General features: G+C 54.6%; 1 protein-coding gene across 2 annotated transcripts; it reads right to left on the bottom strand.

Annotated features, from left to right (window-relative positions):
• Nucleotides 1-45,715: 45,715 nt before the first annotated feature.
• On the bottom strand, nucleotides 45,716-132,959 carry usf2 (upstream transcription factor 2, c-fos interacting). 2 transcript variants are annotated; one of them, XM_072250740.1, is made up of 10 exons: nucleotides 132,710-132,955; nucleotides 128,717-128,763; nucleotides 115,613-115,728; nucleotides 106,321-106,440; nucleotides 105,346-105,502; nucleotides 64,773-64,860; nucleotides 64,100-64,126; nucleotides 62,136-62,194; nucleotides 53,676-53,770; nucleotides 45,716-45,850 (listed from the first exon to the last, which is right to left on the bottom strand). In XM_072250740.1, exons 1-10 carry the CDS (start codon nucleotides 132,739-132,741, stop codon nucleotides 45,716-45,718), a joined length of 876 nt encoding a protein of 291 aa, XP_072106841.1. In that variant the 5' UTR covers nucleotides 132,742-132,955. The 2 variants fall into 2 exon arrangements, with proteins under 2 accessions (XP_072106841.1, XP_072106842.1); XM_072250741.1 differs by lacking the exon at nucleotides 64,100-64,126 and having other exon boundaries at nucleotides 132,710-132,959.
• Nucleotides 132,960-140,512: the final 7,553 nt, after the last annotated feature.

Below are 140,512 nucleotides of genomic sequence, written 5' to 3'. Positions count from 1 at the left end.
CGGGTGCTGAGTTGAGGATTTGGAGTTGGGGGTTCGGGTGCTGTGTTGGAGGGGAGGGAGGATTTGGAGTTGGGGGGTTCGGGTGCTGTGTTGGAGGGGAGGGAGGATTTGGAGCTGGGGGGTTCAGGTGCTGTGTTGGAGGGAGGGGGGATTTGTAGTTGGGGGGTTCGGGTGCTGTGTTGAGGATTTGGAGTTAGCGGGTTCGGGTGCTGTGTTGGAGGGGAGGGAGTATTTGGAGCTGGGGTGTTCCAGTTCTGCGTTGAGGATTTTGAGTTGGGGGGTTCGGGTGCTGTGTTGGAGGGGAGGAAGGATTTGAAGTTGGTGGGTTCGGGTGCTGTGTTAAGTAATTGGATTTGGGGGGTTCGGTTGCTGTGTTGGAGGGAGGGGGGGATTTGGAGTTGGGGGGTTCGGGTGCTGTGTTGGAGGGGAGGGAGGATTTGGAGTTGGGGGGTTCGGATGCTGTGTTGGAGGTAGGGAGGATTTGGAGTTGGGGGGTTCGGGTGCTGGGTTGGAGGGAGGGAGGATTTGGAGTTGGAGGGTTCAGGTGCTGTGCTGAGGATTTTGAGTTCGGGATTTTGGGTGCTGTGTTGGAGGGAGGGGGTATTTGGAGTTGAGCGTTTCGGGTGCTGTGTTGGAGGAGAAGGAGCATTTGGAGTTGGTGGGTTCGGGTGCTGTGTTGGAGGGGAGGGAGGATTTGGAGTTGGGGGGTTCGGGTGCTGTGTTGAGGATTTGGATTTGAGGGGTTCGGGTGCTGTGTTGGAGGGAGGGGGGATTTGGAGTTGGGGGGTTCGGATGCTGTGTTGAGGATTTGGAGTTGGGGCATTCGGGTGCTGATTTGAGGATTTGGAGTTGGTGGTTTGGATGCTAAGTTGGAGGGGAGGGAGGATTTGGTGTTGGGGGGTTCGGGTGCTGTGTTGAGGATTTGGAGTTGTTGGGGTTCGGGTGCTGCGTTGAAGGGGAGGGAGGATTTGAAGTTGGTGGGTTCGGGTGCTGTGTTGACGATTTGGAGTTGGGGCGTTCGGGTGCTGAGTTGAGGATTTGGAGTTGGTGGTTTGGATGCTAAGTTGGAGGGGAGGGAGGATTTGGTGTTGGGGGGTTCGGGTGCTGTGTTGGAGGGGAGGGAGGATTTGGAGCTGGGGGGTTCAGGTGCTGTGTTGGAGGGAGGGGGGATTTATAGTTCGGGGGTTCGGGTGCTGTGTTGAGGATTTGGAGTTGGGGCGTTCGGATGCTGTGTTGGAGGGGAGGGAGGATTTGGAGTTGGGGGTTCGAGTGCTGTGTTGAGGATATGGAGTTGAGGGGTTCGGGTGCTGTGTTATAGGGGAGGGAGGATTTGGATTTGGTGGGTTCGGGTGCTGTGTTGACGTTTTGGAGTTTGGGTGTTCGGGTGCTGTGTTGGAGAGAGGGAGAATTTGGAGTTGGGGGGTTCGGGTGCTGTCTTGGAGGGGAGGCAGGATTTGGAGTTGGGGGGTTCGGGTGCTGTGTTGGAGGGGAGGGAGGATTTGGAGTTGGGGGTTTCGGGTGCTGTATTGGAGGGGAGGGAGGATTTGGAGTTGGAAGGTTCGGGTGCTGTGCAGCGGATTTGGAGTTGGTGGGTTCGGGTGCTGTGTTGAGGATTTGGAGTTGTGGGGTTCGCGTCTTGTGTTGGAGGGGAGGGAAGATTTGGTGTTGGGGGGTTCGGGTGCTGTGTTGAGGATTTGGAGTTGTTGGGGTTCGGGTGCTGCGTTGGAGGGGAGGGAGGATTTGAAGTTGGTGGGTTTGGGTGCTGTGTTGACGATTTGGAGTTGGGGCGTTCGGGTGCTGAGTTGAGGATTTGGAGTTGGTGGTTTGGATGCTAAGTTGGAGGGGAGGGAGGATTTGGTGTTGGGGGGTTCGGGTGCTGTGTTGGAGGGGAGGGAGGATTTGGAGCTGGGGGGTTCAGGTGCTGTGTTGGAGGGAGGGGGGATTTGTAGTTGGGGGGTTCGGGTGCTGTGTTGAGGATTTGGAGTTGGGGCGTTCGGATGCTGTGTTGGAGGGGAGGGAGGATTTGGAGTTGGGGGTTCGAGTGCTGTGTTGAGGATATGGAGTTGGGGGGTTCGGGTGCTGTGTTATAGGGGAGGGAGGATTTGGATTTGGTGGGTTCGGGTGCTGTGTTGACGTTTTGGAGTTTGGGTGTTCGGGTGCTGTGTTGGAGAGAGGGAGAATTTGGAGTTGGGGGGTTCGGGTGCTGTGTTGGAGGGGAGGCAGGATTTGGAGTTGAGGGGTTCAGGTGCTATGTTGAAGAGTTGGAGTTGGGGGGTTCGGGTGCTGTGTTGAAGGGAGGGAAGATTTGGAGTTGGTGGGTTCAGGTGCTGTGTTGGAGGGGAGGGAGGATTTGGAGTTGGTGGGTTAAGGTGCTGTGTTAAGGATTTGTAGTTGGGGCGTTCGGGTGCTGAGTTAAGGATTTGGAGTTGAGGGTTTCGGGTGCTGTGTTGGAGGGGAAGGAGGATTTGGAATTGGGGGGGTTCGGGTGCTGAGTTAAGGATTTGGAGTTGAGGGTTTCGGGTGCTGCGTTGGAGGGGAGGGAGGATTTGGAGTTGGTGGGTTCAGGTGCTGTGTTGACGATTTGGAGTTGAGGCGTTCGGGTGCTGAGTTGAGGATTTGGAGTTGGTGGTTTGGATGCTAAGTTGGAGGGGAGGGAGGATTTGGAGTTGGGGGGTTCGGGTGCTGTGTTGGAGGGGAGGGAGGATTTGGAGCTGGGGGGTTCAGGTGCTGTGTTGGAGGGAGGGGGGATTTGTAGTTGGGGGGTTCGGGTGCTGTGTTGAGGATTTGGAGTTGGGGCGTTCGGATGCTGTGTTGAGGATTTGGAGTTGGGGGGTCCGGGTGCTGTGTTGGAGGGAGGGAGGATTTGGAGTTCGGGCGTTCGGGTGCTGTGTTGAGGATTTTGAGTTGGGGCGTTCAGGTGCTGTGTTGGAGGGGAGGGATGATTTGGAGTTTTGGGGCTCGGGTGCTGTGTTGGAGGGAATGGAGGATTTGGAGTTGGGGGGTTCGGGTGCTGTGTTGAGGATTTGAAATTAGCGGGTTCGGGTGCTGTGTTGGGGGGAGTGGGGATTTGGAGTTGGTGGGTTCGGATGCTGTGTTGAGGATTTGGAGTTGGGGATTCAGGTGCTGTGTTGGAGGGGAGGGAGGATTTGGAGTTGGGGGATTCGGGTGCTGTGTTGGAGGGGAGGGAGGATTTGGAGTTGTGGGTTCGGGTGCTGTGCTGAGGATTTTGAGTTGAGGGTTCGGGTTCTGTGTTGAGGAATTGGAATTGGGGGGTTCGGGTGCTGTGTTCGGGGGAGGCAGGATTTGGAGTTGGGGGGTTCGGGTGTTCTGTTGGAGGGGAGGGTGGATTTTAAGTTGAGCGGTTCGGGTGCTGTGTTGGAGGGAAGGGGGATTTGAAGTTGGGGCGTACGGGTGCTGTGTTGATTATTTGGAGTTGGGGGGTTCGGGTGCTGTGTTGGAGAGAGGGAGGATTTGGAGTTGGGGCGTACGGGTGCTGTGTTGATTATTTGGAGTTGGGGGGTTCGGGTGCTGTGTTGGAGGGGAGGGAGAATTTGGAGTTGAGGGTTCGAGTGCTGCGTTGGAGGGGAGGGAGGATTTGGAGTTGGTGGGTTCCGGCGCTGTGTTGAGGATTTGGAGTTGGGGGTTCGGGTGCTGTGTTGAGGATTTGTAGTTGGGGGGTTCGGGTGCTGTGTTGTAGGGGAGGGAGGATTTGGATTTGGTGGGTTCGGGTGCTGTGTTGACGTTTTGGAGCCTGGGTGTTCGGGTGCTGTGTTGGAGGGGAGGGAGGATTTGAAGTTGGTGGGTTCGGGTGCTGTGTTGACGATTTGGAGTTGGTGGTTTGGATGCTAAGTTGGAGGGGAGAGAGGATTTGGTGTTGGGGGGTTCGGGTGCTGTGTTGGAGGGGAGGGAGGATTTGGAGCTGGGGGGTTCAGGTGCTGTGTTGGAGGGAGGGGGGATTTGTAGTTGGGGGTTCGGGTGCTGTGTTGAAAATTTGGAGTTGGGGCTTTCGGATGCTGTGTTGGAGGGGAGGGAGGATTTGGAGTTGGGGGTTCGAGTACTGTGTTGAGGATATGGAGTTGGGGGGTTCGGGTGCTGTGTTGTAGGGGAGGGAGGATTTGGATTTGGTGGGTTCAGGTGCTGTGTTGACGTTTTGGAGTTTGGGTGTTCGGGTGCTGTGTTGGAGAGAGGGAGAATTTGGAGTTGGGGGGTTCGGGTGCTGTGTTGGAGGGGAGGCAGGATTTGGAGTTGAGGGGTTCAGGTGCTGTGTTGAAGAGTTGGAGTTGGGGGGTTCGGGTGCTGTGTTGGAGGGGAGGCAGGATTTGGAGTTGGGGGGTTCGGGTGTTCTGTTGGAGGGGAGGGAGGATTTGGAGGTGAGGGTTCGAGTGCTGCGTTGGAGGGGAGGGAGGATTTGGAGTTGGTGGGTTCGGGCGCTGTGTTGACGATTTGGAGTTGGGGCGTTCGGGTGCTGTGTTGAGGATTTGGAGTTGGGGGTTCGGGTGCTGTGTTGAGGATATGGAGTTGGGGGGTTCGGGTGCTGTGTTGGAGGGGAGGCAGGATTTGGAGTTGAGGGGTTCAGGTGCTGTGTTGAAGAGTTGGAGTTGGGGGGTTCGGGTGCTGTGTTGAAAGGAGGGAAGATTTGGAGTTGGTGGGTTCAGGTGCTGTGTTGGAGGGGAGGGAGGATTTGGAGTTGAGGGGTTCAGGTGCTGTGTTCAAGATTTGGAGTTGGGGGGTTCGGGTGCTGTGTTGGAGGGAGGGAGGATTTGGAGTTGGTGGGTTCGGGTGCTGTGTTGAGGATTTGGAGTTGAGGGGTTCGGGTGCTGTGTTGCAGGGAGGGAGGATTTGCAGTTGGGGCGTTTAGGTGCTGTGTTGATTATTTGGAGTTGCGGGGGTTCGGGTGCTGTGTTGGAGGGGACGGAGGATTTGGAGTTGGTAGGTTAGGGTGCTGTGTTGAGGATTTGGACTTGGGGCGTTAGGGTGCTGTGTTGAGGATTTGGAGTTGGGGGGTTCGGGTGCTGTGTTGGAGGGGAGGGAGGATTTGGAGTTGGGGGGTTCGGGTGCTGTGTTGGAGGGGAGGGAGGATTTGGAGTTGGGGGGTTCGGGTGCTGTGTTGCAGGGGAGGGAGGATTTGGAGTTGGGGGTTCAGGTGCTGTGTTGGAGGGGAGGGCGGATTTGGAGTTGGGGGATCGGGTGCTGTGCTGCGGATTTGGAGTTGGTGGGTTCGGGTGCTGTGTTGAGGATTTGGAGTTGTGGGGTTCGCGTATTGTGTTGGAGGGGAGGGAGGATTTGGAGTTGAGGGTTCGGGTTCTCTGTTGGAGGGGAGGGAGAATTTGGAATTGAGGGGTTCGGGTGCTGTGTTGGAGGGGAGGGAGGATTTGGAATTGGGGGGGGTCGGGTGCTGAGTTAAGGATTTGGAGTTGAGGGTTTCGGGTGCTGTGTTGGAGGGGAAGGAGGATTTGGAATTGGGGGGTTCGGGTGCTGAGTTAAGGATTTGGAGTTGAGGGTTTCGGGTGCTGTGTTGGAGGGGAAGGAGGATTTGGAGTTGGGGGTTCGGGTGCTGCGTTGGAGGGGAGAGAGGATTTGGAGTTGGTGGGTTCGGGTGCTGTGTTGACGATTTGGAGTTGGGGCGTTCGGGTGCTGAGTTGAGGATTTGGAGTTGGTAGTTTGGATGCTAAGTTGGAGGGGAGGGAGGATTTGGAGTTGGGGGGCTCGGGTGCTGTGTTGGAGGGGTGCGAGGATTTGGAGCTGGGGGGTTCAGGTGCTGTGTTGGAGGGAGGGGGGATTTGTAGTTGGGGGGTTCGGGTGCTGTGTTGAGGATTTGGAGTTAGCGGGTTTGGGTGCTGTGTTGGAGGGGAGGGAGTATTTGGAGTTGGGGTGTTCCAGTTCTGCGTTGAGGATTTGGAGTTGGTGGGTTCGGGCGCTGTGTTGACGATTTGGAGTTAGGGCGTTCGGGTGCTGTGTTGAGGATTTGGAGTTGGGGGTTCGGGTGCTGTGTTGAGGATATGGAGTTGGGGGGTTCGGGTGCTGTGTTGGAGGGGAGGGAGGATTTGGATTTGGTGGGTTCGGGTGCTGTGTTGACGTTTTGGAGTTTGGGTGTTCGGGTGCTGTGTTGGAGGGGAGGGAGGATTTGGACTTGAGGGGTTCGGGTGCTGTGTTAGAGGGGAGGGAGGATTTGGAGTTGGGGATACAGTTGCTGTGTTGGAGAGAGGGAAAATTTGGAGTTGGGGGGTTCGGGTGCTGTGTTGGAGGGGAGGCAGGATTTGGAGTTGAGGGGTTCAGGTGCTGTGTTGAAGAGTTGGAGTTGGGGGGTTCGGGTGCTGTGTTGAAAGGAGGGAAGATTTGGAGTTGGTGGGTTCGGGTGCTGTGTTGAAGGGAGGGAGGATTTGGAGTTGGTGGGTTCAGGTGCTGTGTTGGAGGGGAGGGAGGATTTGGAGTTGAGGGGTTCAGGTGCTGTGTTCAAGATTTGGAGTTGGGGGGTTCGGGTGCTGTGTTGGAGGGAGGGAGGATTTGGAGTTGGTGGGTTCGGGTGCTGTGTTGAGGATTTGGAGTTGAGGGGTTCGGGTGCTGTGTTGCAGGGAGGGAGGATTTGCAGTTGGGGCGTTTAGGTGCTGTGTTGATTATTTGGAGTTGCGGGGGTTCGGGTGCTGTGTTGGAGGGGAGGGAGGATTTGGAGTTGGTGGGTTAGGGTGCTGTGTTGAGGATTTGGAGTTGGGGTGTTCGGGTGCTGTGTTGAGGATTTGGAGTTGGGGGGTTCGGGTGCTGTGTTGGAGGGGAGGGAGGATTTGGAGTTGGGGGGTTCGGGTGCTGTGTTAGAGGGGAGGGAGGATTTGGAGTTGGGAGGTTCGGGTGCTGTGTTGGAGGGGAGGGAGGATTTGGAGTTGGGGGGTTCGGGTGCTGTGTTGGAGGGGAGGGAGGATTTGGAGTTGGGGGTTCGGGTGCTGTGTTGGAGGGGAGGGCGGATTTGGAGTTGGGGGTTCGGGTGCTGTGCTGCGGATTTGGTGTTGGTGGGTTCGGGTGCTGTGTTGAGGATTTGGAGTTCTGGGGTTCGCGTATTGCGTTGGAGGGGAGGGAGGATGTGGAGTTGAGGGTTCGGGTGCTCTGTTGGAAGGGAGGGAGGATTTGGAATTGGGGGGTTCGGGTGCTGAGTTAAGGATTTGGAGTTGAGGGTTTCGGGTGCTGTGTTGGAGGGGAAGGAGGATTTGGAATTGGGGGGGTTCGGGTGCTGAGTTAAGGATTTGGAGTTGAGGGTTTCGGGTGCTGTGTTGGAGGGGAAGGAGGATTTGGAATTGGGGGTTCGGGTGCTGCGTTGGAGGGGAGGGAGGATATGGAGTTGGTGGGTTCGGGTGTGGTGTTAGAGGGGAGGGAGGATTTGGAGTTGGGGATTCAGTTGCTGTGTTGGAGAGAGGGAGAATTTGGAGTTGGGGGGTTCGGGTGCTGTGTTGGAGGGGAGGCAGGATTTGGAGTTGAGGGGTTCAGGTGCTGTGTTGAAGAGTTGGAATTGGGGGGTTCGGGTGCTGTGTTGAAAGGAGGGAAGATTTGGAGTTGGTGGGTTCGGGTGCTGTGTTGAAGGGAGGGAGGATTTGGAGTTGGTGGGTTCAGGTGCTGTGTTGGAGGGGAGAGAGGATTTCGAGTTGAGGGGTTCAGGTGCTGTGTTCAAGATTTGGAGTTGGGGGGTTCGGGTGCTGTGTTGGAGGGAGGGAGAATTTGGAGTTGGTGGGTTCGGGTGCTGTGTTGAGGATTTGGAGTTGAGGGGTTCGGGTGCTGTGTTGCAGGGAGGGAGGATTTGCAGTTGGGGCGTTTAGGTGCTGTGTTGATTATTTGGAGTTGCGGGGGTTCGGGTGCTGTGTTGGAGGGGAGGGAGGATTTGGAGCTGGGGGGTTCAGGTGCTGTGTTGGAGGGAGGGGGGATTTGTAGTTGGGGGGTTCGGGTGCTGTGTTGAGGATTTGGAGTTGGGGCGTTCAGATGCTGTGTTGAGGATTTGGAGTTGGGGGGTCCGGGTGCTGTGTTGGAGGGAGGGAGGATTTGGAGTTGGGGCGTTCGGGTGTTGTGTTAAGGATTTGGAGTTGGGGGGTTCGGGTGCTGTGTTGGAGGGACGGAGGATTTGGAGTTGGGGATTCAGTTGCTGTCTTGGAGAGAGAGAGAATTTGGAGTTGGGGGGTTCGGGTGCTGTGTTGGAGGGGAGGCAGGATTTGGAGTTGAGGGGTTCAGGTGCTGTGTTGAAGAGTTGGAGTTGGGGGGTTCGGGTGCTGTGTTGAAAGGAGGGAAGATTTGGAGTTGGTGGGTTCGGGTGCTGTGTTGAAGGGAGGGAGGATTTGGAGTTGGTGGGTTCAGGTGCTGTGTTGGAGGGGAGGGAGGATTTGGAGTTGAGGGGTTCAGGTGCTGTGTTCAAGATTTGGAGTTGGGGGGTTCGGGTGCTGTGTTGGAGGGGAGGGCGGATTTGGAGTTGGGGGTTCGGGTGCTGTGTTGGAGGGGAGGGCGGATTTGGAGTTAGGGGTTCGGGTGCTGTGCTGCGGATTTGGAGTTGGTGGGTGCGGCTGCTGTGTTGAGGATTTGGAATTGTGGGGTTCGCGTATAGTGTTGGAGGGGAGGGAGGATTTGGAGTTGAGGGTTCGGGTGCTCTGTTGGAGGGGAGGGAGGATTTGGAATTGGGGGGTTCGGGTGCTGAGTTAAGGATTTGGAGTTGAGGGTTTCGGGTGCTGTGTTGGAGGGGAAGGAGGATTTGGAATTGGGGGGTTCGGATGCTGTGTTGAGGACTTGGAGTTGGGGCATTCGGGTGCTGAGTTGAGGATTTGGAGTTGGTGATTTGGATGCTAAGTTGGAGGGGAGGGAGGATTTGGTGTTGGGGGGTTCGGGTGCTGTGTTGGAGGGGAGGGAGGATTTGGAGCTGGGGGGTTCAGGTGCTGTGTTCAAGATTTGGAGTTGGGGGGTTCGGGTGCTGTGGTGGAGGGGAGGGAGGATTTGGAGTTGGGGGTTCGGGTGCTGTGTTGGAGGGTAGGGAGGATTTGGAATTGGGGGGTTCGGGTGCTGAGTTAAGGATTTGGAGTTGAGGGTTTCGGGTGCTGTGTTGGAGGGGAAGGAGGATTTGGAATTGGGGGGGTTCGGGTGCTGAGTTAAGGATTTGGAGTTGAGGGTTTCGGGTGCTGTGTTGGAGGGGAAGGAGGATTTGGAGTTGGGGGTTCGGGTGCTGCGTTGGAGGGGAGGGAGGATTTGGAGTTGGTGGGTTCGGGTGCTGTGTTGACGATTTGGAGTTGGGGCGTTCGGGTGCTGAGTTGAGGAATTGGAGTTGGTGGCTTGGATGCTAAGTTGGAGGGGAGGGAGGATTTGGAGTTGGGGGGTTCGGGTGCTGTGTTGGAGGGGAGGGAGTATTTGGAGTTGGGGTGTTCCAGTTCTGCGTTGAGGATTTGGAGTTGGTGGGTTCGGGCGCTGTGTTGACGATTTGGAAGAAGTTAGGGCGTTCGGGTGCTGTGTTGAGGATTTGGAGTTGGGGGTTCGGGTGCTGTGTTGAGGATATGGAGTTGGGGGGTTCGGGTGCTGTGTTGGAGGGGAGGGAGGATTTGGATTTGGTGGGTTCGGGTGCTGTGTTGACGTTTTGGAGTTTGGGTGTTCGGGTGCTGTGTTGGAGGGGAGGGAGGATTTGGACTTGAGGGGTTCGGGTGCTGTGTTAGAGGGGAGGGAGGATTTGGAGTTGGGGATACAGTTGCTGTGTTGGAGAGAGGGAGAATTTGGAGTTGGGGGGTTCGGGTGCTGTGTTGGAGGGGAGGCAGGATTTGGAGTTGAGGGGTTCAGGTGCTGTGTTGAAGAGTTGGAGTTGGGGGGTTCGGGTGCTGTGTTGAAAGGAGGGAAGATTTGGAGTTGGTGGGTTCGGGTGCTGTGTTGAAGGGAGGGAGGATTTGGAGTTGGTGGGTTCAGGTGCTGTGTTGGAGGGGAGAGAGGATTTCGAGTTGAGGGGTTCAGGTGCTGTGTTCAAGATTTGGAGTTGGGGGGTTCGGGTGCTGTGTTGGAGGGAGGGAGGATTTGGAGTTGGTGGGTTCGGGTGCTGTGTTGAGGATTTGGAGTTGAGGGGTTCGGGTGCTGTGTTGCAGGGAGGGAGGATTTGCAGTTGGGGCGTTTAGGTGCTGTGTTGATTATTTGGAGTTGCGGGGGTTCGGGTGCTGTGTTGGAGGGGAGGGAGGATTTGGAGTTGGTGGGTTAGGGTGCTGTGTTGAGGATTTGGAGTTGGGGTGTTCGGGTGCTGTGTTGAGGATTTGGAGTTGGGGGGTTCGGGTGCTGTGTTGGAGGGGAGGGAGGATTTGGAGTTGGGGGGTTCGGGTGCTGTGTTAGAGGGGAGGGAGGATTTGGAGTTGGGAGGTTCGGGTGCTGTGTTGGAGGGGAGGGAGGATTTGGAGTTGGGGGGTTCGGGTGCTGTGTTGGAGGGGAGGGCGGATTTGGAGTTGGGGGTTCGGGTGCTGTGCTGCGGATTTGGTGTTGCTGGGTTCGGGTGCTGTGTTGAGGATTTGGAGTTCTGGGGTTCGCGTATTGTGTTGGAGGGGAGGGAGGATGTGGAGTTGAGGATTCGGGTGCTCTGTTGGAAGGGAGGGAGGATTTGGAATTGGGGGGTTCGGGTGCTGAGTTAAGGATTTGGAGTTGAGGGTTTCGGGTGCTGTGTTGGAGGGGAAGGAGGATTTGGAATTGGGGGGGTTCGGGTGCTGAGTTAAGGATTTGGAGTTGAGGGTTTCGGGTGCTGTGTTGGAGGGGAAGGAGGATTTGGAATTGGGGGTTCGGGTGCTGCGTTGGAGGGGAGGGAGGATATGGAGTTGGTGGGTTCGGGTGTTGTGTTAGAGGGGAGGGAGGATTTGGAGTTGGGGATTCAGTTGCTGTGTTGGAGAGAGGGAGAATTTGGAGTTGGGGGGTTCGGGTGCTGTGTTGGAGGGGAGGCAGGATTTGGAGTTGAGGGGTTCAGGTGCTGTGTTGAAGAGTTGGAATTGGGGGGTTCGGGTGCTGTGTTGAAAGGAGGGAAGATTTGGAGTTGGTGGGTTCGGGTGCTGTGTTGAAGGGAGGGAGGATTTGGAGTTGGTGGGTTCAGGTGCTGTGTTGGAGGGGAGAGAGGATTTGGAGTTGAGGGGTTCAGGTGCTGTGTTCAAGATTTGGAGTTGGGGGGTTCGGGTGCTGTGTTGGAGGGAGGGAGAATTTGGAGTTGGTGGGTTCGGGTGCTGTGTTGAGGATTTGGAGTTGAGGGGTTCGGGTGCTGTGTTGCAGGGAGGGGGGATTTGTAGTTGGGGGGTTCGGGTGCTGTGTTGAGGATTTGGAGTTGGGGCGTTCAGATGCTGTGTTGAGGATTTGGAGTTGGGGGGTCCGGGTGCTGTGTTGGAGGGAGGGAGGATTTGGAGTTGGGGCGTTCGGGTGTTGTGTTAAGGATTTGGAGTTGGGGGGTTCGGGTGCTGTGTTGGAGGGACGGAGGATTTGGAGTTGGGGATTCAGTTGCTGTCTTGGAGAGAGAGAGAATTTGGAGTTGGGGGGTTCGGGTGCTGTGTTGGAGGGGAGGCAGGATTTGGAGTTGAGGGGTTCAGGTGCTGTGTTGAAGAGTTGGAATTGGGGGGTTCGGGTGCTGTGTTGAAAGGAGGGAAGATTTGGAGTTGGTGGGTTCGGGTGCTGTGTTGAAGGGAGGGAGGATTTGGAGTTAGTGGGTTCAGGTGCTGTGTTGGAGGGGAGGGAGGATTTGGAGTTGAGGGGTTCAGGTGCTGTGTTCAAGATTTGGAGTTGGGGGGTTCGGGTGCTGTGTTGGAGGGGAGGGCGGATTTGGAGTTGGGGGTTCGGGTGCTGTGTTGGAGGGGAGGGCGGATTTGGAGTTAGGGGTTCGGGTGCTGTGCTGCGGATTTGGAGTTGGTGGGTGCGGCTGCTGTGTTGAGGATTTGGAATTGTGGGGTTCGCGTATTGTGTTGGAGGGGAGGGAGGATTTGGAGTTGAGGGTTCGGGTGCTCTGTTGGAGGGGAGGGAGGATTTGGAATTGGGGGGTTCGGGTGCTGAGTTAAGGATTTGGAGTTGAGGGTTTCGGGTGCTGTGTTGGAGGGGAAGGAGGATTTGGAATTGGGGGGTTCGGATGCTGTGTTGAGGACTTGGAGTTGGGGCATTCGGGTGCTGAGTTGAGGATTTGGAGTTGGTGATTTGGATGCTAAGTTGGAGGGGAGGGAGGATTTGGTGTTGGGGGGTTCGGGTGCTGTGTTGGAGGGGAGGGAGGATTTGGAGCTGGGGGGTTCAGGTGCTGTGTTCAAGATTTGGAGTTGGGGGGTTCGGGTGCTGTGTTGGAGGGGAGGGAGGATTTGGAGTTGGGGGTTCGGGTGCTGTGTTGGAGGGGAGGGCGGATTTGGAGTTGGGGGTTCGGGTGCTGTGCTGCGGATTTGGTGTTGGTGGGTTCGGGTGCTGTGTTGAGGATTTGGAGTTGTGGGGTTCGCGTATTGTGTTGGAGGGGAGGGAGGATTTGGAGTTGAGGGTTCGGGTGCTCTGTTGGAAGGGAGGGAGTATTTGGAATTGGGGGGTTCGGGTGCTGAGTTAAGGATTTGGAGTTGAGGGTTTCGGGTGCTGTGTTGGAGGGGAAGGAGGATTTGGAATTGGGGGGGTTCGGGTGCTGAGTTAAGGATTTGGAGTTGAGGGTTTCGGGTGCTGTGTTGGAGGGGAAGGAGGATTTGGAGTTGGGGGTTCGGGTGCTGCGTTGGAGGGGAGGGAGGATTTGGAGTTGGTGGGTTCGGGTGCTGTGTTGACGATTTGGAGTTGGGGCGTTCGGGTGCTGAGTTGAGGAATTGGAGTTGGTGGCTTGGATGCTAAGTTGGAGGGGAGGGAGGATTTGGAGTTGGGGGGTTCGGGTGCTGTGTTGGAGGGGAGGGAGGATTTGGAGCTGGGGGGTTCAGGTGATGTGTTGGAGGGAGGGGGGATTTGTAGTTGGGGGGTGCGGGTGCTGTGTTGAGGATTTGGAGTTGGGGCGTCCGGGTGCTGTGTTGGAGGGAGGGAGGATTTGGAGTTGGGGCATTCGGGTGTTGTGTTAAGGATTTGGAGTTGGGGGGTTCGGGTGCTGTGTTGGAGGGACGGAGGATTTGGAGTTCGGGCGTTCGGGTGCTGTGTTGAGGATTTTGAGTTGGGGCGTTGAGGTGCTGTGTTGGAGGGGAGGGATGATTTGGAGTTTTGGGGCTCGGGTGCTGTGTTGGAGGGGAGGGAGGATTTGGAGTTGGGGGGTTCGGGTGCTGTGTTGAGGATTTGGAGTTGGGGATTCGGGTGCTGTGTTGGAGGGGAGGGAGGATTTGGAGTTGGGGGATTCGGGTGCTGTGTTGGAGGGGAGGGAGGATTTGAAGTTGGGGGTTCGGGTGCTGTGCTGAGGATTTCGAGTTGAGGGTTCGGGTTCTGTGTTGAGGAATTGGAATTGGGGGGTTCGGGTGCTGTGTTCGGGGGAGGCAGGATTTGGAGTTGGGGGGTTCGGGTGTTCTGTTGGAGGGGAGGGAGGATTTGGAGTTGAGGGTTCGAGTGCTGCGTTGGAGGGGAGGGAGGATTTGGAGTTGGGGGGTTCGGGTGCTGTGTTGGAGGGGAGGGAGGATTTGGAGCTGGGGGGTTCAGGTGCTGTGTTCAAGATTTGGAGTTGGGGGGTTCGGGTGCTGTGTTGGAGGGGAGGGAGGATTTGGAGTTGGGGGTTCGGGTGCTGTGTTGGAGGGTAGGGAGGATTTGGAATTGGGGGGTTCGGGTGCTGAGTTAAGGATTTGGAGTTGAGGGTTTCGGGTGCTGTGTTGGAGGGGAAGGAGGATTTGGAATTGGGGGGGTTCGGGTGCTGAGTTAAGGATTTGGAGTTGAGGGTTTCGGGTGCTGTGTTGGAGGGGAAGGAGGATTTGGAGTTGGGGGTTCGGGTGCTGCGTTGGAGGGGAGGGAGGATTTGGAGTTGGTGGGTTCGGGTGCTGTGTTGACGATTTGGAGTTGGGGCGTTCGGGTGCTGAGTTGAGGAATTGGAGTTGGTGGCTTGGATGCTAAGTTGGAGGGGAGGGAGGATTTGGAGTTGGGGGGTTCGGGTGCTGTGTTGGAGGGGAGGGAGTATTTGGAGTTGGGGTGTTCCAGTTCTGCGTTGAGGATTTGGAGTTGGTGGGTTCGGGCGCTGTGTTGACGATTTGGAGTTAGGGCGTTCGGGTGCTGTGTTGAGGATTTGGAGTTGGGGGTTCGGGTGCTGTGTTGAGGATATGGAGTTGGGGGGTTCGGGTGCTGTGTTGGAGGGGAGGGAGGATTTGGATTTGGTGGGTTCGGGTGCTGTGTTGACGTTTTGGAGTTTGGGTGTTCGGGTGCTGTGTTGGAGGGGAGGGAGGATTTGGACTTGAGGGGTTCGGGTGCTGTGTTAGAGGGGAGGGAGGATTTGGAGTTGGGGATACAGTTGCTGTGTTGGAGAGAGGGAGAATTTGGAGTTGGGGGGTTCGGGTGCTGTGTTGGAGGGGAGGCAGGATTTGGAGTTGAGGGGTTCAGGTGCTGTGTTGAAGAGTTGGAGTTGGGGGGTTCGGGTGCTGTGTTGAAAGGAGGGAAGATTTGGAGTTGGTGGGTTCGGGTGCTGTGTTGAAGGGAGGGAGGATTTGGAGTTGGTGGGTTCAGGTGCTGTGTTGGAGGGGAGAGAGGATTTGGAGTTGAGGGGTTCAGGTGCTGTGTTCAAGATTTGGAGTTGGGGGGTTCGGGTGCTGTGTTGGAGGGAGGGAGGATTTGGAGTTGGTGGCTTAGGGTGCTGTGTTGAGGATTTGGAGTTGGGGTGTTCGGGTGCTGTGTTGAGGATTTGGAGTTGGGGGGTTCGGGTGCTGTGTTGGAGGGGAGGGAGGATTTGGAGTTGGGGGGTTCGGGTGCTGTGTTAGAGGGGAGGGAGGATTTGGAGTTGGGAGGTTCGGGTGCTGTGTTGGAGGGGAGGGAGGATTTGGAGTTGGGGGGTTCGGGTGCTGTGTTGGAGGGGAGGGCGGATTTGGAGTTGGGGGTTCGGGTGCTGTGCTGCGGATTTGGTGTTGCTGGGTTCGGGTGCTGTGTTGAGGATTTGGAGTTCTGGGGTTCGCGTATTGTGTTGGAGGGGAGGGAGGATGTGGAGTTGAGGATTCGGGTGCTCTGTTGGAAGGGAGGGAGGATTTGGAATTGGGGGGTTCGGGTGCTGAGTTAAGGATTTGGAGTTGAGGGTTTCGGGTGCTGTGTTGGAGGGGAAGGAGGATTTGGAATTGGGGGGGTTCGGGTGCTGAGTTAAGGATTTGGAGTTGAGGGTTTCGGGTGCTGTGTTGGAGGGGAAGGAGGATTTGGAATTGGGGGTTCGGGTGCTGCGTTGGAGGGGAGGGAGGATATGGAGTTGGTGGGTTCGGGTGTTGTGTTAGAGGGGAGGGAGGATTTGGAGTTGGGGATTCAGTTGCTGTGTTGGAGAGAGGGAGAATTTGGAGTTGGGGGGTTCGGGTGCTGTGTTGGAGGGGAGGCAGGATTTGGAGTTGAGGGGTTCAGGTGCTGTGTTGAAGAGTTGGAATTGGGGGGTTCGGGTGCTGTGTTGAAAGGAGGGAAGATTTGGAGTTGGTGGGTTCGGGTGCTGTGTTGAAGGGAGGGAGGATTTGGAGTTGGTGGGTTCAGGTGCTGTGTTGGAGGGGAGAGAGGATTTCGAGTTGAGGGGTTCAGGTGCTGTGTTCAAGATTTGGAGTTGGGGGGTTCGGGTGCTGTGTTGGAGGGAGGGAGAATTTGGAGTTGGTGGGTTCGGGTGCTGTGTTGAGGATTTGGAGTTGAGGGGTTCGGGTGCTGTGTTGCAGGGAGGGAGGATTTGCAGTTGGGGCGTTTAGGTGCTGTGTTGATTATTTGGAGTTGCGGGGGTTCGGGTGCTGTGTTGGAGGGGAGGGAGGATTTGGAGCTGGGGGGTTCAGGTGCTGTGTTGGAGGGAGGGGGGATTTGTAGTTGGGGGGTTCGGGTGCTGTGTTGAGGATTTGGAGTTGGGGCGTTCAGATGCTGTGTTGAGGATTTGGAGTTGGGGGGTCCGGGTGCTGTGTTGGAGGGAGGGAGGATTTGGAGTTGGGGCGTTCGGGTGTTGTGTTAAGGATTTGGAGTTGGGGGGTTCGGGTGCTGTGTTGGAGGGACGGAGGATTTGGAGTTGGGGATTCAGTTGCTGTCTTGGAGAGAGAGAGAATTTGGAGTTGGGGGGTTCGGGTGCTGTGTTGGAGGGGAGGCAGGATTTGGAGTTGAGGGGTTCAGGTGCTGTGTTGAAGAGTTGGAATTGGGGGGTTCGGGTGCTGTGTTGAAAGGAGGGAAGATTTGGAGTTGGTGGGTTCGGGTGCTGTGTTGAAGGGGAGGGAGGATTTGGAGTTGGGGGTTCGGGTGCTGTGTTGGAGGGGAGGGCGGATTTGGAGTTGGGGGTTCGGGTGCTGTGCTGCGGATTTGGTGTTGGTGGGTTCGGGTGCTGTGTTGAGGATTTGGAGTTGTGGGGTTCGCGTATTGTGTTGGAGGGGAGGGAGGATTTGGAGTTGAGGGTTCGGGTGCTCTGTTGGAAGGGAGGGAGTATTTGGAATTGGGGGGTTCGGGTGCTGAGTTAAGGATTTGGAGTTGAGGGTTTCGGGTGCTGTGTTGGAGGGGAAGGAGGATTTGGAATTGGGGGGGTTCGGGTGCTGAGTTAAGGATTTGGAGTTGAGGGTTTCGGGTGCTGTGTTGGAGGGGAAGGAGGATTTGGAGTTGGGGGTTCGGGTGCTGCGTTGGAGGGGAGGGAGGATTTGGAGTTGGTGGGTTCGGGTGCTGTGTTGACGATTTGGAGTTGGGGCGTTCGGGTGCTGAGTTGAGGAATTGGAGTTGGTGGCTTGGATGCTAAGTTGGAGGGGAGGGAGGATTTGGAGTTGGGGGGTTCGGGTGCTGTGTTGGAGGGGAGGGAGGATTTGGAGCTGGGGGGTTCAGGTGATGTGTTGGAGGGAGGGGGGATTTGTAGTTGGGGGGTGCGGGTGCTGTGTTGAGGATTTGGAGTTGGGGCGTCCGGGTGCTGTGTTGGAGGGAGGGAGGATTTGGAGTTGGGGCATTCGGGTGTTGTGTTAAGGATTTGGAGTTGGGGGGTTCGGGTGCTGTGTTGGAGGGACGGAGGATTTGGAGTTCGGGCGTTCGGGTGCTGTGTTGAGGATTTTGAGTTGGGGCGTTGAGGTGCTGTGTTGGAGGGGAGGGATGATTTGGAGTTTTGGGGCTCGGGTGCTGTGTTGGAGGGGAGGGAGGATTTGGAGTTGGGGGGTTCGGGTGCTGTGTTGAGGATTTGGAGTTGGGGATTCGGGTGCTGTGTTGGAGGGGAGGGAGGATTTGGAGTTGGGGGATTCGGGTGCTGTGTTGGAGGGGAGGGAGGATTTGGAGTTGGGGGTTCGGGTGCTGTGCTGAGGATTTCGAGTTGAGGGTTCGGGTTCTGTGTTGAGGAATTGGAATTGGGGGGTTCGGGTGCTGTGTTCGGGGGAGGCAGGATTTGGAGTTGGGGGGTTCGGGTGTTCTGTTGGAGGGGAGGGAGGATTTGGAGTTGAGGGTTCGAGTGCTGCGTTGGAGGGGAGGGAGGATTTGGAGTTGGGGGGTTCGGGTGCTGTGTTGGAGGGGAGGGAGGATTTGGAGCTGGGGGGTTCAGGTGCTGTGTTCAAGATTTGGAGTTGGGGGGTTCGGGTGCTGTGTTGGAGGGGAGGGAGGATTTGGAGTTGGGGGTTCGGGTGCTGTGTTGGAGGGTAGGGAGGATTTGGAATTGGGGGGTTCGGGTGCTGAGTTAAGGATTTGGAGTTGAGGGTTTCGGGTGCTGTGTTGGAGGGGAAGGAGGATTTGGAATTGGGGGGGTTCGGGTGCTGAGTTAAGGATTTGGAGTTGAGGGTTTCGGGTGCTGTGTTGGAGGGGAAGGAGGATTTGGAGTTGGGGGTTCGGGTGCTGCGTTGGAGGGGAGGGAGGATTTGGAGTTGGTGGGTTCGGGTGCTGTGTTGACGATTTGGAGTTGGGGCGTTCGGGTGCTGAGTTGAGGAATTGGAGTTGGTGGCTTGGATGCTAAGTTGGAGGGGAGGGAGGATTTGGAGTTGGGGGGTTCGGGTGCTGTGTTGGAGGGGAGGGAGTATTTGGAGTTGGGGTGTTCCAGTTCTGCGTTGAGGATTTGGAGTTGGTGGGTTCGGGCGCTGTGTTGACGATTTGGAGTTAGGGCGTTCGGGTGCTGTGTTGAGGATTTGGAGTTGGGGGTTCGGGTGCTGTGTTGAGGATATGGAGTTGGGGGGTTCGGGTGCTGTGTTGGAGGGGAGGGAGGATTTGGATTTGGTGGGTTCGGGTGCTGTGTTGACGTTTTGGAGTTTGGGTGTTCGGGTGCTGTGTTGGAGGGGAGGGAGGATTTGGACTTGAGGGGTTCGGGTGCTGTGTTAGAGGGGAGGGAGGATTTGGAGTTGGGGATACAGTTGCTGTGTTGGAGAGAGGGAGAATTTGGAGTTGGGGGGTTCGGGTGCTGTGTTGGAGGGGAGGCAGGATTTGGAGTTGAGGGGTTCAGGTGCTGTGTTGAAGAGTTGGAGTTGGGGGGTTCGGGTGCTGTGTTGAAAGGAGGGAAGATTTGGAGTTGGTGGGTTCGGGTGCTGTGTTGAAGGGAGGGAGGATTTGGAGTTGGTGGGTTCAGGTGCTGTGTTGGAGGGGAGAGAGGATTTGGAGTTGAGGGGTTCAGGTGCTGTGTTCAAGATTTGGAGTTGGGGGGTTCGGGTGCTGTGTTGGAGGGAGGGAGGATTTGGAGTTGGTGGCTTAGGGTGCTGTGTTGAGGATTTGGAGTTGGGGTGTTCGGGTGCTGTGTTGAGGATTTGGAGTTGGGGGGTTCGGGTGCTGTGTTGGAGGGGAGGGAGGATTTGGAGTTGGGGGGTTCGGGTGCTGTGTTAGAGGGGAGGGAGGATTTGGAGTTGGGAGGTTCGGGTGCTGTGTTGGAGGGGAGGGAGGATTTGGAGTTGGGGGGTTCGGGTGCTGTGTTGGAGGGGAGGGCGGATTTGGAGTTGGGGGTTCGGGTGCTGTGCTGCGGATTTGGTGTTGCTGGGTTCGGGTGCTGTGTTGAGGATTTGGAGTTCTGGGGTTCGCGTATTGTGTTGGAGGGGAGGGAGGATGTGGAGTTGAGGATTCGGGTGCTCTGTTGGAAGGGAGGGAGGATTTGGAATTGGGGGGTTCGGGTGCTGAGTTAAGGATTTGGAGTTGAGGGTTTCGGGTGCTGTGTTGGAGGGGAAGGAGGATTTGGAATTGGGGGGGTTCGGGTGCTGAGTTAAGGATTTGGAGTTGAGGGTTTCGGGTGCTGTGTTGGAGGGGAAGGAGGATTTGGAATTGGGGGTTCGGGTGCTGCGTTGGAGGGGAGGGAGGATATGGAGTTGGTGGGTTCGGGTGTTGTGTTAGAGGGGAGGGAGGATTTGGAGTTGGGGATTCAGTTGCTGTGTTGGAGAGAGGGAGAATTTGGAGTTGGGGGGTTCGGGTGCTGTGTTGGAGGGGAGGCAGGATTTGGAGTTGAGGGGTTCAGGTGCTGTGTTGAAGAGTTGGAATTGGGGGGTTCGGGTGCTGTGTTGAAAGGAGGGAAGATTTGGAGTTGGTGGGTTCGGGTGCTGTGTTGAAGGGAGGGAGGATTTGGAGTTGGTGGGTTCAGGTGCTGTGTTGGAGGGGAGAGAGGATTTCGAGTTGAGGGGTTCAGGTGCTGTGTTCAAGATTTGGAGTTGGGGGGTTCGGGTGCTGTGTTGGAGGGAGGGAGAATTTGGAGTTGGTGGGTTCGGGTGCTGTGTTGAGGATTTGGAGTTGAGGGGTTCGGGTGCTGTGTTGCAGGGAGGGAGGATTTGCAGTTGGGGCGTTTAGGTGCTGTGTTGATTATTTGGAGTTGCGGGGGTTCGGGTGCTGTGTTGGAGGGGAGGGAGGATTTGGAGCTGGGGGGTTCAGGTGCTGTGTTGGAGGGAGGGGGGATTTGTAGTTGGGGGGTTCGGGTGCTGTGTTGAGGATTTGGAGTTGGGGCGTTCAGATGCTGTGTTGAGGATTTGGAGTTGGGGGGTCCGGGTGCTGTGTTGGAGGGAGGGAGGATTTGGAGTTGGGGCGTTCGGGTGTTGTGTTAAGGATTTGGAGTTGGGGGGTTCGGGTGCTGTGTTGGAGGGACGGAGGATTTGGAGTTGGGGATTCAGTTGCTGTCTTGGAGAGAGAGAGAATTTGGAGTTGGGGGGTTCGGGTGCTGTGTTGGAGGGGAGGCAGGATTTGGAGTTGAGGGGTTCAGGTGCTGTGTTGAAGAGTTGGAATTGGGGGGTTCGGGTGCTGTGTTGAAAGGAGGGAAGATTTGGAGTTGGTGGGTTCGGGTGCTGTGTTGAAGGGAGGGAGGATTTGGAGTTAGTGGGTTCAGGTGCTGTGTTGGAGGGGAGGGAGGATTTGGAGTTGAGGGGTTCAGGTGCTGTGTTCAAGATTTGGAGTTGGGGGGTTCGGGTGCTGTGTTGGAGGGGAGGGCGGATTTGGAGTTGGGGGTTCGGGTGCTGTGTTGGAGGGGAGGGCGGATTTGGAGTTAGGGGTTCGGGTGCTGTGCTGCGGATTTGGAGTTGGTGGGTGCGGCTGCTGTGTTGAGGATTTGGAATTGTGGGGTTCGCGTATTGTGTTGGAGGGGAGGGAGGATTTGGAGTTGAGGGTTCGGGTGCTCTGTTGGAGGGGAGGGAGGATTTGGAATTGGGGGGTTCGGGTGCTGAGTTAAGGATTTGGAGTTGAGGGTTTCGGGTGCTGTGTTGGAGGGGAAGGAGGATTTGGAATTGGGGGGTTCGGATGCTGTGTTGAGGACTTGGAGTTGGGGCATTCGGGTGCTGAGTTGAGGATTTGGAGTTGGTGATTTGGATGCTAAGTTGGAGGGGAGGGAGGATTTGGTGTTGGGGGGTTCGGGTGCTGTGTTGGAGGGGAGGGAGGATTTGGAGCTGGGGGGTTCAGGTGCTGTGTTCAAGATTTGGAGTAGGGGGGTTCGGGTGCTGTGTTGGAGGGGAGGGAGGATTTGGAGTTGGGGGTTCGGGTGCTGTGTTGGAGGGGAGGGCGGATTTGGAGTTGGGGGTTCGGGTGCTGTGCTGCGGATTTGGTGTTGGTGGGTTCGGGTGCTGTGTTGAGGATTTGGAGTTGTGGGGTTCGCGTATTGTGTTGGAGGGGAGGGAGGATTTGGAGTTGAGGGTTCGGGTGCTCTGTTGGAAGGGAGGGAGGATTTGGAATTGGGGGGTTCGGGTGCTGAGTTAAGGATTTGGAGTTGAGGGTTTCGGGTGCTGTGTTGGAGGGGAAGGAGGATTTGGAATTGGGGGGGTTCGGGTGCTGAGTTAAGGATTTGGAGTTGAGGGTTTCGGGTGCTGTGTTGGAGGGGAAGGAGGATTTGGAGTTGGGGGTTCGGGTGCTGCGTTGGAGGGGAGGGAGGATTTGGAGTTGGTGGGTTCGGGTGCTGTGTTGACGATTTGGAGTTGGGGCGTTCGGGTGCTGAGTTGAGGAATTGGAGTTGGTGGCTTGGATGCTAAGTTGGAGGGGAGGGAGGATTTGGAGTTGGGGGGTTCGGGTGCTGTGTTGGAGGGGAGGGAGGATTTGGAGCTGGGGGGTTCAGGTGATGTGTTGGAGGGAGGGGGGATTTGTAGTTGGGGGGTGCGGGTGCTGTGTTGAGGATTTGGAGTTGGGGCGTCCGGGTGCTGTGTTGGAGGGAGAGAGGATTTGGAGTTGGGGCGTTCGGGTGTTGTGTTAAGGATTTGGAGTTGGGGGGTTCGGGTGCTGTGTTGGAGGGACGGAGGATTTGGAGTTCGGGCGTTCGGGTGCTGTGTTGAGGATTTTGAGTTGGGGCGTTGAGGTGCTGTGTTGGAGGGGAGGGATGATTTGGAGTTTTGGGGCTCGGGTGCTGTGTTGGAGGGGAGGGAGGATTTGGAGTTGGGGGGTTCGGGTGCTGTGTTGAGGATTTGGAGTTGGGGATTCGGGTGCTGTGTTGGAGGGGAGGGAGGATTTGGAGTTGGGGGATTCGGGTGCTGTGTTGGAGGGGAGGGAGGATTTGGAGTTGGGGGTTCGGGTGCTGTGCTGAGGATTTCGAGTTGAGGGTTCGGGTTCTGTGTTGAGGAATTGGAATTGGGGGGTTCGGGTGCTGTGTTCGGGGGAGGCAGGATTTGGAGTTGGGGGGTTCGGGTGTTCTGTTGGAGGGGAGGGAGGATTTGGAGTTGAGGGTTCGAGTGCTGCGTTGGAGGGGAGGGAGGATTTGGAGTTGGGGGGTTCGGGTGCTGTGTTGGAGGGGAGGGAGGATTTGGAGCTGGGGGGTTCAGGTGCTGTGTTCAAGATTTGGAGTTGGGGGGTTCGGGTGCTGTGTTGGAGGGGAGGGAGGATTTGGAGTTGGGGGTTCGGGTGCTGTGTTGGAGGGTAGGGAGGATTTGGAATTGGGGGGTTCGGGTGCTGAGTTAAGGATTTGGAGTTGAGGGTTTCGGGTGCTGTGTTGGAGGGGAAGGAGGATTTGGAATTGGGGGGGTTCGGGTGCTGAGTTAAGGATTTGGAGTTGAGGGTTTCGGGTGCTGTGTTGGAGGGGAAGGAGGATTTGGAGTTGGGGGTTCGGGTGCTGCGTTGGAGGGGAGGGAGGATTTGGAGTTGGTGGGTTCGGGTGCTGTGTTGACGATTTGGAGTTGGGGCGTTCGGGTGCTGAGTTGAGGAATTGGAGTTGGTGGCTTGGATGCTAAGTTGGAGGGGAGGGAGGATTTGGAGTTGGGGGGTTCGGGTGCTGTGTTGGAGGGGAGGGAGTATTTGGAGTTGGGGTGTTCCAGTTCTGCGTTGAGGATTTGGAGTTGGTGGGTTCGGGCGCTGTGTTGACGATTTGGAGTTAGGGCGTTCGGGTGCTGTGTTGAGGATTTGGAGTTGGGGGTTCGGGTGCTGTGTTGAGGATATGGAGTTGGGGGGTTCGGGTGCTGTGTTGGAGGGGAGGGAGGATTTGGATTTGGTGGGTTCGGGTGCTGTGTTGACGTTTTGGAGTTTGGGTGTTCGGGTGCTGTGTTGGAGGGGAGGGAGGATTTGGACTTGAGGGGTTCGGGTGCTGTGTTAGAGGGGAGGGAGGATTTGGAGTTGGGGATACAGTTGCTGTGTTGGAGAGAGGGAGAATTTGGAGTTGGGGGGTTCGGGTGCTGTGTTGGAGGGGAGGCAGGATTTGGAGTTGAGGGGTTCAGGTGCTGTGTTGAAGAGTTGGAGTTGGGGGGTTCGGGTGCTGTGTTGAAAGGAGGGAAGATTTGGAGTTGGTGGGTTCGGGTGCTGTGTTGAAGGGAGGGAGGATTTGGAGTTGGTGGGTTCAGGTGCTGTGTTGGAGGGGAGAGAGGATTTGGAGTTGAGGGGTTCAGGTGCTGTGTTCAAGATTTGGAGTTGGGGGGTTCGGGTGCTGTGTTGGAGGGAGGGAGGATTTGGAGTTGGTGGGTTCGGGTGCTGTGTTGAGGATTTGGAGTTGAGGGGTTCGGGTGCTGTGTTGCAGGGAGGGAGGATTTGCAGTTGGGGCGTTTAGGTGCTGTGTTGATTATTTGGAGTTGCGGGGGTTCGGGTGCTGTGTTGGAGGGGAGGGAGGATTTGGAGTTGGTGGCTTAGGGTGCTGTGTTGAGGATTTGGAGTTGGGGTGTTCGGGTGCTGTGTTGAGGATTTGGAGTTGGGGGGTTCGGGTGCTGTGTTGGAGGGGAGGGAGGATTTGGAGTTGGGGGGTTCGGGTGCTGTGTTAGAGGGGAGGGAGGATTTGGAGTTGGGAGGTTCGGGTGCTGTGTTGGAGGGGAGGGAGGATTTGGAGTTGGGGGGTTCGGGTGCTGTGTTGGAGGGGAGGGCGGATTTGGAGTTGGGGGTTCGGGTGCTGTGCTGCGGATTTGGTGTTGCTGGGTTCGGGTGCTGTGTTGAGGATTTGGAGTTCTGGGGTTCGCGTATTGTGTTGGAGGGGAGGGAGGATGTGGAGTTGAGGATTCGGGTGCTCTGTTGGAAGGGAGGGAGGATTTGGAATTGGGGGGTTCGGGTGCTGAGTTAAGGATTTGGAGTTGAGGGTTTCGGGTGCTGTGTTGGAGGGGAAGGAGGATTTGGAATTGGGGGGGTTCGGGTGCTGAGTTAAGGATTTGGAGTTGAGGGTTTCGGGTGCTGTGTTGGAGGGGAAGGAGGATTTGGAATTGGGGGTTCGGGTGCTGCGTTGGAGGGGAGGGAGGATATGGAGTTGGTGGGTTCGGGTGTTGTGTTAGAGGGGAGGGAGGATTTGGAGTTGGGGATTCAGTTGCTGTGTTGGAGAGAGGGAGAATTTGGAGTTGGGGGGTTCGGGTGCTGTGTTGGAGGGGAGGCAGGATTTGGAGTTGAGGGGTTCAGGTGCTGTGTTGAAGAGTTGGAATTGGGGGGTTCGGGTGCTGTGTTGAAAGGAGGGAAGATTTGGAGTTGGTGGGTTCGGGTGCTGTGTTGAAGGGAGGGAGGATTTGGAGTTGGTGGGTTCAGGTGCTGTGTTGGAGGGGAGAGAGGATTTCGAGTTGAGGGGTTCAGGTGCTGTGTTCAAGATTTGGAGTTGGGGGGTTCGGGTGCTGTGTTGGAGGGAGGGAGAATTTGGAGTTGGTGGGTTCGGGTGCTGTGTTGAGGATTTGGAGTTGAGGGGTTCGGGTGCTGTGTTGCAGGGAGGGAGGATTTGCAGTTGGGGCGTTTAGGTGCTGTGTTGATTATTTGGAGTTGCGGGGGTTCGGGTGCTGTGTTGGAGGGGAGGGAGGATTTGGAGCTGGGGGGTTCAGGTGCTGTGTTGGAGGGAGGGGGGATTTGTAGTTGGGGGGTTCGGGTGCTGTGTTGAGGATTTGGAGTTGGGGCGTTCAGATGCTGTGTTGAGGATTTGGAGTTGGGGGGTCCGGGTGCTGTGTTGGAGGGAGGGAGGATTTGGAGTTGGGGCGTTCGGGTGTTGTGTTAAGGATTTGGAGTTGGGGGGTTCGGGTGCTGTGTTGGAGGGACGGAGGATTTGGAGTTGGGGATTCAGTTGCTGTCTTGGAGAGAGAGAGAATTTGGAGTTGGGGGGTTCGGGTGCTGTGTTGGAGGGGAGGCAGGATTTGGAGTTGAGGGGTTCAGGTGCTGTGTTGAAGAGTTGGAATTGGGGGGTTCGGGTGCTGTGTTGAAAGGAGGGAAGATTTGGAGTTGGTGGGTTCGGGTGCTGTGTTGAAGGGAGGGAGGATTTGGAGTTAGTGGGTTCAGGTGCTGTGTTGGAGGGGAGGGAGGATTTGGAGTTGAGGGGTTCAGGTGCTGTGTTCAAGATTTGGAGTTGGGGGGTTCGGGTGCTGTGTTGGAGGGGAGGGCGGATTTGGAGTTGGGGGTTCGGGTGCTGTGTTGGAGGGGAGGGCGGATTTGGAGTTAGGGGTTCGGGTGCTGTGCTGCGGATTTGGAGTTGGTGGGTGCGGCTGCTGTGTTGAGGATTTGGAATTGTGGGGTTCGCGTATTGTGTTGGAGGGGAGGGAGGATTTGGAGTTGAGGGTTCGGGTGCTCTGTTGGAGGGGAGGGAGGATTTGGAATTGGGGGGTTCGGGTGCTGAGTTAAGGATTTGGAGTTGAGGGTTTCGGGTGCTGTGTTGGAGGGGAAGGAGGATTTGGAATTGGGGGTTCGGGTGCTGTGTTGGAGGGGAGGGCGGATTTGGAGTTGGGGGTTCGGGTGCTGTGCTGCGGATTTGGTGTTGGTGGGTTCGGGTGCTGTGTTGAGGATTTGGAGTTGTGGGGTTCGCGTATTGTGTTGGAGGGGAGGGAGGATTTGGAGTTGAGGGTTCGGGTGCTCTGTTGGAAGGGAGGGAGGATTTGGAATTGGGGGGTTCGGGTGCTGAGTTAAGGATTTGGAGTTGAGGGTTTCGGGTGCTGTGTTGGAGGGGAAGGAGGATTTGGAATTGGGGGGGTTCGGGTGCTGAGTTAAGGATTTGGAGTTGAGGGTTTCGGGTGCTGTGTTGGAGGGGAAGGAGGATTTGGAGTTGGGGGTTCGGGTGCTGCGTTGGAGGGGAGGGAGGATTTGGAGTTGGTGGGTTCGGGTGCTGTGTTGACGATTTGGAGTTGGGGCGTTCGGGTGCTGAGTTGAGGAATTGGAGTTGGTGGCTTGGATGCTAAGTTGGAGGGGAGGGAGGATTTGGAGTTGGGGGGTTCGGGTGCTGTGTTGGAGGGGAGGGAGGATTTGGAGCTGGGGGGTTCAGGTGATGTGTTGGAGGGAGGGGGGATTTGTAGTTGGGGGGTGCGGGTGCTGTGTTGAGGATTTGGAGTTGGGGCGTCCGGGTGCTGTGTTGGAGGGAGAGAGGATTTGGAGTTGGGGCGTTCGGGTGTTGTGTTAAGGATTTGGAGTTGGGGGGTTCGGGTGCTGTGTTGGAGGGACGGAGGATTTGGAGTTCGGGCGTTCGGGTGCTGTGTTGAGGATTTTGAGTTGGGGCGTTGAGGTGCTGTGTTGGAGGGGAGGGATGATTTGGAGTTTTGGGGCTCGGGTGCTGTGTTGGAGGGGAGGGAGGATTTGGAGTTGGGGGGTTCGGGTGCTGTGTTGAGGATTTGGAGTTGGGGATTCGGGTGCTGTGTTGGAGGGGAGGGAGGATTTGGAGTTGGGGGATTCGGGTGCTGTGTTGGAGGGGAGGGAGGATTTGGAGTTGGGGGTTCGGGTGCTGTGCTGAGGATTTCGAGTTGAGGGTTCGGGTTCTGTGTTGAGGAATTGGAATTGGGGGGTTCGGGTGCTGTGTTCGGGGGAGGCAGGATTTGGAGTTGGGGGGTTCGGGTGTTCTGTTGGAGGGGAGGGAGGATTTGGAGTTGAGGGTTCGAGTGCTGCGTTGGAGGGGAGGGAGGATTTGGAGTTGGGGGGTTCGGGTGCTGTGTTGGAGGGGAGGGAGGATTTGGAGCTGGGGGGTTCAGGTGCTGTGTTCAAGATTTGGAGTTGGGGGGTTCGGGTGCTGTGTTGGAGGGGAGGGAGGATTTGGAGTTGGGGGTTCGGGTGCTGTGTTGGAGGGTAGGGAGGATTTGGAATTGGGGGGTTCGGGTGCTGAGTTAAGGATTTGGAGTTGAGGGTTTCGGGTGCTGTGTTGGAGGGGAAGGAGGATTTGGAATTGGGGGGGTTCGGGTGCTGAGTTAAGGATTTGGAGTTGAGGGTTTCGGGTGCTGTGTTGGAGGGGAAGGAGGATTTGGAGTTGGGGGTTCGGGTGCTGCGTTGGAGGGGAGGGAGGATTTGGAGTTGGTGGGTTCGGGTGCTGTGTTGACGATTTGGAGTTGGGGCGTTCGGGTGCTGAGTTGAGGAATTGGAGTTGGTGGCTTGGATGCTAAGTTGGAGGGGAGGGAGGATTTGGAGTTGGGGGGTTCGGGTGCTGTGTTGGAGGGGAGGGAGTATTTGGAGTTGGGGTGTTCCAGTTCTGCGTTGAGGATTTGGAGTTGGTGGGTTCGGGCGCTGTGTTGACGATTTGGAGTTAGGGCGTTCGGGTGCTGTGTTGAGGATTTGGAGTTGGGGGTTCGGGTGCTGTGTTGAGGATATGGAGTTGGGGGGTTCGGGTGCTGTGTTGGAGGGGAGGGAGGATTTGGATTTGGTGGGTTCGGGTGCTGTGTTGACGTTTTGGAGTTTGGGTGTTCGGGTGCTGTGTTGGAGGGGAGGGAGGATTTGGACTTGAGGGGTTCGGGTGCTGTGTTAGAGGGGAGGGAGGATTTGGAGTTGGGGATACAGTTGCTGTGTTGGAGAGAGGGAGAATTTGGAGTTGGGGGGTTCGGGTGCTGTGTTGGAGGGGAGGCAGGATTTGGAGTTGAGGGGTTCAGGTGCTGTGTTGAAGAGTTGGAGTTGGGGGGTTCGGGTGCTGTGTTGAAAGGAGGGAAGATTTGGAGTTGGTGGGTTCGGGTGCTGTGTTGAAGGGAGGGAGGATTTGGAGTTGGTGGGTTCAGGTGCTGTGTTGGAGGGGAGAGAGGATTTGGAGTTGAGGGGTTCAGGTGCTGTGTTCAAGATTTGGAGTTGGGGGGTTCGGGTGCTGTGTTGGAGGGAGGGAGGATTTGGAGTTGGTGGGTTCGGGTGCTGTGTTGAGGATTTGGAGTTGAGGGGTTCGGGTGCTGTGTTGCAGGGAGGGAGGATTTGCAGTTGGGGCGTTTAGGTGCTGTGTTGATTATTTGGAGTTGCGGGGGTTCGGGTGCTGTGTTGGAGGGGAGGGAGGATTTGGAGTTGGTGGCTTAGGGTGCTGTGTTGAGGATTTGGAGTTGGGGTGTTCGGGTGCTGTGTTGAGGATTTGGAGTTGGGGGGTTCGGGTGCTGTGTTGGAGGGGAGGGAGGATTTGGAGTTGGGGGGTTCGGGTGCTGTGTTAGAGGGGAGGGAGGATTTGGAGTTGGGAGGTTCGGGTGCTGTGTTGGAGGGGAGGGAGGATTTGGAGTTGGGGGGTTCGGGTGCTGTGTTGGAGGGGAGGGCGGATTTGGAGTTGGGGGTTCGGGTGCTGTGCTGCGGATTTGGTGTTGCTGGGTTCGGGTGCTGTGTTGAGGATTTGGAGTTCTGGGGTTCGCGTATTGTGTTGGAGGGGAGGGAGGATGTGGAGTTGAGGATTCGGGTGCTCTGTTGGAAGGGAGGGAGGATTTGGAATTGGGGGGTTCGGGTGCTGAGTTAAGGATTTGGAGTTGAGGGTTTCGGGTGCTGTGTTGGAGGGGAAGGAGGATTTGGAATTGGGGGGGTTCGGGTGCTGAGTTAAGGATTTGGAGTTGAGGGTTTCGGGTGCTGTGTTGGAGGGGAAGGAGGATTTGGAATTGGGGGTTCGGGTGCTGCGTTGGAGGGGAGGGAGGATATGGAGTTGGTGGGTTCGGGTGTTGTGTTAGAGGGGAGGGAGGATTTGGAGTTGGGGATTCAGTTGCTGTGTTGGAGAGAGGGAGAATTTGGAGTTGGGGGGTTCGGGTGCTGTGTTGGAGGGGAGGCAGGATTTGGAGTTGAGGGGTTCAGGTGCTGTGTTGAAGAGTTGGAATTGGGGGGTTCGGGTGCTGTGTTGAAAGGAGGGAAGATTTGGAGTTGGTGGGTTCGGGTGCTGTGTTGAAGGGAGGGAGGATTTGGAGTTGGTGGGTTCAGGTGCTGTGTTGGAGGGGAGAGAGGATTTGGAGTTGAGGGGTTCAGGTGCTGTGTTCAAGATTTGGAGTTGGGGGGTTCGGGTGCTGTGTTGGAGGGAGGGAGAATTTGGAGTTGGTGGGTTCGGGTGCTGTGTTGAGGATTTGGAGTTGAGGGGTTCGGGTGCTGTGTTGCAGGGAGGGAGGATTTGCAGTTGGGGCGTTTAGGTGCTGTGTTGATTATTTGGAGTTGCGGGGGTTCGGGTGCTGTGTTGGAGGGGAGGGAGGATTTGGAGCTGGGGGGTTCAGGTGCTGTGTTGGAGGGAGGGGGGATTTGTAGTTGTGGGGTTCGGGTGCTGTGTTGAGGATTTGGAGTTGGGGCGTTCAGATGCTGTGTTGAGGATTTGGAGTTGGGGGGTCTGGGTGCTGTGTTGGAGGGAGGGAGGATTTGGAGTTGGGGCGTTCGGGTGTTGTGTTAAGGATTTGGAGTTGGGGGGTTCGGGTGCTGTGTTGGAGGGACGGAGGATTTGGAGTTGGGGATTCAGTTGCTGTCTTGGAGAGAGAGAGAATTTGGAGTTGGGGGGTTCGGGTGCTGTGTTGGAGGGGAGGCAGGATTTGGAGTTGAGGGGTTCAGGTGCTGTGTTGAAGAGTTGGAATTGGGGGGTTCGGGTGCTGTGTTGAAAGGAGGGAAGATTTGGAGTTGGTGGGTTCGGGTGCTGTGTTGAAGGGAGGGGGGATTTGGAGTTAGTGGGTTCAGGTGCTGTGTTGGAGGGGAGGGAGGATTTGGAGTTGAGGGGTTCAGGTGCTGTGTTCAAGATTTGGAGTTGGGGGGTTCGGGTGCTGTGTTGGAGGGGAGGGCAGATTTGGAGTTGGGGGTTCGGGTGCTGTGTTGGAGGGGAGGGCGGATTTGGAGTTAGGGGTTCGGGTGCTGTGCTGCGGATTTGGAGTTGGTGGGTGCGGCTGCTGTGTTGAGGATTTGGAATTGTGGGGTTCGCGTATTGTGTTGGAGGGGAGGGAGGATTTGGAGTTGAGGGTTCGGGTGCTCTGTTGGAGGGGAGGGAGGATTTGGAATTGGGGGGTTCGGGTGCTGAGTTAAGGATTTGGAGTTGAGGGTTTCGGGTGCTGTGTTGGAGGGGAAGGAGGATTTGGAATTGGGGGGTTCGGATGCTGTGTTGAGGACTTGGAGTTGGGGCATTCGGGTGCTGAGTTGAGGATTTGGAGTTGGTGATTTGGATGCTAAGTTGGAGGGGAGGGAGGATTTGGTGTTGGGGGGTTCGGGTGCTGTGTTGGAGGGGAGGGAGGATTTGGAGCTGGGGGGTTCAGGTGCTGTGTTCAAGATTTGGAATTGGGGGGTTCGGGTGCTGAGTTAAGGATTTGGAGTTGAGGGTTCGGGTGCTGTGTTGGAGGGGAAGGAGGATTTGGAATTGGGGGGGTTCGGGTGCTGAGTTAAGGATTTGGAGTTGAGGGTTTCGGGTGCTGTGTTGGAGGGGAAGGAGGATTTGGAATTGGGGGTTCGGGTGCTGCGTTGGAGGGGAGGGAGGATATGGAGTTGGTGGGTTCGGGTGTTGTGTTAGAGGGGAGGGAGGATTTGGAGTTGGGGATTCAGTTGCTGTGTTGGAGAGAGGGAGAATTTGGAGTTGGGGGGTTCGGGTGCTGTGTTGAAGAGTTGGAATTGGGGGGTTCGGGTGCTGTGTTGAAAAGAGGGAAGATTTGGAGTTGGTGGGTTCGGGTGCTGTGTTGAAGGGAGGGAGGATTTGGAGTTGGTGGGTTCAGGTGCTGTGTTGGAGGGGAGAGAGGATTTGGAGTTGAGGGGTTCAGGTGCTGTGTTCAAGATTTGGAGTTGGGGGGTTCGGGTGCTGTGTTGGAGGGAGGGAGAATTTGGAGTTGGTGGGTTCGGGTGCTGTGTTGAGGATTTGGAGTTGAGGGGTTCGGGTGCTGTGTTGCAGGGAGGGAGGATTTGCAGTTGGGGCGTTTAGGTGCTGTGTTGATTATTTGGAGTTGCGGGGGTTCGGGTGCTGTGTTGGAGGGGAGGGAGGATTTGGAGCTGGGGGGTTCAGGTGCTGTGTTGGAGGGAGGGGGGATTTGTAGTTGTGGGGTTCGGGTGCTGTGTTGAGGATTTGGAGTTGGGGCGTTCAGATGCTGTGTTGAGGATTTGGAGTTGGGGGGTCTGGGTGCTGTGTTGGAGGGAGGGAGGATTTGGAGTTGGGGCGTTCGGGTGTTGTGTTAAGGATTTGGAGTTGGGGGGTTCGGGTGCTGTGTTGGAGGGACGGAGGATTTGGAGTTGGGGATTCAGTTGCTGTCTTGGAGAGAGAGAGAATTTGGAGTTGGGGGGTTCGGGTGCTGTGTTGGAGGGGAGGCAGGATTTGGAGTTGAGGGGTTCAGGTGCTGTGTTGAAGAGTTGGAATTGGGGGGTTCGGGTGCTGTGTTGAAAGGAGGGAAGATTTGGAGTTGGTGGGTTCGGGTGCTGTGTTGAAGGGAGGGAGGATTTGGAGTTAGTGGGTTCAGGTGCTGTGTTGGAGGGGAGGGAGGATTTGGAGTTGAGGGGTTCAGGTGCTGTGTTCAAGATTTGGAGTTGGGGGGTTCGGGTGCTGTGTTGGAGGGGAGGGCGGATTTGGAGTTGGGGGTTCGGGTGCTGTGTTGGAGGGGAGGGCGGATTTGGAGTTAGGGGTTCGGGTGCTGTGCTGCGGATTTGGAGTTGGTGGGTGCGGCTGCTGTGTTGAGGATTTGGAATTGTGGGGTTCGCGTATTGTGTTGGAGGGGAGGGAGGATTTGGAGTTGAGGGTTCGGGTGCTCTGTTGGAGGGGAGGGAGGATTTGGAATTGGGGGGTTCGGGTGCTGAGTTAAGGATTTGGAGTTGAGGGTTTCGGGTGCTGTGTTGGAGGGGAAGGAGGATTTGGAATTGGGGGGTTCGGATGCTGTGTTGAGGACTTGGAGTTGGGGCATTCGGGTGCTGAGTTGAGGATTTGGAGTTGGTGATTTGGATGCTAAGTTGGAGGGGAGGGAGGATTTGGTGTTGGGGGGTTCGGGTGCTGTGTTGGAGGGGAGGGAGGATTTGGAGCTGGGGGGTTCAGGTGCTGTGTTCAAGATTTGGAGTTGGGGGGTTCGGGTGCTGTGTTGGAGGGGAGGGAGGATTTGGAGTTGGGGGTTCGGGTGCTGTGTTGGAGGGGAGGGCGGATTTGGAGTTGGGGGTTCGGGTGCTGTGCTGCGGATTTGGTGTTGGTGGGTTCGGGTGCTGTGTTGAGGATTTGGAGTTGTGGGGTTCGCGTATTGTGTTGGAGGGGAGGGAGGATTTGGAGTTGAGGGTTCGGGTGCTCTGTTGGAAGGGAGGGAGGATTTGGAATTGGGGGGTTCGGGTGCTGAGTTAAGGATTTGGAGTTGAGGGTTTCGGGTGCTGTGTTGGAGGGGAAGGAGGATTTGGAATTGGGGGGGTTCGGGTGCTGAGTTAAGGATTTGGAGTTGAGGGTTTCGGGTGCTGTGTTGGAGGGGAAGGAGGATTTGGAGTTGGGGGTTCGGGTGCTGCGTTGGAGGGGAGGGAGGATTTGGAGTTGGTGGGTTCGGGTGCTGTGTTGACGATTTGGAGTTGGGGCGTTCGGGTGCTGAGTTGAGGAATTGGAGTTGGTGGCTTGGATGCTAAGTTGGAGGGGAGGGAGGATTTGGAGTTGGGGGGTTCGGGTGCTGTGTTGGAGGGGAGGGAGGATTTGGAGCTGGGGGGTTCAGGTGATGTGTTGGAGGGAGGGGGGATTTGTAGTTGGGGGGTGCGGGTGCTGTGTTGAGGATTTGGAGTTGGGGCGTCCGGGTGCTGTGTTGGAGGGAGAGAGGATTTGGAGTTGGGGCGTTCGGGTGTTGTGTTAAGGATTTGGAGTTGGGGGGTTCGGGTGCTGTGTTGGAGGGACGGAGGATTTGGAGTTCGGGCGTTCGGGTGCTGTGTTGAGGATTTTGAGTTGGGGCGTTGAGGTGCTGTGTTGGAGGGGAGGGATGATTTGGAGTTTTGGGGCTCGGGTGCTGTGTTGGAGGGGAGGGAGGATTTGGAGTTGGGGGGTTCGGGTGCTGTGTTGAGGATTTGGAGTTGGGGATTCGGGTGCTGTGTTGGAGGGGAGGGAGGATTTGGAGTTGGGGGATTCGGGTGCTGTGTTGGAGGGGAGGGAGGATTTGGAGTTGGGGGTTCGGGGTGCTGTGCTGAGGATTTCGAGTTGAGGGTTCGGGTTCTGTGTTGAGGAATTGGAATTGGGGGTTCGGGTGCTGTGTTCGGGGGAGGCAGGATTTGGAGTTGGGGGGTTCGGGTGTTCTGTTGGAGGGGAGGGAGGATTTGGAGTTGAGGGTTCGAGTGCTGCGTTGGAGGGGAGGGAGGATTTGGAGTTGGGGGGTTCGGGTGCTGTGTTGGAGGGGAGGGAGGGATTTGGAGCTGGGGGGTTCAGGTGCTGTGTTCAAGATTTGGAGTTGGGGGGGTTCGGGTGCTGTGTTGGAGGGGGAGGGAGGATTTGGAGTTGGGGGTTCGGGTGCTGTGTTGGAGGGTAGGGAGGATTTGGAATTGGGGGGTTCGGGTGCTGAGTTAAGGATTTGGAGTTGAGGGTTTCGGGTGCTGTGTTGGAGGGGAAGGAGGATTTGGAATTGGGGGGGTTCGGGTGCTGAGTTAAGGATTTGGAGTTGAGGGTTTCGGGTGCTGTGTTGGAGGGGAAGGAGGATTTGGAGTTGGGGGTTCGGGTGCTGCGTTGGAGGGGAGGGAGGATTTGGAGTTGGTGGGTTCGGGTGCTGTGTTGACGATTTGGAGTTGGGGCGTTCGGGGTGCTGAGTTGAGGAATTGGAGTTGGTGGCTTGGATGCTAAGTGGAGGGGAGGGAGGATTTGGAGTTGGGGGTTCGGGTGCTGTGTTGGAGGGGAGGAGTATTTGGAGTTGGGGTGTTCCAGTTCTGCGGTTGAGGATTTGGAGTTGGTGGGTTCGGGCGCTGTGTTGACGATTTGGAGTTAGGGCGTTCGGGTGCTGTGTTGAGGATTTGGAGTTGGGGGTTCGGGTGCTGTGTTGAGGATATGGAGTTGGGGGGGTTCGGGTGCTGTGTTGGAGGGGAGGGAGGATTTGGATTTGGTGGGTTCGGGTGCTGTGTTGACGTTTTGGAGTTTGGGTGTTCGGGTGCTGTGTTGGAGGGAGGGAGGATTTGGACTTGAGGGGTTCGGGGTGCTGTGTTAGAGGGGAGGGAGGATTTGGAGTTGGGGGATACAGTTGCTGTGTTGGAGAGAGGGAGAATTTGGAGTTGGGGGGTTCGGGTGCTGTGTTGGAGGGGAGGCAGATTTGGAGTTGAGGGGTTCAGGTGCTGTGTTGAAGAGTTGGAGTTGGGGGGTTCGGGTGCTGTGTTGAAAGGAGGGAAGATTTGGAGTTGGTGGGTTCGGGTGCTGTGTTGAAGGGAGGGAGGATTTGGAGTTGGTGGGTTCAGGTGCTGTGTTGGAGGGGAGAGAGGATTTGGAGTTGAGGGGTTCAGGTGCTGTGTTCAAGATTTGGAGTTGGGGGGTTCGGGTGCTGTGTTGGAGGGAGGGAGGATTTGGAGTTGGTGGGTTCGGGTGCTGTGTTGAGGATTTGGAGTTGAGGGGTTCGGGTGCTGTGTTGCAGGGAGGGAGGATTTGCAGTTGGGGCGTTTAGGTGCTGTGTTGATTATTTGGAGTTGCGGGGGTTCGGGTGCTGTGTTGGAGGGGAGGGAGGATTTGGAGTTGGTGGGTTAGGGTGCTGTGTTGAGGATTTGGAGTTGGGGTGTTCGGGTGCTGTGTTGAGGATTTGGAGTTGGGGGGTTCGGGTGCTGTGTTGGAGGGGAGGGAGGATTTGGAGTTGGGGGGTTCGGGTGCTGTGTTAGAGGGGAGGGAGGATTTGGAGTTGGGAGGTTCGGGTGCTGTGTTGGAGGGGAGGGAGGATTTGGAGTTGGGGGGTTCGGGTGCTGTGTTGGAGGGGAGGGCGGATTTGGAGTTGGGGGTTCGGGTGCTGTGCTGCGGATTTGGTGTTGCTGGGTTCGGGTGCTGTGTTGAGGATTTGGAGTTCTGGGGTTCGCGTATTGTGTTGGAGGGGAGGGAGGATGTGGAGTTGAGGATTCGGGTGCTCTGTTGGAAGGGAGGGAGGATTTGGAATTGGGGGGGTTCGGGTGCTGAGTTAAGGATTTGGAGTTGAGGGTTTTCGGGTGCTGTGTTGGAGGGGAAGGAGGATTTGGAATTGGGGGGATTCGGGTGCTGAGTTAAGGATTTGGAGTTGAGGGTTTCGGGTGCTGTGTTGGAGGGGAAGGAGGATTTGGAATTGGGGGTTCGGGGTGCTGCGTTGGAGGGGAGGGAGGATATGGAGTTGGTGGGTTCGGGTGTTGTGTTAGAGGGGAGGGAGGATTTGGAGTTGGGGATTCAGTTGCTGTGTTGGAGAGAGGGAGAATTTGGAGTTGGGGGGTTCGGGTGCTGTGTTGGAGGGGAGGCAGGATTTGGAGTTGAGGGGTTCAGGTGCTGTGTTGAAGAGTTGGAATTGGGGGGTTCGGGTGCTGTGTTGAAAGGAGGGAAGATTTGGAGTTGGTGGGTTCGGGTGCTGTGTTGAAGGGAGGGAGGATTTGGAGTTGGTGGGTTCAGGTGCTGTGTTGGAGGGGAGAGAGGATTTGGAGTTGAGGGGTTCAGGTGCTGTGTTCAAGATTTGGAGTTGGGGGGGGTTCGGGTGCTGTGTTGGAGGGAGGGGAGAATTTGGAGTTGGTGGGTTCGGGTGCTGTGTTGAGGATTTGGAGTTGAGGGGTTCGGGTGCTGTGTTGCAGGGAGGGAGGATTTGCAGTTGGGGCGTTTAGGTGCTGTGTTGATTATTTGGAGTTGCGGGGGTTCGGGTGCTGTGTTGGAGGGAGGGAGGATTTGGAGCTGGGGGGTTCAGGTGCTGTGTTGGAGGGAGGGGGGATTTGTAGTTGTGGGTTCGGGTGCTGTGTTGAGGATTTGGAGTTGGGGCGTTCAGATGCTGTGTTGAGGATTTGGAGTTGGGGGGGTCTGGGTGCTGTGTTGGAGGGAGGGAGGATTTGGAGTTGGGGCGTTCGGGTGTTGTGTTAAGGATTTGGAGTTGGGGGGTTTCGGGTGCTGTGTTGGAGGGACGGAGGATTTGGAGTTGGGGATTCAGTTGCTGTCTTGGAGAGAGAGAGAATTTGGAGTTGGGGGGGTTCGGGTGCTGTGTTGGAGGGGAGGCAGGATTTGGAGTTGAGGGGTTCAGGTGCTGTGTTGAAGAGTTGGAATTGGGGGGGTTCGGGTGCTGTGTTGAAAGGAGGGAAGATTTGGAGTTGGTGGGTTCGGGTGCTGTGTTGAAGGGAGGGGGGATTTGGAGTTAGTGGGTTCAGGTGCTGTGTTGGAGGGGAGGGAGGATTTGGAGTTGAGGGGTTCAGGTGCTGTGTTCAAGATTTGGAGTTGGGGGGTTCGGGTGCTGTGTTGGAGGGGAGGGCAGATTTGGAGTTGGGGGTTCGGGTGCTGTGTTGGAGGGGAGGGCGGATTTGGAGTTAGGGGTTCGGGTGCTGTGCTGCGGATTTGGAGTTGGTGGGTGCGGCTGCTGTGTTGAGGATTTGGAATTGTGGGGTTCGCGTATTGTGTTGGAGGGGAGGGAGGATTTGGAGTTGAGGGTTCGGGTGCTCTGTTGGAGGGGAGGGAGGATTTGGAATTGGGGGGTTCGGGTGCTGAGTTAAGGATTTGGAGTTGAGGGTTTCGGGTGCTGTGTTGGAGGGGAAGGAGGATTTGGAATTGGGGGGTTCGGATGCTGTGTTGAGGACTTGGAGTTGGGGCATTCGGGTGCTGAGTTGAGGATTTGGAGTTGGTGATTTGGATGCTAAGTTGGAGGGGAGGGAGGATTTGGTGTTGGGGGGTTCGGGTGCTGTGTTGGAGGGGAGGGAGGATTTGGAGCTGGGGGGTTCAGGTGCTGTGTTCAAGATTTGGAATTGGGGGGTTCGGGTGCTGAGTTAAGGATTTGGAGTTGAGGGTTCGGGTGCTGTGTTGGAGGGGAAGGAGGATTTGGAATTGGGGGGGTTCGGGTGCTGAGTTAAGGATTTGGAGTTGAGGGTTTCGGGTGCTGTGTTGGAGGGGAAGGAGGATTTGGAATTGGGGGTTCGGGTGCTGCGTTGGAGGGGAGGGAGGATATGGAGTTGGTGGGTTCGGGTGTTGTGTTAGAGGGGAGGGAGGATTTGGAGTTGGGGATTCAGTTGCTGTGTTGGAGAGAGGGAGAATTTGGAGTTGGGGGGTTCGGGTGCTGTGTTGGAGGGGAGGCAGGATTTGGAGTTGAGGGGTTCAGGTGCTGTGTTGAAGAGTTGGAATTGGGGGGTTCGGGTGCTGTGTTGAAAAGAGGGAAGATTTGGAGTTGGTGGGTTCGGGTGCTGTGTTGAAGGGAGGGAGGATTTGGAGTTGGTGGGTTCAGGTGCTGTGTTGGAGGGGAGAGAGGATTTGGAGTTGAGGGGTTCAGGTGCTGTGTTCAAGATTTGGAGTTGGGGGGTTCGGGTGCTGTGTTGGAGGGAGGGAGAATTTGGAGTTGGTGGGTTCGGGTGCTGTGTTGAGGATTTGGAGTTGAGGGGTTCGGGTGCTGTGTTGCAGGGAGGGAGGATTTGCAGTTGGGGCGTTTAGGTGCTGTGTTGATTATTTGGAGTTGCGGGGGTTCGGGTGCTGTGTTGGAGGGGAGGGAGGATTTGGAGCTGGGGGGTTCAGGTGCTGTGTTGGAGGGAGGGGGGATTTGTAGTTGTGGGGTTCGGGTGCTGTGTTGAGGATTTGGAGTTGGGGCGTTCAGATGCTGTGTTGAGGATTTGGAGTTGGGGGTCTGGGTGCTGTGTTGGAGGGAGGGAGGATTTGGAGTTGGGGCGTTCGGGTGTTGTGTTAAGGATTTGGAGTTGGGGGGTTCGGTGCTGTGTTGGAGGGACGGAGGATTTGGAGTTGGGGATTCAGTTGCTGTCTTGGAGAGAGAGAGAATTTGGAGTTGGGGGGGTTCGGGTGCTGTGTTGGAGGGGAGGCAGGATTTGGAGTTGAGGGGTTCAGGTGCTGTGTTGAAGAGTTGGAATTGGGGGGTTCGGGTGCTGTGTTGAAAGGAGGGAAGATTTGGAGTTGGTGGGTTCGGGTGCTGTGTTGAAGGGAGGGGGGATTTGGAGTTAGTGGGTTCAGGTGCTGTGTTGGAGGGGAGGGAGGATTTGGAGTTGAGGGGTTCAGGTGCTGTGTTCAAGATTTGGAGTTGGGGGGTTCGGGTGCTGTGTTGGAGGGGAGGGCAGATTTGGAGTTGGGGGTTCGGGTGCTGTGTTGGAGGGGAGGGGCGGATTTGGAGTTAGGGGTTCGGGTGCTGTGCTGCGGATTTGGAGTTGGTGGGTGCGGCTGCTGTGTTGAGGATTTGGAATTGTGGGGTTCGCGTATTGTGTTGGAGGGGAGGGAGGATTTGGAGTTGAGGGTTCGGGTGCTCTGTTGGAGGGGAGGGAGGATTTGGAATTGGGGGGTTCGGGTGCTGAGTTAAGGATTTGGAGTTGAGGGTTTCGGGTGCTGTGTTGGAGGGGAAGGAGGATTTGGAATTGGGGGGTTCGGATGCTGTGTTGAGGACTTGGAGTTGGGGCATTCGGGTGCTGAGTTGAGGATTTGGAGTTGGTGATTTGATGCTAAGTTGGAGGGGGAGGGAGGATTTGGTGTTGGGGGGTTCGGGTGCTGTGTTGGAGGGGAGGGAGGATTTGGAGCTGGGGGGTTCAGGTGCTGTGTTCAAGATTTGGAGTTGGGGGGTTCGGGTGCTGTGTTGGAGGGGAGGGAGGATTGGAGTTGGGGGTTCGGGTGCTGTGTTGGAGGGGAGGGCGGATTTGGAGTTGGGGGTTCGGGTGCTGTGCTGCGGATTTGGTGTTGGTGGGTTCGGGTGCTGTGTTGAGGATTTGGAGTTGTGGGGTTCGCGTATTGTGTTGGAGGGGAGGGAGGATTTGGAGTTGAGGGTTCGGGTGCTCTGTTGGAAGGGAGGGAGGATTTGGAATTGGGGGGTTCGGGTGCTGAGTTAAGGATTTGGAGTTGAGGGTTTCGGGTGCTGTGTTGGAGGGGAAGGAGGATTTGGAATTGGGGGGGTTCGGGTGCTGAGTTAAGGATTTGGAGTTGAGGGTTTCGGGTGCTGTGTTGGAGGGGAAGGAGGATTTGGAGTTGGGGGTTCGGGTGCTGCGTTGGAGGGGAGGGAGGATTTGGAGTTGTGGGTTCGGGTGCTGTGTTGACGATTTGGAGTTGGGGCGTTCGGGTGCTGAGTTGAGGAATTGGAGTTGGTGGCTTGGATGCTAAGTTGGAGGGGAGGGAGGATTTGGAGTTGGGGGGTTCGGGTGCTGTGTTGGAGGGGAGGGAGGATTTGGAGCTGGGGGATTCAGGTGATGTGTTGGAGGGAGGGGGATTTGTAGTTGGGGGGTGCGGGTGCTGTGTTGAGGATTTGGAGTTGGGGCGTTCAGATGCTGTGTTGAGGATTTGGAGTTGGGGCGTCCGGGTGCTGTGTTGGAGGGAGGGAGGATTTGGAGTTGGGGCGTTCGGGTGTTGTGTTAAGGATTTGGAGTTGGGGGGTTCGGGTGCTGTGTTGGAGGGACGGAGGATTTGGAGTTCGGGCGTTCGGGGTGCTGTGTTGAGGATTTTGAGTTGGGGCGTTGAGGTGCTGTGTTGGAGGGGAGGGATGATTTGGAGTTTTGGGGCTCGGGTGCTGTGTTGGAGGGGAGGGAGGATTTGGAGTTGGGGGGTTCGGGTGCTGTGTTGAGGATTTGGAGTTGGGGATTCGGGTGCTGTGTTGGAGGGGAGGGAGGATTTGGAGTTGGGGGATTCGGGTGCTGTGTTGGAGGGGGAGGGAGGATTTGGAGTTGGGGGTTCGGGTGCTGTGCTGAGGATTTCGAGTTGAGGGTTCGGGTTCTGTGTTGAGGAATTGAATTGGGGGGTTCGGGTGCTGTGTTCGGGGGAGGCAGGATTTGGAGTTGGGGGTTCGGGGTGTTCTGTTGGAGGGGAGGGGAGGATTTGGAGTTGAGGGTTCGAGTGCTGCGTTGGAGGGGAGGGAGGATTTGGAGTTGGTGGGTTCGGGCGCTGTGTTGACGATTTGGAGTTGGGGGCGTTCGGGTGCTGTGTTGAGGATTTGGAGTTGGGGGTTCGGGTGCTGTGTTGAGGATATGGAGTTGGGGGGTTCGGGTGCTGTGTTGGAGGGGAGGGAGGATTTGGATATGGTGGGTTCGGGTGCTGTGTTGACGTTTTGGAGTTTGGGTGGTTCGGGTGCTGTGTTGGAGGGGAGGGAGGATTTGGACTTGAGGGGTTCGGGTGCTGTGTTAGAGGGGAGGGAGGATTTGGAGTTGGGGATTCAGTTGCTGTCTTGGAGAGAGGGAGAATTTGGAGTTGGGGGGTTCGGGTGCTGTGTTGGAGGGGAGGCAGGATTTGGAGTTGAGGGGTTCAGGTGCTGTGTTGAAGAGTTGGAGTTGGGGGGTTCGGGTGCTGTGTTGAAAGGAGGGAAGATTTGGAGTTGGTGGTTCGGGTGCTGTGTTGAAGGGAGGGAGGATTTGGAGTTGGTGGGTTCAGGTGCTGTGTTGGAGGGGGAGGGAGGATTTGGAGTTGGTGGGTTCGGGTGCTGTGTTGAGGATTTGGAGTTGAGGGGGTTCGGGTGCTGTGTTGCAAGGGAGGGAGGATTTGCAGTTGGGGCGTTTAGGTGCTGTGTTGATTATTTGGAGTTGCGGGGGTTCGGGGTGCTGCGTTGGAGGGGAGGGAGGATTTGGAGTTGGTGGCTTAGGGTGCTGTGTTGAGGATTTGGAGTTGGGGCGTTCGGGTGCTGTGTTGAGGATTTGGAGTTGGGGGGGTTCGGGGTGCTGTGTTTGGAGGGGGAGGGAGGATTTGGAGTTGGGGGGTTCGGGTGCTGTGTTGGAGGGGAGGGAGGATTTGGAGTTGGGAGGTTCGGGTGCTGTGTTGGAGGGGAGGGAGGATTTGGAGTTGGGGGGTTCGGGTGCTGTGTTGGAGGGGAGGGAGGATTTGGAGTTGGGGGTTCGGGTGCTGTGTTGGAGTGGAGGGCGGATTTGGAGTTGGGGGTTCGGGTGCTGTGCTGCGGATTTGGTGTTGGTGGGTTCGGGTGCTGTGTTGAGGATTTGGAGTTGTGGGGTTCGCGTATTGTGTTGGAGGGGAGGGAGGATTTGGAGTTGAGGGTTCGGGTGCTCTGTTGGAAGGGAGGGAGGATTTGGAATTGGGGGTTTCGGGTGCTGAGTTAAGGATTTGGAGTTGAGGGTTTCGGGTGCTGTGTTGGAGGGGAAGGAGGATTTGGAATTGGGGGGGGTTCGGGTGCTGAGTTAAGGATTTGGAGTTGAGGGTTTCGGGTGCTGTGTTGGAGAGGAAGGAGGATTTGGAGTTGGGGGTTCGGGTGCTGCGTTGGAGGGGAGGGAGGATTTGGAGTTGGTGGGGTTCGGGTGCTGTGTTGACGATTTGGAGTTGGGGCGTTCGGGTGCTGAGTTGAGGATTTGGAGTTGGTGGCTTGGATGCTAAGTTGGAGGGGAGGGAGGATTTGGAGTTGGGGGGTTCGGGTGCTGTGTTGGAGGGGAGGGAGGATTTGGAGCTGGGGGGGTTCAGGTGCTGTGTTGGAGGGAGGGGGGATTTGTAGTTGGGGGGTTCGGGTGCTGTGTTGAGGATTTGGAGTTGGGGCGTTCAGATGCTGTGTTGAGGATTTGGAGTTGGGGGGTCCGGGTGCTGTGTTGGAGGGAGGGAGGATTTGGAGTTGGGGCGTTCGGGTGTTGTGTTAAGGATTTCGAGTTGAGGGTTCGGGTTCTGTGTTGAGGAATTGGAATTGGGGGGGTTCGGGTGCTGTGTTCGGGGGAGGCAGGATTTGGAGTTGGGGGGTTCGGGTGTTCTGTTGGAGGGGAGGGAGGATGTGGAGTTGAGGGTTCGAGTGCTGCGTTGGAGGGGAGGGAGGATTTGGAGTTGGTGGGTTCGGGCGCTGTGTTGACGATTTGGAGTTGGGGCGTTCGGGTGCTGTGTTGAGGATTTGGAGTTGGGGGTTCGGGTGCTGTGTTGAGGATATGGAGTTGGGGGGTTCGGGTGCTGTGTTGGAGGGGAGGGAGGATTTGGACTTGAGGGGTTCGGGTGCTGTGTTAGAGGGGAGGCAGGATTTGGAGTTGGGGATTCAGTTGCTGTCTTGGAGAGAGGGAGAATTTGGAGTTGGGGGGTTCAGGTGCTGTGTTGGAGGGGAGGCAGGATTTGGAGTTGAGGGGTTCAGGTGCTGTGTTGAAGAGTTGGAGTTGGGGGGTTCGGGTGCTGTGTTGAAAGGAGGGAAGATTTGGAGTTGGTGGGTTCGGGTGCTGTGTTGAAGGGAGGGAGGATTTGGAGTTGGTGGGTTCAGGTGCTGTGTTGGAGGGGAGGGAGGATTTGGAGTTGAGGGGTTCAGGTGCTGTGTTCAAGATTTGGAGTTGGGGGGTTCGGGTCCTGTGTTGGAGGGAGGGAGGATTTGGAGTTGGTGGGTTCGGGTGCTGTGTTGAGGATTTGGAGTTGAGGGGGTTCGGGTGCTGTGTTGCAGGGAGGGAGGATTTGCAGTTGGGGCGTTTAGGTGCTGTGTTGATTATTTGGAGTTGCGGGGGTTCGGGTGCTGTGTTGGAGGGGAGGGAGGATTTGGAGTTGGGAGGTTCGGGTGCTGTGTTGGAGGGGAGGGAGGATTTGGAGTTGGGGGGTTCGGGTGCTGTGTTGGAGGGGAGGGAGGATTTGGAGTTGGGGCGTACGGGTGCTGTGTTGATTATTTGGAGTTGGGGGGTTCGGGTGCTGTGTTGGAGGGGAGGGAGGATTTGGAGTTGAGGGTTCGAGTGCTGCGTTGGAGGGGAGGGAGGATTTGGAGTTGGTGGGTTCGGGCGCTGTGTTGACGATTTGGAGTTGGGGTGTTCGGGTGCTGTGTTGAGGATTTGGAGTTGGGGGTTCGGGTGCTGTGTTGAGGATATGGAGTTTGGGTGTTCGGGTGCTGTGTTGGAGGGGAGGGAGGATTTGGACTTGAGGGGTTCGGGTGCTGTGTTGGAGGGGAGGGAGGATTTGGAGTTGGGGATTCAGTTGCTGTGTTGGAGAGAGGGAGAATTTGGAGTTGGGGGGTTCGGGTGCTGTGTTGGAGGGGAGGCAGGATTTGGAGTTGAGGGGTTCAGGTGCTGTGTTGAAGAGTTGGAGTTGGGGGGTTCGGGTGCTGTGTTGAAAGGAGGGAAGATTTGGAGTTGGTGGGTTCGGGTGCTGTGTTGAAGGGAGGGAGGATTTGGAGTTGGTGGTTCAGGTGCTGTGTTGGAGGGGAGAGAGGATTTGGAGTTGAGGGGTTCAGGTGCTGTGTTCAAGATTTGGAGTTGGGGGGTTCGGGTGCTGTGTTGGAGGGAGGGAGGATTTGGAGTTGGTGGGTTCGGGTGCTGTGTTGAGGATTTGGAGTTGAGGGGTTCGGGTGCTGTGCTGCAGGGAGGGAGGATTTGCAGTTGGGGGGTTCGGGTGCTGTGTTGGAGGGGAGGGAGGATTTGGAGTTGGGAGGTTCGGGTGCTGTGTTGGAGGGGAGGGAGGATTTGGAGTTGGGGGGTTCGGGTGCTGTGTTGGAGGGGAGGGAGGATTTGGAGTTGGGGGTTCGGGTGCTGTGTTGGAGGGGAGGGCAGATTTGGAGTTGGGGGTTCGGGTGCTGTGCTGCGGATTTGGTGTTGGTGGGTTCGGGTGCTGTGTTGAGGATTTGGAGTTCTGGGGTTCGCGTATTGTGTTGGAGGGGAGGGAGGATGTGGAGTTGAGGGTTCGGGTGCTCTGTTGGAAGGGAGGGAGGATTTGGAATTGGGGGGTTCGGGTGCTGAGTTAAGGATTTGGAGTTGAGGGTTCGGGTGCTCTGTTGGAAGGGAGGGAGAATTTGGAATTGAGGGGTTCGGGTGCTGTGTTGGAGGGGAGGGAGGATTTGGAATTGGGGGGTTCGGGTGCTGAGTTAAGGATTTGGAGTTGAGGGTTTCGGGTGCTGTGTTGGAGGGGAAGGAGGATTTGGAGTTGGGGGTTCGGGTGCTGCGTTGGAGGGGAGGGAGGATTTGGAGTTGGTGGGTTCCGGTGCTGTGTTGACGATTTGGAGTTGGGGCGTTCGGGTGCTGAGTTGAGGATTTGGAGTTGGTGGTTTGGATGCTAAGTTGGAGGGGAGGGAGGATTTGGAGTTGGGGGGTTCGGGTGCTGTGCTGGAGAGAAGGGAGGATTTGGAGCTGGGGGGTTCAGGTGCTGTGTTGGAGGGAGGGGGGATTTGTAGTTGGGGGGTTCGGGTGCTGTGTTGAGGATTTGGAGTTAGCGGGTTTGGGTGCTCTGTTGGAGGGGAGGGAGTATTTGGAGTTGGGGTGTTCCAGTTCTGCGTTGAGGATTTTGAGTTGGGGGGTTCGGGTGCTGTGCTGGAGGGGAGGAAGGATTTGAGGTTGGTGGGTTCGGGTGCTGTGTTGAGAAGTTGGATTTGGGGGGTTCGGTTGCTGTGTTGGAGGGAGGGGGGGATTTGGAGTTGGGAGGTTCGGGTGCTGTGTTGGAGGGGAGGGAGGATTTGGAGTTGGGGGGTTCGGATGCTGTGTTGGAGGTAGGGAGGATTTGGAGTTGGGGGGTTCGGGTGCTGTGTTGGAGGGGAGGGAGGATTTGGAGTTGGGAGGTTCGGGTGCTGTGTTGGAGGGGAGGGAGGATTTGGAGTTGGGGGGTTCGGGTGCTGTGTTGGAGGGGAGGGAGGATTTGGAGTTGGGGGTTCGGGTGCTGTGTTGGAGGGGAGGGCGGATTTGGAGTTGGGCGTTCGGGTGCTGTGCTGCGGATTTGGAGTTGGTGGGTTCGGGTGCTGTGTTGAGGATTTGGAGTTGTGGGGTTCGCGTATTGTGTTGGAGGGGAGGGAGGATTTGGAGTTGAGGGTTCGGGTGCTCTGTTGGAGGGGAGGGAGAATTTGGAATTGAGGGGTTCGGGTGCTGTGTTGGAGGGGAGGGAGGATTTGGAATTGCGGGGTGCGGGTGCTGAGTTAAGGATTTGGAGTTGAGGGTTTCGGGTGCTGTGTTGGAGGGGAGCGAGGATTTGTAGCTGGGGGAATTCAGGTGCTGTGTTGGAGGGAGGGGGGATTTGTAGTTGGGAGGTTCGGGTGCTGTGTTGAGGATTTGGAGTTAGTGGGTTCGGGTGCTGTGTTGGAGGGGAGGGAGTATTTGGAGTTGGGGTGTTCCAGTTCTGCGTTGAGGATTTTGAGTTGGGGGGTTCGGGTGCTGTGTTGAGAATTTGGATTTGGGGGGTTCGGTTGCTGTGTTGGAGGGAGGGAGGGATTTGGAGTTGGGAGGTTCGGGTGCTGTGTTGGAGGGGAAGGAGGATTTGGAGTTGGGGGGTTCGGATGCTGTGTTGGAGGTAGGGAGGATTTGGAGTTGGGGGGTTCGGGTGCTGGGTTGAGGATTTGGAGTTGGTGGGTTCGGGTGCTGTGTTGAGGATTTTGAGTTGGGGGGTTCGGCTGCTGTTTTGGAGGGAGGGAGGATTTGGAGTTGGAGGGTTCAGGTGCTGTGCTGAGGATTTTGAGTTCGGGGTTTTGGGTGCTGTGTTGGACGGAGGGGGTATTTGGAGTTGGGGGGTTCGGGTGCTGTGTTGAGGATTTTGAGTTGGGGCGTTCGGGTGCTGTGTTGGAGGGAGGGGGTATTTGGAGTTGGGGGGTTCGGGTGCTGTGTTGGAGGGAGGGGGCATTTGGAGTTGGGGGGCTCGGGTGCTGTGTTGAGGATTTGGATTTGGGGGGTTCGGGTGCTGTGTTGGAGGGAGGTGGGTATTTGGAGTTGGGGGGTTCGGGTGCAGTGTTTTCAGGATTTGGATTTGGGCGGTTCGGGTGCTGTGTTGGAGGGAGGGGGGCGATTTGGAGTTGGGTGTTCGGGTGCTGTGCCGAGGGGCTCACACCTGCTGCCGTAACATGTCGTTGTCGAGCTGCAACCGCTCAGTCTCCTTAAAGCTTTCCTGCATACGCTGGTTGGTCTGTCGCAGTTCCCGAATGTAGTCGCATGCTTTGGAGAGGATCCCACCTTTACTCTGGGGTCAAAGAATAGGCAAGGTTAGCTTCCTCACAGGGTGAGCCCATCCCTGAGTGAAACTCATAAACCTCCCAGGGTCAGACACAGATTAAAGCTCCCTCCACACTGTCCCATTACACTCTCCCAGGGTCAGACACAGAGTGAAGCTCCCTCCACACCGTCCCATCACACACTTCCAGGGTCAGACACAGAGTGAAACTCCCTCCACACCATCCCATCACACACTCCCAGGGTCAGACACAGAGTGAAACTCCCTCTGCACCGTCACATCACACTCTCCCAGGGTCAGACACAGAGTGAATCTCCCTCCATACCGTCCGATCACACACTCCCAGGGTCAGACACAGAGTGAAGCTCCCTCCACACCATCCCATCACACACTCCCAGGGTCAGACACAGAGTGAAGCTCCCTCCACACCATCCCATCACACACTCCCAGGGTCAGACACAGAGTGAAGCTCCCTCCACACTGTCCCATCACACACTACCAGGGTCAGACACAGAGTGAAGCTCCCTCCACACCGTCCCATCACACACTCCCAGGATCAGACACACAGTGAAGCTCTCTCCAGATCATCCCATCACACACTTCCAGGGTCAGACAGAGTGAAACTTCCTCCACACTGTCCCATCACACACTCCTGTAGTCAGCCACAGAGTGAAGCTCCTTCAACACTGTCCCATTACACACTCCCAGGGTCAGACACAGAATGAAGCTCCCTCCACACCATCCCATCACACACTCCCGGGGTTAGACAGATTAAAGCTCCCTCCACACTGTCCCATCACACTCTCCCAGGGTCAGACACAGAGTGAAACTCCCTCCACACCGTCCCATCACACACTCCCAGGGTCAGACACAGAGTGAAGCTCCCTCCACACCGTCCCATCACACACTCCCAGGGTCAGACACAGAGTGAAACTCCCTCCACACCGTCCCATCACACACTCCCAGGGTCAGACACAGAATGAAGGTCCCTCCACACCATCCCATCACACACTCCCGGGGTTAGACAGATTAAAGCTCCCTCCACACTGTCCCAACAAACTCCCCCAGGGTCAGACACAGAGTGAAACTCCCTCCACACCGTCCCATCACACACTCCCAGGGTCAGACACAGAATGAAGCTCCCTCCACACCATCCCATCACACACTCCCGGGGTTAGACAGATTAAAGCACCCTCCACACTGTCCCATCACACTCTCCCAGGGTCAGACACAGAGTGAATCTCCCTCCACACCGTCCCATCACACACTCCCAGGGTCAGACACAGAGTGAAACTCCCTCCACACCGTCCCATCACACACTCCCAGGGTCAGACACAGAGTGAAGCTCCCTCCACACCGTCCCATCACACACTCCCAGGGTCAGACACAGAGTGAAACTCCCTTCACACCGTTCCATCACACACTCCCAGGGTCAGACACAGAATGAAGCTCCCTCCACACCATCCCATCACACACTCCTGGGGTTAGACAGATTAATGCTCCCACCACACTGTCCCATCACACTCTCCCAGGGTCAGACACAGAGTGAATCTCCCTCCACACCGTCCCATCACACACTCCCAGGGTCAGACACAGAGTGAAACTCCCTCCACACTGTCCCATCACACACAACCAGGGTCAGGCACAGAATGAAGCTCCCTCCACACCGTCCCATCACACACTCCCAGGGTCAGACACAGAGTGAAACTCCCTCCACACTGTCCCATCACACACTCCCAGGGTCAGACACAGAGTGAAACTCCCTCCACACTGTCCCATCACACACTCCCAGGGTCAGACACAGAGTGAAACTCCCTCCACACTGTCCCATCACACACAACCAGGGTCAGGCACAGAGTGAAGCTCCCTCCACACCATCCCATCACACATTCCCAGGGTCAGACACAGAGTGGAGCTGTGCTGACTGAGCTGGGAGAAATCGAGGCAAAACTACTGGATAAAGTTCGTGGAATACTTTGGAGGTGGCTCTAAAAGTCTCTTGGACAACCGAGTGAGTGACGGCGCTGGTGTGGAAACTCGGTGTGCAGTTTTACTGCCGGTTTGGGCTGGGTTTGTTGGCAGCTGCTAACTGCGTAGCTCCCAGCTGCGGCCACTGGCAACTCGCCAGGAAGCCGGTTCGCTCCAAAACCGGAGGCAAACGCCGTCGTTCCCCCCCATTGACATCGGGGCAACGTTCCTCCTCCATTGTTTTCCTGATTTTCATCCGGTGTTGGTGCCGGAGCATCTGGAAGGACGTTTCGGCCTCTCCCGGCCTGGGTCTCTGCAAGTCCGACGGAGCCTTTCCTGGCGTCGAGCCAGCGAGGAACTGTCGACTGCAAACTTTCCCGGCCAGTTATTCGACTCGTTCCAGGACTTCTAACCGGCACCGCTGTAGGATTCTCGGACTGGAAATAGCGCCAAAATGCCGGACCGGTCTCCAGGGAGTCGCGGACCTTCGGGGAGTTACACAAAGGCGGCTGCCTCCCCAGCCTTGGACAACGTCCTGTTTCGGTCGGTGAAGGTGGAACGTGGGGTGCAATGTATTTTGCGCCCTGGAATGACACTAGAAAAGTGTACGGAGGCAATGGAGGACCTTGTTGGGAAAGGTGGTATTCTGGCCACCGAAAAGGAGTTCGGAAAGGCGGTGTTTTATCTGGCGAATGAAGAGCTAGTGCACTGGGCCCTAAGCAGGGGAGTCACGGTAGACAACATCTTTTTACCAATGGAGCTGGTGACGGCCCCCACGCAACGTATCGTGCTTGGGCATGTTAAGCCGTTCATTCCAAATGAGGACTTGCTTCCCCCACTGGCCCGTTTAGGGCAAGTAAGGTCGGAGATCACTGCCATCCGACACAAATTTAAGAGACGCACCCTCCGCACCGTAATCTCTTTCCGGCGTCAGGTTTTCATGCAGCTGGAAAGGGAGGACGATGTTGAGGGCCGGTTTACTGTCCGGCACGAGAGAGTGGATTATCAGGTGTACTGGAGCTCCGAGCGCCCGCGGTGCCATGCGTGCAGGGGGGTGGGGCACTTTTGGAGGGACTGTCCTGCCGCCCGGAACCCGAGGGACCCCATTTCCGGCACCAGTGCCCCAGCTACCTCTGCCCCTGATCCTACTCCTGCACGTGCATCTGCGCCTGCATCTGACCCTGCCCCAGCCCCTCACCCTGCCCCTACCCCTACCCCTACTCCTACGGTTGGGTCGGTCCCTGCTCCTCTCCCTGTGGTTCAGGTGGGGGACGGGGTGGAGTCTGTGCGGAGTAAGAAGGCAAAGGGGAAATCCAAACACAGTAAGAAGCGGGCCTTTGAGGCTGCAGAGCTCACGCCCATTTCGCCTGAAGTGGAGCGTGGGGCTCGGGGAGGTGTGCAAGCAGACGGGGCGATGGAAACAGAGAGCACCGCCCCATCGGTGAAGCCTGCACCTGTGTGCTCCTCCGGTGTGAAGAGGAGAAGGGAACGCTCCCGCAAGAGGGCAGGGGATGTAGATGCGGAGGAGTCCCAGGAAGGGGTGGGAATCCGGGTAGGGGTTGGTTCTAAACCTGAGTCCCCAGATGTAGCCACCAGTCCTGGGGAAGATGGTGTGGTTGTGCAGAAAGCTTGTGATAGCCCTGTTTGCACAAATGAGGCAGCCCTGGAGGCCTCCACCCAGGACCTACAAGTCAGCGCCTCTCTGGAGGCCAGTGTACCGAATAATGTAAGAGGAGACGAGACAAAGCTCTCTCATTCTCAGCACCAGGCTGCTTGTGAATCCCTTGGACCAAAGGTGCCGGGTTCCCCTCTATGCCTGCCCCCTGGGGAGGGCGTTTTTCTGTGCACGTCGACCCCAGCAATTAATGACTTGCAGGGAGTCCCTGGGGATTGTCCCTCCACTGTCGCAAATGTGGATGAGGCTGATGCGACGGTGGAGCGGGCAGGTAAGAGCGAGGTGCCCGCTGCGCGGTATGGGTCACAAGCGCAGCCATCTTTTGGAACATGCAGGGAGGCCGATGGGGATTCTGTCTGCAGTGACGGGTTGGAGGGGGACTCTTTCGATAGTGAAATAATGGACATCCTCACCCCTCCTGAGAAGTCCCCATTGATACCTGTAGAGGAAATTAAGCATTTTATTCTCACCTCTGAGGGTGCCAAGCACCGGCCTCAACTAGCCTCGCTACGCTGGCCCAGCATGCCGAGGCTGGTGAGGTCCCTGCGAGTCATCCTCGGACGAAAGGGAAAGGGAAAGAGGAATGCGGTGGCGGGGAACGACAGACGGCAACTAAAATCTTTCCTAGATGACCTAGTAAGGGACATCAGAGGGAGAAGCAGCCTCGCTCCTACGGGGGATGGTGGGTCACAGGGTGTCGCTGGTACCGCTCGAGCCCGGAAGGCAAAAAGTAACCTTGCTTTCTTTCCGGACAGTGTGGTGGAGGGCGCCTCCGCTCTCACCGAAATGGGCACAGCTGCTGAGCCCTAGTGTGCTCCCGCCATGAAGCTTACCATAGCTAGTCTCAATGTAAACGGCAGCAGGGGTCCTCTTCGCAGGCATAACAATCTCTCAGCCCTCAGGGACGGGCAGTATACGGTGAGTTTCCTGCAGGAAACCCATACCATCCCTGGGGACGAGTCTGCTTGGCTCCTGGAGTGGCGGGGCGGGGTCTACATGAGCCACCTCAGCTCCATTTCTAGCGGGGTGGTGATCCTGTTGGCCCCGACCTTCCAGCCAGTAATTGAAGGAGTCCAAGACGTTGTGCCTGGCCGTCTGCTCCACCTGGCTGTGCGCCTGAATGGCGTACCATTGCATTTTATCAATGTGTATGCTCCCAGGCGCGGTGTGACGCGATGTGAGTTTTATCAGGCTTTTTGGGATGTCCTGGGGGATGATTACAGCCTTGTCCTAGGGGAGAGCCTAGCCACCGGAGAAATGCCCCTCTCATGGCAGAGAGCTGTTGTGGTCCTACTGCCCAAGAAGGGAGACCTCCGCCTGCTAAAGAACTGGCGGCCGGTCTCCCTCTTGTGCGTGGACTACAAGATCTTCGCCCGGGCAATGGCCAACCGTCTGGGTTCGGTAATTGGACAGGTGGTCCATCCTGACCAATCTTATACAGTCCCGGGCCGCTCCATCCAGGACAATGTCCACCTAGTACGGGACCTGATCCACCTACTCCAGGAGACTGGGAACCCGGCAGAGTTTCTTTCTCTTGACCAGGAGAAGGCTTTTGACCGGGTGGACCACAGTTTCCTGGTGGGCACCCTGCAGGCTTTTGGGCTCGGACCACACTTTGTGGCCCGAGTTCGGCTCCTGTACTCTGCCGCAGAGTGCCTAGTTAAGATTAATGGATCATTGACAGGACCTATCCACTTCCGAAGAGGAGTGCGTCAAGGGTGCCCCATGTCCGGTCAACTGTATGCGATCTGTGTCGAGCCATTCCTCAGCCTTCTTCGGCGAAGGCTGACAGGTCTGGTTCTGCGCGAACCGGACATGGGGGTCGTCCTCTCGGCCTACGCCGATGACGTACTCCTCATGATGACAGACCCCTGTGACCTGCGGAGGATGCGCGAGTGCCAAGATGTTTTCTCGGCGGCATCCTCCGCCAGGATCAACTGGGCGAAATGTTCCGGAGTCTTAGTAGGCCAGTGGCAGGTGGACTCCCTGCCGGAGGAGATGAGAGCTTTTGAGTGGAGCACCAGACGTCTTCTCTATCTGGGAGTCTACCTGAGTCCTTCTGGGGAGACCTGGCTGGCGAACTGGCAGGACCTGGAGACAAAGGTCATGGCCCGGCTGGGGCGCTGGTCAGGCCTTCTCAGGGTGCTTTCCTATCGAGGCAGGGTGGTGGTCATAAACCAGCTGGTGGCCTCCATGTTGTGGTACCGGATGGTCACCTTGGCCCCCCCTGCCCCTTTTGTCACAAGAATGCAGAGGAAGCTAGTGGACTTCTTCTGGGGAAACAGGAAGCACTGGGTCTCTGCAGCGGTTCTGAGTCTCCCAGAAGGAGAGGGCGGACAGTCGCTGGTGTGTGTATGCACACGACTGGCGGCTCTCCGCCTCAGGACGCTGCAGAGATTCCTGTACGCCGAGCACCCTCCCAGGTGGCACGTGTTGGCGACTTTCTTCCTCCGGAGGGGCTGCTGTCTTGCCGAAGATATGCAGCTACCACCGGCGGGCGTCAGCCGTGCTGCTTTGCAGAGGCTGCCCGGCTTTTATCAGGACCTACTGAGAGTCTGGAACATGGTTGCCTCAGGCCGGGAATCCCCTCCTCTGGCAGAGGGCGGGGTCCTGGCCGACCCTTGCCCTGTCTCAACGGATGTCAGTGTGGCTCAGGTGTGTGGAACGACTCGGGCTGAGCTGCTCGTCGGGCCCAGGCCCCGCAGCCTTGCCCGAGAGACGAATCCACACAACTTGAGCCGTCTTTCATCGACAGCCACAATCCCATTCAGGGATGCAGGCAGGAGGTACCTTTATGGGCTGCTGCTCCACACCCTCCACTTCCTAGTATTTGTCCACCGTCCCGACACGCCATGGCGGTCGGTCTTTCCACCTGGAGGTGAGAGGGGTCCCCAGTGGAAGTCCCTCTACAAGGGAGTCCTTCCCATGCACCTTGGGGATCTCGGCTGGAGGGTGCTGCATAAAGCGGTGCCCTGCAATAAGTTCTTTAGTTTGTACACGGATCTCCCAGCCGCGTGTCACTTCTGCGGGCTGGAGGAGACCGTGTACCATATGTACGTGGAGTGTGTGAGGCTGCAGCCCCTTTTCGCGTATTTGCGTGGGCTGCTTCTCGCCTTCTGGTTGCATTTCAGTCCCAGCCTATTCATATACGGTCATCCAGTAAGGAGGGGGGCACAGAGGGATGAGGATGTCCTTGTCAACTTGCTCCTGGGGCTGGCGAAAATTGCCATCCGTGGCTCCTGGAAAAGGGTGGCAGGAGGTTCTCCCCGGGCAGACTGCCTGGCTATGTTTAGGGGGTATGTTCGAGCCCGGGTGAACATTGAAAAGGAATACGCGCAGTCCACGGCGACCGTCGAGATGTTCCGGGACCGTTGGGCTCCGCGGGGTGTAAATGCCATCATTGATGAGGATGGCAATATATTGGTTTAACATGTATTGTCTGTTTGTAGTGTAGTAAATCTGTTAGTCACTGGTTTTGTAAATATTGTATAGCACCGACATTTGTAATAAAGAATTTTGGAAAAAAAAAAGGGTCAGACACAGAGTGAATCTCCCTCCACACCGTCCCATCACACACTCCCAGGGTCAGACACAGAGTGAAACTCCCTCCACACCGTCCCATCACACACTCCCAGGGTCAGACACAGAGTGAAGCTCCCTCCACACCGTCCCATCACACACTCCCAGGGTCAGACACAGAGTGAAGCTCCCTCCACACCGTCCCATCACACACTCCCAGGGTCAGACACTGAATGAAGCTCCCTCCACACCATCCCATCACACACTCCCGGGGTTAGACAGATTAAAGCTCCCTCCACACTGTCCCATCACACTCTCCCAGGGTCAGACACAGAGTGAAACTCCCTCCACACCGTCCCATCACACACTCCCAGGGTCAGACACAGAGTGAATCTCCCTCCACACTGTCCCATCACACACTCCCAGGGTCAGACACAGAGTGAAACTCCCTCCACACCGTCCCATCACACACTCCCAGGGTCAGACACAGAATGAAGCTCCCTCCACACCATCCCATCACACACTCCCGGGGTTAGACAGATTAAAGCTCCCTCCCCACTGTCCCATCACACACTCCCGGGGTCAGACAGATTAAAGCTCTCTCCACACTGTCCCAAGGAGGTGAAAGGTGGAAATCATGCACTCTCACCCTGTCACTCTCTGATTTCTAACCTGTCCGGTCTTTGTGTTGTCTGCGTTACAGTCCGGGATAATCTTTGAAAGTTGAACGATCCAGTTGTTGATCTTGTCCCTACGCCGCCTCTCCACTGGGGCGGATGGAAAGGGAAGGAGATGGGGGTGGGAGAGAGGGGCAGAGAAGAGAGAGAGAGAGAGAGAGGTTCGGGAGGGAAGGTCGAAGTGAATGAGGGAAAACAAGAGAAGAGAGTGAGATTGAATGAGGGGCAAAAGAGAAAGAGGGAGAACGAGGGGGGAGCAGGCATGGAGAGAGGGTGGGTAGAGGGGAAAGGGGAGGGGTAAAAAGGGGAAGGGGAGGGGTGAAGATGGGGAAGAGGGTGGGAGGGGGAGAGAGAGGAGGGAGAAAGGGGGAGATGGGAGAGGGGGAGATGGGAGAGAGAGGGGAAGGGGGAGAGAGGGGAGGGGGAGAGAGGGGAAGGGGAGAGAGGGGAAGGGGAGAGAGGGGAAGGGGAGAGAGGGGAAGGGGAGAGAGGGGAAGGGGGAGAGAGGGTAGGTAGAGGGGAAAGGGGAGGGGTAAAAAGGGGGAAGGGAGAGGGGTGAAGTTAGGAAGAGGGGAAGAGGGGGAGTAAGGTAAGAGGAGGGGAAGAGGGGGAGTAAGGTAAGAGGAGGGGAAGAGGGGGAGTAAGGTAAGGGGAGGGGAAGAGGGGGAGTAAGGTAAGGGGAGGGGAAGAGGGGGAGTAAGGTAAGGGGAGGGGAAGGGGGAGGGGGCAGGAGGGGAGAGAGTGGATAGGGGAAGGGGAGAAAGTGGATAGGGTAGGAGTAGAGAGGGGAGGGGAGGGAGGCGAGAGAGACAAAGGGAGAGGGGAGAGGGGGAGGGGAGAGAGGGCGAGGGGGAGAGGGGGGAAGGGGGGTGGAGAGGGGGGAAGTGAGGGGAGAAAGAGGGAAAGATAGTTAGTTCACTCATGGGCAATCTCTAAGCATTGTTACAACATCTGCACTTCCCCATCTATACCCCCTGTGAACGTTACATAATTCCCAAAACATCTTAAGGGAGGGATTTGATGAGGGAGTGCTGTAGGAGGGGCAGTGAGGGGTGAGGAGGGAGTACTGTGGGAGAGATGGGCAGGGAACGCTGTGGGAGGGGGTGAGTAGGGAACGCTGTGGGAGAGGACGGTGAGGAGGGAACGCTGTGGGAGGGGGTGAGGAGGGAACGCTGTGAGGGGGTGAGGAGGGAACACTGTGGGAGGGTGTGAGGAGGGAACGCTGTGGGAGGGTGTGAGGAGGGAACGCTGTGGGAGGGTGTGAGGAGGGAACGCTGTGGGAGGAGGTGAGGAGGGAACACTGTGGGAGGGGGTGAGGAGGGAACGTTGTGGGAGGGGGTGAGGAGGGAACACTGTGGAAGGGGTGAGGAGGGAACACTGTTGGAGGGGTGAGGAGGGAATGATGTGGGAGGGGATGAGGAGGGAACTCTGTGGGGGGGTGAGGAGGGAACACTGTGGAAGGGGTGAGGAGGGAACACTGTTGGAGGGGTGAGGAGGGAACGCTGTGGGAGGGGTGAGGAGGGAACACTGTTGGAGGGGTGAGGAGGGAACGCTGCGGGAGGGGTGAGGAGGGAACGCTGTGGGAGGGGTGAGGAGGGAACACTGTGGAAGAGGTGAGGAGGGAACACTGTGGGAGGGGGTGAGGAGGGAACGCTGTGGGAGGGGGTGAGGAGGGAACACTGTGGAAGGGGTGAGGAGGGAACACTGTTGGAGGGGTGAGGAGGGAACGCTGCGGGAGGGGTGAGGAGGGAACGCTGTGGGAGGGGTGAGGAGGGAACACTGTGGAAGAGGTGAGGAGGGAACACTGTGGGAGGGGGTGAGGAGGGAACGCTGTGGGAGGGGTGAGGAGGGAACACTGTGGGAGGGGTGAGGAGGGAACGCTGTGGGAGGGGTGAGGAGGGAACGCTGTGGGAGGGGTGAGCAGGGAACGCTGTGGGAGGGGGTGAGGAGGGAACACTGTGGGAGGGGGTGAGGAGGGAACGCTGTGGGGGGGTGAGGAGGAAACGCTGTGGGAGGGGGTGAGGAGGGAACACTGTGGGGGGGTGATGAGGGAACACTGTGGGGGGGTGAGGAGGGAACGCTGTGGGAGGGGTGAGGAGGGAACGCTGTGGGAGGAGGTGAGGAGGGAACACTGTGGGAGGAGGTGAGGAGGGAACACTGTGGGAGGGGATGAGGAGGGAACGCTGTGGGAGGGGTGAGGAGGGAACGCTGTGGGAGGGACGGTGAGGAGGGAACGCTGTGGGAGGAGGTGAGGAGGGAACACTGTGGGAGGGGATGAGGAGGGAACGCTGTGGGAGGGGTGAGGAGGGAACACTGTGGAAGGGGTGAGGGGGGAACACTGTGGGAGGGGGTGAGGAGGGAACGCTGTGGGGGGGTGAGGAGGGAACGCTGTTGGAGGGGGTGAGGAGGGAACGCTGCAGGAGGGAGTGAGGAGGGAACGCTGCGGGAGGGGTGAGGAGGGAACACTGCGGGAGGGACGGTGAGGAGGGAACACTGTGGGAGGGGTGAGGAGGGAACTCTGTGGGAGGGGTGAGGAGGGAACACTGTGGAAGGGGTGAGGAGGGAACTCTGTGGAAGAGGTGAGGAGGGAACGCTGCGGGAGGGTGTGAGGAGGGAACGCTGTGGGAGGAGGTGAGGAGGGAACACTGTGGGAGGGGGTGAGGAGGGAACGTTGTGGGAGAGGGTGAGGAGGGAACACTGTGGAAGGGGTGAGGAGGGAACGTTGTGGAAGGGGTGAGGAGGGAACTCTGTGGGAGGGTGTGAGGAGGGAACACTGTGGGAGGGTGTGAGGAGGGAACGCTGTGGGAGGGTGTGAGGAGGGAACGCTGTGGGAGGGTGTGAGGAGGGAACACTGTGGGAGGGGGTGAGGAAGGAACGCTGTGGGAGGGGGTGAGGAGGGAGCGCTGTGAGGTGTTGAGGAGGGAACGCTGTGGGGGGTGAGGAGGGAATGCTCTGGGAGGGTTTGAGGAGGGAACGCTGTGGGAGGGGGTGAGGAGGGAACACTGTGGGAGGGGGTGAGGAGGGAGCACTGTGGGAGGGGTGAGGAGGGAACACTGTGGGAGGGGGTGAGGAGGGAACGTTGTGGGAGAGGGTGAGGAGGGAACACTGTGGAAGGGGTGAGGAGGGAACGTTGTGGAAGGGGTGAGGAGGGAACTCTGTGGGAGGGTGTGAGGAGGGAACACTGTGGGAGGGTGTGAGGAGGGAACGCTGTGGGAGGGTGTGAGGAGGGAACGCTGTGGGAGGGTGTGAGGAGGGAACGCTGTGGGAGGAGGTGAGGAGGGAACACTGTGGGAGGGGGTGAGGAGGGAACGCTGTGGAAGGGGTGAGGAGGGAACACTGTGGAAGGGGTGAGGAGGGAATGATGTGGGAGGGGATGAGGAGGGAGCGCTGTGAGGTGTTGAGGAGGGAACGCTGTGGGGGGTGAGGAGGGAATGCTCTGGGAGGGTTTGAGGAGGGAACGCTGTGGGAGGGGGTGAGGAGGGAACACTGTGGGAGGGGGTGAGGAGGGAGCACTGTGGGAGGGGTGAGGAGGGAACACTGTGGGAGGGGGTGAGGAGGGAACGTTGTGGGAGAGGGTGAGGAGGGAACACTGTGGAAGGGGTGAGGAGGGAACGTTGTGGAAGGGGTGAGGAGGGAACACTGTGGGAGGGGGTGAGGAGGGAACACTGTGGGAGGGGGTGAGGAGGGAACGCTGTGGGAGGGGGTGAGGAGGGAACGTTGTGGGAGAGGATGAGGAGGGAACACTGTGGGAGGGTGTGAGGAGGGAACGCTGTGGGAGGGTGTGAGGAGGGAACGCTGTGGGAGGGTGTGAGGAGGGAACGCTGTGGGAGGGTGTGAGGAGGGAACGCTGTGGGAGGAGGTGAGGAGGGAACACTGTGGGAGGGGGTGAGGAGGGAACGCTGTGGGAGGGGGTGAGGAGGGAACGCTGTGGGAGGGGGTGAGGAGGGAACGCTGTGGGAGGGGTGAGGGGGGAACGCTGTGGGAGGAGTGAGGAGGGAATGCTGTGGGGGGAGTGAGGAGGGAACACTGTGGGAGGGGGTGAGGAGGGAACGCTGTGGAAGGGGTGAGGAGGGAACACTGTGGAAGGGGTGAGGAGGGAATGATGTGGGAGGGGATGAGGAGGGAACTCTGTGGCAGGGGTGAGGAGGGAACGCTGTGGAAGGGGTGAGGAGGGAACACTGTTGGAGGGGTGAGGAGGGAACACTGTTGGAGGGAGTGAGGAGGGAACGCTGTGGGAGGGTTTGAGGAGGGAACGCTGTGGGAGGAGGTGAGGAGGGAACACTGTGGGAGGGGATGAGGAGGGAACTCTGTGGGAGGGGTGAGGAGGGAACACTGTGGGAGGGGGTGAGGAGGGAACGCTGTGGGAGGAGGTGAGGAGGGAACACTGTGGGAGGGGATGAGGAGGGAACTCTGTGGGAGGGGTGAGGAGGGAACACTGTGGAAGAGGTGAGGAGGGAACACTGTGGGAGGGGGTGAGGAGGGAACGCTGTGGGAGGGGTGAGGAGGGAACACTGTGGGAGGGGTGAGGAGGGAACGCTGTGGGAGGGGTGAGGAGGGAACGCTGCGGGAGGGGTGAGGAGGGAACGCTGCGGGAGGGGATGAGGAGGGAACGCTGTGGGAGGAGGTGAGGAGGGAACACTGTGGGAGGGGGTGAGGAGGGAACACTGTAGGAGGGGTGAGGAGGGAACTCTGTGGGAGGGGTGAGGAGGGAACGCTGTGGGAGGGGGTGAGGAGGGAACACTGTGGGAGGGGTGAGGAGGGAACGCTGTGGGAGGGGGTGAGGAGGGAACACTGTGGGAGGGGTGAGGAGGGAACGCTGTGGGAGGGGTGAGGAGGGAACACTGTGGGAGGGGGTGAGGAGGGAACGCTGTGGGAGGGGACGGTGAGGAGGGAACACTGTGGGAGGGGGTGAGGAGGGAACGCTGTGGGAGGGGACGGTGAGGAGGGAGTACTGTGGGAGGGGGTGAGGAGGGAACACTGTGGGAGGGGATGAGGAGGGAACACTGCGGGAGGGGATGAGGAGGGAACACTGTGGGAGGGGGTGAGGAGGGAATGCTGTGGGAGGGGATGAGGAGGGAACGCTGTGGAACGGGTTGAGGAGGGAGCACTTTGGGTGGGGGTGAGGAGGGAACACTGTGGGAGGGGTGAGGAGGGAACTCTGTGGGAGGGGTGAGGAGGGAACGCTGTGGGAGGGGTGAGGAGGGAACACTGTGGGAGGGGTGAGGAGGGAACACTGTGGGAGGGGTGAGGAGGGAACGCTGTGGGTGGGGGTGAGGAGGGGACGCTGTGGGAGGGGGTGAGGAGGGAACGCTGTGGGAGGGAGTGAGAAGGGAACGCTGTGGGAGGGGGAGAGGAGGGAATGATGTTGGAGGGAGTGAGGAGGGAACACTGTGGGAGGGGGTGAGGAGGGAACACTGTGGGAGGGGTGAGGAGGGAACACTGTGGGAGGGGTGAGGAGGGAACGCTGTGGGTGGGGGTGAGGAGGGGACGCTGTGGGAGGGGGTGAGGAGGGAACGCTGTGGGAGGGGATGAGGAGGGAACACTGTGGGAGGAGGGGGTGAGGAGGGAACGCTGTGGGAGGGGTGAGGAGGGAACACTGTGGGAGGGGTGAGGAGGGAACACTGTGGGAGGGGATGAGGAGGGAACGCTGTGGGAGGGGTGAGGAGGGAACGCTGCGGGAGGGGTGAGGAGGGAACGCTGTGGGAGGGGATGAGGAGGGAACGCTGTGGGAGGGGTGAGGAGGGAACACTGTGGGAGGGGGTGAGGAGGGAACACTGTGGGAGGGGGTGAGGAGGGAACGCTGTGGGAGGGGGTGAGGAGGGAACGCTGTGGGAGGGGATGAGGAGGGAACGCTGTGGGAGGGGTGAGGAGGGAACACTGTGGGAGGGGATGAGGAGGGAACGCTGTGGGAGGGTGTGAGGAGGGAACGCTGTGGGAGGGGGTGAGGAAGGAACACTGTGGGAGGGGGTGAGGAGGGAACACTGTGGGAGGGTGTGAGGAGGGAACGCTGTGGGAGGGGGTGAGGAAGGAACACTGTGGGAGGGGTGAGGAGGGAACGCTGTGGGAGGGTGTGAGGAGGGAACGCTGTGGGAGGAGGTGAGGAGGGAACACTGTGGGAGGGGGTGAGGAGGGAACTCTGTGGGAGGGGTGAGGAGGGAACGCTGTGGGAGGGAGTGAGGAGGGAACACTGTGGGAGGGGGTGAGGAGGGAACTATGTGGGAGGGGTGAGGAGGGAACACTGCGGGAGGGAGTGAGGAGGGAACGCTGCGGGAGGGGTGAGGAGGGAACGGTGTGGGAGGGGGTGAGGAGGGAACGCTGTGGGAGGGAGTGAGGAGGGAACACTGTGGGAGGGGTGAGGAGGGAACGCTGTGGGAGGGGATGAGGAGGGAACACTGTGGGAGGGGGTGAGGAGGGAACGCTGTGGGAGGGACGGTGAGGAGGGAACGCTGTGGGAGGGACGGTGAGGAGGGAACGCTGTGGGAGGGGGTGTGGAGGGAGTACTGTGGGAGGGGATGAGGAGGGAACGCTGTGGGAGGGGATGAGGAGGGAACGCTGTGGGAGGGGATGAGGAGGGAACACTGTGGGAGGGGGTGAGGAGGGAACGCTGTCGGAGGGGATGAGGAGGGAACGCTGTGGGAGGGGTGAGGAGGGAACACTGTGGGAGGGAGTGAGGAGGGAACGCTGCGGGAGGGGTGAGGAGGGAACGCTGTTGGAGGGGATGAGGAGGGAACGCTGTGGGAGGGGATGAGGAGGGAACGCTGTGGGAGGGGATGAGGAGGGAACACTGTGGGAGGGGGTGAGGAGGGAACGTTGTGGAAGGGGGTGAGGAGGGGACGCTGTGGGGGGTGAGGAGGGAATGCTCTGGGAGGGGGTGAGGAGGGAACGCTGTGGGAGGGGTGAGGAGGGAACACTGTGGGAGGGGATGAGGAGGGAACGCTGTGGGAGGGGTGAGGAGGGAACACTGTGGGAGGGGGTGAGGAGGGAATGCTCTGGGAGGGGGTGAGGAGGGAACACTGTGGGAGGGGGCGGTCAGGAGGGAACGCTGTGGGAGGGGTGAGGAGGGAACGCTGTGGGAGGGGTGAGGAGGGAACGCTGTGGGAGGGGATGAGGAGGGAACACTGTGGGAGGGGGTGAGGAGGGAACTCTGTGGGAGGGGGTGAGGAGGGAACACTGTGGGAGGGGTGAGGAGGGAACACTGTGGGAGGGGATGAGGAGGGAACACTGTGGGAGGGGTGAGGAGGGAACGCTGTGGGAGGGGGTGAGGAGGGAACGCTGTGGGAGGGGTGAGGAGGGAACGCTGTGGGAGGGGTGAGGAGGGAACACTGTGGGAGGGTGTGAGGAGGGAACGCTGTGGGAGGGTGTGAGGAGGGAACTCTGTGGGAGGGGGTGAGGAGGGAACACTGTGGGAGGGGTGAGGAGGGAACACTGTGGGAGGGGGTGAGGAGGGAACACTGTGGGAGGGGGTGAGGAGGGAACGCTGCGGGAGGGGTGAGGAGGGAACGCTGCGGGAGGGGTGAGGAGGGAACGCTGTGGGAGGGGTGAGGAGGGAACTCTGTGGGAGGGGACGGTGAGGAGGGAACCTGTGGGAGGGGATGAGGAGGGAACGCTGTGGGAGGGGTGAGGAGGGAACGCTGTGGGAGGGGTGAGGAGGGAACGCTGTGGGAGGGGGTGTGGAGGGAGTACTGTGGGAGGGGACGGTGAGGAGGGAACGCTGTGGGAGGGGTGAGGAGGGAACGCTGCGGGAGGGGTGAGGAGGGAACGCTGTGGGAGGGGTGAGGAGGGAACGCTGTGGGAGGGGGTGAGGAGGGAACGCTGTGGGAGGGGTGAGGAGGGAACACTGTGGGAGGAGGGGTGAGGAGGGAACGCTGTGGGAGGGGTGAGGAGGGAACACTGTGGGAGGGGGTGAGGAGGGAATGCTGTGGGAGGGGACGGTGAGGAGGGAATGCTGTGGGAGGGGACGGTGAGGAGGGAATGCTGTGGGAGGGGACGGTGAGGAGGGAATGCTGTGGGAGGGTGTGAGGAGGGAACTCTGTGGGGGGGGTGAGGAGGGAACACTGCGGGAGGGGTGAGGAGGGAACACTGTGGGAGGGGGTGAGGAGGGAACGCTGTGGGAGGGGGTGAGGAGGGAACGCTGTGGGAGGGGGTGAGGAGGGAACGCTGTGGGAGGGGTGAGGAGGGAACACTGTGGGAGGGGGTGAGGAGGGAACGCTGTGGGAGGGGGTGAGGAGGGAACACTGTGGGAGGGGGTGAGGAGGGAACGCTGTGGGAGGGGGTGAGGAGGGAACGCTGTGGGAGGGAGTGAGGAGGGAACGCTGTGGGAGGGGTGAGGAGGGAACGCTGTCTCGGACGGGTTGTTGAGTGATGGACAGTGGGGGCCTGGCATCACTGTGGACACACTCGGCAGAGTTGTAACACCCCAGTTCTCTTGCTCTTCATCACCCTAACCAACACCAACCTTCATTGTGCTGTGCCCTCCTTCTCTCGTCCCTCGGGGTGCGTGGACCGTCGATCTTCCTGAGGGTCGGGGGGAGAAAACATAAAGATAGGAATGTGAAGGGGGTGGGGGTGGTGTGGGGATGGGTCGTGGTGAGTGAAGTAGGTTGTGTTTCCGCTCGCTCCCCTCCCTTCAGGGCCACTGTGACGGATTTTCGGGTCGGGAGAACGTGGAGATAAGAGGCAGAGTGGAAGGAGAGAGTAGGGGAGAGAATGGGGCGAGATTATCTGTCCCTTTAACATACCTTCAGTCACCATTAAACACTGTAAAGAAAGGTTGGGATATTCCCCTGTCCCACACACAGTCCCCACTAGGAAGCAGTCTCCAACCAACTCACGGTCCAGTAATACCTCCCAACCTACAGTCTGGAGAGATGTAATACCTCCTCCAAACCTGTAGGAGGCAGCACAGCTCAGTCTGGAGAGGTGTGATATCTTCTCCTGACCTGAAGGTGGCAGCATGATGCAGTTTTGAGAGGACCTGGATGGGGCAGCACCATCCATCCTGAGAGGTGCAATATCTCTTCCCAAACTGCAGGGGGTGGGGCAACGATCCACCCACGGCTGCAGATCTCTTGGCTTGAGGGGGAGTCACTCTGGGGTGGGGGTCACCACCTTCAGGTAGGAACTCTCACACCAGACTCCCTCGTCTAACTTCCTGCAGCCAGCTGAGGGCGGCTGAGGGCAGGTGGAGGGGAAACAGCTTCCATTCCAAGAGGAAGATTTCCATACAGTGGGTTAGGGGAATACACCCTGAAGGGTCTTCACCAACCAATACTGTGGGGGGTGGGGGGAAGAGTTGTGTGGGACCCTCCGGACCACCAGGGGGCAGCACCCTGACATGGTCCAAGGCCAAGACTGCAGAGATCTGAGATTTTACTCAAATTCCAGTTTCCAGATCACAACAGCATTTATCGCTCTTCCCTCTGTCCCTCCAGAGAAAGTGGGTGCAAGCCACAGTCGACGAGGGGAAGGTGTTGGGAGGAGGGGAACCTGCAGGGGTGATGTCCCTCTAATTCCATTCCCCCCCCCCCCACCTGTTGCCCTCATCTCTCCAGGCAGGGATAGGTGAAGGGTTCAGCAGAGGCTGTCGTACAGCCCAGGCAAGTAACCGTGGTGCATTCCCTACGTGGTGTACTCTGCAACCAGTGTGTGTCGCTGCTGGGGGAGGGAGGTTTATGGCAGGAGGGTATTGGTGTGCCCTGCCGCAGACTTTGACAGTTGTTGAAGTTGCACTTACCCAGGGAAGTGGGAAGCGTCCATCTCCCTCCTGACCTGTATTCGGGGGGCAGGTAACGTGGCAGATGTGGAGTGCAAGGACTAACCCCACCCGTTAGACTTTCTGGTCTCCTCCCACTCTCCATATACTCTGTACCCCACACTCATCACTCTTTCCCCGGCTGGGGAGTGTGCAGTCCAATCCCATGAAGTTGGTTAGTCCACCCAGTTCATATCCACGTCACCTGGTCTGCACCCCCCCCCCCACCCATCTACAGGTCAGGAGTGTGATGGGACCATTCCCACGTCCTTGGGTGGGGTCAGTCCAGGCACTCCACATCCGCCACGTTATCTGTCCTCCCATCAACAGGTCAGGAGTGTGATGGAACACTCCCCACTTCCCTGGGCGGGGTCAGTCCATGCACTCCACATTACCTGTTCCTCAAGGAAGAGGAAGGAGGATAGAGGGGTGGGGAGGGGGATAGGAGAGGTTTCAGGATTTGGTAAAGGAAGGGGAATGAGTATCCTATCCCTCAAACCAGTCAGGAAGGGAGTGCTGGACAGAGCATACATTGAATGACTCTGGGTGTGGGGTGACCCAAACCGGTAGAAGGGGCTTGGGTCCCTTCGGACAGCGGAGAGTTGGGTGGTGTGACGCGACGGAAGGGTGGGTGGGGGTGCCGGGGAGGGGCTGCCAGAGACACGTACATGTTGCTGAGTTCAGAGTCTTCTTTTCTGTGGAGAAAATAACAGGTCACCATAGAAACGGACTCCAGTCCCAGGCGCCCCGAGGGAGAGCAGCCAGTACAGCCTCTGCCCCAACCCCCGACTCATCTCTGCTGGACTCCAGGCACCCCTCCCTCTCCCGCCACCCCACCATTTCAACCAGCTCCTCTCAGACCATGGCTGAGTCTGGAACTGAAAACTTCCACACCCCAAAATCCACTCTGTGGAAGGCTGCTCTCTCTGTCAGCAAGACACCTGAAACTTTTCAGAGGGCTCGACCTTCTCTTGCCTCACTCACCCATTTCCCACCCAACAACACCCCCAAATCACCTCCTCCCTCCACTGATGATCTACCAAAGCACTCCTACTCTGATGCCCCTCCCAGACCAACCCCAATCTCTCCTCATCCAGAAGTATGCGGGGGGGGGGGGAGGGGGGAATACTCTCCACCCCATCCGTAGACAGCAAAGTTGGTCGCGGGAGCAAGAGCAGATAGGGACTCTGGTTGGCACCAAATATCCTTCCTCCACATTGCGGGATGCCTGCAGCCAGCAGGTGGGGGTGGCGCTCCACGCAGGGCACCGAGGTGCACCACCCCCACCTATTGGCCTCCGAGGAAATCACACATACACACAAAGGCCAGCAGCATACTTACGGTGAGTATGTGTGTGTACGTGGAGCAATCGTCCGCTGTGAACCCGTCTGTAGCACGTCCTGGGGCGTCATCATCACGTAGAATTGTCCTGCAAAGTTGCCAGAAGGCATCAGAGTGCAGCTCCCTCCATTGCATCCCATCATTCACTCCCAGGGTCAGACACAGAGTGAAGCTCCCTCCATTGCATCCCGTCACTCACTCCCAGGGTCAGACACAGAGTGAAGCTCCCTCCATTGCATCCCGTCACTCACTCCCAGGGTCAGACACAGAGTGAAGCTCCCTCCATTGCATCCCGTCACTCATTCCCAGGGTCAGACACAGAGTGAAGCTCCCTCCATTGCATCCCGTCACTCATTCCCAGGGTCAGACACAGAGTGAAGCTCCCTCCATTGCATCCCGTCACTCATTCCCAGGGTCAGACACAGAGTGAAGCTCCCTCCATTGCATCCCGTCACTCATTCCCAGGGTCAGACACAGAGTGAAGCTCCCTCCATTGCATCCCGTCACTCATTCCCAGGGTCAGACACAGAGTGAAGCTCCCTCCATTGCATCCCGTCACTCATTCCCAGGGTCAGACACAGAGTGCAACTCTCTCCAGAGCTTTCCAGAGTAAATTGGAAGGAGATGCTGGCAGGGATGTCTGCACAGCAGCAGCAGCAGGAGCTTCTGGGAAAATGAGGAGGGTGCAGGATAGGTGTATTCCAAACGTGAAGAAATACTCAAAAGCAAAATAGTACAACCATGGCTGACAAGGGAAGTCAAAGCTTATGTAAAAGCAGTTGAGGACATACAACAGAGCAAAAGTTAGTGGGAAGACAGAGGATTGGGAAGCTTTAAACACCTACAGAGAGCAACTAAAAGAGCCATTAGGAGGGAAAAGATGAAATATGAAAACAAGCTGGTAAACAATATCAAACTAAGTAGATAGTAAAAGATATTACCAGAATGTAAAAATAAAACGAGATGAGAGTGGACATACAGTCACTAGAAAATATGGCCAGAGAAATAATAACAAAGACAAAAAGATGGCAGATGAACTAAGTGAGTATTTTGCATCGGTCTTTACTAGAGAATACACAAGCAGTGTGCCAGATGTTGAAGGGTTTGAGAGAAGAGAAGCGAATGCATTTACTATTATAGGGGCGAAGGTGCTCAAAAAGATGCTCCTTATCGGTGAAAAGATGTGCTGGCATTGGAGAGGGTACAGAAGAGGCTGATTCCAGGAATGAAAGAGTTATCATACGAGGAATGTTTGATAGCTCTGGACCTGTACTCACTGGAATTCAGAAGGATGAGGGGGGGATTTTATTGAAAGATTTCAAATGTTGAAAAGCCGAGACAGAGTAGGTGGGGAAGGATGTTTCCCATGGTGGAAGAATCGAGGACAAGAGGACACAGCCTCAGGATAGAGGGGCGTCCATTTGAAACAGAGATGCAGAGAAACAAAGTGGGGGAGATTCAAACAAGAGGACATGAGCTGAGAGTTAAAGGGCAAAAGTTTAGGGGTAACATGGGGGGAAACTTCTTTACTCAGAGAGTGGTAGCTGTGTGGAACGAGCTTCCAGCAGAAGTGGTTGAGGCAGGTTCGATGTTGTCATTTAAAGTTAAATTGGATAGATATATGGACAGGAAAGGAATGGAGGGTTATGGGCTGAGTGCAGGTCGATGGGACTAGGTGAGAGTAGGAGTTTGGCACGGATTAGAAGGGCCGAGATGGCCTGTTTCCGTGCTATAACTGTTATATGGTTATGGTTATATGGTGATAAATTTCTTTCGCCAGAGGGTGGTGAATTTGTGGAATTTGATACAGGCAGCTGTGGAGGCCAGGTCGTTGGGTGTATTTAAGTCAGAGCTTGATAGGTTCTTGATTAGACATGGCAGCAAAGGTTACGGGGAGACGGCTGGGCGTGGAGCTGAGGAGGGGACAAATAGGATCAGCCATGATTGAAAGGCGGAGTAGACTTCATGGGTCAAATGACCTAATTCTGCTCCGAAGTCTTATGGTCACACTGTTCCATTACACATTCCCAGGGTCAGACACAGAGTGAAACTCCCTCCACACCGTCCCATCACACATTCCTGTTGTCACAGAGTGAAGCGCCCTCCACACCGTCCCATCACACATTCCTGGGGTCAACCACAGAGTGAAGTTCCCTCCACACTGTCCCATCACACACTCCCAGGGTCAGACACAGAGTGAAACTCCCTCCACACCGTCCAATCACACACTCCCAGGGCCAGACACAGAGTGAAGCTCCCTCCACACTATCCCATCACTAACTCCGGGGGTCAGAAACAGTGAAACTTGCTCCACACCGTCCCATCACACACTCCCAGGGTCAAACACAGAGCGAAGCTCCCTCCTCTCCGTCCCATCACACTCTCTTGGGGTCAGATACAGAGTGAATCTCCCTCCACATCATCCCATCACACACACCCAGGGTGAGACACAATGTGAAGCTCCCTCCACACCGTCCCATCGCACACTCCCAGGGTCAGACACAGAGTGAAGCTCCCTCCACACCGTCCCATCACACACTCCCAAGGTGAGACACAATGTGAAGCTCCCTCCACACCGTCCCACCACACACTCCCAGGGTCAGACACAGAGTGAAACTCCCTCCACACCGTCCCATCACACACTCCCAGGGTCAGACACAGAGTGAAGCTCCCTCCACACCGTCCCATCACACACTCCCAGGGTCAGACACAGAGTGAAGCTCCCTCCACACCGTCCCATCACACACTCCCAGGGTCAGACACAGAGTGAAACTCCCTCCACACCATTCAACTATACACTCCTAAGGTCAGACACAGAGTGAAGCTCCCTCCACACCGTCCCAGCACACACTCCTGCGGTCAGACACAGAGCGAAGCTCCCTCCACACTGTCCCATCACTCTCTCTTGGGGTCAGATAGAGTGAATCTCCCTCCACATCATCCCATCACACACACCCAGGGTGAGACACAATGTGAAGCTCCCTCCACACCGTCCCATCGCACACTCCCAGGGTCAGACACAGAGTGAAGCTCCCTCCACACCGTCCCATCACACACTCCCAGGGTCAGACACAGAGTGAAACTCCCTCCACACCATTCAACTATACACTCCTAAGGTCAGACACAGAGTGAAGCTCCCTCCACACCGTCCCAGCACACACTCCTGCGGTCAGACACAGAGCGAAGCTCCCTCCACACTGTCCCATCACTCTCTCTTGGGGTCAGACACAGAGTGAAGCTCTCTCCACACTATCCCATCACTAACTCCGGGGGTCAGAAACAGTGAAACTTGCTCCACACCATCCCATCACACACTCCCAGGGTCAAACACAGAGCGAAGCTCCCTCCTCTCCGTCCCATCACACTCTCTTGGGGTCAGACACAGAGTGAAGCTCCCTCCACACCGTCCCATCCCACACTCCCAGGGTCAGACACAGAATGAATCTCCCTCCGCTCCGTCCAATCACACACTCCCGGGGTCAGACACAGAGCGAAGCTCCCTCCACACTGTCCCATCACACTCTCTTGGTGTCAGATACAGATTGAAGCTCCCTCCACACTGTCCCATCACACACACCCAGGGTCAGATACAGAGTGAAGCTCCCTCCACACCGTCCCATCACACACTCCTGGGGTCAGACAGAGAGTGAAGCTCCCTACACACTATCCCATCACACACTCCTGGGGTCAGCCACAGAGTGAAGCTCCCTCCACTCTGTCCCATCATACACTCCCAGGGTCAGACACAGAGTGAATCTCCCTCCACACCATCCCATCACACACTCCCAGGGTCAGACACAGAGTGAAACTCCCTCCACACCATTCAACTACACACTCCCAGGGTCAGACACAGAGTGAAGCTCCCTCCACACTGTCCCATCACACTCTCTTGGTGTCAGATACAGAGTGAAGCTCCCTCCACACTGTTGCAACACACACTCCCAGGGTCAGACACAGAGTGAAACTCCCTCCACACCATTCAACTACACACTCCTAGGGTCAGACACAGAGTGAATCTCCCTCCACACCATCCCATCACACACTCCCAGGGTCAGACACAGAGTGAAACTCCCTCCACACCGTCCCATCACACACACCCAGGGTCAGGCACAGAGTGAAGCTCCCTCCACACTGTCCCATCACAGACTCCCAGGGTCAGACACAGAGTGAAACTCCCTCCACACCGTCCCATCACACACACCCAGGGTCAGACACACAGTGAAGCTCCCTCCACACTGTCCCAACACACACTCCTGGGGTCAGACACAGAGTGGAGCTGTGCTGACTGAGCTGGGAGAAATTGAAGGAAAACTACTGGATAAAGTTCGTGGAATACTCTGGAGGTGGCTCTAAAAGTCTCTTGGACAACCGAGTGAGTGACGGCGCTGGTGTGGAAGCTCGGTGTGCAGTTTTACTGCCGGTTTGGACTGGGTTCGTTGGCAGCTGCTAACTGCGTAGCTCCCAGCTGCGGCCACTGGCAACTCGCCAGGAAGCCGGTTCGCTCCAAAACCGGAGACGAACGCCGTCGTTCCCCCCCATTGACATCGGGGTAACGTTCCTCCTCCTTCATCTTCCTGATTTTCACCCGGTGTCGGAGCTGGAGCATCTGAAAGGACGTTTTGACTTCTCCCGGCCTGGGTTTCTGCAAGTCCGACGGAGCCTTTCCTGGCGCCGAGCCAGCGAGGTACTGTCGACTACAAACTTCCCTGGCCAGTTATTCGACTGGCTCCAGGACTTCTAACCGGCACCGCTGTAAGATTTTCGGACTGGAAATAGCGCCAGCATGCCGGACCGGTCTCCAGGAAGTCGCGGGCCTTCGGGGAGTTATGCAAAGGCGGCTGCCTCTCCAGCCTCGGACAACGCCCTGTTTCGGTCGGTGAAGCTGGAACGTGGGGTGCAATGTATTTTGCGCCCTGGAATGACACTAGAAAAGTGTGCGGAGGCCATGGAGGACCTGGTGGGGAAAGGTGGTATCTTGGCCACCGAGAAAGAGTTCGGGAAGACAGTGTTCTACCTGGCCAATGAAGAGTTAGTGCACCGGGCTCCAAGCAGGGGGTCACGGTAGAAAACGTCTTTTTACCGATGGAGCTGGTGACAGCCCCCAAACAACGTATCGTCCTCGGTCACGTTAAGCCTTTCATTCCCAATGAGGACCTGCTTCCCCCACTGGCCCGTTTAGGGCAAGTAAGGTCAGAGATCACTGCCATCCGACACAAATTTAAGAGACGCACCCTCCGCACCGTAATCTCTTTCCGGCGTCAGGTATTGATGCAGCTGGAAAGGGAGGACGATGTTGAGGGCCGGTTTACTGTCCGGCACGAGGGGGTAGATTATCAGGTGTACTGGAGCTCCGAGCACCCACGGTGCCATGCGTGCAGGGAGGTGGGGCACTTTCGCAGGGACTGTCCTACCACCCGAAACCCTAGGGAGCCCACTTCGGGCACCAGTGTCCGAGCCACCTCTGCCCCTGATCCTACTCCTGTGCGTGCACCTGCGCCTGCACCTGCACCTGCCCCTGATCCTGCCCCGGCCCCTCACCCTGCCCCTACCCCTGTCCCTACTCCTACGGTTGGGTCGGCCCCTGCTCCTGCCCCTGATCTTGCCCCGGCCCCTCACCCTGCCCCTACCCCTGTCCCTACTCCTACGGTTGGGTCGGCCCCTGCTCCTGCTCCTGCCCCGGCCCCTCACCCTGCCCCTACCCCTGTCCCTACTCCTACGGTTGGGTCGGCCCCTGCTCCTGCTCCTGCCCCGGCCCCTCACCCTGCCCCTACCCCTGTCCCTACTCCTACGGTTGGGTCGGCCCCTCACCCTGCCCCGGCCCCTCACCCTGTCCCTACTTCTACGGTTGGGTCGGCCCCTGCTCCTGTCCCTGTGGCTCAGGTGGAGGACGGGGTGGAGCCTGTGCGGGGCAAGAAGGCAAAGAGGAAATCCAAACACCCTAAGAATACAGCCTCTGAGACTGCAGAGCTCACGCCCATTTGCCCTGAAGTGGAGCGTGAGGCACGGGGAAGTGCGCAGGTAGACGGGGCGATGGAAGCGGAGAGTACTGCCCCATCGGTGAATCCTGCACCTGTGTGCTCCTCCGGCGTGAAGAGGAGAAGGGAACGCTCCCGCAAGAGGGCAGGGAATGTAGATGCGGGGGAGTCCCAGGAAGGGGTGGGAATCCGGGTGGATGTTAATTCGAAACCTGAGTCCCCAGATGTAGCCACCAGTCCTGGGGTAGCTGGTGTGGTTGTGCAGAAAGCTTGTGATAGCCCTGTCTGCACAAATGAGGCAGCCCTGGAAGCCTCCACCCAGGACTTACAAGTCAGCGCCTCTCTGGAGGCAAGTGTATCGAATAGTGTAAGAGGAGACGAGACAAAGCTCTCTCATTCTCAGCATCAGGCTGCTTGTGAATCCCTTGGACCAAAGGTGCCTTGTTCCTCTTCATACCTGCCCCCTGGGGAGGATGTTATTCTATGCACGTCGACCCCAGCAATTAATGGCTTGCAGGGAGTCCCTGGGGATTGTCCCTCCACTGTCGCAAATGTGGATGAGGCTGATGCGACGGTGGAGCGGGCAGGTAAGAGCGAGGTGCCCGCTGTGCGGTATGGGTCACAAGCGCAGCCATCTTTTGGAACATGCGGGGAGGCCGATGGGGATTCTGTCTGCAGTGACGGGTTGGAGGGGGACTCTTTCGATAGTGAAATAATGGACATCCTCACCCCTCCTGAGAAGTCCCTATTAATACCTGTAGAGGAAATTAAGCATTTCATTCTCACCTCTGAGGGTGCCAAGCACCGGCCTCAACTAGCCTCGCTTCGTTGGCCCAGCATGCCGAGGCTGGTGAAGTCCCTGAGAGCCATCCTCAGACGGAAGGGGAAGGGGAAGAGGAATGTGGTGTCAGGGAATGAGAGACGGCAACTAAAATCTCTCCTGGATGATCTGGTAAGGGACATCAGAGGGAGAAGCAGCCTCGCTCCTACGGGGGATGGTGGGTCACAGGGTGGCGTTGGTACCGCTCCAGCCCGGAAAGCAAAATGTATCCTTGCTTTTTTTTGGGACAGTGTGGTGGAGGGCGCCTCCGCTCTCACCGGGACGGGCACAGCTGCTGAGGCCTAGTGTACTCCCGACATGAAGCTTACCATAGCTAGTCTAAATGTAAACGGCAGCAGGGGTCCTCTTTGCAGGCATAACAATCTCTCAGTCCTCAGGGATGGGCGGTATGCGGTGAGTTTCCTGCAGGAAACCCGTGCCATCCCTGGGGACGAGTCTGCTTGGCTCCTGGAGTGGCAGGGCAGGGTCTACAGCCGTCTGCTCCACCTGGCTGTGCGCCTGGATGGTGTACCTGTGCATTTTATCAATGTGTATGCTCCGAGGCGCGGTGTGATGCAGACGCGCCTATTCTGTCAGCTGTCCACTCTGCTGAGTTCCATCGATCCTGGGGACTGCATCATCCTCAGGGGAGACTTCAACTGTACCCTCGAGGCGGAGGACCACTCAGGCCTCCAACGCAACCCAGCATCGGCAAAAAAGTTAAAGGAGCTAGTCGGCTCCTTTGACTTGGTGGACAGCTGGAGGAATTTTCTCCCCGACTCTAGCACCTTCTCGAGAAGGTCCAGAGAGGGGGGTTCCAGGATAGCCCGCTTTTACATCTCTTGGGCCTACGTCTCCTGCGTGTCAGCGTCCTCTATGCGGCCGGTGTCGTGCTCGGATCATCACCTTGTGTGGATGGAACTTATTCCACTACACCCTCGGGTGGGATCTGGGTATTGGCATTTTAACAACCGGCTGCTGGAGGACAGCCGATTCCGGGATTCGTTCCGAGCGTTCTGGGTCACCTGGAGGGAGAGACGGAGAGAGTTCTGCTCCCTACGGTTGTGGTGGGATCCGGCTTTTATGTCGGGAGTATACTAGGGGGTCGAAAAAGAGGCGGGGCTCTGAGATTGAGTGGCTTGAGAGAGCATTGCTTGACCTGGAGTCCCGCCCCAGTCCAACCGCTGGAGACCAGCAGCTGTGGCAGGAATACCAGGAGAAGAAGGACGCACTAAGGAACCTGCAGCTCCAGCAGTCCCGAGGTGCGTACGTGAGGTCACGGATCCAAATGCTGCAGGATTTGGACCGTGGCTCACCCTTCTTCTACTCGTTGGAGAGGTGGCGGGGAGTTCAAAAGCAGCTAGTGGAGCTGCTGGCTGCCGATGGCTCCTCCATCACGGACCCTGATGGAATTAACAACGAGGTCCGTTCATTCTATCGGTCCTTATTCTCACCAGATCCATTAAATGCGGAGGCGTGTAATGAGGTCTGGAAGGATTTGCCTAAGGTCAGCCCAGAGGACGCAGTACGTCTGGACGCCCCCCTGACTCGGGAGGAGCTGTCCACTGCCCTTCGGCAACTACGGAGGGGTAAATCCCCTGGCTTGGATGGACTGAGTCTTGAGTTTTATCAAGCTTTTTGGGATGTCCTGGGGGATGACTACTGTTTTGTCCTAGGGGAGAGCCTAGCCACCGGAGAAATGCCCCTCTCATGGCGAAGAGCTGTTGTGGTCCTACTGCCCAAGAAGGGAGACCTCCACCTGCTAAAGAACTGGCAGCCGGTCTCCCTCTTGTGCGCGGACTACAAGATCTTCGCCCGGGCAATGGCCAACCGTCTGGGTTCGGTAATTGGACAGGTGGTCCATCCTGACCAATCTTACACAGTCCCGGGCTGCTCCATCCAGGATAATGTCCACTTAGTACGGGACCTGATCCACCTGCTCCAGGAGACTGGGTCCCTGGCAGCGTTTCTTTCTCTTGACCGGGAGAAGGCGTTTGACCGGGTAGACCACAGTTTCCTGGTGGGCACCCTGCAGGCTTTTGGGCTCGGACCACGCTTTGCGGCCCGAGTTCGGCTCCTGTACTCTGCCGCAGAGTGCCTAGTTAAGATTAACGGATCATTGACAGGACCTATCCCCTTCCGAAGAGAAGTGCGTCAAGGGTGCCCCATGTCTGGTCAACTGTATGCGACCTGTGTCGAGCCATTCCTCAGCCTTCTTCGGCGAAGGCTGACAGGTCTGGTTCTGCGCGAACCGGACATGGGGGTCGTCCTCTCGGCCTACGCCGATGACGTACTCCTCATGATGACAGACCCCTGTGACCTGCGGAGGATGCGCGAGTGCCAAGATGTTTTCTCGGCGGCATCCTCCGCCAGGATCAACTGGGTGAAATGTTCCGGACTCTTAGTAGGCCAGTGGCAGGTGGACTCCCTGCCGGAGGAGATGAGAGCTTTTGAGTGGAGCACCAGACGTCTTCTCTATCTGGGAGTCTACCTGAGTCCTTCTGGGGAGACCTGATGGCGAACTGGCAGGACCTGGAGACAAAGGTCATGGCCCGGCTGGGGCGCTGGTCAGGCCTTCTCAGGGTGCTTTCCTATCGAGGCAGGGTGGTGGTCATAAACCAGCTGGTGGCCTCCATGTTGTGGTACCAGATGGTCACCTTGACCCCCCCTGCCCCTTTTGTCGCGAGAATGCAGAGGAAGCTGGTGGACGACTTCTGGGGTAACAGGAGACACTGGGTCTCCGCAGCGGTCTTGAGTCTCCTAGTGGGAGAGGGCGGACAGTCGCTGGTGTGTGTACGCACACGACTGGCGGCTCTCCACCTCAGGACTCTGCAGAGATTCCTGTACGCCGAGCACCCTCCCAGGTGGCAGGTGTTGGCGACTTTCTTCCTCCGGAGGGGCTGCAGTCTTGCCGAAGATATGCAGCTACCACCGGCGGGCGTCAGCCGTGCTGCTTTGCAGAGGCTGCCCGGCTTCTATCAGGATCTACTGAGAGTCTGGAACATGGTTGCCTCAGGCCGGGAATCCCCTCCTCTGGCAGAGAGCGGGGTCCTGGCCGACCCTTGCCCTGTCTCAACGGATGTCAGTGCGGCTCAGGTGTGTGGAACGACTCAAGCTGAGCTGCTCGTCGGGCCCAGGCCCCGCAGCCTTACCCGAGAGACGAATCCACACAACTTGAGCCGTCTTTCATCGACAGCCACAATCCCATTCAGGGATGCAGGCAGGAGGTACCTTTATGGGCTGCTGCTCCACACCCTCCACTTCCTTGCCCTTGTCCACCGTCCCGACACGCCATGGCGGTCGGTCTGTCCACCTGGAGGTGTTTCCCCAATGGGAGTCCCTTTACGAGGGAGTTCTTCCCATGCACCTTGGGGATCCCGGCTGGAGGGTGCTGCACAGAGTGGTACCCTGCAATAAGTTCTTTAGTTTGTACACGGATCTCCCAGCCGCGTGTCACTTCTGCGGGCTGGAGGAGACCGTGTACCACGTGTACATGGAGTGTGTGAGGCTGCAGCCCCTTTTCGCGTATTTGCGTGGGCTGCTTCTCGCCTTCTGGTTGCATTTCAGTCCCACCCTATTCATATATGGTCATCCAGTAAGGAGGGGGGCACAGAGGGATGAGGATGTCCTTGTCAACTTGCTACTGGGGCTGACGAAAACTGCCATCCGTGGCTCCTGGAAAAGGGTGGCAGGAGGATCTTCCCGGGCGGACTGCCTGGCTATGTTTAGGGGGTATGTTCATGCTCGGGTGAATATTGAAAAGGAATACGCACAGTCCATGGCGACCGTCGAGACGTTCCGGGACCGTTGGGCTCCGCGGGGTGTAAATGCCATCATTGATGAGGATGGCAATATATTGGTTTAACATGTATTGTCTGTTTGTCGTTAAGTAAATGTGTTAGTCACTGGTTTTGTAAATATTCTATAGCACCGACATTTGTAATAAAGAATTTTGTTAAAAAAAAGGTCAGACACAGAGTGAAGCTCCCTCCACACCATCCCATCACACGCTCCAGGGGTCAGACACAGAGTGAAGCTCCCTCCACACTGTCCCATCACACTCTCTTGGGGTCAGATACAGAGTGAATCTCCCTCCACGTCCTCCCATCCCACACTCCCAGGGTCAGACACAGTGAAACTTCCTCCAAATCATCCCAACACACACTCCCAGGGTCAGACACAGAGTGAAGCTCCCTCAACACTATCCCATCACACACCCCCAGGGTCTGATGGAGAGTGAAACTCCCTCCACACGGTCCCATCACACACTCCCAGAGTCAGACACAGAGTAAAGCTCCCTCCACACCATCCCATCACACACTCACAGGGCCAGACACAAAATGAAGGACCCTCAACACTGTCCCATCACACACTCCCGGGGTAGACACAGAGTGAAACTCCCTCCACACTGTCCGATCACACTCTTTTGGGGTCAGATACAGAGTGAATCTCCCTCCACATCATCCCATCACACACTCCCAGGGTCAGACACAGTGAAAGTTCCTCCACACCATCCCAGCACAGACTCCCAGGGCCAGAGACAGAGTGAAACTCCCTCCACACCATCCCATCACACACTCCTGGAGTCAGGCACAGAGTGAAGTTCCCTCCACACTATCCTATCACACACTCCCAGGGACAGGCACAGAGTGAAGCTCCCTCCACACTGTTCCATCACACACTCCGGGGTCAGAAACAGTGAAACTCCCTCCACACTGTCCCATCACACACTCCCAGGGTCAGACACAGAGTGAAGCTCCCTCCACACCGTCCCATCACACACTCCTGTAGTCAGCCACAGAGTGAAGCTCCCTCCATACTGTCCCATCACACAACCCCAGGGTCAGACATAGTGAAACTTCCTCCACACTGTCCCATTACACACTCCTGGGGTAGACACAGAGCGAAACTCCCTCCACACCATTCAACTATACACTCCTAAGGTCAGACACAGAGTGAAGCTCCCTCCACACCGTCCCATCACACACTCCCGGGGACAAACACAGTGAAACTTCCTCCACACTGTCCCAACACACACTCCCCGGGTCAGACACAGAGTGAAACTCCCTCCACACCATTCAACTACACACTCCTAGGGTCAGACACAAAGTGAAGCTCCCTCCACACCATCCCATCATACACTCCCAGGGCCAGACACAGAATGAAGGACCCTCAACACTGTCCCATCACACACTCCCAGGGACAGACACAGTGAAACTTCCTCTACACTGTCCCATCACACACTCCAGTGGTGAGACACAGAGTGAAACTCCCTCCACACCATTCAATTATACATTCCTTAGGTCAGACACAGAGTGAAGCTCCCTCCACACTGTCCCATCACACTCTCTTGGTGTCAGATACAAAGTGAAGCTCCCTCCACACTGTCCCAACACACACTCCCTGGGTCAGACAGAGAGTGGAGCTGTGCTGACTGAGCTGGGAGAAATCGAGGCAAAACTACTGGATAAAGTTCGTGGAATACTTTGGAGGTGGCTCTAAAAGTCTCTTGGACGACTGAGTGAGTGACGGCGCTGGTGTGGAAACTCGGTGTGGAGTTTTACTGCCGGTTTGGACTGGGTTCATTGGCAGCTGCTAACTGCGTAGCTCCCAGCTGCGGCTGCTGGCAACTCGCCAGGAAGCCGGTTCGCTCCAAAACCGGAGACGAACGCCGTCGTTCCCCCCCATTGACATCGGGGTAACGTTCCTCCTCCTTCATCTTCCTGATTTTCACCCGGTGTCGGAGCTGGAGCATCTGAAAGGACGTTTCGACTTCTCCCGGCCTGGGTTTCTGCAAGACCGATGGAGCCTTTCCTGGTGCCGAGCCAGCGAGGTACTGTCGACTGCAAACTTCCCCGGCCAGTTATTCGACTGGCTCCAGGATTTCTAACCGGCACTGCTGTAAGATTCTCGGACTGGAAATAGCGCCAGCATGCCAGACCGGTCTCCAGGGATTCGCGGGCCTTCGGAGAGTTATGCAAAGGCGGCTGCCTCCCCAGCCTCGGACAACGCCCTGTTTCGGTCGGTGAAGCTGGAACGTGGGGTGCAATGTATTTTGCGCCCTGGAATGACACTAAAAAAGTGTGCGGAGGCCATGGAAGACCTGGTGGGGAAAGGTGGTATCTTGGCCACCGAAAAGGAGTGCGGAAAGGCGGTGTTTTATCTGGCGAATGAAGAGCTAGTGCACCGGGCCCTAAGCAGGGGGTCACGGTAGAAAATATCTTTTTACCGATGGAGCTGGTGACAGCCCCCAAACAACGTATCGTCCTCGGTCATGTTAAGCCGTTCATTCCCAGTGAGGACCTGCTTCCCCCACTGGCCTGTTTAGGGCAAGTAAGGTCGGAGATCACTGCCATCCGACGCAAATTTAAGAGACGCACCCTCCGCACCGTAATCTCTTTCCGGCGTCAGGTATTCATGCAGCTGGAAAGGGAGGACGACGTTGAGGGCCGGTTTACTGTCCGGCACGAAGGGGTAGATTATCAGGTGTATTGGAGCTCCGAGCGCCCACGGTGCCATGCGTGCAGGGAGGTGGGGCACTTTCGGAGGGACTGTCCTACCGCCCGAAACCCTAGGGAGTCCACTTCGGGCACCAGTGTCCCAGCTACCTCTGCCCCTGATCCTACTCCTGTGCGTGCACCTGTGCCTGATCCTGCCCCGGCCCCTCACCCTGCCCCTACCCCTGTCCCTACTCCTACGGTTGGGTCGGCCCCTGCTCCTGCCCCTGATCTTGCCCCGGTCCCTCACCCTGCCCCTACCCCTGTCCCTACTCCTACAGTTGGGTCGGCCCCTGATCTTGCCCCGGCCCCTCACCCTGCCCCTACCCCTGTCCCTACTCCTACGGTTGGGTCGGCCCCTCACCCTGCCCCGGCCCCTCACCCTGTCCCTACTCCTACGGTTGGGTCGGCCCCTGCTCCTGTCCCTGTGGCTCAGGTGGGGGACGGGGTGGAGCCTGTGCGGGGCAAGAAGGCAAAGAAGAAATCCAAACACCCTAAGAATACAGCCTCTGAGACTGCAGAGCTCACGCCCATTTGCCCTGAAGTGGAGCGTGAAGCACGGGGAAGTGCGCAGGTAGATGGGGCGATGGAAGCGGAGAGTACTGCCCCATCGGTGAATCCTGCACCTGTGTGCTCCTCCGGCATGAAGAGGAGAAGGGAACGTTCCCGCAAGAGGGCAGGGGATGTAGATGCGGGGGAGTCCCAGGAAGGGGTGGGAATCCGGGCGGATGTTAGTTCGAAACCTGAGTCCCCAGATGTAGCCACCAGTCCTGGGGTAGCTGGTGTGGTTGTGCACAAAGCTTGTGATAACCCTGTCTGCACAAATGAGACAGCCCTGGAGGCCTCCACCCAGGACTTACAAGTCAGCGCCTCCCTGGAGGCCAGTGTATCGAATAGTGTAAGCGGAGACGAGACAAAGCTCTCTCATCCTCAGCACCAGGCTGCCTGTGAATCCCTTGGACCAAAGGTGCCTTGTTCCCCTTCATACCTGCCCCCTGGGGAGGACGATATTCTATGCACGTCGACCCCAGCAATTAATGGCTTGCAGGGAGTCCCTGGGGATTGTCCCTCCACTGTCGTAACTGTGGATGAGGCTGATGCGACGGTGGAGCGGGCAGGTATGAGTGAGGTACCCGCTGCGCGGTATGGGTCACAAGCGTGTCCATCTATTGGAACATGCGGGGAAGACGATGGGGATTCTGTCTGCAGTGAAGGGTTGGAGGGGGACTCCTTCGATAGTGAGACAATGGACATCCTCACCCCTCCTGATAAGTCCCCATTGATACCTGTAGAGGAAATTAGGGTATTTCATTCTCACCTCTGAGGGTGCCAAGCACCGGCCTCAACTAGCCTCGCTTCGCTGGCCCAGCATGCCGAGGCTGGTGAAGTCCCTGAGAGTCATCCTCAGACGGAAGGGGAAGGGGAAGAGGAATGTGGTGTCGGGGAACGACAGACGGCAACTAAAATCTCTCCTGGATGATCTGGTAAGGGACATCAGAGGGAGAAGCAGCCTCGCTCCTACGGGGGATGGTGGGTCACAGGGTGTCGCTGGTACCGCTCCAGCCCGGAAAGCAAAATGTATCCTTGCTTTTTTTTGGGACAGTGTGGTGGAGGGCGCCTCCGCTCTCACTGGGACGGGCACAGCTGCTGAGGCCTAGTGTACTCCCGACATGAAGCTTACCATAGCTAGTCTAAATGTAAACGGCAGCAGGGGTCCTCTTTGCAGGCATAACAATCTCTCAGTCCTCAGGGATGGGCGGTATGCGGTGAGTTTACTGCAGGAAACCTGTGCCATCCCTGGGGAGGAGTCTGCTTGGCTCCTGGAGTGGCGGGGTGGAGTCTACATGAGCCACCTCAGTTCCAACTCTAGCGGGGTGGGGATCCTGTTGGCCCCAACCTTCTAGCCAGAAATCGAAAGAGTCCAAGACGTTGTGCCTGGCCATCTGCTCCACCTGGTTGTGCGCCTGGATGGTGTACCTGTGCATTTTATCAATGTGTATGCTCCCAGGCGGCGTGTGATGCAGACGCGCCTATTCTGTCAGCTGTCCACTCTGCTGAGTTCCATCGACCCTGGGGACTGCATCATCCTCAGGGGAGACTTCAACTGTACCCTCGAGGCGGAGGACCGCTCAGGCCTCCAACGCGACCCAGCATCGGCAAAAAAGTTAAAGGAGCTAGTCGGCTCCTTTGACTTGGTGGACAGCTGGCGGAATTTTCTCCCCGACTCTAGCACCTTCTCGAGAAGGTCCAGAGAGGGGGGTTCCAGGATAGCCCGCTTTTACATCTCTCAGGCCTACGTCTCCCGCGTGTCGGCGTCCTCCATGTGGCCGGTGTCGTGCTCGGATCATCACCTTGTGTGGATGGAATTTATTCCACTACAGACTCGGGTGGGATCCGGGTATTGGCATTTTAATAACCGGCTGCTGGAGGACAGCTGATTCCGGGATTCGTTCCGAGCTTTCTGGGTCACCTGGAAGGAGAGGCGGAGAGAGTTCTGCTCCCTACGGCTGTGGTGGGATGTGAGCAAAGCCCACATCCGGTTTTTATGTCGGGAGTACACTAGTGGGTCAACAAAGAGGCGGAGCTCTGAGGTTGAGCGGCTTGAGAGAGCGTTGCTTGACCTGGAGTCCCGCCTCGGTCTGACCGCTGGAGACCAACAGCTGTGGCAGAAATACCAGGAGAAGAAGGATGCACTAAGGAATCTGCAGCACCAGCAGTCTCGAGGTGCGTACGTGAGGTCACGGATCCAAATGCTGCAGGATTTGGACCGTGGCTCACCCTTCTTCTACTCGTTGGAGAAGTGGAGGGGAGTTCAAAAGCAGCTAGCGGAGTTGCTGGCTGCCGATGGCTCCTCCATCACGGACCCTGATGGAATTAACAACGACGTCCGTTCATTCTATCGGTCCTTATTCTCGCCTGATCCGTCAAATGCGGAGGCATGTAATGAGGTCAGGAAAGATTTGCCTAAGGTCAGCCCAGAGGACGCAGTGTGTCAGGACACCCTCCTGACTCGGGAGGAGCTGTCCACTGCCCTTCGGCAACTATGGAGGGGTAAGTCCCCTGGCTTGGATGGACTGAGTGTTGAGTTTTATCAAGCTTTTTGGGATGTCCTGGGGGATGATTACAGCCTTGTCCGAGGGGAGAGCCTAGCCACCAGAGAAATGCCCCTCTCATGGCGAAGAGCTGATGTGGTCCTACTGTCCAAGAAGGGAGACCTCCGCCTGCTAAAGAACTGACGGCCGGTCTCCCTCTTGTGCGCGGACTACAAGATCTTCGCCCGGGCAATGGCCAACTGTCTGGGTTCGGTAATTGGACAGGTGGTCCATCCTGACCAATCTTACACAGTCCCGGGCTGCTCCATCCAGGACAATGTCCACTGTGAAGGTCCCTCCACACCATCCCATCACACACTCCTGCGCTCAGATGCAGAGCGAAGCTCCCTCCACACTGTCCCATCACACACTCCTGTGGTCAGACACAGAGTGAAGCTCCCTCCACACTGTCCCATCACACTCTCTTGGGGTCAGATAAAGAGTGAATCTCCCTCCACATCATCCCATCACACACTCCCAGGGTCAGACACAGTGAAACTTCCTCCACACTGTCCGATCACACACTCCTGTAGTCAGCCACAGAGTGAAGCTCCTTCAACACTGTCCCATCACACACTCCCAGGGTCAGACACAGAGTGAATCTCCCTCCACACTGTCCCATCACACTCTCTTGGGGTCAGATAAAGAGTGAATCTCCCTCCACATCATCCCATCACACACTCCCAGGGTCAGACACAGTGAAACTTCCTCCACACTGTCCCATCACACACTCCTGTAGTCAGCCACAGAGTGAAGCTCCTTCAACACTGTCCCATCACACACTCCCAGGGTCAGACACAGAGTGAAACCTTCTCCACACCATTCAACTACACACTCCTAGGGTCAGACACAAAGTGAAGCTCCCTCCACACTGTCCCATCACACACTCCCGGGGTCAGAAACAGTGAAACTCCCTCCACACCAGCCCATTACACACTCCCAGGGTCAGATACAGACTGAAGCTCCCTCCACACCGTCCCATCACACACTCCTGTGGTCAGTCACAGAGTGAAGCTCCCTCCACACTGTTGCATCACACTCTCTTGGAGTCAGATACAGAGTTAAGCTCCCTCCACATCCTCCCATCACACAGTCCCAGGGTCAAACACACTGTGAAGCTCCCACCATACTGTCCCATCACACACTCCCAGGGTCAGACATACAGTGAAGCTGTCTCCACACTGTCCCATCACACTCTCTTGGGGTCAGATACAGAGTGAATCTCCCTCCACATCATCCCATCACACACTCCCAGGGTCAAAAACAGTGAAACTTCCTCCACACTGTCCCATCACACACTCCTGTAGTCAGCCACAGTGTGAAGCTCCTTCAACACTGTCCCATCACACACTCCCAGGGTCAGATACAGAGTGAAACTCCCTCCACACCATTCAACTACACACTCCTAGGGTCAGACACAAAGTGAAGCTCCCTCCACACTTGTCCCATCACACACTCCTGAGGTCAGAAACAGTGAAACTCCCTCCACACCAGCCCATTACACACTCCCAGGTTCAGACAGAGAGTGAAGCTCCCTCCACACCATTCAACTATACACACATAAGGTCAGACACAGAGTGAAGCACCCTCCACACCGTCACATCACACACACCCAAGGTCAGACACAGAGTGAAACTCCCTCCTCACCATCCCATCACACACTCCCAGGGTCAGACACACTGTGAAGCTCCCTTCACACTGTCCCATCACACACTCCCGGGGTCAGACACAGAGTGAAGCTCCTTCCACACTGTCCCATTAAACACTCCTGTAGTCAGCCAGAGAGTGAAGCTCCCTCCACACTGTCTTATCACACACCCCCAGGGTCAGACATAGTGAAACTTCCTCCACTCTGTCCCATTGCACACTCTTGGGGTAAACACAGAGCGAAACTCCCTCCACACCATTCAACTATACACTCCTAAGGTCAAACACAGAGTGAAGCTCCCTCCACACCGTCCCATCACACACTCCTGCGCTCAGATGCAGAGCGAAGCTCCCTCCACACTGTGCCATCACACACTCCTGTGGTCAGACACAGAGTGAAACTCCCTCCACACTGTCCCATCACACTCTCTTGGGGTCAGATAAAGAGTGAATCTCCCTCCACATCATCCCATCACACACTCCCAGGGTCAGACACAGTGAAACTTCCTCCACACTGTCCCATCACACACTCCTGTAGTCAGCCACAGAGTGAAGCTCCTTCAACATTGTCCCATCACACACTCCCAGGGTCAGACACAGTGAAACTTCCTCCACACTGTCCCATCACACACTCCTGTAGTCAGACACAAAGTGAAGCTCCCTCCACACTGTCCCATCACACACTCCCGGGGTCAGAAACAGTGAAACTCCCTCCACACCAGCCCATTACACACTCCCAGGGTCAGATACAGACTGAAGCTCCCTCCACACCGTCCCATCACACACTCCTGTGGTCAGTCACAGAGTGAAGCTCCCTCCACACTGTTGCATCACACACACCCAGGGTCAGACACAGAGTGCAGCTTCCTCCACACCACCCTATCACACAATCCTGGGATCAGACAGAGAGTGAAGCTCCCTCCACACTGTCCCATCACAATCTCTTGGTTTCAGATACAGAGTGAAGCTCCCTCCACACTGTCCCAACACACACTCCCTGGGTCAGACACAGAGTGAAGTTCCCTCCACACTGTCCTATCACTCTCTCTTGGGGTCAGATACAGAGTTAAGCTCCCACCACATACTCCCATCACACAGTCCCAGGGTCAGACACAGTGAAACTTCCTCCACACTGTCCCATCACACACTCCCGTAGTCAGCCGCAGAGTGAAGCTCCCTCCACACTGTCCCATCACACTCTCCCAGGGCCAGACACAGAATGAAGGACCCTCAACACTGTCCCATCACACACTCCCATGGTCAGAAACAGTGAAGCTCCCTCCACACTAACCCATCGCACACTCCTGGGGTCAGCCACAGAGCGAAGCTCCGTCCACACTGTCCCATCACACACTCCTGTAGTCAGCCACAGACTCCCAGGGTCAGACAAAGAGTGCAGCTTCCTCCACACTGTCCCATCACACATCCCCAGGGTCAGATAGAGAGTGAAGCTCCCTCCACACTGTCCCATCACACACCCCCAGGGTCAGATAGAGAGTGAAGCTCCCTACACACCGTCCCATTACACACTCCAGGGGTCAGACACACAGTGAAGCTCCCTCCACACTGCCCCATCACACTCTCTTGGGGTCAGATACAGAGTGAATCTCCCTCCACATCCTCCCATTACACACTCCCAGGGTCAGACACAGTGAAACTTCCTCCACACTGTCCCATCACACATACCTTAGGGTCAGACACACTGTGAAGCTCCCTCCACACAGTCCCATCACACACAGAGAGGAGCTGTGCTGACTGAGCTGGGAGAAATCGAAGGAAAACGACTGGATTAAGTTCGTGGAATACTTTGGAGGTGGCTCTAAAAGTCTCTTGGACAACAAAGATCAGGTGTATTGGAGCTCCGAGCACCCGCGGTGCCATGCGTGCAGGGGGGTGGGGCATTTTCGGAGGGACTGTCCTACCACCCGGAACCCGAGGGAGCCTACTTCGGGCACCAGTGCCCCAGCTACCTCTGCCCCTGATCCTACTCCTGCGCGTGCATCTGCGCCTGCATCTGACCCTGCCCCCGCCCGTGATCCTGCCCCGGCCCCTCACCCTACCCCTACCCCTGTCCCTACTCCTACGGTTGGGTTGGCCCCTGCTCCTGCCCCTGATCTTGCCCCGGCCCCTCACCCTGCCCCTACCTCTGTCCCTACTCCTACGGTTGGGTCGGCCCCTGCTCCTGCCCCTGATCTTGCCCCGGCCCCTCGCCCTGCCCCTACCCCTGTCCCTACTCCTACGGTTGGGTCGGCCCCTGCTCCTGCCCCGGCCCCTCACCCTACCCCTACCCCTGTCCCTACCTCTGTCCCTACTCCTACGGTTGGGTCGGCCCCTGCTCCTGCCCCGGCCCCTCGCCCTGCCCCTACCCCTGTCCCTACTCCTACGGTTGGGTCGGCCCCTGCTCCTGCCCCGGCCCCTCACCCTACCCCTACCCCTGTCCCTACTCCTACGGTTGGGTCGGTCCCTGCTTCTCTCCCTGTCGTTCAGGTGGGGGACGGGGTGGAGTCTGTGCGGAGTAAGAAGGCAAAGAAGAAATCCGAACACCCTAAGAAGCCGGCCTCTGAGGCTGCAGAGCTCACGCCCATTTCGCCTGAAGTGGAGCGAGGGGCTCGGGGAGGTGCGCAAGCAGACGGGGCGATGGAAAAAGAGAGCGCCGCCCCATCGGTGAAGCCTGCACCTGTGTGCTCTACCAGTGTGAAGAGGAGAAGGGAACGTTCCCACAAGAGGGCAGGGGATGTAGATGCGGAGGAGTCCCAGGAAGGGGTGGGAATCTGGGTAGGGGTTGGTTCTAAACCTGAGTCCCCAGATGTAGCCACCAGTCCTGGGGAAGATGGTGTGGTTGTGCAGAAAGCTTGTGATAGCCCTGTTTGCACAAATGAGGCAGCCCTGGAGGCCTCCACCCAGGACTTACAAGTCAGTGCCTCCCTGGAGGCCAGTGCACCGAATAGTGTAAGAGGAGACGAGACAAAGCTCTCTCACTCTCAGCACCAGGCTGCCTGTGAACCCCTTGGACCAAAGGTGCCGGGTTCCCCTCTATGCCTGCCCCCTGGGGAGGGAGTTTTTCTGTGCACGTCGACCCCAGCAATTAATGACTTGCAGGGAGTCCCTGGGGATTGTCCCTCCACTGTCGCAAATGTGGATGAGGCTGATGCGACGGTGGAGCGGGCAGGTAAGAGCGAGGTGCCCGCTGCGCGGTATAGGTCACAAGCGCAGCCATCTTTTGGAACATGCGGGGAGGCCGATGGGGATTCTGTCTGCAGTGACGGGTTGGAGGGGGACTCTTTCGATAGTGATATAATGGACATCCTCACCCCTCCTGAGAAGTCCCTATTAATACCTGTAGAGGAAATTAAGCATTTCATTCTCACCTCTGAGGGTGCCAAGCACCGGCCTCAACTAGCCTCGCTTCGTTGGCCCAGCATGCCGAGGCTGGTGAGGTCCCTGCGAGTCATCCTCAGACGGAAGGGGAAGGGGAAGAGGAATGTGGTGTCAGGGAATGAGAGACGGCAACTAAAATCTCTCCTGGATGATCTGGTAAGGGACATCAGAGGGAGAAGCAGCCTCGCTCCTACGGGGGATGGTGGGTCACAGGGTGGCGTTGGTACCGCTCCAGCCCGGAAAGCAAAATGTATCCTTGCTTTTTTTTGGGACAGTGTGGTGGAGGGCGCCTCCGCTCTCACCGGGACGGGCACAGCTGCTAAGGCCTAGTGTACTCCCGACATGAAGCTTACCATAGCTAGTCTAAATGTAAACGGCAGCAGGGGTCCTCTTTGCAGGCATAACAATCTCTCAGCCCTCAGGGATGGGCGGTATACGGTGAGTTTCCTGCAGGAAACCCGTGCCATCCCTGGGGACGAGTCTGCTTGGCTCCTGGAGTGGCGGGGCGGGGTCTACATGAGCCACCTCAGCTCCATTTCTAGCGGGGTGGCGATCCTGTTGGCCCCGACCTTCCAGCCAGTAATTGAAGGAGTCCAAGACGTTGTGCCTGGCCGTCTGCTCCACCTGGCTGTGCGCCTGAATGGCGTACCATTGCATTTTATCAATGTGTATGCTCCCAGACGCCGTGTGATGCAGACGCGCCTATTCTGCCAGCTGTCCACCCTGCTGAGCTCCATCGATCCTGGGGATTGCGTCATCCTCGGGGGAGACTTCAATTGTACCCTCGAGGCGGAGGACCGTTCGGGCCTCCAACGCGACCCAGCATCGGCAAAAAAGTTAAAGGAGCTAGTCGGCTCCTTTGACTTGGTGGACAGCTGGCGGAATCTTCACCCCAACTCTAGCGCCTTCTCGAGAAGGCCTAGAGAAGGAGGTTCCAGGATAGACCGCATTTACATCTCTCGGGCCTACGTCTCCCGCGTGTCGGCGTCCTCCATGCGGCCGGTGTCGTGCTCGGATCATCACCTTGTGTGGATGGAATTTATTCCACTACACCCTCGGGTGGGATCTGGGTATTGGCATTTTAACAACCGGCTGCTGGAGGACAGCCGATTCCGGGATTCGTTCCGAGCTTTCTGGGTCTCCTGGAAGGAGAGGCGGAGAGAGTTCTGCTCCCTACGGCTATGGTGGGATGTGGCCAAAGCCCACATCCGGTTTTTATGTCGGGAGTACACTAGGGGGTCGACAAAGAGGCGGAGCTCTGAGGTTGAGCGGCTTGAGAGAGCGTTGCTTGACCTGGAGTCCCGCCTCGGTCCGACCGCTGGAGATCAGCAGCTGTGGCAGGAATACCAGGAGAAGAAGGACGCACTAAGGAACCTGCAGCTCCAGCAGTCCCGAGGTGCGTACGTGAGGTCACGGATCCAAATGCTGCAGGATTTGGACCGTGGCTCACCCTTCTTCTACTCGTTGGAAAGGTGGCGGGGAGTTCAAAAGCAGCTAGTGGAGCTGCTGGCTGCCGATGGCTCCTCCATCACGGACCCTGATGGAATTAACAACGAGGTCCGTTCATTCTATCGGTCCTTATTCTCGCCTGATCCGTCAAATGCGGAGGCGTGTAATGAGGTCTGGGAGGATTTGCCGAAGGTCAGCCCAGAGGACGCAGTGTGTCAGGACACCCTCCTGACTCGGGAGGAGCTGTCCACTGCCCTTCGGCAACTCTGGAGGGGCAAGTCCCCTGGTTTGGATGGACTGAGTGTTGAGTTTTATCAGGCTTTTTGGGATGTCCTGGGGGATGATTACAGCCTTGTCCTAGGGGAGAGCCTAGCCACCGGAGAAATGCCCCTCTCATGGCGGAGAGCTGTTGTGGTCCTACTGCCCAAGAAGGGAGACCTCCGCCTGCTAAAGAACTGACGGCCGGTCTCCCTCTTGTGCGCGGACTACAAGATCTTCGCCCGGGCAATGGCCAACCGTCTGGGTTCGGTAATTGGACAGGTGGTCCATCCTGACCAATCTTACACAGTCCCGGGCCGCTCCATCCAGGACAATGTCCACCTAGTACGGGACCTGATCCACCTACTCCAGGAGACTGGGACCCCGGCAGCGTTTCTTTCTCTTGACCAGGAGAAGGCGTTTGACCGGGTGGACCACAGTTTCCTGGTGGGCACCCTGCAGGCTTTTGGGCTCGGACCACACTTTGTGGCCCGAGTTCGGCTCCTGTACTCTGCCGCAGAGTGCCTAGTTAAGATTAACGGATCATTGACAGGACCTATCCACCTCCGAAGAGGAGTGCGTCAAGGGTGCCCCATGTCCGGTCAACTGTATGCAATCTGTGTCGAGCCATTCCTCGGCCTTCTTCGGAGAAGGCTGACAGGTCTGGTTCTGTGCGAACCGGACATGGAGGTCGTCCTCTCGGCCTACGCCGATGATGTACTCCTCATGATGACAGACCCGTGACCTGCGGAGGATGCGCGAGTGCCAAGATGTTTTCTCGGCGGCATCCTCCGCGAGAATCAACTGGGCGAAATGTTCCAGACTCTTAGTAGGCCAGTGGCAGGTGGACTCCCTGCCGGAGGAGATGAGAGCTTTTGAGTGGAGCACCAGATGCCTTCTCTATCTGGGAGTCTACCTGAGTCCTTCTGGGGAGACCTGGCTGGCGAACTGGCAGGACCTGGAGACAAAAGTCATGGCCCGGCTGGGGTGCTGGTCAGGCCTTCCCGGGGTGCTGGTCAGGCCTTCTCAGGGTGCTCTCCTATCGAAGCAGGGTGGTGGTCATAAACCAGCTGGTGGCCTCCATGTTGTGGTACCGGATGGTCACCTTGGCCCCCCCTGCCCCTTTTGTCGCAAGAATGCAGAGGAAGCTAGTGGACTTCCTCTGGGGAAACAGGAAGCACTGGGTCTCTGCAGCGGTTCTGAGTCTCCCAGTGGGAGAGGGCGGACAGTCGCAGGTGTGTGTACGTACACGACTGGCGGCTCTCCGCCTCAGGACTCTGCAGAGATTCCTGTACGCCGAGCACCCTCCCAGGTGGCACGAGTTGGCGACTTTCTTCCTCCGGAGGGGCTGCTGTCTTGCCGAAGATATGCAGCTACCACCGGCGGGCGTCAGCCGTGCTGCTTTGCAGAGGCTGCCCGGCTTCTATCAGGATCTACTGAGAGTCTGGAACATGGTTGCCTCAGGCCGGGAATCCCCTCCTCTGGCAGAGGGCGGGGTCCTGGCCGACCCTTGCCCTGTCTCAACGGATGTCAGTGCGGCTCAGGTGTGTGGAACGACTCGGGCTGAGCTGCTCGTCGGGCCCAGGCCCCGCAGCCTTACCCGGGAGACGAATCCACACAACTTGAGCCGTCTTTCATCGACAGCCACAATCCCATTCAGGGATGCAGGCAGGAGGTACCTTTATGGGCTGCTGCTCCACACCCTCCACTTCCTAGCCCTTGTTCACCGTGCCGACACGCCATGGCGGTCGGTCTTTCCACCTGGAGGTGATGGGGGTCCCCGATGGAAGTCCCTTTACAAGGGAGTCCTTCCCATGCACCTTGGGGATCTCGGCTGCAGGGTGCTGCATAAAGCAGTGCCCTGCAATAAGTTCTTTAGTTTGTACACGGATCTCCCAGCCGCGTGTCACTTCTGCGGGCTGGAAGAGACCGTGTACCATATGTACGTGGAGTGTGTGAGGCTGCAGCCCCTTTTCGCGTATTTGCGTGGGCTGCTTCCCGCCTTCTGGTTGCATTTCAGTCCCACCCTATTCATATATCGTCATCCAGTAAGGAGGGGGGCACAGAGGGATGAGGATGTCCTTGTCAACTTGCTCCTGGGGCTGGCGAAAATTGCCATCCGTTGCTCCTGGAAAAGGGTGGCAGGAGGTTCTCCCCAGGCGGACTGCCTGGCTATGTTTAGGGGGTATGTTCGCGCCCGGGTGAATATTGAAAAGGAATACGCACAGTCCACGGCGACCGTAGAGATGTTCCGGGACCATTGGGCTCCGTGGGGTGTAAATGCCATCATTGATGAGGATGGCAATATATTGGTTTAACATGTATTGTCTGTTTGTGGTGTAGTAAATGTGTTAGTCACTGGTTTTGTAAATATTGTATAGCACCGACATTTGTAATAAAGAATTTTGTTTAAAAAAAAGGGTCAGAAACAGTGAAGCTCCCCCCACACCAACCCATCACACACTCCCGGGGTCAGACACATAGTGAAGCTCCTTCCACTGTGTGCCATCAAACACTCCTGTAGTCAGCCACAGAGTGAAGCTAGCTCCACACTGTCCCATCACACTCTCCTGTAGTCAGTCACAGACTCCCAGGGTCAGACAGAGAGTGCAGCTTCCTCCACATTGTCCCATCACACACTGCCGGTGTCAGACACATAGTGAAACTCCCTCCACACTGTCCCATCACACATCCCCAGGGTCAGATAGAGAGTGAAGCTCCCTCCACACTGTCCCATCACACACCCCCAGGGTCAGACAGAGAGTGAAGCTCCCTACACACCGTCCCATCACACTCTCCAGGGGTCAGACACACAGTGAAGCTCCCTCCACACTGTCCCATCACACTCTCTTGGGGTCAGATACAGAGTGAATCTCCCTCCACATCCTCCCATCACACACTCCCAGGGTCAGACACAGTGAAACTTCCTCCACACTGTCCCATCACACACTCCTGTAGTCAGCCACAGAGTGAAGCTCCCTCCACACTGTCCCATCACACACCCCCAGGGTCAGACATAGTGAAAATTCCTCCACTCTGTCCCATTACACTCTCCTGGGGTAAACACAGAGCGAAACTCCCTCCACACCATTCAATTATACACTCCTAAGGTCAGACACAGAGTGCAGCTCCCTCCACACCATCCCATCACACAATCCTGGGATCAGACAGAGAGTGAAGCTCCCTCCACACTGTCCCATCACAATCTCTTGGTTTCAGATACAGAGTGAAGCTCCCTCCACACTGTCCCAACACACACTCCCTGGGTCAGACACAGAGTGAAACTCCCTCCACACCATCCCATCACATACTCCAGCAGTCAGACACAGAGTGAAGCTCCCTCCACACTGTCCTATCACTCTCTCTTGGGGTCAGATACAGAGTTAAGATCCCACCACATACTCCCATCACACAGTCCCAGGGTCAGACACAGTGAAACTTCCTCCATACTGTCCCATCACACACACCCACACCCACAGTCAGACACACTGTGAAGCTCCCTCCATACTGTCCCATTACACACTCCCAGGATCAGACACATAGTGAAGCTCTCTCCACACCATCCCATCACACACACCCAGGGTCAGACACAGAGCAAAACTCCCTCCGCACCATTCAACTATACACTCCTAAGGTCAGACACAGAGAGAAGCTCCCTCCACACCGTCCCATCACACACTCCTGCAGTCAGATACAGAGTGAAGCTCCCTCCACACCATCACATCACACACAACCAGGGCCAGACACAAAGTGAAGCTCCCTCCACACTCTCCCATCACTCTCTCTTGGGGTCAGATACAGAGTGAATCTCCCTCCTCATCATCCCATCACACACTCCCAGGGTCAGACACAGTGAAACTTCCTCCACACCATCCCATCACACAATCCTGGGCTCAGACAGAGAGTGAAGCTCCCTCCACACTGTCCCATCACAATCTCTTGGTTTCAGATACAGAGTGAAGCTCCCTCCACACTGTCCCAACACACACTCCCTGGGTCAGACACAGAGTGAAACTCCCTCCACACCATCCCATCACATACTCCAGCAGTCAGACACAGAGTGAAGCTCCCTCCACACTGTCCTATCACTCTCTCTTGGGGTCAGATACAGAGTTAAGCTCCCACCACATACTCCCATCACACAGTCCCAGGGTCAGACACAGTGAAACTTCCTCCATACTGTCCCATCACACACACCCACACCCACAGTCAGACACACTGTGAAGCTCCCTCCATACTGTCCCATTACACACTCCCAGGATCAGACACATAGTGAAGCTCTCTCCACACCATCCCATCACACACACCCAGGGTCAGACACAGAGCAAAACTCCCTCCGCACCATTCAACTATACACTCCTAAGGTCAGACACAGAGAGAAGCTCCCTCCACACCGTCCCATCACACACTCCTGCAGTCAGATACAGAGTGAAGCTCCCTCCACACCATCACATCACACACAACCAGGGCCAGACACAAAGTGAAGCTCCCTCCACACTCTCCCATCACTCTCTCTTGGGGTCAGATACAGAGTGAATCTCCCTCCTCATCATCCCATCACACACTCCCAGGGTCAGACACAGTGAAACTTCCTCCACACCATCCCATCACACAATCCTGGGATCAGACAGAGAGTGAAGCTCCCTCCACACTGTCCCATCACAATCTCTTGGTTTCAGATACAGAGTGAAGCTCCCTCCACACTGTCCCAACACACACTCCCTGGGTCAGACACAGAGTGAAACTCCCTCCACACCATCCCATCACATACTCCAGCAGTCAGACACAGAGTGAAGCTCCCTCCACACTGTCCTATCACTCTCTCTTGGGGTCAGATACAGAGTTAAGCTCCCACCACATACTCCCATCACACAGTCCCAGGGTCAGACACAGTGAAACTTCCTCCATACTGTCCCATCACACACACCCACACCCACAGTCAGACACACTGTGAAGCTCCCTCCATACTGTCCCATTACACACTCCCAGGATCAGACACATAGTGAAGCTCTCTCCACACCATCCCATCACACACACCCAGGGTCAGACACAGAGCAAAACTCCCTCCGCACCATTCAACTATACACTCCTAAGGTCAGACACAGAGAGAAGCTCCCTCCACACCGTCCCATCACACACTCCTGCAGTCAGATACAGAGTGAAGCTCCCTCCACACCATCACATCACACACAACCAGGGCCAGACACAAAGTGAAGCTCCCTCCACACTCTCCCATCACTCTCTCTTGGGGTCAGATACAGAGTGAATCTCCCTCCTCATCATCCCATCACACACTCCCAGGGTCAGACACAGTGAAACTTCCTCCACACCATCCCAGCACAGACTCCCAGGGTCAGACACAGAGTGAAGATCTCTTCACACCATCCCATCACACACCCCCAGGGTCAGACAGAGAGTGAAGCTCCCTCCACACCATTCAACTATGCTCACATAAGGTCAGACACAGAGTGAAGCTCCCTCCACACTGTCCCATCACTCTCTCGGTGTCAGATACAGAGTGAAGCTGCCTCCACATCATCCCATCACACACTCCCAGGGTCAGACACAGTGAAGCTTCCTCCGCACTGTCCCATCACACACTCCCGGGGTAGACACAGAGAGAAACTCCCTCCACACCATTCAACTATACACTCCTAAGGTCAGATACAGAGTGAAGCTCCCTCCACACTGTCCCAACACACACTCCCAGGGTCAGACACAGAGTGAAACTCCCTCCTCACCATCCCATCACATACTCCTGCAGTCAGACACAGAGTGAAGCTCCCTCCACACTGTCCAATCACTCTCTCTTGGGGTCAGATACAGAGTTAAGCTCCCACCACATCCTCCCATCACACAGTCCCAGGGTCAGACACAGTGAAACTTCCTCCCCACTGTCCCATCACACACACCCACACCCACGGTCAGACACACTGTGAAGCTCCCTCCATACTGTCCCATTACACATTCCCAGGGTCAGACATATAGTGAAGCTCTCTCCACACCATCCCATCACACACACCCAGGGTCAGACACAAAGCAAAACTCCCTCCGCACTCTCCCATCACTCTCTCTTGGTGTCAGGTACAGAGTGAAGCTCCCTCCACATCATCCCATCACACACTCCCAGGGTCAGACACAGTGAAACTTCCTCCACACTGTCCCATCACACACACCTTAGGGTCAGACACACTATGAAGCTCCCTTCACTCTGTCCCATCACACACTCCCAGGGTAAGACACAGAATGAAGGTCCCTCAACACTGTCCCATCAGACACTCCTGTAGTCAGCCACAGAGTGAAGCTCCCTCCACACTGACCATCACACAACCCCAGGGTCAGACATAGTGAAACTTCCTCCACACTGTCCCATTACACTCTCCTGGGGTAAACACAGAGCGAAACTCCCTCCATACCATTCAACTATACACTCCTAAGGTCAGCCACAGAGTGCAGCTCCCTCCACACCATCCCATCACACAATCCTGGGATCAGACAGAGAGTGAAGCTCCCTCCACACCATCACATCACACACAACCAGGGCCAGACACAAAGTGAAGCTCCCTCCACACTCTCCCATCACTCTCTCTTGGGGTCAGATACAGAGTGAATCTCCCTCCTCATCATCCCATCACACACTCCCAGGGTCAGACACAGTGAAACTTCCTCCACACCATCCCATCACACAATCCTGGGCTCAGACAGAGAGTGAAGCTCCCTCCACACTGTCCCATCACAATCTCTTGGTTTCAGATACAGAGTGAAGCTCCCTCCACACTGTCCCAACACACACTCCCTGGGTCAGACACAGAGTGAAACTCCCTCCACACCATCCCATCACATACTCCAGCAGTCAGACACAGAGTGAAGCTCCCTCCACACTGTCCTATCACTCTCTCTTGGGGTCAGATACAGAGTTAAGCTCCCACCACATACTCCCATCACACAGTCCCAGGGTCAGACACAGTGAAACTTCCTCCATACTGTCCCATCACACACACCCACACCCACAGTCAGACACACTGTGAAGCTCCCTCCATACTGTCCCATTACACACTCCCAGGATCAGACACATAGTGAAGCTCTCTCCACACCATCCCATCACACACACCCAGGGTCAGACACAGAGCAAAACTCCCTCCGCACCATTCAACTATACACTCCTAAGGTCAGACACAGAGAGAAGCTCCCTCCACACCGTCCCATCACACACTCCTGCAGTCAGATACAGAGTGAAGCTCCCTCCACACCATCACATCACACACAACCAGGGCCAGACACAAAGTGAAGCTCCCTCCACACTCTCCCATCACTCTCTCTTGGGGTCAGATACAGAGTGAATCTCCCTCCTCATCATCCCATCACACACTCCCAGGGTCAGACACAGTGAAACTTCCTCCACACCATCCCATCACACAATCCTGGGATCAGACAGAGAGTGAAGCTCCCTCCACACTGTCCCATCACAATCTCTTGGTTTCAGATACAGAGTGAAGCTCCCTCCACACTGTCCCAACACACACTCCCTGGGTCAGACACAGAGTGAAACTCCCTCCACACCATCCCATCACATACTCCAGCAGTCAGACACAGAGTGAAGCTCCCTCCACACTGTCCTATCACTCTCTCTTGGGGTCAGATACAGAGTTAAGCTCCCACCACATACTCCCATCACACAGTCCCAGGGTCAGACACAGTGAAACTTCCTCCATACTGTCCCATCACACACACCCACACCCACAGTCAGACACACTGTGAAGCTCCCTCCATACTGTCCCATTACACACTCCCAGGATCAGACACATAGTGAAGCTCTCTCCACACCATCCCATCACACACACCCAGGGTCAGACACAGAGCAAAACTCCCTCCGCACCATTCAACTATACACTCCTAAGGTCAGACACAGAGAGAAGCTCCCTCCACACCGTCCCATCACACACTCCTGCAGTCAGATACAGAGTGAAGCTCCCTCCACACCATCACATCACACACAACCAGGGCCAGACACAAAGTGAAGCTCCCTCCACACTCTCCCATCACTCTCTCTTGGGGTCAGATACAGAGTGAATCTCCCTCCTCATCATCCCATCACACACTCCCAGGGTCAGACACAGTGAAACTTCCTCCACACCATCCCAGCACAGACTCCCAGGGTCAGACACAGAGTGAAGATCTCTTCACACCATCCCATCACACACCCCCAGGGTCAGACAGAGAGTGAAGCTCCCTCCACACCATTCAACTATGCTCACATAAGGTCAGACACAGAGTGAAGCTCCCTCCACACTGTCCCATCACTCTCTCGGTGTCAGATACAGAGTGAAGCTGCCTCCACATCATCCCATCACACACTCCCAGGGTCAGACACAGTGAAGCTTCCTCCGCACTGTCCCATCACACACTCCCGGGGTAGACACAGAGAGAAACTCCCTCCACACCATTCAACTATACACTCCTAAGGTCAGATACAGAGTGAAGCTCCCTCCACACTGTCCCAACACACACTCCCAGGGTCAGACACAGAGTGAAACTCCCTCCTCACCATCCCATCACATACTCCTGCAGTCAGACACAGAGTGAAGCTCCCTCCACACTGTCCAATCACTCTCTCTTGGGGTCAGATACAGAGTTAAGCTCCCACCACATCCTCCCATCACACAGTCCCAGGGTCAGACACAGTGAAACTTCCTCCCCACTGTCCCATCACACACACCCACACCCACGGTCAGACACACTGTGAAGCTCCCTCCATACTGTCCCATTACACATTCCCAGGGTCAGACATATAGTGAAGCTCTCTCCACACCATCCCATCACACACACCCAGGGTCAGACACAAAGCAAAACTCCCTCCGCACTCTCCCATCACTCTCTCTTGGTGTCAGGTACAGAGTGAAGCTCCCTCCACATCATCCCATCACACACTCCCAGGGTCAGACACAGTGAAACTTCCTCCACACTGTCCCATCACACACACCTTAGGGTCAGACACACTATGAAGCTCCCTTCACTCTGTCCCATCACACACTCCCAGGGTAAGACACAGAATGAAGGTCCCTCAACACTGTCCCATCAGACACTCCTGTAGTCAGCCACAGAGTGAAGCTCCCTCCACACTGACCATCACACAACCCCAGGGTCAGACATAGTGAAACTTCCTCCACACTGTCCCATTACACTCTCCTGGGGTAAACACAGAGCGAAACTCCCTCCATACCATTCAACTATACACTCCTAAGGTCAGCCACAGAGTGCAGCTCCCTCCACACCATCCCATCACACAATCCTGGGATCAGACAGAGAGTGAAGCTCCCTCCACACCGTCCCATCACACATTCCAGCGGTCAGATGCAGAGCGAAGCTCCCTCCATACTGTCCCATCACTCTCTCTTGGGGTCAGATACAGAGTGAAGCTCCCTCCACATCATCCCATCACACACTCCCAGGGTCAGACACAGTGAAACTTCCTCCACACTGTCCCATCACACACTCCTGTAGTCAGTCACAGAGTGAAGCTCCTTCAACACTGTCCCATCACACACACCCAGTGTGAGACACAGTGGGAAGCTCCCTCCGCACTGTCCCATCACACACTCCCTGGGTAGACACAGAGAGAAACTCCCTCCACACCATTCAACTATACACTCCTAAGGTCAGACAGAGTGAAGCTCCCTCCTCACTGTCCCATCGCACACTCCTGTGGTCAGACACACAGTGAAGCTCCCTCGTCCCATCACACTCTCTTGGTGTCAGATACAGAGTGAAACTACCTCTACACCATCCCATAACACACTCCCAGGGTCAGATACAGAGTGAAGCTCCATCCACACCGCCCCATCACACCCTCCCAGGGTCAGACACAGAGTGAAACTCCCTCCACACCATTCAACTACACACTCCTAGGGTCAGACACAAAGTGAAGCTCCCTCCACACTGTCCCATCACACACTCCCGGGGTCAGAAACAGTGAAACTCCCTCCACACCAGCCCATCACACACTCCCAGGGTCAGACACAGAGTGAAGCTCCCTCCACACTGTCCCATCACAGACTCCCAAGGTCAGATACAGACTGAAGCTCCCTCCACACTGTCCCATCACACAGTCCCAGGGTCAGACACAGGGTGAAGCTCCCTCCACACTGTCCCATCACAGACTCCCAAGGTCAGATACAGACTGAAGCTCCCTCCACACCGTCCCATCACATACTCCAGGCACCAGACACAGAGTGAAGCTCCCTCCACACAGTCCCATCACACACACACAGGGTCAGACACACGGTGAAGCTCCATCCACACTGTCCCATCACACTCTCCCATGGTCAGACACAGAATGAAGCTCCCTCCACACCATCCCATCACAGTCTCCCAGGCCCAGAGACAGAGTAAAACTCCCGCCACACTATCCCATCACACACTCCCGGGGTCAGAAACAGTGAAACTCCCTCCACACCATCCCATCACAGACTCCCGGGGTCAGACACAGAGTAAAGATCTCTCCACACAATCTCATCAGACACTCCCAGGGACAGACAGAGAGTGAAGCTCCCTCCACACCATTCAACTATACACACATAAGGTCAGACACAGAGTGAAGCTCCCTCCACACCATCACATCACACACACCCAGGGCCAGACACAGACTGAAGCTCCCTCCACAGTGTCCCATTACTCTCTCTTGGTGTCAGATACAGAGTGAAGCTCCCTCCACATCATCCCATCACACACTCCCAGGGTCAGAGACAGTGAAACCTCCTCCACACTGTCCCATCACACAGTCCCAGGGTCAGACACAGGGTGAAGCTCCTTCAACACTGTCCCATCAGACACTCCCAGGATCAGACACAGAGTGAAGCTCTCTCCACACCAACCCATCACACACTCCTGTAGTCAGCCACAGAGTGAAGCTCCCACCACATTATCCTATCGCACACTCCCAGGGTAAGACACATAGTGAATCTCCCTCCACACCATCCCATCACACACTCCCAGGGCCAGACACAGAATGAAGGTCCCTCAACACTGTCCCATCACACACTCCCGGGGTCAGAAACAGTGAAGCTCCTTCCACACAGTCCGATCACAAACTCCCAGGGTCAGACACAGAGCGAAGCTCCTTCCACACTGTCCCATCAAACACTCATGTAGTCAGCCAGAGAGTGAAGCTTCCTCCACACTGTCGCATCACACACCCCCAGGGTCAGACACAGAATGAAGCTCCCTCCACACCATCCCATCACACACACCCGGGGTCAGAAACAGTGAAGCTCCCTCCACACAGTCCGATCACACACTCCCAGGGTCAGACACAGAGTGAAGCTCCCTCCACACTGTCCCATCACACACTCCCCGGGTCACACACATTGAAACTTCCTCCACACTGTCCCATCAAACACTCCCAGGATCAGACACAGAGTGAAGCTCCCTCCACACTGTCACATCACACACTCCCAGGGTCAGACACAGAGTGAAGCTCCGTCCATACTGTCCCATCACACACTCCCAGGGTCAGACACAGAGTGAAGCTCTCTCCACACCAACCCATCACACACTCCCAGGGTCAGACACAGAGTGAAGCTCTCTCCACACCAACCCATCACACACTCCCAGGGTCAGACACAGAGTGAAGCTCCCTCCACACCCTCCCATCACACACTCCCAGGGTCAGACACAGAGAGAAACTCCCTCCACACCATTCAACTATACACTCCTAAGGTCAGATACAGAGTGAAGCTCCCTCCACACTGTCCCAACAGACACTCCCAGGGTCAGACACGGAGTGAAGCTCCCTCTACACTGTCCCATCACTCTCTCTTGGGGTCAGATACAGAGTTAAGCTCCCACCACATCCTCCCATCACACAGTCCCAGGGTCAGACACAGTGAAACTTCCTCCCCACTGTCCCATCACACACACCCACACCCACGGTCAGACACAGAGTTAAGCTCCCTCCACACTGTCCCATCACACACTCCCAGGGTCAGACAGAGAGTGAAGTTCCCTCCACACCGTCCCATCACACACTCCCAGGGTCAGACACAGAGTGAATCTCCCTCCACACCATCCCATCACACACTCCCGGGGTCAGACACAGTGAAGCTCTCTCCACACCATCCCATCACACACACCCAGGGTCAGACACAGAGCAAAACTCCCTCCGCACTCTCCCATCACTCTCTCTTGGGGTCAGATACAGAGTGAAGCTCCCTCCACATCATCCCATCACACACTCCCAGGGTCAGACACAGTGAAACTTCCTCCACACTGTCCCATCACACACTCCTGTAGTCAGCCACAGAGTGAAGCTCCCTCAACACTGTCCCATCACACACTCCCAGGGTCAGATATATACTGAAGCTCCCTCCACACCATCCCATCACACACTCCCAGGGCCAGACACAGAATGAAGGACCCTCAACACTGTCCCATCACACACTCCCGGGGTCAGAAACAGTGAAGCTCCTTCCACACTGTCCGATCACACACTCCCAGGGTCAGACACAGAGTGAAGCTCCTTCCACACTGTCCCATCAAACACTCATGTAGTCAGCCAGAGAGTGAAGCTCCCTCCACACTGTCTCATCACACACCCCCAGGGTCAGACACAGAATGAAGCTCCCTCTATGCCATCCCATCACACACTCCCGGGGTCAGAAACAGTGAAGCTCCCTCCACACAGTCCGATCACACACTCCCAGGGTCAGACACAGAGTGAAGCTCCCTCCACACCATCCCATCACACACTCCCAGGGTCAGACACAGAGTGAAGCTCCCTCCACACTGTCCCATCACATACTCCCAGGGTCTGTTAGAGAGTGAAGCTCCCTCCACACTGTCCCATCACACACTCCCAGGGTCAGACAGAGAGTGAAGTTCCCTCCACACCGTCCCATCACACACACCCAGGGTCAGACACAGAGTGAATCTCCCTCCACACCATCCCATCACACACTCCCGGGGTCAGACACAGTGAAGCTCTCTCCACACCATCCCATCACACACTCCCAGGGTCAGACACAGTGAAACTTCCTCCACACTGTCCCATCACACACTCCTGTAGTCAGCCACAGAGTGAAGCTCCCTCCATACTGTCTCATCACACTCTCCCATGGTCAGACACAGAATGAAGCTCCCTCCACACCATCCCATCACAGACTCCCGGCGTCAGACACAGAGTTAAGATCTCTCCACACTGTCCCATCACACACTCCTGTAGTCAGCCACAGAGTGAAGCTCCCTCAACACTGTCCCATCACACACTCCCAGGGTCAGATATATACTGAAGCTCCCTCCACACCATCCCATCACACACGCCCAGGGGCAGACACAGAATTAGGACCCTCAACACTGTCCCATCAGACACTCCCAGGATCAGACACAGAGTGAAGCTCTCTCCACACCAACCCATCACACACTCCTGTAGTCAGCCACAGAGTGAATCTCCCTCCACACCATCCCATCACACACTCCCAGGGCCAGACACAGAATGAAGGACCCTCAACACTGTCCGATCACACACTCCCAGGGTCAGACACAGAGTGAAGCTCCTTCCACACTGTCCCATCAAACACTCATGTAGTCAGCCAGAGAGTGAAGCTCCCTCCACACTGTCTCATCACACACCCCCAGGGTCAGACACAGAATGAAGCTCCCTCTACGCCATCCCATCACACACTCCCAGGGTCAGTCACAGAGTGAAACTCCCTCCGCACCGTCCCATCACACACTCCCAGGGTCAGACACAGAGTGAAGTTCCCTCCACACCGTCCCATCACACACTCCCAGGGTCAGACACAGAGTGAAGCTCCCTCAACACCGTCCCATCACACACTCCCAGGGTCAGACACACAGTGAAGCTCTCTCCAGATCATCCCATCACACACTTCCAGGGTCAGACAGAGTGAAACTTCCTCCACACTGTCCCATCACACACTCCTGTAGTCAGCCACAGAGTGAAGCTCCTTCAACACTGTCCCATTACACACCCCCAGGGTCTGTTAGAGAGTGAAGCTCCCTCCACACTGTCCCATCACACACCCCCAGGGTCTGTTAGAGAGTGAAGCTCCCTCCACACTGTCCCATCACACACTCCCAGGGTCAGACACAGAGTGAAGCTCCCTCCACACCGTCCCATCACACACTCCCAGGGTAGACACAGAATGAAGCTCCCTCTACACAGTCCCATCACATACTCCGAGGGTCAGACACAGAGTGAAGCTCCCTCCACACTGTCCCATCACACATCCCAAATGACCTAAGGTATTGTGGAGATTTTAATGTTGCAACCTGTAAATATGGGAGCTGACTTTCATTGTGAAGGATGTCATATGCTGATAAGTAACTAATTCCAGGGATATTGTGAGCTGCCTGACCTCTGCAGGTATGCAGGAGGGAACAACTTGTCATTTGGGGCTTTGAGGGATTGTCACAACTGTACACCCAGAGTACAGGTACACCGTTTTCTAAAAGTGGTGACACAGGTCGACACGGTTGTTTGTCACGCTGGCCTTCATCTGTCAGGATATGGAGTACAGGAGTTGGGACATTATGTTACAGCTGTACAGGACATTGGTGAGACTGCGCTCAGAGTATTGTGTGCAGTTCTGGTCACCCAGCTATAGGAAGCATCTTGTTCAGCTGGAGAGGGTGCAGGAAAGATTCATGAGGATGTTACTGGGACTGGAGGGTTTGAGTTATAAGGAGAGGATGGACAGACTGGGACTGTTTTCCCTGGAGTGAAGGAGGATGAGGGGTGACCTTACAGAGATTTATTAAACCATGAGGGGTAGAGATAACACACATCAAAGTTGCTGGTGAACGCAGCAGGCCAGGCAGCATCTCTAGGAAGAGGTGCAGTCAACGTTTCAGGCCGAGACCCTTCGTCAGGACAGCAACTTTGATGTGTGTTGCTTGAATTTCCAGCATCTGCAGAATTCCTGTTGTTAGGCGTAGAGGTAAGGTGGGTGATCACAATCCTTTTCCCCGGGGTAGCGGAATCTAAACCTGGAGGCACAGGTTTATGGTGTGAGGGGAAAGTTTTAAAGGAGACCAGTATGGGAAGTTTTTCACCCAGAGTGTGGTCTGTTTGTGGAACGAGCTGCCAGAGGAAGTGGTCAAGGCAGGTACATTCACAACGTTGATAAGGCACTCGGACAGGGACATGGAGAGGAAGGGTTTAGAGGGGTAGGGGTCCAGTGCAGGCAAATGTGTCCGGTTCAGTTAGGAATCGATGTCAGCATGGAGCAGGTGGGCCAAATGGCCGGCTTCTGTGTTTTGTGACTCGGTGAGGTTGCAGAGGAAGACAATTAATCAGGGTATGTGCGATGTTTGGTGAGATGGGGAAATTAAGAAGTGGGCAAGTTCTGCCTTGCCGTCAGATTTCTGAACGATCCATCAACCCGAAAACTACCTCATTATTCCTCTTCTCCTTCAAATATTTACTTATTCTGCAGTCTGTAATTTTATGCCTTTCCCTGTACTGCAGCCACAAAACAAATGCACCCCGTCTGAAGCCAGTGATGACAAGGCATTTCTTACTTACAACCACCAGACGCAACAGAGAGAAGTGATTGTTTAAGTGAAGGTTTCTTCCTGGAGCACTCTGGTTCAGGGAGAGGCGAGCTTGCTCGTCACCACAAGAGTTGTCAGGAAACGAGGAGTAGCTAGAAAATCTGCTTCTCAGCCCGAGAGACCCAGGCTCAATCCTCAGCTCTGGGAGAGTGAGTGAGAGTGCGAGGGTGCGTGACGGAGTGTGAGAGCGTGTCAGGGTGTCTGTTTATGAGTGAGTGTGAGAGTGTGTCAGTCTGTGTGTGAGCGCGGAAGTGTATGTGTACGTGAGTGTGAGAGAGTGAGCGTGAGCAAGAGTGAGAGTGACTGAGTGAGTGTGTGCATGAGTGTGTGTGTGAGTGAGCATGAGAAAGAGTGATAGAGAGTGATAGTGAGTGAGTTTGTGTTGCTGTGTGCATGAGAGTGCGAGAATGTGTGTGTGCGTGTGTGAGATTGTGAGAGAGTGAGAGAGTGTGTGAGTGTGAGTATAGGAACAGAAAACCTGCAGCACAATACAGGCCATTCGGCCCACAAAGTTGTGCGGAAGTGTGTATGGAACCAGAGGAAATAGCGGAGGTACTTAATGAATACTTTGCTTCAGTATTCACTACGGAAAAGGATTTTGACGATTGTAGGGATGACTTACAGCAGACTGAAAAGCTTGAGCATGTAGATACTAAGAGAGAGGAAGTGCTGGAGGTTTTGGAAAGCATCAAGTTGGATAAGTCACCGGGACCGGATGGGATGTACCCCAGGCTACTTGGGAAGTGAGGGAGGAGATTGCTGAGCCTCTGGCAATGATCTTTGCATCATCAATAGGGAGGGGAGAGGTTCCGGAGGATCGGAGGGTTGCAGATGTTGTTTCCTTGTTCAAGAAAGGGAGTAGAGATAGCCCAGGAAGTTATACACCAGTGAGTCATACTTCAGTGGTTGGTAAGTTGATGGAAAAGATCCTGAGAGGCAGGATTTATGAACATTTGGAGAGGCATAATATGATTAGGAATAGTCAGTATTTTGTCAAAGGTGGGTCGTGCCTTACGAGCCTGATTGAATTTCTTGAGGATGTGACTAAACACATTGATGAAAGAAGAACAGTATATATGGATTTCAGCAAGGCATTTGATAACGTACCCTGTGCCAGGCTTATTGAGAAAGTAGGGAGGAATGGGATCCAAGGGGACATTGTTTTGTGGATCCAGAACTGGCTTGCCCACAGAAGGCAAAGAGTGGTTGTAGACGGGTCATATTCTGCATGGAGGTCCGGGCCAGTGGTGTGCTGATTGAGTGAGAGAGACGAGAGACGAGAGACAGAGAGAGAGAGAATGAGAGAGAGAGAGACAGAGGGAGAGAGAGAGAGTGTGTGTATGTGTGTCTGTCTGTCAGTGCATGCGTGTGTGTGTGTGTGTGTGTGTGTGTGTGTGTAGTTTGCACATTCTCCATGTGACAACCGGTTCCCTCTCACATCCCACTGACATGGATCAGCTGCTGTTACCCCCACGCCTCTCCCCTGGGTGAGGGGCAGATAGAGTGTGAAGGAGTTTATGGGAAACATGGGGACTGTGATGTTGAAAGCAGTGAGGAGGTAAGAGGGATTCCCAATGGGGAACGAGCAGATTGGGGGGGGGGGAATGGAGACCCCGAGGGGTTGTCACGATAGGAGGACCATTCCCTGCACCGGGGGGAGGGGGGGGGGCGGGGAGGAAGTCAACCTGTCCCCAGGAGGTGTGTTTGGGAGGGAGAGGGAGGAAATGGGCACTGACAGTTCCTTTTGGGGAGGGGAGCATCTGGAAGGTCGGGGAAGGTAGGCCATTTGTGCAGCTGAATGCCCAAGAGTGACCCTCACTTCACCCCCCAAGTCCCTTCCCCTCCTTCCATTTTCTTCTTTCCACATGCCTGCGCCGCCCCACTCACCTCCGCCCTGGGCCAACGAGGGGTCCCCCTGGGCTGAGACGACCGCGGTGGCTCCATCGCCCACGGCTGAGGCTGGAAAGTAGGTAAACCGCGCCTCCCCTCCGACCGACTCCGTTGAGGGGCTCCCGCCGTTGCTGAATGGATTCTGGATTACTGCCTGCCGGGGCAGAGAGGAGAGGGTCACAGCAGGGTTAAAAGGTCAATGGAGTGGGTCACAAGGTTTAAGGAGTCACAGTGGGGACACAGGTGTTACAAGAGGCCTTCAGAGTCAAGAGATCACAACAGGATCAGACTGAGGTCAGGGAGTCACATGGTTAAGAGATCACAGTCATTGAAGGTCACCACAGGCTGAAGAAGTATCAGGGGGTGAGAGTCAGGTCAAGGGATCATGAGGGTTACAGCGAGGTCATGAAGCGCATGGGACAGATTGGAGGTCAGGCATCAGAAGATGAGGTTACAAGGAGGCCACATGGGTCATGGAGAGCTCACATTGAGTTCATGGGGGCATCAGAGGTAAAAGACAAACATCTGTGGCAGAGGTCACTGAGGGGCATGAGAGGGAGGGTAGTAATGGGACATCTTGGAGTGAGGAGGATGGAAAGGTCAAAGTTAGACTGGGAGAGGGGATGGTTAAAGGTCATAGTGCATGAGGTGTAGTTCATCCCTCTGACCACATAATAATATTGCCCATTCGCTGACATGCAACCCCGGCTCTTTACCTCTGCCTGCTCTTCACCTTTGACACTTCAATACCAGAGGCCCAACATCTGAACCCACAGTGATCCTGACCCATTCCCATCCGGTCTGACCTTTGAACCCACACTCACCCACAAGTGGCTACACTGCTCCAAACTAGAAAAAAAACACCCAAACCTTTGACTCTCCATCTGCCCTCTCTCCCCTGACTCAAACAAGGTCACAGCTCCCTCCTTCCAACCCTGTCAATTTGAGGTCAGGGGGCTATCCGGGACTCACCTGTGCCACAGCCTGCTGACTGCCGGTGAAGGCAGTGGAGGAGACAACGCTGACAGCTCCCGCGCTGTCTGACTGTCCGTCCAGCTGTCCATCTGATACTTGCACCACCCGGTACGTCACCTGCGGAGGGGGGATGTCACAGGTCAGTAGGGGCAGGTCTTAGGTCAACCACTCCCCCCCTCCCCACTACACACCCAAACCAACTCACCCTGCTGGGGGTACAACCAACCTCCCCTCAAACTCCCAAATCTGCACCAGTCCCATCCCCGGTTCGAGCCCCTCCCTCTCCCTTCCCCCCAACAATTTCACTCCCAGGATTCTCCCGTTCCCCTCCAGTCTGCTCCCAACCTCCTCACCCACAACGTCCAAGGACAGAGTAACCCTCTGTTGGGGTAATAGAGGCTCGCTTTGAGCCCGATCTAGAGAGGTTGTGCTGGGCACTGGAGAGGGTCCAAGAATGATTCCGGGAATGAAAGTGTTATCATATGAGGAGCTACAGACTGGAGTCTAGAAGAATGAGGGGGAAAATCTCATTGAAAGATATAGATAGAGTGAATGTAGAGAGGATGTTTCCTATAGTGGGTGAGTCTAGCAGCAGAGGGGACAACCTCAGAATAGGGGGACATCCATTTCGAACAGAGATGAGGAGGAATTTCTTTAGCCGGAGGGCAGTGAATCTGTGGAATTCATTGCCACAGACGGCTATAGAGGCCCAATCATTGTGTATATTTCAAGTCAAGTCAAGTCACTTTTTATTGTCATTTCGACCATAACTGCTGGTACAGTACACAGTAAAAATGAGACAACGTTTTTCAGGACCATGGTGCTACATGAAATAATACAAAAACTACACTGAACTACGTAAAACAATATGAAAACTACACTGGACTACAGACCTTCCCAAGACTGCATAAAGTGCACAAAACAGCGCAGGTATTACAATAAATAATAAACAAGACAATAGACACAGTAGAGGGCAGTAGGCTGGTATCAGTCCAGGCTCTGGGTATTGAGGAGTCTGATGGCTTGGGGAAGAAACTGTTACATAGTCTGGTCGTGAGAGCCCAAATGCTTCGGTGCCTTTTGCCAGACGGCAGGAGGGAGAAGAGTTTGTATGAGGGGTGCGTGGGGTCCTTCATAATGCTGTTTGCTTTGTGGATGCAGCGTGTGGTGTAAATGACTGTAATGGCGGGAAGAGAGACCCCGATGATCTTCTCAGCTGACCTCACTATCCGCTGCAGGGTCTTGCGATCCGAGATGGTGCAATTTCTGAACCAGGCAGTGATGCAGCTGCTCAGGATGCTCTCAGTACAACCTCTGTAGAATGTGGTGAGGATGGGGGGTGGAAGATGGACTTTTCTCAGCCCTCGCAGGAAGTAGAGATGCTGCTGGGCTTTCTTTGCTATGGAGCTGGTGTTGAGGGACCAGGTGAGATTCTCCGCCAGGTGAACACCAAGAAATTTGGTGATCTTAACGATCTCTACGGAGGAGTTGTCGACGTTCAGCGGAGAGTGGTCGCTCCGTGTCCTCCTGAAGTCAACAACCATCTCGTTCGTTTTGTTCACATTCAGAGACAGGTTGTTGGCTCTGCACCAGTCCGTTAGCTGCTGCACCTTCTCTCTGTATGCTGACTCATCATTCTTGCTGATGAGACCCACCACGGTCGTGTCATTGGCAAACTTGATGATGTGGTTCGAGCCGTGTGTTGCAGCACAGTCGTGGGTCAGCAGAGTGAACAGCAGTGGCCTGAGCACACAACCCTGGGGGCCCCCGTGCTCAGTGTGATGGTGTTGGAGATGCTGCCTCCAATCCGGACTGACTGAGGTCTCCCAGTCAGGAAGTCTAGGATCCAGTTGCAGAGGGAGGTGTTCAGGCCCAGTAGGCTCAGCTTTCCAATCAGTTTCTGAGGAATGATTGTGTTGAATGCTGAACTGAAGTCTATGAACAGCATTCGAACGTACGTGTCTTTTTTGTCCAGATGGGTTAGGGCCAGGTGGAGGGTGTTAGAGATGGCGTCGTCTGTTGAATGGTTGGGATGGTACGCAAACTGCAGGGGGTCCAGTGAGGGGGGCAGCAGGGTCTTGATGTGCCTCATGACGAGTCTCTCGAAACACTTCATGATGATGGATGTGAGTGCAACAGGACGGTAGTCGTTGAGGCAGGACACTGAAGACTTCTTCGGCACGGGGACAACGGTGGCGGCCTTGAAGCACGTAGGAACGATGGCGCTGCTCAGGGTTAATAGGTGGAGGTTAATAGGTTCTTGATTAGACAGGGCATCAAAGGTTAGGGGGAGAAGGCTGGAGAATGGAATTGAGAGGGATAATAAATCAGCGATGATGAAACAGCAGAGCAGACTCGATGGGTGAATGGCCTGGTTCTGCTCCTGTGTCTTATGGGAGGCCCTCCCACGATGGGAGTGGGACCCGGAATGTTTCCATGGGATAGGAGCTGGGATTTTAATGAGGGTACGGTACTAATCTGTGAGCTCATTGTGCCCTCCCTCCCTCTATTGTCACATGCTGCCATTAGCCCAGAACTTCCGTCATTTCCGTTCCCACATCCATGAAAAAAATGAAATGCAGATACCAGAAAACCAAAACAAAATCAGAGCATGGCCAGGAAATTCTGCACTGTTATTGTTTTACCTTGCTCTACCTCAATGCACTGTGCAATGGTCTGATTTGAATGAAGCCTAACCCACTGGATCTCAGTACATGACATACTGTACAAACATCCTGAGCACATATATGTTTATGTTACGGATTGCTCTGTCCTGCAGTCACAAAAAAAGATAAATTTCATGACATACAGTAAGTGAGAGATGATAAACCTGATTCTGATATGGGCCGAGAGTGGGAAAGGGCCAGGGAGAGGGGAGGGAGTGGGAAGCACCAGACAGACATTCTGTAATAATCAATAAACCAATTGTTTAAATAATCCTTGCCTGGTGTCTCAGGGTTGGGTGTGTCTGCACCCACACCACCCCCTGCCCCTGGCACTGCGCCCTTACCACAGCCCTCTCGCAGCACTCTGCTCTCACCATTCCCAACGCCCTCTGCTGCCGCCACATTTTCAGACTTGCTCTCCGTTCCACGTTGACAAATACAGCGCTGTGCATAAGTATTCGGCACCCTATCCATATATGAGTGCCGAAGGCTTTTGGACAACACAGCAATTCCTGTAACAAACACTTAGCCGGCCAGGCAGCAAGATGAACAGATCCACTGGAAAACAAATTCCTGTTGAGTCACAGAGCAGGAGGGGTGGGCAAGACAGTGGGCATCTCTCTGGTGGGGTTGTCCGGTGACGCCGATGCTTATGGAGCTGCCCAACCCAACAGCTGTTCGAAAGTGGCCACACAAGCATTGTGGGTGTTCAGGTGGTGCACGATATGGTTGTCTTTATTAGCCATGGCACTCAGTTCAAGAGTTGTGCAGTCAGGTTACAGCTTTATAAAACTCTGGACAGGACACATAGTCTTAGAAAGGTACAGGCCCATCTAGTCTATGCTGGCCCATTTAAAATGCCTAGTTCCATCAACACTGCCCAGAAGGCAAGGTGAACCACTTGTGTAGAAAAATTTGCCAAAGAACAATCATGGTCACAGAAAGACCACGATACGACATGGAACATAATGAGTGAAGAAATGTGCTAAAAGCTTTCTTTACAACCCTATCTACCACTGACGCCACTTCGAAAGAACTGTATTTCCACATCCCTTTGCTCTACCACACTCCTCAGTGCCCTACCGTTCACTGTGTAAGACCGACCCTGGGCGGTCCTACCAAAATGCAAACACCTCGCCTTGCTCACACTCGTCTGCATTAAATTCCTTCTGCCTCTCCCAGCTAGTCCAGATCCTGCTGCAGTGTCTGATAGTCTTCCTCGCTGTCCACTATGCTTCCAAACTTGGTGTCATCCACAAATTTGTCAATCTAGTTAACCACATTATCATCCAGATTGTTGATATAGAAAACCCCTCACTATACAAGTTATCCACTGTCCTGACATTTTCCCTGGCTAGCTAGTAACGCCACTCTCCTCCTTTAATCCCTCGTGCTCTGTCGCGTCTAAAGCAACAGAACCCAGAACACTGAGCTGCCAGTCCTGCAGCCAAGTTTCACTAATGGCTACAATATCATAATTCCAGGTGTTGATCCATGCCCGAAGCTCGTCTGCCCTTCCTGCAATACTTCTCGCATTGAAATATGCAGCTCAGAACATTAGTTCCACCGTGCTCAACCTTTGATTTATGACCTTGTCTGAGGTCTTAACAACATCTCTCCACAACCTCGCCACTAATTGTTCTGGCACTCTGGTTCCCGTTCTCCTGCAACTCTTGTTTAAACCCCACTGTGCAGCACGAGCAAACCTTCCCCCTCGTACAATAGTGCCCCTCTAGTTCAGGTGTAAACCAACCCTTCTATACAGGTCTCACCTACCCTGGAAGAGAGCCCAATGATCCAAAAATATGAAGCCCTTTTTCCTGCTCCAACTCCTGAGCCATGTTAAACTGTATGATCTTCCTACGTCAGGTCTCACTGTTACGAAGCACAGTTAGCAATCCTGAGATCACAGCCCTGGAGCCCTGTCCTTTAACTTAGCACCTAACTCCCTGAACTCACTTTGCAGAACCTTGTCACTCATCCTACCTGTATCATTGGTACCTACATGGACCACAGCCTCTGGCTACTCATCCTCCCACTGAAGAATGCTGAGAACTCAATCAGAGATGTCATGGACCCTGGCACCCAGGAGGCAACATACCATCCGGGAATCTCATTCCCATCCACAGAACCTCCTTTCTGTTCCCCTAACTAACGAATTGCTTATCACCACAGCTCACCTCAGCTTCCCCCTTCCCTTCTGAGCCACAGAGTCACTCAGTGCCAGAGACCACACACTGTGACTTTCATCTGTTAGATCATCCTGACAGTATACCTGTTGTTGAGGGGTTGGCCACGGGGGTTCTCTGCACTGTCTCCTTAACCCCTTTCCCCTTCTGTCACCCAGATTCCTGAGTCCTGCAGCTTGGGTGTAACTACCTCTCTGTACGTCCTATAGATCACCCCCTCAGCCTCCCAAATGATCCAGAGTTCATCCAGTTCCAACTCCAACTCCTTCATGCTGAGTGTTGGAAGCCACAGCTGGACGCACTTCTTGTGGGTGTAGTTGTCAGACCTGAGGTCTCCCTGCCTTCCCACATCCTCGAATAACCACTCTAACACTGTTCACTCCAACAACAGCTGCTCTACTTGTCACTACCATATTCTTATTTGTTCTTGCCAATCAATTCCAATTGCTGATTGGCCACTCTTCAAACGTCAAACTGCTGCGAACCGATGCCTTATGTATTCGATTGGCAAATCTGAGTGAGCTACATCTTCTCACACTTTGAACCGCTGATTGACTACTCCTCAAACCCCAGACTGCTGCGAATCAGCGCCTTAAGACCATAGAACATAGGAGCAAATTCAGCCTTTCAATTCCGCCATTCCATCACAGCTGATCCCAGATCCCACTCAACCCCATACATCTGCCTTCTCGCCATATCCTTCGCTGCTCTGACTGATCAGGAAATGATCAACTTCCACTTTAAATATACCTACGAACCTGGCCTCCACTGCTGTCTGTGGCAGAGCATTCCACAGATTCACGACTCTCTGGCTAAAAAAAAATTCTCCTTACCTCTGTTCCAAAAGGTTGCCCCTAAAATTTGAGGCTGTGCCCTCTGGTTCTGAATACCCCCACCATACAGAACATCTTCTCCACATCCACCCTGTCTCGTCCTTTTTCGTAGGTTTCAATGAGATACACCTGTATTCTTCTAAATTCCAGTTAGCACAGGCCCAAATGCTCCTCATAAGTTAACCCCTACATTCCCAGAATCATCCTCGTGAACCTCCTCTGGACTCTCTCCAATGACAGCACATCCTTTCTGAGATATGGGGCCCAAAACTGTTGACAATACTCAAGTGCAGCCTGACTAGTGTCTTATAAAGCCTCAGCATTACCTCCTTGTTTTTATATTCTATTCCCCTTGAAATAAATGCCAACATTGCATTAGCCTTCTTTATCACAGACTCAACCTGTAAATTAACCTTCTGGGAGTCTTGCACGAGGACTCCCAAGTCCCTCTGTACCTCTGATGTTTGATCCTTCTCCCCATTTAGATAACATTCCACACTGTTGTTCCTTTTACCAAAATACATTATCATACATTTCCCCAACACTGAATTCCATCTGCCACTTTTTTGCCCATTCTTCCAATTTGTCCAAGTCCAAGCAATCGCTTTGCTTCTTCAGCACTACCTACTCCTCCACCTATCTTTGTATAATTCACAAACTCTGCCACAAAGCCATCAATTCCATTAGCAGCAGACCCAATACTGACCCAAGGAACACCACGAGTCACTGGCAGCCGACCAGAAAAGGGCTCCTTTATTCCCACTCGCTGCCTCCTGCCTGTCAGCCATTCCTCCATCCATGCCAGTATCTTTCCTGTAACGCCATGGGATTTTATCTTGTTAAGCAGCCTCATGTGTGTTACCTTCAAATGTCTTCTGAAAATCCAAGTAAACGACATCCACTGCCTCTCCTCTGTTCGCCCTGCTTGTTAATTTCTCTAAGAACTCTAACAAATTTGTCAGGCAAGATTTTCCTTCACAGAAACTATGCTGACATTGACTTATTTTATCTTTAGTCTCCAAGTACCTCGAAACCTCTGTAGACCCCAACACATTCCCAACCACTGAGGTTAGGCTTACTGGCCTATAATTTCCTCTCTTTTGCTTTCTTCCCTCCTTAAAGAGTGGAGTGACATTTGCAATCTACCAGCCCTCCGGGACCATATCTTGTGATTCTTGATTTTTTACGAAAGAGAATCTCTTTGCAAACTTCTCCATTTTTGATAAATTGTACATATGCCATTAGCAATGCCTTGTTGTCTCACAGTTGACACACCCAGCTGTATCCCAAATTCTGTTTCTGTAGCTCTGTGTGTAGTTGATATTCAATGTCTTCACTCATCTCATCAATACGACAAGCTACGGAGTTATTGCTTGGAGGAATTGATTTTAAAACACAGTATCCATTTTGTGAATGGTGGTAAGCATTTCTGATACTGTGGGCATTATTAATCTTTCACCAATTGTATGAGATTTTCCACACTTTGCTATCATTTTTGAAATGTTATAAGAAGCAATGAAACCACTATCAGGGTCATTTTTAGCTGTCTCGGAACCCTTTTCAAATGCTTCTTTCATCTTCATGGAGCGTCGCTGATCTGATGGGAACGGAATAAAACGGTACTCCGGGTATGTAACAATGTATTAACGCACTTTCTTTATGTGGCGTCACTGATCTGACGGGAACACAATAAAACCATACACCGGGTGTGTAACAATGTACTGACGCACTTTCCATAGTTGCCGTTTTTTTTAAAATCGGGATTAGAATTCAAGGCTTCACTGCCTTTCAGGCTCATAGAGATCCCGCCATACGTATTTATCCATCATTAATGGGGCTAAATTAAAAGGAGAAATGAACACAAACTGGGAATGCCTATGGGATGTTGGCCACTGCAGCAAGTTGACACGGATGGAACGATGGTAGAAATACGCAAAGGAATGGCGAGGTGAAGATGAAGACGATCACAACAGCAAAATTTATGTAGACAGGGATTCAGATTGGAATCTGAATGTTAGTCGGGATAGAGCTCGTGTTCGGCAAGCTACCTTTATACTAGCAACACACATCAAAGTTGCTGGTGAACGCAGCAGGCCAGGCAGCATCTCTAGGAAGAGGTTAAGTCGACGTTTCAGGCAGAGACCCTTCGTCAGGACAGCAACTTTGATGTGTGTTGCTTGAATTTCCAGCATCTGCAGAATTCCTCGTGTGTACCTTTATACTATTTCAGTTAGCATGATTGACCAATGGTGTAAGGTCTCATAATCCCCAGCGATGTTCCTCTACTGCATATACGAAGCAGAGGTCGCTCTGAACAGTTCAAGAGGAATCCTCGGGGTCCGCTTGTTCACTGATTGGTTCTATTTCACCACCCGCAGAGCTATGGTTCTTCCTGTGTTTCAGCGCCTTATCCTTCTTCCTGGAAGTGCCCGCTCTATTAACGGTCGGTCAGGTCTGCTGCCTCAAGTCGGAATGCCATTTACCACCGCCTCCCCCCAAAGAATCTTGAACACCCCCCATGATTTCTATTTCCCTGCTGGGATTCACTGCTCTAACACTTCCCTTATACATAAATCTCCATTCTTCTCTCAGCCATATGTCTAACTAAGAGTCTCTTCAATAAAGTATCTGCCTCTTCCAGCAACCCCTGCAGCACAATTTAAAGCTTCCACCGTTCTGCGTGTTAAAAAACTTACCTCTGACATCCCCTGCACTTTCCTCCAATTATCTAAAAATTACGCCCCTAGTATTAGCCATTGCCACCCCGAGAAAAATCTCTGGCTGTCCACTCGATCTCTGCCTCTTATCATCTTGTACACCTCTATCAAGTCACCTCTCACCCTCCTTTGCTCCAAAGAGGAAAGCCCAAGCTCGCCCAACATATCTTCATAGGACACGCTCTCTAATCCAGCCAGCATCCTGGTAAATCTCCTCTGCACCCTCGCTAAAGTGTTCATATCCTTCCTATAATGATGCGACCAGAACTGAACACAATACTCCACGTGTGGTCCAGCCAGAGTTTTACAGTGCTGCAACATTACCTCAATTCTCCAACCTTGAACCCAATCCTCCAACCAATGAAGGAAACTATACCATATCTCTGGAATTAGGTGGCCAGGTCTGAACACAAAACTCCAAATAACTCAAACTATTCCATGCTTTCTCTAAATCTGTTAGTTGTGCTGTTTATTTTGCATATTATACATAACAAGTTTACACAGATTTCTGTGAGCTTAAGCTCGTCCTCATCGTGTACTGTGCTACTATTGCAAAAAGCTCATTTCCCTGGAACTTCTTGTGTGACCCCTGGAAACACAGTTGAGGGAATAATGAAGGTGATGGGTGGATGGCAGTAAGCAGTAATCACAGATCCCAGGAAATTTCAGCGGGGGGAGGGGGGAGGGGGGAAGAGCAGTGAACGGGATAGGTTCTGGATTGAGAATTCTGGCTTCCCCATTCCGCTCCCGTACCCACACCATCCCATCCCATATCCTGTTCCTCATGCCTCCCTCTCACCCCAACCCTGCCCTCCCCATCCAGTATCCCACACCTGCCCATCACCCCCACCAACCCCCTCTCCCCCGCTCCTGTCGCTGCCAACCTGTCCCCCATTGTTCTCCGTCCGGAACTGGTACTGGATACTGTGGTCTCCGAATCCTGCCTGTTGTACACTGGCGATCGCCACGGCCGTCTGCTCGTCTGGGTTTCCACTGTCTCCTGGGGAGCGGGAGAGAGAGGGAGGGGAGGGAGACACAGCACCCCCACCCCCGGTCTCACATTACCAAGCAGTCTCACTTCAGCACAAATCCTGTGGGTCACCAGGGAGCCCAGGGGAAATTTCTTCACTTAGAGGGTGTTGTGAGTGTGGAACGAGCTGCCAGTGGAACTGGTGGATGCGGGTTCAATTGTAATACTTTGGACAGGTACAAAGGTGGGGATGTATGGAGAGATATGATCCAGTATAGGTTCTTGGAACCAGGCAGACTGGGCCAGCATGGACTAGATGGGCCAAAGTTCCCATTTCACTACTATCGTGCTCTATAACTCAGACAGTTCTGCCATGGACATCTCTCCTACAGTGAGAGGACTGATGCTTGGAGTACGGGGAGGGAGCTGAGTGAGGGTCTGGCTTGATGAAAGGGGGAGGCGGTCAGGGCTAGAGCTGCACAGTGGGGTTTAAACCGGGGTTACAGGGGACTGAGAACCAGAGTGCCAGAACGGTTAGTGGAGAGGTTGTGTAGACATTTGTTGGTTAGACCTCAAACAAAGTAAGGAACCAGAAGGTTGAACATGGTGAGACTAGTGTTCTGAGCCGCTTACATTTCAATGCAAGAAGTATTGTAGGATAGGAAGATCAAAACCTGGAATTATGACATTGCAGGAGGGGCAGGACTGGCAGCTCCATATTCCAGGCTCCCGTTGTTCTAGACTTGACAGAGCGAGAGGGACTAAAGGGGGAGAGGTGGTGTTACTAGTCTGGGAAAATGTCATGGCAGGACAGACCGGAGAATTCGTCTAGTGAGGCATATTGGGTGGAACTGAAAAATAAGAAAAGTACGACCACATTAATGGAGCTATATTACAGACCACCTAACAGTCCTAGGGATTTAGAGGAATAAATTTGAAGAAAGATGGCAGATTGTACAAGCAACATAAGGTCATTATGGTCGGTGATTTTAACTTTCCACATATAAACTGATCAGAAAGGCAGACTCTACTATAGGAGTCAAACTGGACACACTGGAGGCTGTGACCTACAGAAAATCCTGGCAATTCTGGACAGTGTTCCTCACCCTCTGAATGCCACCTTGGCTAAACAGAGGAGTGCTTTTAGTAACAGACAACAGCGCTGCTCAGGACGAAGGGTCTTGGCCCGAAACGTCATCTGTACCTCTTCCTAGAGATGCTGCCTGGCCTGCTGTGTTCACCAGCAACTTCGATGTGTGTTGCTTGAATTTCCAGCATCTGCAGAATTCCTCGTGTTTTGGTCTGTGGGTTGAGATTCTAAATTGGAGAAAGGCCAAGTTTGATGGTATCAGAAAGGATCTGGCAAGTGTGGATTGGGACAGGATGTTTTCTGTCAAAGATGTACTTGGAAAGTAGGAGGCCTTAAAAAGTGAAATTTTGAGAGTATAAAGGCTTTATGTGCCTGTCAGAATAAAAGGTAAAGATAACAAGTGTAGGGAACCTTGGTTTTCAAGAAACATTTAAGAGAAAATAGGAGGTGCATAGCAGGTATAGGCAGGTAGGAACAAATGAGGTACTTATGGAGTATAAGAAATGCAAGAGAACACTTGAGAAAGAGATCAGGACTAAAAGGCACTAGGTTGCCCTAGTAGACAAGGTGAAGGAGAATTCTTAAGAGCAAAAGGATTGCAAGGGACAGAATTGGTCCTCTGGAAGATCAGAATGGTAATCCATGTGTGGAGCCAAAAGACATGGGAGCGATCTTATATACAGGTGTCCCCCGCTTTTCGAACGTTTGCTTTACGAAACCTCGCTGTTACGAAAGACCTACATTAGTCACCTGTTTTCGCTAACAGAAGGTGTTTTCACTGTTACGAAAAAAGGCAGCGCGTGCCCTGAGCAGCCAAGCTCCTTCCCCGGAACTGTATTCTAGCCGGCATTGCTTAGACACGTGCCTGTGAGCAGCCGTTTGCAAGATGAGTTCTAAGATATCGGAAAAGCCTAAAAGAGCTCGTAAGGGTGTTACACTTAGCGTAAAACTAGACGTAATTAAGCGTTTTGATTGTGGTGAACTAAGTAAGGACAACGTGAGTTTGGCTTGTGGAAGCTGACAAAGATGATGTTGAAGAGGTTTTGGCATTCCATGACCAAGAACTGATAGATGACGAGCTGATGCAATTGGAAGAGGAAAGGATAACAATCGAAACCAAATGCAGTAGCGAACGGACCGAAAGTGAAGTCATGCAGGAACTGAATGTGAAGCAACTGCGTGAGATTTTCACTGCAATTGACAACAATGATTGCAGAAAAGTACGACTTTTAATTTTGAAAGGGTACGTCAGTTTAGGGTATATTTGCAAGATGGTTTGAGTGCTTACAAAGAACTGTATGATAGAAAAATGCATGAGGCTAAGCAGTCAAGCATATTGTCATTTTTCAAGCCTTCCACATCAGCCACAGCAGACGATGAACCTCGACCTTCGACATCGAGGCAGGCAGACATAGAAGAAGATGACCTGCCTGCCCTGATGGAAACAGACGACAATGAGATGACACTCTAGTGTCCCACCACCCCAACCCCCGGGCCACGGACCGATACATTGCCGCGGAGAATGCAGCGATAGCCGGGACGCACCCAGCACATCTTTAAGAAAAAAAGCCGAAATAAACAAGCTAATTAATTAGGAGCCGCCTGGCACATAAATGTCGGCCCAGATCAGAGGCCATTGCCGTCGCCTCTGATCTGGGCTGGCATTTATTGCCGGGCGGCATCTAATTAATTAGCTTGTTTATTTCGGCTTTTTTTCTTAAAGATGTGCTGGGTGCATCCCGGCTATCACTGCATTCTTCGCAGATCGGTATCAGTCAGCGGCCTGGAGGTTGGGGACCACTGCACCACCCCAACCTCCAACATCATCAGTGTGCTCGGTGCTGTCTTCCCGATTCCAGTAAGTGATACTACACTGTACATACATTATTTCTATTTTATATAGGCTGTGTATTTTTATGCGTTATTTGGTATGATTTGGCAGCTTCATAGCTTAAAGGTTACTACTATATGTTTTTACTATATGTTACTATTATTTTAGGTTTTATGTGTTATTTGGCATGATTTGGTAGGTTATTTTTTGGATCTGCGAACACTCACAAATTTTTCCCATATATATAAATGGTAATTGCTTCGGATGGCGGGGGAAACCTATAATTTATTTTGTATCTGTATTTACTCAGGAGATAGACACAAAGTCTATAGAAGTGAGGCAAAGCAACATTGAGATAATGGACCACATACATATTACAGAGGAGGAGGTCCTACAGCAAATTAGGGTGGATAAATCCCCAGGGCCTGACAATATGCTTCCTTAGACCCTGTGGGAGGCAAGTGCAGAAATTGCCAGGGCCCTATCTGAGATATTTGAATCATCTGAGCAACAGGTGAGATACCAGAGGATTGGATGATAGCCAAAGGTGTTCCGTTTTTTAAGGAAGACTCGAAAATAAACCAGGAATTATAGGATATTGAATCTGCTACTAGTAGTGGGAAGATTATTGGAAAGTATTCTGAGGGACCAGATATATAAACATTTGGATAGACAAAGATTGATTAAGGATCGTCAGCATGGCTTTGTGCATGGTAGGTCATGTCTAACCAAACTTATAGAGATTTTTGAGAAAGTAATCAGGAAAGCAGATGAAGGCAAGGCAGTGGATATTGTTTACATGGACTTTAGCAAGGCATTTGACAAGGCCCCACATGGGAGGTTGGGCAAGAAGGTTCAGTCAGCTGGCATTGAAGGTGAGGTAAATTGGATTAGGTACTGGCTTTGTGGGAGAAGCCAGGGAGTGGTAGTAGATGGTTGCCTCTCTGACTGGAGGCCTGTCACTAGTGGTGTGCCACAGAAATCAGTGCTGAGTCCTTTGTTATTTGTCATCTGTATCAAAGATCTAGATGATGATGGGGTTAAATGGATCAGCAAATTTGCAAACATTGCAGAAGATCTGGACCAGCTAGAAAAATGGGCTGAAAAATGGCAGATGGAATTTAATGCAGAGAAATGAGGTGTTGTGCTTCGGTAGGACCAACCAGCATAGGTATCACACAGTGAAGAGCAGGGCACTGAGGTGTGCAGTGAAGTAAAGGGATCTGGAAATACAGGTCTGTAATTCATTGAAAGTGGCGTCACAGGTAGATAGGGTCGTAAAGAAAGTTTTTGCCGCACTGGCCTTCATAAATCAAAGTATTGAGTACAAGAGATGGGATGTTTTGTTGAAATTGTTTAAGACGTTGGTGAAGCCGGATTTGGAGAATTGTGTGAAGTTTTGGCACCTACCTACAGGAAAGACATAAATTTTGACCTGAGTTATATGGAAAGGTTAGGACTTCATTCCTTGGAACGTAGAAGATTGCGAGATCTGATAGAGCTATACAGAATTATGAGATGTATTGATAGAACCATAGAACATTGCAGCACAGAAACAGGCCTTTTGACCCTTCTTGGCTGTGCCGAACCATTTTTCTACCTAGTCCCACTGACCTGCATCTGGACCATATCCCTCCATACACCTCTCATCCATCTACCTGTCCAAGTTTTTCTTAAATGTTAAAAGTGAGCCCGCATTTACCACTTCATCTGGCAGCTCATTCCACACTCCCACCACTCTCTGTGTGAAGAAGACCCTCCTAACATTCCCTTTAAACTTTTCCCCCTTCACCCTTAACCCATGTTCTCTGGTTTTTTTCTCCCCTAGCCTCAGTGGAAAAAGCCTGCTTGCATTCACTCTATCTATACCCATCATAATTTTATATACCTCTATCAAATCTCCCCTCATTCTTCTACGCTCCAGGGAATAAAGACCTAACTTATTCAACCTTTCTCTGTAACTCAGTTTCTCAAGTCCTGGCAACATCCTTGTAAACCTTCTCTGCACTCTTTCAACTTTATTAATATCCTTCCTGCAATTTGGTGACCAAAACTGCACACAATACTCCAGGTTCAGCCTCACCAATGCCTTATACAACCTCATCATAACATTCCAACTCTTATACTCAATACTTTGATGTATAAAGGCCAATGTACCAAAAGCTCTCTTTATGACCCTATCTACCTGTGACACCACTTTTAGTGAATTTTGTATCTGTTTTCCCAAAAGCCTCTGTTCTACGCACTCCTTAATGCCCTACCATTTACCTTGTATGTTCGACCTGAATTTGTCCTTCCAAAGTGCAATACCTCACACTTGTCTGTATTAAGCTCCATCTGCCATTTTTCAGCCCATTTTTCCAGCTGGTCCAAATCCCTCTGCAGGCTCTGAAAACCTTCCTCACTGTCTACTACATCTCCAATCTTTGTATCATCAGCAAATTTGCTGATCCAATTTACCACATTATCATCCAGATCATTGATATAGATGACAAATAACAATGGACCCAGCACTGATCCCTGTGGCACACCACTAGTCACAGGTCTCCACTCGGAGAAGCAATTCTCTACCACCACTCTCTGGCTTCTTCCATCGAGCCAATGTCTAATCCAATTTACCACCCCTCCATGTATACCTAGCGACTGAATCTTCCTAACTGACCTAACTGTTTCTATCACAATTTAGCCTACCTGTTTCAACCGCCTAACTTTCAATATTGAATTGCAGTGTTTGATTGAATTGCTATTAAGTAAATTAAGCTGTTAAATAAATGGTTGTAAACTATTTCAATTTATGTAAAGTACTGCTCTAAATAGCTTGGAAATTATTATTTAATTGCAGGAGGTAACCCTGTTTTGTTAGACCTGCTACTGTGTCAGTGTAGACGAAGGCCGCTTCTTCTTTAATGATGTCAGCACTTCTAGGGGTCAGTTCAGAAGTCTGCTTTATTGAACTACAAACGTTTGTAAAAAGCTCGTAGATGTAAATACTTAAATCTTCACAGAAATGTTGCAGCACATCCAATTTTTTTTAAGACCCATAAAGAACAATAACGACTGATTAAATAGTTGAAACATTCCCCCCCACCCCATTCCCCACTCCCCACTCTAACATTAAACTCTTCTCACATGCCTATTATTTCCCCCCCGGGTTCCCTTCTCCTTCCCTTTCTCCTGTGGTCTGCTCTCCTCTCCTATCAGATTCTTTCCTCTCCAGTCCTTGACCTTTCCCACCCACCTGGCTTCACCTATCACCTTCCCCTCCCTCACCATTATATTCTGGTGCCTCCCCCCCTTCCTCCTCTGTGCTGAAGAAGGGCCTCAGCCTGAAAAGTCAACCGCCTATTGACAGGGTAAGTGCAGGCAGGATTTTTCCACTGAGGTTGTGTGGGACTACAACCACTAGAGGTCATGGGTTAAGGGTAAATGGTGAAAAGTTTGAGGGGAAACTTCTTCACTCAGAGGGCCGTGAGGGTGTGGAACGAGCTACCAGCACAAGTGGTGCATGTGAACTCAATTTCACTGTTCAAGCAAAGTTTGGATAGGTACATGGATGGTAGGGAATGGAGGGCTACGGTCCTGGTGCAGGTCGATGAGAATAGGCAGTTTAAATGGTTCAGCACAAACTAGATAGACCAAAGGGCCTGTTCCTGCGTTATACTGTCCTGTATTGTGAGTTCCACATCAGGCCAGAAGGATCGAGCAGTTCTTGTGCCAGAATCATAGTCAGTCAGTGAGAGGGAGGGGAATGACATTTTGGTCTTCATCCATGAGGGTGGGAGTTTAAAAATAGGGATGTCTGATTCCAGCCATACCAGGCGTCGCTAAGGTCTCACATAGAGCACAGGACTCTGGGACCCCCCAACTGAAGGAAGAATAGGCCTGGAACTAGGGACAGTCCTGGAAAGATTCATCGTATTCACCTTTGTGGGGTGGGGGGGGGGGTGTTCCATCATCAGGAGTTGGGCGCGGGTCCAGTGGGGTTACTAAGACATCTCAGACGCTGAGGGGACAAACTAGGGGGGATATAGAAATGCCTCCCAAGTGGGAGAATCTCCATCGAGGGGACAGATGTACAGTATTGTGGTAGGCCATTTAAAAATGAAAGGGGGGGGGCTTGGGAATTCACTGTACTGGGGGATGATGAGGAAAGCAGCATTGTGGGGATTAAAGAGGGAGAGGATCAATGTCTGACAGATTTTGGAGGAATTGAGGGAGATGGGAGAGGAGAGGATTACAGAGTCAGGCAGGAGCGTAGTGAGACAGAGGAGGAGGAGGAGGAGGACACCTAGATGATAGGGCAAAATGGCAGTCAGGGGGATAAGTTAAAGTGTACAGGGGGCCAAAATGAAAAAGGGTGATGTGTGCGGGACTGAAGGTGGTGTATTTGAATATACGCAGTACACAGAATAACCCAGATGATCTTGTAGCGCAGCTAGACAATGGAAATGACATTGTGCGCATCACTGAGTCGCGGATGAAAGAAGATCATAGTTGGGAGTTTAACACCCAAGGATATAGATTGTACTGAAAGACAGGCAGGGAGTCAGAGGGGGTGGGGTGGCTCTGTTGGTAAAAACCGGAATCTAATCCTTAGAAAGAGGTGGCATAGGATCAGAAGATGTAGAATCCTTATGGATAGAGATAAGAAAATGCAAGGGTAAAAAGACCCGAGAGTTATATGGAGACCTCGGAACAGCAGCTTGAAAGTACAATGGGAGATAGAAAAGGCATGGAAAAGGGGCAATGTTATGATAGTCCTGGGGGATTTCAATAGGCAGGTAGATTGGGAAAATGAGGTTGTGCTGGATCCCAAGAGAGGGAGTGTGTAGAATGCCTATGTGATGACTTTTTAGAGTAGATTGCGGTTGAGCTCACTAGAGAAAAGGCAATTCTGGTTTGGGTGTTGTGTACTGAACTGGATTTGATCAGGGAGCTTAAAGTAAAGGAACCATTAGGAGACAATGATCATAATGTGATAGAACTCACCCTGTAGTTTGAGAAGGAGAAGCTAAAATTATATGTAACAGTATTACAGCAGAGTAAAGGGAATTACAGAGGCATGAGAGAGGAGCTGGCCAAATTTGATTAGAACGAGACACTTCTTCTAACGATGATGGTAGAACACCAATGGCTGTGTTTCTTGGGAAATTCAAAAGGCACAGGGAAGATACATCCCAAAGGACTAAGTATTCTGAAGGGAGGATGAGGCAATCATGGCTGACAAGGGAAGTTAAAGACAGCCCAGAGGCTCAGTTGAGGGCATATAATAAATGGGATTGGGAAGCTTTTAAAAATCAACAAAAGGCAACTAAAAAGTCATAAAAAGAGAAAAGATGAAATATGAAGTTAAGTTATTGATAATATAAAAGAGGACATATTTCTTTAATATACATTAGGAGTTAAAGAGAGATGAGATTAGACATCAGACTGCTGGAAAAAGACACTGGACAGGTAGTAATGGGGAAAAAGAAATGAAGGACGAACTTATTAAGTATTTTGCGTCAGTCTTCACTGTGGAGGACACAAGCAGAATGCCAGAGATGCAAGTGCTGGGGGCAGAAATGAGTGTTGTTGCTATTACTAACGAGAAAGTGCTTGGGAAGCTGAAAGGTCTGAGGTAAATAAGTTACCTGGACCAGATGGTTTATACCCCAGGGTTACAAAAGAGGTAGCTGAAGAGATTATAGAGGCATTACTAATGACCTTTCAAGAATCATTAGATTTTAGAATGGTTCTAGAGGACTGGAAAATTACAAGTGCCACTCCACTCTTTAAGAAGGGAGGGAGGCAAAAGAAAAAATTATAGACCAGTTCGTCTGACCTCAGTAGTTGGGAAGATGCTGGAGTTTTTGGGTACTTAGAGGCACATGATAAAATAAGTCAAAGTTAGCATGCATTTTTCAAGCAGAAATCTTGCCTGACAGATCTGTTGGAAATCTTTGAGGAAATAACAAGCAAGATAGACAGAGATCGGGAGCACTCAGACCAAAGATGAAGGGGAAAAGGAAGAAAAAGATAACAAAGTTGTTTGCTCCATTAAGGATAAACAGAGAGTTGGAGGTGGAAAGTTTCTTAAGTGCATCTATTTTAATGCTAGGCGCATTGGAAGAAAGGTGGATGAGCTTAGAGAATGGATTGATACCTGGAAATATGATGTTGTAGCTATTAGTGAAACGTGGCTGCAGAAGGGGTGTGGTTGGCAACTAAATATTTCTGGATTTTGTTGTTTCAGGTATGAAAGAATAGGAGGGGCAAGAGGGGTATTGTTGCATTGCCTGTCAGAGAAAATATAACAGCGGTGCTCTGGCAGGATAGATTAGTGGACTCGTCTAGGGAGGCTATTTGGGTGGAATTGAGGAATAGGAAAGGTGTTATAGGGGTATATTATAGACCACCTAATGGGGACCGAGAACTGGAGGAGCAAATTTGTAAGGAGATAGCAGATATTTGTAGTAAGCACAAGGTTGTGATTGTGGGAGATCTTAATTTTCTACACATAGACTGGGAAGCCCATTCTGTAAAAGGACTGGATGGTTTGGAGTTTGTCAAATGTGTGCAAGATAGTTTTTTGGAGCAATACATAGAGGTACCAACTAGAGAAGGGGCAGTGTTGGATCTCCTGTTAGGGAATGAGATAGGTCAGGTGACGGAGGTATGTGTTGGGGAGCACTTCAGGTCCACTGATCACAATACCATTAGTTTCAATATAATTATGGAGAAGGATAGGACTCGATTTTTGATTGGAGAAAGGCTAACTTTGAAGAGATGCGAAAGGATTTAGAAGGAGTGGATTGGGACAATTTGTTTCATGGGAAGGATGTAATAGAGAAATGGAGGTCATTTAAAGGTGAAATTTTGAGGGTACAGGATCCTTATGTTCCTGATAGGTTGAAAGGAAAGGTTAAAAGTTTGAGAGAGCCATGGTTTTCGAGGGATATTGGAAACTTGGTTCGGAAAAAGAGAGGGATCTTCAATAAATATAGGCAGCTTGGAGTTAATGAGGTGCTCGAGGAATATAAAGAATGTAAAGAGAATCTTAAGAAAGAAATTATTAAAGCTAAAAGAAGATACGAGGCTGCTTTGGCAAGTAAGGTGAAAATAAATCCAAAGGGTTTCTACAGTTATGTTAATAGTAAAAGGAGAGTGAGAGATAAAATTGGTCCCCTAGAGAATCAGAGTGGACGGCTATGTGTGGAGCCAAAAGAGATGAGGGAGATTTTGTACAATTCCTTTTCTTCGGTATTCACTAAGGAGAAGGATATTGAACTGTGTAAGGTAAAGGAAACAAGAAGGGTAGTTATGGAAAGTATGACAATTAAAGAAGAGGAAGTACTGGCACTTTTAAGGAATATAAAAGTGGTAAGTCCCCGGGTCCGGACAGGATATTCCCTAGGACCTTGAGGGAAGTTAGTGTGGAAATAGCAGGGGCTCTGGCAGAAATATTTCAAATGTCATTAGAAACGGGGATGGTGAAGGAGGATTGGCGTATTGCCCATGTGGTTCCATTGTTTAAAAAGGATTCTAAGAGTAAACCTAGCAATTATCGGCCTGAGAGTTTGACGTCAGTGGTGGGTAAATTGATGGAAAGTATTCTTAGAAATAGTATATATAATTATCTGGATAGACAGTGTCTGATTAGGAACAGTCAACATGGATTCGTGCGTGGAAGGTCATGTTTGACAAATCTCACTGAATTTTTTGATGAGGTTACTAAGAAAGTTGATGAGGGTAAAGCGGTGGATATTGTTTATATGGACTTCAGTAAGGCCTTTGACAAGGTTCCACATGGAAGGTTAGTTAGGAAGGTTCAATCGTCAGGCATTAATATTGAAGGAGTAAAATGGATTCAGCAGTGGCTGGATAGGAGACGCCAGAGAGTAGTGGTGCATAACTGTGTGTCAGATTGGAGGACGGTGTGTAGCGGTGTGCCTCGGGGATCTGTACTGGGTCCAATGTTGTTTGTCATATACATTACTGATCTGGGTGATGGGGTGGTAAATTGGATTAGTAAGTATGCAGATGATACTAAGATAGGTGGCGTTGTGGGTAATGAAGTAGGTTTTCAAAGCTTGCAGAGATTTAGGCTAGTTAGAAGAGTGGGCTGAAAGATGGCAGATGGAGTTTAATGCTGAAAAATGTGAGGCGCTACATTTTGGTAGGACTAATCAAAATAGGACATACATGGTAAATGGTAGGGCATTGAAGAATGCTGTAGAACAGAGGGATCTAGGAATAATGGTGCATGGTTCCCTGAAGGTGGAATCTCATGTGAATAGGGTGGTGAAGAAAGCTTTTGGTATGCTGGCCTTTATTAATCAGAGCATTGAGTATAGGAGTTGGGATGCAATGTTGAAATTGTATAAGGCATTGGTAAGGCCAAATTTGGAGTATTGTGTACAGTTCTGGTCACCGAATTGAAGGAAAGATGTCAAATAAAATTGAGAGAGTACAGAGGAGGTTTACTAAAATGTTGCCTGGGTTTCATCTCCTAAGTTACAGAGAAAGGTTGAACAAGTTAGGTCTTTATTCTTTGGAGCGTAGAAGGTTGAGGGGGGACTTGATAGAGGTGTTTAAAGTTATGAGGGGGATAGATAGAGTTGACGTGGATAGGCTTTTTCCATTGAGAGTGGGGGAGATTGAAACAAGAGGACATGAGTTGAGAGTTAAGGGCAAAAGTTTAGGGGTAACGAGGGGGAACTTCTTTACTCAGAGAGTGGTAGCTGTGTGGAATGAGCTTCCAGTAGAAGTGGTTGAGGCAGGTTCGATGTTGTCGTTAAAAGTTAAATTGAATAGATATATGGACAAGAAAGGAATGGAAGGTTATGGGCTGAGTGCAGGCTGGTGGGACTAGGTGAGAGTAAGAGTTCGGCAAGGACTAGAAGGGCAGAGTTGGCCTGTTTCCATGCTGTAATTGTTATACGGTTATAGACAAAGAAGAGTCAGTGGACGCTGTGTATTTGGATTTTCAGAAGACATTTGACAAGATGCCTCACATGAAACTGCTAAACAAGGTAAGACCCGATGGTATTATAGGAAAGATACTAGCATTGACTGATTGGCACAAGGCAAAGAGTGGGGATAAAGGGGGCCATTTCTGGTTGGCTGCCGGTGAATAGTGATGTTCCACAAGGGTCGGTGTTGGGACCGCTTCTTTTCATGTTATATGTCAATGATTTGGATGAAGGAATTGATGGCTTTGTGGCCAGGTTTGCAGACGATATGAAGGTAGGTGGAGTGCCAGGTAGTGTTGAGGAAGCAGGTATCTACAGAGGGACTTACGACGACTTGGGGCGGGGGGGGGGATGGGGAAAGTAGTGCCAGATGGAATACAGTGTCGGGAAATGCCTTTGGCCTAAGGAATAAAGGTGTGGACTATTTTCTAAACCGGGAGAAAATTCAAAAACTAGAGGTGCAAAGGGACTTGGGAGTCCTTGTGCAAGCTTCCCTCAAGGTTAACTTGCAAGTTGAGTTGGTGGTAAGGAAGGCAAATGCAAAGTTAGCCTTAATTTCAAAAGGACTAGAATATAAAAGCAAGGATGTAATGCTGAAGCTTTATAAGGCATTGGTCAGACTGCACGGTGTATTGTAAGAGGTTTTGGGCCCTTTATCTAAGAAAAGATTTGCTGGCAGCGGAGAGAATCCAGAGACTGAAGGGGTTAACGTATGAGGCACATTCGATGTCTCTGAGTCGGAACTCGCTGGAGCTTGGAGTTCAGAAGAAATCTCACTGAAACATGGAGTATTGAAAAGCCTGGATAGAGTAGGTGTGGAGAGGATGGTTCATTTTGTGGGGGAGTCCAGGACCACAGGGCACAGCCTCAGAACAGAGAGATGTCCTTTTAGGACAGAGATGAGGTGGAATTTCTTTAGGCAGGGGGTGGTCAAACTCTGGAATTCATTGCCACAGATGTCTGTGCAGACAGTCATTGAGTATATTTAATGCGGAGGTTGACAGTTCTTTATTAATAAGGGCATCAAACGTTACGGGGAGAAGGCATGAGAATGGAGTTGAGAGGGACAGTAAACCAGCCACAATGGCCCCGTCTTATGCAGTGTCAGGGCCAGGGGAAGGGGATGGTAACATAGCCACTCACCTTCCTGGAGCTGTACACTCTCGTCTGTGTCTTGACCTTTATCGTGGCTACAGGAGAGCAAAGAGAGAGGGGTCAGAATCTGGAGTTGGAGAGGGAGGTGGCTCCCTCCTCGCCGCCCCTCCCACAGTGCTCCCTCCTCGCCGCCTCCCTCACGTGGTGATCTCTCCTCGCCGCCCCTCCCACAGTGCTCCCTCCTCGCCGCCTCCCTCACGTGGTGATCTCTCCTCGCTGCCCCCTCCCACAGTGCTCCCTCCTCGCCGCCTCCCTCACGTGGTGATCTCTCCTCGCCGCCCCCTCCCACAGTGCTCCCTCCTCGCTGCCCCCTTCACATGGCGCTCCCTCCTTACCACCTCCCTCATGCGCGCTCTTTTCTCGCTGCCGCTCATATGTCTGCACCGTGTCCGACAGAGGGAAAGGATTAGCAATTACCTCACTCCAAAACCACACCCCCCGACTGTCCAGAATCAGCCCTAACACCACTGACGTGGGATGGCGGTCTGAAAACAGGATGGAGAAAGCTGGGATTGTGCACATTGGCTGAAAAATTAGCAGAAGGAGTGTCCCCCCCAACCATTTCCAACCACCCCTGCCCCGTCTGGAGTTGACAGCCCCCTCAGGAAGGGAGTGGGTCTGCTGGAGGAAACGGGAGTCCCCAGGGGAAACCCATAGGATCACAGGGATACACACAGACCCTGACCCTCACTGGTGGGATGGGTTCCACACACCTTTACTGCCATAAGACAAAGGAGCAGAATGAGGCCATTTGGTCCATCAAGACTGCTCTCCCATTCCATAATGGCTGACTTATTACCCCTCTCAACCTCATTCTCCTGCTCCCTGCCCTTGACACCCCAACTAATCAAGCACCTATTCAAAAGCCCTTCAATGGTGGACGGGTCACACACAATGAGCCTCATTGGGGATTGAACTGGGGCCTCTGGGGCTGAGAGGCAGCTGCCAGCTGCACGACCCCTGAGCCAGAGGTCCCCAGGGACATTAACCTCCTGCGTTTACTTACTCCTACCACACTACGGATCAGAGGGGACATTCCCTCAGGTTGGCGATCTCAAAGTAGATCGATTGCTCAGGGTGTTGTGTGTATCAGAGTCAGGAAGTCACGTTGCAGCTGTAGAACACTTTGGTCGAGCCACACTTGAAGTATCATGTCCAGTTCTGAACACCCTGTTACAGGAGTGATGTGGAGACTGTGGAGAGGGTGCAGAACAGGTTCTCCAGCTTCTGCCTGGATTAGAAGGTATGAGCTAGAAGAAAAGGCTGGACAAACTCCAGGTTGTTATTACTGGAGTGGCGGAGACTGAGGAGAAACCCGGGGGGGGGGGGGGAAGTTCTCTTTTTGTTTTTTTTTAAATACAGAGATTGGTGGATATCTCTAATGTGCTGCGGGATGGAGTGGTGGTGAGAGCAGATATGATAGAGGTGTTTGACAGGCTGGCAGACAGACACATGAATGTTTAGGGAATGGAGGGATATGCACATTGTGTAGACAGAGGCGATTAAGTGTGCCAGACACACACATGAATGTGTGGGAAATGAAGGGATTTGGATATTGTGTAGACAGGGGGGATTCGTGTGTTAGACACACACATGAATGTGTGGGGAATGGAGGGATATGGACATTGTGTAGACAGAGGGGATTCGTGTGTTAGACACACACATGCTTGTCTAGAGAATGGAGGGACATGGACATTGTGTAGACAGAGGATTAGTCTGTTAGACACACAGGTGAATGTGTGGGGAATGGGGGGATATGGACATTGTGTAGATGGGGGGGGATTAGTGTGTTAGACACATGAATGTGTGGGGAATGGAGGTTGTAGACACTGTGTAGACAGAGGAGATCAGTGTGTCAGACACGTGAATGTGGGGAATGGAGGTTGTAGACACTGTGTAGAGTAGTAGGGTTAGCATCCTGGGAAAGGGGGCCTGTCCCTGTACTGTATAGCTCAAATTCCAGGGAGCAGAACTTTGGGGGGGGGGGGGGGGCGTGGCCACCCCCTTCAGAATGGCTTTGGGATTATTTTCTTCTTCCCGAATCGCTCACACTCCCTGAGTGAGCGGTGGGGCCAAGGAAGGGAGGGAGCAGCTGTGTCACTGCCCTCGACACCATTCCCAGCTCTGCTGCTGTGTGTGCAGAGTCTGCATGAACGCCCTGCAACCACAACTTTCCCTGAGCATTCTCCCCTCCCCCTCCCCCTCCCCGGGACCCCCCATCCCAATGACTCTGTGGGGGTCAGTTCTCCATCTCCCCCCTGGTACCCCCTATCCCAATGACTGTGTGGGGGTCAGTTCTCCCCCCCCTGGACCCCCTATCCCAATGACTATGTGGGGGTCAGTTCTCCCACCCACCCCCTGGACCCCCAATCCCAATGACTGTGTGGGGGTCAGTTCTCCCACCCACCCCCAGGACCCCCTATCCCAATGACTGTGTGGGGGTCAGTTCTCCCCCCTCAGGACCCCCTATCCCAATGACTGTGTGGGGGGTCGGGTGAGAGGAATGGCGAGGAGGCTGTGTCACTGCCAGATGATCCACACTATCACAGGGCACAGAACGGTCAGTCACCACACGCCTCCCCTCCCCTCCCCACCCACTGCTGGACAGGGAAAGGCCAGTCAGCCACTCTCAGCCCATCCCATAGCCAGAGTTGACTCTGGGAATGGGACAGCTTTGGGCATATCTCACCCTCCACTCTCCTGCTCACAGCCCTCATTTCGGGACCCCAACCAGTCTTCCCTCCCCCCTACACCTGTACAACTGGCACGGGTATGAGAATCACCGGGACCCCAACACCCAATGCACCCACTCATGTACCACTCTTCCTGCATATCTGTGGGAGAGTGTGTGCTGGGAATCACCGGGACCCCAACACCCAATGCACCCGCTCATGTCCCAATCTTCCCGCATATCTGCCGGAGAGAGGAGGTGTGCTGGGAATCACCGGGACATCAAAACCCAATGCACCCGCTCATATAGCACTCTTCCTGCATATCTACCAGAGGGAGGGTGTGCTGGAAATCACCGCGACCCCAACACCGACCCCCTCCTCGTCTCTCCGCAGCGTATCTAGGGGTATGGAAACCACGCGGACCCCAACACCAAATGCACTCCGTACAGGACACACCCTCTCTGCTCCTGCATCTATAACCCATCTGGAGTCGCGGAAATCACAGCCTGAAGGTCCCCAACAGACAATATATCCATCCCACCCAGGACAAACCCTGTCCAGTCCTTTATTCAACCGGGTTTGCAGGAATCTCCAGAAAGAGAGTCCCATCGGACCCCAACTTCCAATGTAACCCGTCCTACGCAACTCCCTTCCCTCATATACAAGCTTTTACCCCACCCACCCACAACCCCTCCCGGAGCTAGGAAAGGCTAGGGGCAAAGACACGCACACACACAATCCCAATTTACTCCTCCGGCTCACGGCAAAACAACTTTTCTTTCTTTTGTTTGCATAGGGTCCAGTAAGCAAAGGGTAAGGTGTCATAAAAAAAGAACCCTTTGACAACTCGTAAGAAACTCTAAAACCCCTCGTATTTGCCCCTTTTCAGAAGAGCACCTGCTCTGCGTCTTCCATCCCGACAGTCTCATTACTCCTTGCAAAACTAACACACACACACACCCAGTGCGGATTTGCTAGCCTCCCCCCTTCCAACTGGCCGGAGTTTGCAACCTCTCCCCCTGCTCTCCCACCCCGTCGGCGAGGAAGTGAATTCAGCCCCAGAACAAAACTGTCCGAATGCGCCGCCTTCGCCAATCCCTCCCCGGCTCATCGTGGCGTTACTCTGCAGTTCCTTTTATTTTTCTTTGCAAAATCCGGCTTTTTGCATTCGCCTTTCCCCTCTTGCAATCTCGCTCTTTTTTTCCCCTAAAATAAAAGGAGGAGGCCCTGAGACCTCTATTCTATTTAGTTTTGGGCGGTCGCCGCCGCCGGCGCCGCTTGTGTTTTGCAGAGGGAGCCGCGCACTCACCTCGTATCTAAGGCTTGGTCTAATATATCCATGTGGCCAGCGAAAGCTGCTAAATTTCGAATTTCGGAGTAGATTTGATCACGGGGCCAAACAACAGGGTCATGTGAGATCCCAAAATGGACACGTGAGAAGAGCCAGCGACGGGTCTGTCTCCTTCCCCCCAGCCCAGGCCGCCGAGGTGGGGAGGGAGCACCGCCGACTCCTCCGCAGCCCGGGCCGGTGCAACACCCGGCGCGGATTCACCGGATTGCGCACTGCCACTCGCTCTGCGCTCTCTCTCGCCCTTTTCCCGTTTGCATGACAATTTTAACTTCTGATTTATTACCAAACATCAGCGTTATTCCCCGTAAACATTTCCACGTATTGGGAATTTGCTGTGGTGTGTTGGTCAGAGAGTGACAGGGGAATGAGAATCAGAATTAAAATGTTACCCCCCCCACCCCCGGAAATGTTTGGCATCCTGGTGTCACAGCATTTTAATTCCCATTCCCACATGTACCAAGATGAGGCCACCCACTGAGCAACACGTTATACACTATCTGAGTAGCCTCCAACCTTAAGGCATGAATGTTGATTCCCCCAATTTACAGTTTAAAAAAAACCCTCCCCTCCCCTCCCCCTTCCTCTATTCCCCACTCTGGCCTCTTACCTCTTCTCACCTGCCCCTGGTGCCCCAGTGGTCGACTCTCCTATCAGATTCCTTCCTGTCGAGTCCTCCCACGTGGCCTTCCACATCACCTTACAGCTTCCCCTATCCCCACCTTCTTGTTCTGGTGCCTTCCCCCTTCCTTCCCAGTCCTGAGAAGGGTCTTGGCCCAAAACGTCAACTGTTTATTCATCTCCATGGACACTGCCTGATCTGCTGAGTTCCTCCAGCATTTTGTGGAACAGCAAAACAAGCCCTTTCCCAGCCACTCATATTACCAGATAGGCCTCCAACCTCAGGACAGCCCGTCTCCAGGCCCCCAATCCTTGGGCCCACACTCTCTGACATCAGGCTGTCACCAGTGTTGATGAAGGGCCATGCTCTGAAATGTTGGCTGTCAATTCCCCTCCATTGATACTGCCTGACTTGCTGCATTTTGTGTGAGTGTTGCTCTGGAAATGCATGAACAAAGACTGATAGACAACCATTGTGTCAGACAGCTATGCAAATAAATAAATAACACTGAGAACGTGAGCAGTAGAGTTGAAAGTGAGTCCATAGGTTACGGAATCAGTTCAGTGTTGAGGTGAGTGAAGTTTTCCACACTGTTTCAGAAACCCGATGGTGGTTCCTCTTGCCCAATAATAGCAGTGAGAAGAGAGCACGGTATGGATAGCGGGGGTTCTTAATGATGGATGCTACTTTCTTGTAATGACACTCCATGGAAATGCAATTATTGCAGACTCTGCAGTGTGATTCCAATCTTTCAGTGCCAAGACTTTTGCATTCTGCAATAATGAATTCAAACTTTAATGCAGGAATCTTGCAACATAATTTCAATCTCAATGCAGAGTTCTTGCAATTTATTTGCAATCCAGTGCAGGATTATTTTAACCTTGCTCCATTAACATAAGAAGACTATCTCCCCAACCCCCATGCAGTTTTATTACAGTCTGCTTTGCAGTTTCTCCCATTTGTTGCAATTACTGCAGGACTATTTTTTGCAGGGTCTCACGCTCAAGGCAGCTTCTCTGCAGCCTTTCTCAACGCAAGATTATCACAGTCACTGCATGATTATTGTTATTTCCTTCAGATTGCAATTTTTTTACATTTTTCATCAGTTTCCACAGAGCGAGGTTACTGCACTCTTCACCAGTGCAGGGTTAGTGCACTCCCCGCCAGTGCAGGATTACTGCTCTCCCCACCAGTGCAGGGCTACTGATCTCCCCACCAGTGCAGAGTTATTGTGCTCTCTGCCAGTACAGGGTTACTGCGCTCCCCACCAGTACAGGGTTACTGTTCTCTCCATCAGTGCAGGGTTACTGCGCTCCCCACCAGTACAGGGTTACTGCGCTCCCCACCAGTACAGGGTTACTGCTCTCTCCACCAGTACAGGGTTACTGCTGTCTCCACCAGTGCAGGGTTACTGTGCTTCCCACCAGTGCAGGGTTACTGTTCTCTCCACCAGTGCAGGGTTACTGTGCTCCCCACCAGTGCAGGGCTACTGATCTCCCCACCAGTGCAGAGTTATTGTGCTCTCTGCCAGTACAGGGTTACTGCACTCCCCACCAGTACAGGGTTACTGCGCTCCTCACCAGTACAGGGTTACTGCTCTCTCCATCAGTGCAGGGTTACTGCTCTCCCCACCAGTACAGGGTTACTGCTCTCTCCACCAGTGCAGGGTTACTGCGCTCCTCACCAGTGCAGGGTTACTGCGCTCCCCACCAGTACAGGGTTACTGCTCTCTCCACCAGTGCAGGGTTACTGTGCTCCCCACCAGTACAGGGTTACTGCGCTCCCCACCAGTACAGGGTTACTGCTCTCTCCACCAGTGCAGGGTTACTGTGCTTCCCACCAGTGCAGGGTTACTGTTCTCTCCACCAGTGCAGGGTTACTGTGCTCCCCACCACTGCAGGGCTACTGATCTCCCCACCAGTGCAGAGTTATTGTGCTCTCTGCCAGTACAGGGTTACTGCACTCCCCACCAGTACAGGGTTACTGCGCTCCCCACCAGTACAGGGTTACTGCTCTCTCCATCAGTGCAGGGTTACTGCTCTCCCCACCAGTACAGGGTTACTGCGCTCGCCACCAGTGCAGGGTTACTGCGCTCCTCACCAGTACAGGGTTACTGTTCTCTCCATCAGTGCAGGGTTACTGCTCTCCCCACCAGTACAGGGTTACTGCTCTCTCCACCAGTGCAGGGTTACTGCGCTCCTCACCAGTGCAGGGTTACTGCTCTCTCCACCAGTGCAGGGTTACTGCGCTCCTCACCAGTGCAGGGTTACTGCTCTCCCCACCGGTGCTGGGTTACTGCGCTCTCCACCGGCGCAGGGTTACTGTGCTCTCCACCAGAGCGGGATTACTGCTCTCTACCACAGACAGATTGTTGTACTCTGGTGGATAATTACAGTTGAAACACATGATCCCTTTGCCTTGTCAGTTCAGTGCTGCTCAATGCACTTTTATCTCTCCCAGTGTAGGTTTATTGCCCAGTCAGTTTGTTTCAATGTTAAAACACTTTGTACTGGAGTTCATTCTCTCGATGTGGCATTTGTTGCATTTCTCCATCGCTTCAAGTAAAATGCAAAGTTGTGACAGGTGTCGAGGACAGATCTGCACAGATGATGGGGGGTGGTCAGCCGACGGTGGGAACGCTGTCTACGTGCATTACATTGTGCATAAGTGTCCAAGAATCACATGAAAAATCAAGTAATGTATTTTCCTTTTTAAATACATTGTGAAAGATTGAAATCAACTCTAATTTACTTTAATGCAAGGTGTCATAAGTGGTTAAAACACTTCAGTGAATGTTTTTCTTAAATAGAATGTGAGAAAGTAGGTAATAATTTCAAGACAAATGCGTTTAGATGTTGAAGCTGTTTTAAAAAATTATTTTGCGAATTAAGTTTAAGATCGAGAGGACGTTAAGGGCAATGAAGGGTGAGCAATTTAAGATCAATCGGAGACTCTCGCCGTAAATTTGCAAATTGCAAAGCCCCGGTTCAGTAGACGGAAGGGAAGGAATCCGGTGCCGGGTCCTGCCAACTACAGGCCTCAAGGACGGTGCAAGAACATGTACGTGCGCGGCGCGCTGTAGTTCCCCGGGGATCCGGGAACAGGGCGCGGGCGTGAAAAAAGGGGGTAATGAGTGTGCAATGGGGAGTCTCTCATATTCGGAGGGAGACGGGGTTTGCCACCACACCGTTGCAAAGAGAGGGAGATCTGTGCATTTAATTATTTATTTCTCAGTTGCATCCGGCTTCTTCCTCCCCGGGGCGGCTGCGGGTTGTGATGCGGCTCCTCCTTCAATCGTTACCACGAACCCGGCACTAATGCTGGGAGGGGGGAGGGGAGGAGGCAGCGTTCCGGTGAGATTTCAGCCTTTTAAACTCCTGCAACGGAACGAAACGCTCCGCGCGGACGGCCCGATTGCATTTCACCGCCACGGTGTCTCCTTTCTTCGCAATCCGAATCAATAGAACAAAAATGTTAACAGAGAACTCCGGCGCGTGAAGGCCGCCGGGAGCTGAAGTCCTGACTTTTTCGGTTTCGGTTTCCTGGCCGTTGGCGGAGCCGCAAACGGAAGTGAATGGCGACTACAACTTCCAGAATGCGCGGCGGCTGTGGCGTGGTGGCTTCTCAACAAACTGCGAACTTGGCGGGGGGGGGAGAACTAATTAAACTTGGTCCAACACTGAGCTTCTGGGCTTCAAGAGGAGGCTGACCGCGCATTTTACATATATGGATGGTTGAAACCGATCACGGGAAGGATTGAAGACGATTTCCCATGCTCAAGTGCCAGCGCGAAGAGGTTGTCCCACGCCCTGTACAAAGCGCATGCGCCAACTGCGAAGGATTTGCCGCTAGTCACGTGGAGTTCTGGGATCTTCCCATGCAAATCTGAAACTTCAATAGGGACCCCTCCCCGGACCCATCTCCCCCCGGGGAAATACCGGACCGCTCCCCGGGACCCCTCCCCGGACCCATCTCCCCCCGGGGAAATACCGGACCGCTCCCCGGGACCCCTCCCCGGACCCATCTCCCCCCGGGGAAATACCGGACCGCTCCCCGGGACCCCTCCCCGGACCCATCTCCCCCCCGGGGAAATACCGGACCGCTCCCCGGGACCCCTCCCCGGACCCATCTCCCCCCGGGGAAATACCGGACCGCTCCCCGGGACCCCTCCCCGGACCCATCTCCCCCCCGGGGAAATACCGGACCGCTCCCCGGGACCCCTCCCCGGACCCATCTCCCCCCGGGGAAATACCGGACCGCTCCCCGGGACCCCTCCCCGGACCCATCTCCCCCCGGGGAAATACCGGACCGCTCCCCGGGACCCCTCCCCGGACCCATCTCCCCCCGGGGAAATACCGGACCGCTCCCCGGGACCCCTCCCCGGACCCATCTCCCCCCCGGGGAAATACCGGACCGCTCCCCGGGACCCCTCCCCGGACCCATCTCCCCCCGGGGAAATACCGGACCGCTCCCCGGGACCCCTCCCCGGACCCATCTCCCCCCGGGGAAATACCGGACCGCTCCCCGGGACCCCTCCCCGGACCCATCTCCCCCCCGGGGAAATACCGGACCGCTCCCCGGGACCCCTCCCCGGACCCATCTCCCCCCCGGGGAAATACCGGACCGCTCCCCGGGACCCCTCCCCGGACCCATCTCCCCCCGGGGAAATACCGGACCGCTCCCCGGGACCCCTCCCCGGACCCATCTCCCCCCGGGGAAATACCGGACCGCTCCCCGGGACCCCTCCCCGGACCCATCTCCCCCCCGGGGAAATACCGGACCGCTCCCCGGGACCCCTCCCCGGACCCATCTCCCCCCCGGGGAAATACCGGACCGCTCCCCGGGACCCCTCCCCGGACCCATCTCCCCCCGGGGAAATACCGGACCGCTCCCCGGGACCCCCCCTTTAAATGGGGACACGCTTCCTGGACCGCCCCCCCGGGAAAATACTGACACGATCCCCGGGATCCCCCCCTTAAAAACCAACATGCTCCCTGGGACCCCTCCCCATAAATACCGACACGCTCCCCTGGACCCCTCCCTGTAAATACCGACAAGCTCCCCAGGATCTGCCCCCCCCCCGCGTAAATACTGGCTCACTCCCTGGGACCCCCTCCCCATAAATACCATCTCGCTCCCCGGGATTCACCCCCCCTGTAAATACGGACTCCCTCTCCAGGTCCCCCCCCCTCCGTAAATACCGACTCACTCCCTGGGATCCCTCCCCGTAAATACTGACTCGCTCCCCAGGTCCCCCCCCCCTGTAAATACCGACTCGCTCCCTGGGATCCCTCCCCATAAATACCAACTCGCTCCCCAGGTCCCCTCAACTTGCACCCTGTGAACCTCTTCTACAAATACTGACGCGTTCCCCGGAATGTGAACGTTGGTGCCCTCTCTGGGACGCCCTGCAAATGCCAGCGAGTGCCCACGTGAACCCCTGAAAACACTGGTAGGGTCCCCTGGGGCTCCCTGTATCTCCTGGACTTGCTTTAAACATTTAAGTCCTTTAATATTCAATTGTTTTCGATGAGAAACCCCCCCCCATTCTTCTGAATTCCAGCGAGTAAGCCCTAGAGCCATAAAGCGCTCCCCACACGTAATCCTTTCATTCCCGAAATCATTCTTGTGAACCTCCCCTGGACTTTCTCCAATGCCAGCACATTGTTTCTTCTGTAAGGGACCAAAATCGCTTACAATTTTGACAAATGTGGTCTGACCGACGCCTTATAAAGCGTCAACATTACATCCTTGCTCTTATATTCCAGTCTCTTCAAAATAAATGCTAACATTGTGTTTAGCTTCCTTACCCCTGACACATCCTGCATGCGGACCCCTAAGTCCCTTTGCACCTCTGATGGCTGAATTTGCTCCATTTAGAAAATAATCTAGGCCTTTTGCCAAAGTGCATGACTGTACACTTCCTTACACTAGTCCTCTGCCACTTCTTTGCCCCTTCTCCCAATCTGTACAAGACTTTGGGCAGACTCTCTGCTTCCTCAACACTCCCTGCCCAATAGCCGATCTTTGCATTGTACACATTTGGAATAAAGCCATCAATTCTGTCATCCAAATCATTGATATACGGCACGAAAAGTAGCAGTCTCAACACTGACCCCTGTCACTGGCAGCCAGGTCTTCCCACTCTGCCTCCTGCCAGTTCTAGTGATGCCTGAAGGATCATTACTAATGCCTCCACAATCACTTTTTCAGAACCATTGGGTGTAGACCATCTGGTGCAGGAGATTTATCTACTTTCAGTCCTTCCACTTTCCCAAGTACCCTCTCATTAATGATAGTGCATACTCTTTTCTTCTGCCCTCTGGCACTCTCCTTTCTAGCAAAGTGCTGGAGTCTTCAACAATGAAGACTTATGCAAATTACTTATTCAGATCATCTACCATTTCTTTGTCCCCAATTGCCACCACTACAGTGTCATTTTCCAGCAGTCTTGCCTCTCTTTTATTCTTTATATATCTGAAAAACACTTGGAATCCTCTTATATGTCCCTGGCTAGCGTGCTTATAACCATTTAACAATTACGGCACAGAAACAGGCCATCTCAGCCATTCTAGTCCGTGCCGAACTCTTACTCTCACCTAGTCCCACCGACCTGCACTCAGCCCATAACCCTCCATTCCTTTCCTGTCCATATAGCTATCCAATTTTACTTTAAACGACAACATCAAACCTGCCTCAACCACTTCTACTGGGAGCTTGTTCCACACAGCTACCACTCTCTGAGTAAAGAAGTTCCCCCTCATGTTACCCCTAAACTTTTGCCCTTCAACTCTCAACTCATGTCCTCTTGTTTGAATCTCCCCACTCTCAATGGAAAAAACCTATCCACGTCAACTCTATCTATCCCCCTCATAATTTTCAATACCTCTATCAAATCCCCCCTCAACCTTCTACACTCCAAAGAATAAAGATCTAACTTGTTCAACCTTTCTCTGTAACATTCTAGTAAATCTTCTCGATACTCTCTCAATTTTGTTGACATCATTCCTATAATTCGGTGACCAGACTGTACACAATACTCCAAATTTGGCCTTACCAATGCCTTGTACAATTTCAACATTACATCCCAACTCCTATACTCAATATTCTGATTAATAAAGGCCAGCACACCAAAAGCTTTC

Source organism: Mobula birostris, unplaced genomic scaffold (genome assembly GCF_030028105.1).
Source record: "Mobula birostris isolate sMobBir1 unplaced genomic scaffold, sMobBir1.hap1 scaffold_594, whole genome shotgun sequence".
In the NCBI taxonomy this organism is placed as follows: Eukaryota; Metazoa; Chordata; class Chondrichthyes; order Myliobatiformes; family Myliobatidae; genus Mobula; species Mobula birostris.
This window is presented reverse-complemented; position numbering and strand designations above follow the sequence as displayed.

Bases quoted from the DNA above. Each gene is read 5' to 3' on its own strand.
- usf2 (XM_072250740.1), bottom strand. From the start codon at position 132,741: ATGGATATATTAGACCAAGCCTTAGATACGAG. The intron at 106,441-115,612 runs GTTGGCAGCGAC...CCCCCTCCGCAG, and splicing joins CGGAGAACAATGGGGGACAG to GTGACGTACCGGGTGGTGCA. The intron at 62,195-64,099 runs GTACGTGTCTCT...CCCGACCCTCAG, and splicing joins GACTCTGAACTCAGCAACAT to GAAGATCGACGGTCCACGCA.